The sequence below is a fragment of the Cricetulus griseus genome, chromosome 7 (assembly GCF_003668045.3).
Source record: "Cricetulus griseus strain 17A/GY chromosome 7, alternate assembly CriGri-PICRH-1.0, whole genome shotgun sequence".
Lineage (NCBI taxonomy): Eukaryota > Metazoa > Chordata > Mammalia > Rodentia > Cricetidae > Cricetulus > Cricetulus griseus.
The window spans coordinates 43,031,813-43,169,811 of record NC_048600.1 but is presented as its reverse complement, the minus strand read 5'-3'; the positions used below and the strand labels follow the sequence as shown (position 1 = coordinate 43,169,811).

At 47.4% G+C, this 137,999-nt stretch overlaps 7 protein-coding genes, 1 long non-coding RNA gene and 13 other non-coding genes across 28 annotated transcripts in view; 16 read left to right on the top strand and 5 right to left on the bottom strand.

The window, feature by feature from the left end:
- The window catches only part of Mmp25 (matrix metallopeptidase 25), a 16,150-nt gene extending 3,953 nt beyond the window's left edge, over nucleotides 1-12,197 (top strand). The window contains exons 3-10 of the mRNA XM_027424863.2: nucleotides 232-367; nucleotides 473-762; nucleotides 8,908-9,084; nucleotides 9,183-9,267; nucleotides 10,333-10,415; nucleotides 10,700-10,852; nucleotides 10,958-11,215; nucleotides 11,396-12,197. Coding sequence (XP_027280664.1) covers nucleotides 232-367; nucleotides 473-762; nucleotides 8,908-9,084; nucleotides 9,183-9,267; nucleotides 10,333-10,415; nucleotides 10,700-10,852; nucleotides 10,958-11,215; nucleotides 11,396-11,646 — 1,433 coding nt within the window. The 3' untranslated portion in view covers nucleotides 11,647-12,197. The remainder of the gene's footprint in view (nucleotides 1-231; nucleotides 368-472; nucleotides 763-8,907; nucleotides 9,085-9,182; nucleotides 9,268-10,332; nucleotides 10,416-10,699; nucleotides 10,853-10,957; nucleotides 11,216-11,395) is intronic.
- Nucleotides 12,198-17,246: 5,049 nt separating this feature from the next.
- Nucleotides 17,247-22,237, bottom strand: LOC103162686. 3 transcript variants are annotated; one of them, XM_027424862.2, is made up of 3 exons: nucleotides 22,100-22,237; nucleotides 21,331-21,371; nucleotides 17,247-18,126 (listed from the first exon to the last, which is right to left on the bottom strand). In XM_027424862.2, exons 2-3 carry the CDS (start codon nucleotides 21,343-21,345, stop codon nucleotides 17,536-17,538), a joined length of 606 nt encoding a protein of 201 aa, XP_027280663.1. In that variant the 5' UTR covers nucleotides 21,346-21,371; nucleotides 22,100-22,237; the 3' UTR covers nucleotides 17,247-17,535. The 3 variants fall into 3 exon arrangements, 2 of the variants coding, with proteins under 2 accessions (XP_027280663.1, XP_027280662.1); XM_027424861.2 differs by lacking the exon at nucleotides 22,100-22,237 and adding an exon at nucleotides 21,493-21,752; XR_003487029.2 differs by lacking the exons at nucleotides 17,247-18,126; nucleotides 22,100-22,237 and adding exons at nucleotides 18,646-19,040; nucleotides 21,493-21,867.
- Nucleotides 22,238-29,298: 7,061 nt separating this feature from the next.
- Nucleotides 29,299-34,725, bottom strand: Zscan10 (zinc finger and SCAN domain containing 10). The gene is made up of 5 exons (XM_027424859.2): nucleotides 34,330-34,725; nucleotides 33,158-33,422; nucleotides 32,904-32,968; nucleotides 32,676-32,733; nucleotides 29,299-31,051 (listed from the first exon to the last, which is right to left on the bottom strand). The coding sequence occupies exons 1-5, from the start codon at nucleotides 34,723-34,725 to the stop codon at nucleotides 29,469-29,471; spliced, it is 2,367 nt and encodes a 788-aa protein (XP_027280660.1). The 3' UTR covers nucleotides 29,299-29,468.
- Nucleotides 34,726-49,509: 14,784 nt separating this feature from the next.
- Znf205 (zinc finger protein 205) lies at nucleotides 49,510-67,153 on the top strand. Of its 5 annotated transcripts, none has more exons than XM_035447639.1 (7): nucleotides 49,510-50,150; nucleotides 57,239-57,374; nucleotides 59,445-59,658; nucleotides 59,848-59,939; nucleotides 60,342-60,462; nucleotides 62,797-62,901; nucleotides 63,105-67,153. In XM_035447639.1, the coding sequence occupies exons 2-7, from the start codon at nucleotides 57,318-57,320 to the stop codon at nucleotides 64,145-64,147; spliced, it is 1,632 nt and encodes a 543-aa protein (XP_035303530.1). In that variant the 5' UTR covers nucleotides 49,510-50,150; nucleotides 57,239-57,317; the 3' UTR covers nucleotides 64,148-67,153. The 5 variants fall into 5 exon arrangements, with proteins under 5 accessions (XP_035303530.1, XP_027280651.1, XP_027280649.1 ...); XM_027424850.2 differs by lacking the exon at nucleotides 49,510-50,150 and adding an exon at nucleotides 56,582-56,976 and having other exon boundaries at nucleotides 59,884-59,939; XM_027424848.2 differs by lacking the exon at nucleotides 49,510-50,150 and adding an exon at nucleotides 56,582-56,976.
- Nucleotides 67,154-75,422: 8,269 nt separating this feature from the next.
- Znf213 (zinc finger protein 213) lies at nucleotides 75,423-82,654 on the top strand. Of its 2 annotated transcripts, none has more exons than XM_027424853.2 (6): nucleotides 75,423-75,691; nucleotides 77,796-78,307; nucleotides 79,320-79,437; nucleotides 79,634-79,704; nucleotides 79,787-79,952; nucleotides 81,169-82,654. In XM_027424853.2, exons 2-6 carry the CDS (start codon nucleotides 77,906-77,908, stop codon nucleotides 81,831-81,833), a joined length of 1,422 nt encoding a protein of 473 aa, XP_027280654.1. In that variant the 5' UTR covers nucleotides 75,423-75,691; nucleotides 77,796-77,905; the 3' UTR covers nucleotides 81,834-82,654. The 2 variants fall into 2 exon arrangements, with proteins under 2 accessions (XP_027280654.1, XP_027280653.1); XM_027424852.2 differs by having other exon boundaries at nucleotides 75,423-75,919.
- Nucleotides 82,655-82,751: 97 nt separating this feature from the next.
- LOC100773249 (putative caspase-16) lies at nucleotides 82,752-88,284 on the top strand. The gene is made up of 7 exons (XM_035447830.1): nucleotides 82,752-84,059; nucleotides 84,148-85,478; nucleotides 85,604-85,771; nucleotides 86,039-86,261; nucleotides 86,522-86,638; nucleotides 86,977-87,045; nucleotides 87,497-88,284. Exons 3-7 carry the CDS (start codon nucleotides 85,730-85,732, stop codon nucleotides 87,607-87,609), a joined length of 564 nt encoding a protein of 187 aa, XP_035303721.1. The 5' UTR covers nucleotides 82,752-84,059; nucleotides 84,148-85,478; nucleotides 85,604-85,729; the 3' UTR covers nucleotides 87,610-88,284.
- Nucleotides 88,285-88,993: 709 nt separating this feature from the next.
- On the top strand, nucleotides 88,994-89,066 carry Trnar-ccg. Its single transcript has one exon. It is a non-coding gene; the product is annotated as a tRNA-Arg (tRNA).
- A 1,386-nt stretch (nucleotides 89,067-90,452) lies between these two features.
- Trnar-ccu lies at nucleotides 90,453-90,525 on the top strand. Its single transcript has one exon. It is a non-coding gene; the product is annotated as a tRNA-Arg (tRNA).
- A 1,343-nt stretch (nucleotides 90,526-91,868) lies between these two features.
- Trnak-cuu lies at nucleotides 91,869-91,941 on the bottom strand. Its single transcript has one exon. It is a non-coding gene; the product is annotated as a tRNA-Lys (tRNA).
- Nucleotides 91,942-92,803: 862 nt separating this feature from the next.
- Nucleotides 92,804-92,875, top strand: Trnap-ugg. Its single transcript has one exon. It is a non-coding gene; the product is annotated as a tRNA-Pro (tRNA).
- A 2,245-nt stretch (nucleotides 92,876-95,120) lies between these two features.
- Nucleotides 95,121-101,456, bottom strand: LOC113836638. The gene is made up of 2 exons (XR_003487028.2): nucleotides 101,065-101,456; nucleotides 95,121-95,415 (listed from the first exon to the last, which is right to left on the bottom strand). It is a non-coding gene; the product is annotated as an uncharacterized LOC113836638 (long non-coding RNA).
- Nucleotides 101,450-101,522, top strand: Trnak-cuu. The gene has a single exon. It is a non-coding gene; the product is annotated as a tRNA-Lys (tRNA).
- A 95-nt stretch (nucleotides 101,523-101,617) lies between these two features.
- Nucleotides 101,618-101,689, bottom strand: Trnap-cgg. Its single transcript has one exon. It is a non-coding gene; the product is annotated as a tRNA-Pro (tRNA).
- A 2,086-nt stretch (nucleotides 101,690-103,775) lies between these two features.
- On the top strand, nucleotides 103,776-103,847 carry Trnap-ugg. Its single transcript has one exon. It is a non-coding gene; the product is annotated as a tRNA-Pro (tRNA).
- Nucleotides 103,848-104,546: 699 nt separating this feature from the next.
- Nucleotides 104,547-104,618, top strand: Trnap-agg. The gene has a single exon. It is a non-coding gene; the product is annotated as a tRNA-Pro (tRNA).
- A 4,267-nt stretch (nucleotides 104,619-108,885) lies between these two features.
- Trnak-cuu lies at nucleotides 108,886-108,958 on the top strand. The gene has a single exon. It is a non-coding gene; the product is annotated as a tRNA-Lys (tRNA).
- A 595-nt stretch (nucleotides 108,959-109,553) lies between these two features.
- Nucleotides 109,554-109,626, top strand: Trnak-cuu. The gene has a single exon. It is a non-coding gene; the product is annotated as a tRNA-Lys (tRNA).
- Nucleotides 109,627-111,517: 1,891 nt separating this feature from the next.
- Trnak-cuu lies at nucleotides 111,518-111,590 on the top strand. The gene has a single exon. It is a non-coding gene; the product is annotated as a tRNA-Lys (tRNA).
- A 362-nt stretch (nucleotides 111,591-111,952) lies between these two features.
- Nucleotides 111,953-112,024, top strand: Trnap-agg. Its single transcript has one exon. It is a non-coding gene; the product is annotated as a tRNA-Pro (tRNA).
- Nucleotides 112,025-115,105: 3,081 nt separating this feature from the next.
- On the top strand, nucleotides 115,106-115,178 carry Trnar-ccu. Its single transcript has one exon. It is a non-coding gene; the product is annotated as a tRNA-Arg (tRNA).
- Nucleotides 115,179-134,470: 19,292 nt separating this feature from the next.
- On the top strand, nucleotides 134,471-135,541 carry LOC100765941 (olfactory receptor 1361). Its single transcript, XM_027424826.2, has one exon. It carries the CDS (start codon nucleotides 134,471-134,473, stop codon nucleotides 135,407-135,409), a length of 939 nt encoding a protein of 312 aa, XP_027280627.2. The 3' UTR covers nucleotides 135,410-135,541.
- The last annotated feature ends 2,458 nt before the right edge of the window (nucleotides 135,542-137,999 follow it).

Genomic DNA, 137,999 nt, shown 5'->3' with positions numbered 1-137,999 from the left:
TCTGTGAGTTCGAGGCCAGCCTGGTCTCCAGAGCGAGTGCCAGGATAGGCTCCACAGCTACACAGAGAAACCCTGTCTCGAAAAAGAAAAAAAACCAACAACAACAACAACAACAAAAAAAAACCAGCCCGTGGCTTTAGCTTTTGAGCTAACTTTTCAGCTCCATGGAGCCAATGTCTTGGTACCATGATGACAGACTATCCTATCACTCATCATGTCTATCTTCTACAGACCCGATAACAATAGCCACCATGCACAAGCCCCGCTGCTCCCTGCCTGATATTCTAGGGGCTGCTGGGCTGGTCAGGCGCCGCCGTCGCTATGCTCTGAGTGGCAGTATGTGGAAGAAGCGAACCCTGACATGGAGGTAGGTCTTGGTGCCTGTGCTTCCCCTTGTCCTGCTGACTAGGTCCCAAGCTTGCCTGGCTGGCCATTCCCTCCACAGCCACTGGGTCTCCTCCTCTCTCCTCAGTATCCAGTCCTTCTCTCAGAGCTCCCAGTTGAACCAGTTGACCGTCCGGACCCTCATGAGCTATGCCCTGGCTGTCTGGGCTGTTGAGTCAGGCCTTACCTTCAAGGAGGTGGATTCTCAGAATCAGGAGGCCGACATTCTTATCCACTTTTCCCGGGGCTACCACCAGGACACTTACCCCTTTGATGGACCCGGTGGCACCCTGGCTCATGCCTTCTTCCCTGGTGAGCACCCCATCTCTGGAGACACTCACTTCGATGATGAGGAGACCTGGACTTTTGGGTCAAAAGGTAAAAGTTTCCATCTTCACAGAGGTCCCCTCTTCTACAGATCTGTCTGTACTGAATTTAAATTAATTGATGAAATCAGTCAAGGACTCCCTAGAGGAGCTGGAGATATGTAGTTCAGTGGTATACTGCTTGTCCAGCATGTATGGTTCAGAAGACAGACAGACAGACAGACAGACAGACAGACAGACAGACACACACACACACACACACACACACACACACACACACGGCCCAGCATGGTAACACACAGCTTTAATCCCAGCACTCAGGAGACAGTGGCAAGTGTCTATTTGTGAATTTGAGACTAGCCTGGTCTACATAGTGATCCCAGCCAGGGCTACATAGTAGAAGCTTGCATCCCAAACAAACAAAAAACATTTTAAAAAGTTGTCTGGGTACCAGGTGCATTGCCTGGTACCTTAGGAAGCCCAAAGAGGATATGGAATTTGTATTACATATGGGTGTGATCTACCATGTGGGTGTTGGGAATCAAATGTGTGGAATAGCAGCCAATACTCCTAATCACTAAACTACCTCTTCAGTTCCCAGCCCCTCCCACACCTTTAAAAATATGTAAAAAGAGGTTTTTGTTTTTACTTTTTTGAGAGTTGGTCTCGTTATTGTATCCCAGGCTGGCTTTGAGCTCACTATTTATTCTAGGCTGTCCTAAAACAGTTTTACTTTAAGGAATTGGCTCATGGGGATTGTGGGAGTTAGCATGGCCAAAATTTATAAAGCAGAATGAAAAGTCAAGCTAGATTTCTGTTATAGTCTTGACAGAATTTCTTCCCTCCTAGGGATGGATTGATAAGGTCCTTTTGCATTGGGTACTTTGCTTCAGTGAGAGTAGATTGTAGTCAAACCTCTGGAATACCTTCACAGCCATATCTGGACTGCTGTCTGGACAATCCACTAGATACCTGTCCAAAATTACTACTACACAGGCCTTGCAAGTGCCAAGATCAGACAGTGGTGGCCCACACCTTTGATCCCAGCACTAGGGAGGCAGAGACAGTTGGATCTCTGTGAGTTTGAGGCCATCCTGGTCTACAGAGTCAGTTCCAAGATAACCAGGGCTGTTGCACAGAGAAACTCTGTCTCTAAAAAAAAAAAAAAAAGAATTGTCTTGTGAAGTGCCTAGCTCAGAGATGGACTGGTGTAAAAACTCAAACACCTCACTATCCATCAACTTAGGCAGAAGAGTGACTGTCACCTCTATGTACAGTGATATGATGGCCAGAAATCACAGCGGAGGAAGTTCTCAGCTTAAGTTTCCCGAGGAGGGGTTGGAGAGATGGCTTAGAGGTTAAGAGCACTGGCTGCTCTTCCAGAGGACCTGAGTTCAATTCCCAGCAACCATATGGTAGCTCACAACCACCTGTAATGATACCCGGTGACCTCTTCTGGCCTGCAGACATACATGGAGGCAGAACACTGTATACATAATAATAATAATAATGGCGCATGCCTTTAATCCCAGCACTCAGGAGGCAGAGGCAGGCGGATCTATGTGAGTTCGAGACCAGCCTGGTCTACAAGAGCTAGTTCCACGACAGCCTCCAAAGTCACAGAGAAACCCTGTCTCGGAAAAAAAAAAATAAAAAAGAAAGAAAGAAAAAATGTATTAAAAAAAAAAGGTTTCCCGAGGAGGGGGCAGCCTGGCCCTCTTGGGCAGGGAAGGCTTCCTAGAAGGGATGACTCATTCTGCTTAAATGTAGCAAGTGCAGGATGTGGTGGCCATGAGGTAACAGCACTGTAATCTGTAATCCCAGTGCTGAGAAGCTGAGTCAGAATCACTTTGAGATTGAGACCAGCTGAAGATATACAGCAAGACTTCAGAGTCCCGCACGGTAGTGCCAGCACTCGAGAGGCAGGCAGATCTCTTTGAGTTCAAGGCCAGCCTGGTCAGAGTTGTTACACAGAGAAACCCTGTCTTGAAAAACCAAAACAAAGCAAAAAACAAAAAGACTCCAACTCAAGACAAACTTTTTTTTCTATCCTGGTACTTGCACTATAGACCAGGCTGGCCTCGAACTCACAGAGATCCACCGGCCTCTGCCTCCCAAGTGTTGGGATTAAAGATGTGCGCCACCACCGCCCAGCAAGACAAACATTTTATTTTTATAATAAAACAGAGTTTTAAAATATTTTAAAATAAAACAGAGTTCAGAGAAAGTGTAATCCTCGTGCTTAGAAGGCTAAAGAAGTTGTAGCAAGTTTGAGACTAACCTGGGGCTACAAAGGGAGATGAAGGCCAGCCTAGGCTACAGAGTGACTCTGTCATGAACAAAACAAAACAAAGAATGCTGAACACCAGATGTCACAGGCCAGTGCACAGATATAGGGGACACACAAGAAGAACACACCAGCCAGTGAGCTGGCTAAGTGCCGAGCGTAGCCAGAAGTGGGAGGAGCCCACTTCTGAGGGAAGATACGGTCTGGAGCATCGATGGCTGGAACACAAAATTGTGGGCCGCATCGGTGTGTATGATGTCACAGATGAGAGTGGGCTCTAGATTAAAAACGGTTTGGGAAAGGAAGCAGTACTTGAACAACAGGATTCAGGAAGCAATGGGGACACATCAAATAGTTTAGCGTCCTAGAAATATTCCTTGTTGCCTGGGGAGGTGGAGTGGCGGTAGAATGGAGAGAGGCCACGAGGCAGAAGCGGGCCTGGCAGTGAAGAGGCAGATCTGAGGGAAGTCAGAACGGGCCCAGATTGCAGTCTGACTAGACCCCCTGGTGACAAGGAGGGTAGACGATGGCCAGGTTCAGCTCAGCGTCCTAGAAGTTTGCTACTATTATATTGCAGTGGGCTGGCACGGGGTGGGTGAGTGCAGGTCTGGGTGTGTATTGGCAACACGTGCATGTCCTATGCGGGTGGCATGGAGGATAAGTATCCTCTTTAGATAGAATTGGACTCCCAGTTCTGTCTTAGGTCAGGTTGCCCAGAAGTAGGGCTTCACAGAGAAAGTCTTTTTTTTTTTCCTGCTCTCCCCCATCCTGCACTGAACTCCCATTCTTTTTTTTTTTTAATTGTGTTTTTTCCTCTTGTTTCCAGATAGAAATTCTTTTTAAGATTTTATTTACTTATTTTATGTATATGAATGTTCTATCGGCAAGTATGCCTTTAGGCCAGAAGTGGGCATCAGATCCCACTGTAGACAGTTGTGAGCCACCATGTGGTTGCTGGGAATAAAACCCAGGACCTCTGGAAACGCAGCCAGTGCTCTTAATTGCTGAGCCATCTCTCCAGCCTCCTGTTTTCATTTTTTTCCTGTTTGTTTTTTGTTTTGTTTTCAGAACAGGGTTTCTCTGCGTAGCCCTGACTGTCCTGAAAGTTTCTCTATAGACCAGGCTAGCCTTGAACTAACAGCGATCTGTCTGCCTTTACCTCCTTAATGCTGGGATTGAAGGCATGCACCACCACTGTCAGCCATATAGAAATTCTTTTTTTGTTTGTTCGTTTTGTTTTTTTGTATTTTTGTTTTTCGAGACAGGGTTTCTCTGTGTAGCTTTGGAGACTGTCCTGGAACTTGCTCTGTAGACCCGGCTGGCCTCGAACTCACAGAGATCCACCTGCCTCTGCCTGCCAAGTGCTGGGATTAAAGGCGTGTGCCACCAACACCCGGCCTCATATAGAAATTCTTAAGCAAGCAGTTTCTCAAGGGAAAAGGTACTCAGGAGAAAGGGAAGCAGGAGGGGGAATAGAACTGAACATGGATGGGGCAGCTCTTCTCAGTTCTGTATCAATTAGTCATTTTCTGTGCTAGGGTAGGATGAGTGGGGAGGGGATAATTGGGTGTGGTGCCCAGGCTCGGTGGGCACAGGCAGCCAGTCACAGACTGAGACAACACTGAGGCCAGAAGCCTGTGTAGGCCACTAAGCAGCATCTCCAGTGCAAGTAGGTCAGCTTTGATGCTGAATCAGCTCAGGTTCCTCCACTTGCTCTGTTTCCTCAGCTGAGAAATGAGGGAAGAAGAATGCCTTGCGGCTGAGTGGTTTGTGTTCTTTTCACTCGTGTGCACCTGTGCTGCTGACTGCGTTTGCAGCTGCTTGCAGAGCTGAGCCTGGGGAGGGCTCCGGAGGTGCCAGGAAGATAGTATACAATGTAAAAGTCAAAAACAGCAATGGAAGCTGGGCGGTGGTGGCACATGCCTTTAATCCCAGCGCTCGGGAGGCAGAGGCAGGCGGATCTCTGTGAGTTCGAGACCATCCTGGTCTATAGAGAGCTAGTACCAGGACAGCCTCCAAAGCCACAGAGAAACCCTGTCTTGAACACCCCCCCCCCAAAAAAAAAAAGAAACCAGCAATGGAGATCCTTGAAGTTAAGAAGTAGGTAGCTGGGAAGAGAGATGGGGAACTGGGCGTGGTGGTATATGCTGATAATCCCAGCATTTGGAGGCTAATACAGGTGGGTCGATACAAGTGACCAGCCAGTGAATAATCTACATAGAGAAATCTAGGCCTGCAAGCAAGAGACACTGTCTGGGGGAAAAGCCCTAAACCTAAAACAATGGAGGTGGGGAGAAAAAGGGCTGAAAGATGATGAATAAAAGTTCAGAGGAAGTGGTTAGATACAGCAAGGCAGGAAAATGTCCAACAAGTCATATGGCCAGGATTTACTTATTTGGGGACAAGTGACTTTTTTTTTTTTTTTTTTTTTGGTTTTTTGAGACATGATTTCCTCTGTGTAATAGCTCAACTGTCCTGTAACTCACTATGTAGACCAGGTTGGCCTTGAACTCACAGAAATCCACCTGCCTTTGCCTCCTGAGGGCTGGGATTAAAGGTGTGTGCCACCACCACCTGACTGACAAGTGATCTTTTTGAGCCTGCTTGCTCCATGAGTGTGAGAAGAATTTCAAACTGTAGATAAGCGTGAGAAAAATAGAGGAAGTGAAGACTGTTTAAACCACTGACTGAGGAACTTGGCTAAGAAGCAAGGGCAGAAACTAGTGAGGCTGGAATCCTGGGGACCAGGTCCAAAGAGTGTCTCAGGATGAAGGTTTTTTTTTTTTTTAATTTTTTTAAAGATTTCATTTATTTGTTATGAATACAGTCTATACAGTCTTCTGCCTGCATGCCAGCAGAGGGCACCGGATCTCATTCAAGGTGGTTGTGAGCCACCATGTGGTTGCTGGGAATTGAACTCAGGACCTCTGGAAGAACAGTCAGTGCTCCTAACTGCTGAGCCATCTCTCCAGCTCTAGATGAAGGGTTTTAAGCATTGGCTCTACCAATGCATCAATAGAAAGATGAATGTGGATGCCTGGATAGAAAGGGTGTTTAGGGTACACACCTTTCATCCTAGCACTTGGCAGATCTCTGAGTTTAGTCTACCCTGGTGTACATAGTTTATATACACTGTCTCAAAAATGAGTGGGGGGAGGATGCCCAGACAGGAAGAAAGAAATGGGCAGGAGACAAGAGGTGAGTGTGGGCGATGAAGCTATCTGCCCGTGTGTACCGGAAGTGACATTACATTGCATTGCCTGCCTTTTTATTTTCTTTTGGTTTGGGTCTTAGTTTTAAGATTTGCATTTGTTATTTTTAACCATGTGCCTGTGTGTGGGTATGTGCACATGTGCAGATGCTAGAGGAGGGACCTGAAGTTACAGGCAGGTGTGAGCAATTTGAGGTGGGCGCTCAGAGCCAAACTAGAGTCCTCTGGAAGAGCAGTAAACATTCTTAATAGCTGAGCCATTCCTCCAGCCCCCTGGGTTTGTTTGTTTGTTTTTTGAGAAAGGTCTTGTGTATCTCAGACTGGCCTCAGACTTGCTATATAGCTAAGGATTGCTTTGAATTCCTGCTCATCCTACTATCATCTCCCTCGAAGGCATGCACTATCCTGGCTACTTTACGTTGTGCTGGGAGTCAAACCCAGGACTCTATGCATGCTAGACAAGGTCTCTACCAACCGAGTACACTCCGCCCGGCCTGCTTTGATGAATAGGAAACACACCTGCCAGTTGTGTCACATGAAGGTGGGGACTGAGTCCGGGTCCCGTCTTTGAGGGGCTGTGAGCCTAGAATAGAAGTTGAGAGGACCAAAGCAGCCACCTGCTAGGCCAAAGACAAATGGTGACAGGGACGCTGAACATTGTCCACCAGGGCTCTCTCGAGGTTAGTTTGGGTGATTGTGTTATTTTCTCCATCTGCATAGCGTGACAAAGGTGCAGGAAAGGGTTCGTGGCCCGGAAGCCCTTTGTTGCCCCAAGAGAGGTGAGATAAGGAAGGAGAAAGAAAACATCCTGATTGAGACACCAAACTTCCTCTGATTTCTCAGTGAAGGGATTCAGAGTAATAAGATGACCTGCAGCCAACATGGAAGTTCAGTTGTAGTTCGAACAGGTTCATCTGAAGACAGGACCTGCCAAAAGGCAGGGGCACAGCCAGGGCTTCGGCTTCCGTGCCAGCTTTGCCTCTGACCTTTTTGACTGTTTTCCCTCTGTGAAGTGACGGGAGATGGAGGTCTGAGATGGGATGAAGCCTTGCATTCGCTGCTCTTAGAATTTACCTGGTTTGCCAAGTACAGTGGCACTTAACAGTAGTAATTTCGCTTAGCGGGTAGAGGCAGGAGAATTGCATCATCAAGATCAAGCCCTATTCAGTCTGAATAGTGAATTAAAGTCTAGCCAGGGCTACATAGTGGGACCCAGTCTCAAAAAAGAAAATATAAAAGTTGGTTTTGTTTTCCTGTTAGGGCAAGCTGCTTTTCAGTTCAGCAGTCATTTCCAATATCTCACTTTCAATATCATTAATACTGGTTAGAAACTGAGGTGGAGCGACATTCAGAAATCTGTGCCTTGCTGGGGTTCTGCAGGGCTCTGCTAACTGTCTTAGTGTCTTCCGGGCAGGCCTTCTTAACCGATGACTTCAGAGATCGATAAAGCCCGAGCATCAAGAGGCTCTGAGCTGACCTGGGTGGGATCCCCAGGGAAGAAGCTGTGGGGGAAGAGGCGCCAGAGCAGTGGGCTGTGGTCTGAGCTTGCCTGTTGGGGGAGGGCGGCAAGTGGGAGGGGCGAGGGCCCTAGAAGAGGTAGGCGGAGATGTGAGGTCTGGGAAACGGTGTGGAACCGTGGAACCGGTGTGGAAACGTGGATTTAAGGAGGGGAGGGATGGAAAGAAAGGGAATGAAAGGGACCCTGGGTGAAGATGGAGGGAAGGGGAGGTTGGGGCTTCTTTTTCTTTTATCTTTCTTTTCTTTTTTCTTTTTTTTGGGGGGGGGGCATGGTCTATTTATGTAATCCTAACTAGACTTTAATTTTCTATATAGGCCCAGATGGCCTCAAACACAAAGAGATTCCCCTGCCTCTGCTTCCTGAATGCTGAGATCAAAGACCTATGCCACCACACCCAGCAGAGTGGGAATCTTTCTTGTTTGTCTTCTTTTTAAAGGCTTATTTATTTATTTTATGTATATGAGTGCTCTATCTGCATGTATGCCTTTATGCCAGAAGAGGGCATCAGGTTGTGAGCCACCATGTGGTTTCTGGGAATTGAACTCTGGATGTCCGGAAGAGCATCCAGCCCTCTTTCCAGCAGAGCCATTTCTCCAGTCCCCTGAGTGGAGATTTCTAACCACAGGCTAGAATTGGGGGGGGGGGTTTCCAAGTGCTGGGCACCTTAGGGTTCTGTACCATAAGTTTGTATGTGCAGTTTTTCCTTTCTGGGTGAGGGACTACATCAGAATAAGAACACCTTTCTTCCGTCCTTTTGGCTTTCTTTTTTTTTTAATATTTTATTTATTTATTATGTATAGAACATTCTGCTTCCATGTATATCTGCACACCAGAAGAGGGCATCAGATCTCATAACGAATGGTTGTGAGCCACCATGTGGTTGCTCACATGGGAATTGAACTCAGGACCTCTGGAAGAGCAGTCAGTGCTCTTAACCTCTGAGCCATCTCTCCAGCCCCCTTTAGGTTTGTTTAACCGAATATCCCAGTATCACAGAAAAAAAATATTTGCTGAATAGTTGAAGGAATACAGGAATGGTGATGCCCAGGGGTCAGGGCAGAGAAGGTGGAATTCCCACCCCAGGGTGCCCTGGGTCTTCTTCCTGGCCAGCAGACTAACCCCTGTGCTTCCTTCCCAATGTGAGATGGCCTTGGCTTCACTCCCTGTCCTCTCTTCCCAGATGGTGAAGGAACCGACCTATTTGCAGTAGCAGTTCATGAGTTTGGCCACGCCCTAGGCCTTGGCCACTCTTCTGCTCCCAACTCCATTATGAGGCCCTTCTACCAGGGCCCAGTGGGAGATCCTGACAAATACCGCTTGTCCCAAGATGACCGCGATGGATTGCAGCAGCTCTATGGTATGAGAGGGAGATGCCAGAGCCAGCCCCATCTGTAGCTTCCTTATGACCTATACACCGGTTCTGGGGAACCCATGTCTTTCTGACTCTCCCCACAGGGAAAGTGTCCAACAGCCCAAATGGCAAGCCCACAAGGAAACCCTTGGCTTCACCTCCACTGCCTCCAGCCTTGCCCCCTGACAGGTGAGTCCCCTACCAGCTGTGTGACCAGGTCCCTAACTCAGTGTCCTCTATGAAAAGGGGATGGAAGGGCTGGAGAGATGGTTCAGTGTTTAAGAGTACTTGCTGTTCTCTGAGGACCGAAGTTGAGTTCCCAGAACCCAGTTGCCCACAATTACCTGTAACTCTCACTCTGAAGGACACCTTGTGGCTCTCTTAGACAAACACAATAATAAAAAACAGGATGGGGACACTGCCCCTTTAGCAAAGCGACTGCCATGAAGTATGAATTCAGATCCAAAAGGGACAAGTGAAAGCCAGAGGCCTGGGTCTGTAATCCCAAAACTCAGGAAGGCAGAGACAAGCAGGTTCCTGAAGCTCACTGGCCGGCCAGCCTATCAGAATCAATCAACTCCAGGTTCAGCAAGAGAGCTTGACTCAAAAAATAACTTGGAAGCCAGGTGTGGCAGATGTCTTTAATTAATGACCAACTCTCAGGAGGCAGAGACAGGCAGATCTCTAAATTCAAGACCTGCCTGGTCTACACAGCAAGTTCTAGGATAGTGAGGACTTCATAGAGACCCTGTCTCAAAAAACAAACTCAAACCCAAAAAACACAAAGTGAAAAGCAATCAAGGAAGACGCGACATGCACTGCCAACCTTGGGCCTGCACTCATCCATACCTGCACATGCAACAGTACACACATATACACACATTGAACCAGCACACATACATGTACATGCACACATACCAGTACATACTCAAGCACATGTGCACATGCACCAGTACACACACACATACATGCATACATGTGCACTGGCACACACACATGTATATACATGCACACACACACAATACACACTCGAGCACACGTGCACATGCACCAGTGACACACACATACATGCATACATGTGCACTGGCACACACACATGTATATACATGTGCACACACACACACAATGCACAGGTGCACACGCACAGTACACACACAAGCACAAAAAAGACACAGATGGGAAGCATCCTGCCACACTAGTCAAGAGCCAGGAACAGGAGCCCTACCTCCTGTTTACTCTGCCGTTCCTCCCCAGCCCCTCCACACCTGTGCCTGACCGCTGTGAGGGCAATTTTGATGCCATTGCCAACATCCGAGGGGAGACCTTCTTCTTCAAAGGTAAGTCACGTCAAGTAGGATGGCCCTTAGATCTGCATAATTGGCTTCTTACACACTTCAGGTGACCCACCCAGGCTACCAAGTTTCCTGGGAGGGAGAGTGAAAAGAGTGTGTGTGGGGGGATTGGTATGGGGGAGACATCCTGGGCAAGCCATGAAATGATGGCCACAGATCTGCTTGATATGTAGAGGAATCCTCCCCCTGCCCAGCCACTCTCTGGGTTGGATAGAGGGACCTTAGGGAAGAGACAAGAGCTCTTACCTTTTTCTCTTCTTCCCCTGCAGGCCCCTGGTTCTGGCGCCTCCAACCCTCAGGACAGCTGGTGTCGCCCCGTCCAGCTAGACTGCACCGGTTTTGGGAGGGGTTGCCCACCCATGTGAGGGTCATCCAGGCTGCCTATGCCCGGCCCAGAGATGGCCGAATCATCCTTTTCAGCGGTGGGTAGGGGTCAATGGTACTGGATAGGGCCTGGCTGGTCTAAGGAGCACACCCCACACCCATACCCTCAGCCCCACGTTACCATCACGCCTCCCTCCTTCCAGGTCCCTGGTTCTGGGTGTTCCAGGACAGACAGCTGGAGGGCGAAGCCCGGCCATTGGTAGAGTTTGGGCTTCCCCCGGGAGAAGAAGTGGATGCTGTGTTCTCCTGGCCTCTCAACGGCAAGACGTACCTGATCCGAGGCCAGCAATACTGGCGGTATGACGAGGAGGCCGCCCGCCTAGACCCTGGCTACCCACGGGTCTTGAGTCTCTGGGAGGGGGCGCCCCCGTCCCCAGACGATGTCACCGTCAGCAACACAGGTGTGGAGAACACTGGAAGGCCTCATCTGCAAACTGTGGTCCCTGGGAGAGGGAAAGGAGGGGGCGGGGGATGAAAAAGGAATGGCAACTAAGGGGTGGTCCCGGGAGTTGGTGTGAAAAAAGGAGCAGTGGCTTGGGACAGGCCTGGACCAAGGCTCTGAGGTGTCTCCTCCCCTACAGGTGACACCTACTTTTTCAAAGGCACCCATTTCTGGCGCTTTGCGAAGGGCAGTGTCAAATCTGAGTCGGATTCCCCCCAGCCCATGGGGCCCAAGTGGCTGGACTGCCCTGCCCCCAGCTCCCCGAAAACGACACCTAAAACTGGAACCTGCAATTGTCACTGCGAGCTCAATCAAGCCGCAGAGCAGCCGTCTGCGACCCTCCTGCTGCCCCTCCTGCCCTTACTGGCTGGAGCTGTCTTTTCTTGCTGAAACCTGGTCCTTCCTAGGGGATCAGCTCTCTACACCGAAGGGAGCCGTAGTCTCCCGCAGGTGGACCTAGGGTCGTGAGACGCTGCCTGCGGAGTCTCTCTCTGTTTGCACTGAGGATTCCTAGCAGAAGCCTGCTGACACTTCAGGGGTCCCCGAGCCTGCTTTCTGTTAGGGCACGGGAGCTGTGGCCACAGTCAGGGCTACCGCCAGGGGGCGGTATGCCACCTTCCTCTCCATCTTCAAGAATGGTGCCTTGACCTAGCCAGTGCTCCGCCCTATCCCGTTGCTCCTCAGAGGCGACACCACACCTGCCTGGGGTTGTGTGCTGCCTTCTGCTGTGCTGACTTGTTTTCTGGGAATGCGCACTCCTCCGATTCTCTACAACTGGTCATTCTGGTGACAGTGGAACAGTGACTATACTCTGACTAGATGGTTAAATAGGACCAGGACATTGAACTCTAGTGCCTCCTGTAGCGGCTGAATGTGTTCCAGAGCCTTCTTACCATGTTGTTTCCCATGTCCCTTTACAGTCACGGGGTGGGGAGAAAGACTGAGCGCTGCTACCTCCCCTGAGGGTATGCTTCAAATGCCAGTTAACATCAGTGTTGACATGGGTCACCCTGAATTCAGGATTGCCCAATGGCATGACCATTGTTTCCTTCTGGAACAGCGAGGATCCAAATGCACAGTGATGCTGAAAAGACACGGACAGGACCTTCTCAGAGACGCTGTCGCTGCTACACCCTTCTCCTTGGCCCTTTTCTTCCCACATTTTAATTTTAGTTGTACCTGTGAGTACAGGAGCCTGAGGGGGCCAGAGGTGTTGGATCCTCTTGGATCTGGAGTGGTTGTGAGCCCTGGGTCACCACTGTAGAACTCATGTCCTCTATCAGAATAGCTTGAGCTTTAACCACTGAGTCATGATGCCTCCAGCCCCTGCACTGCCTTTCTAGCACTCCCAGGTGCCCAGTGATACAGGTGAGGAGTCATGAAACCTGAGGCAGCTTCCTTCAATCCAATGTCCCCATGGATTCAGGACCTAGGTCATTGGTTCTAGAGAATATTCCTCATCAGGTTCATTTTGTGGGAATTTATTTTTTTCAAGATGGTTTCTCTATGCATCCCTGGCTGTCCTGGAACTCACTGTGTAGTTCTGCCTGCTTCGGCCTCCGAAGTTCTGGGATTAAAGGCGTGTCCCAGCACCATCTCCTGTGAATTTAAGAAAGCAGATCCATTCCCTTGGCCTGAATCCTCCTTCTGGGGAAGGGGCCATGAATCTGCATTTTAACAAGTCAGAGGGTGGGGATGAGCCCTGAAGGACTGGGCACTGGTCTTCTCATAGTGCTGCCTTCTCTCCCAGGGACTGTCTTTTCGTGTTCTCTACAAGGTCAGGCTGGGGAGCCATCTATGTCTCTCTCAGATTCCTTTCCAAGTAAGAATGTACCAGATATCATGGAAATCTCTCCATTCTTGTTTTCTTGAAGTAGTGAATTCAGTCAAGAAGCATAGACAGTTTGATTAGTTTATTAAGACAAAAGAACCAAGCTGCACACTGGGCATTGGCGGTGCACACCTTTAGTCCCAGCACTCGGGAGGCGGAGGATCTCTGTGAGTTCGAGGCCAGCCTGATCTACAGAGCAAGTTCCAGGACAGTCTCCAAAGCAATACAGAGAAACCTTGTCTAAGAAGGAAAAAAAAAAAAAAACGAACCAAGCTAGCAAGCAAAGCACTCTGAAGAGACTGAGTAGGCTACCCTAAGTGGGAAGCAGCCTTATGGAGTAGACCAGTGAGAGTTTTTGTATTATTATGAATATTTATGAGGCAGATGGAATATTTATTGGATAATGTGATCCTTTCCCCATCCTGTTAGGGTAATTCCATTGTTAGCTCCCCAAAAGGAAGGCATGTCAGAAGGATTCAGAGCTTTCATTAGTGCAGATATATAGGTTGAGTGTCCTCGTGGTTTGGTTTCTGATACTATGGGGACAAAGTGACTGCAGTTTCAAGGATGTGCAGGCAAAAGGGGCAGTCTGACCATCAAGGGACAGTCGCCAAAATGCAGTTGTGTTTTTTTTTTTCATCACTTGCCTAGAATGGTCACTGGTGGAATCTGGAGGATTTTAGAGAAGCCATTCTTCTAGTATGCTTTTTCTTATGGGCCACCAACCAGCTCCCAAATCATGACATGGATACTTATCCATTATGATTGTTGGGCCTTAATTTATGCTTGTCCTCCTAGCTCTTATAATTTAAATTAGCCCATTTTTCTTCATATATGTTTGCTTGGGGCTTTTAACCTTTTTTTCATTCTGTATGTCCTACTCCTTGTCTTTCTGTCTGACAGTGGCCTGGCCCCAGGCATCTCCCTTTCTTTCTCCCTCCTTTTCTTATCTCCTCTCTCACAAACCTAGATCCCTCCTACTTAATCTCCCAGACCTGTAGCATGATAAGTAATAGACCCAGAGACTGATATTGGGGTTCAAGCTGAAAATCAGAAAAGCAAAGCAGCTAGCCACTAGCTCTCATCTCTACCTCAGACTGAAAGGAAATCCTGGCTCCACCAAACCTCAGACTGCAATCCCAGACTGCCATGCTCTCCTGAAGCTGTGGCTGAAGAATCCTGAGACTAACTACTGAAGACCCTGCTCCTATCTTTTATATCTCTCTAGTGCTGGGATTAAAGGCATGAGATCTGTTACTCTTTTAGACTGATTCAATCTTGTATAACCCTGGGTGAACTTGAACTTGGAGAGATCCATCTGCCTTTGTCTCCTGAGTCCTGGGATTGAAGGTGTGTACCACCACTGCCTGATCTCTATAGCCTGAGATTGACTTTGCTTTCAGAATCCTCAAGCAAGCTTTAATAAATCAAAAATATATTACCACACTGACCACCAGTCCCGTCTATCCCTCTACTGCCTAGCTATAGGCCATTCAGGGAGATGTGGCCTGACTTCTCCAGGCTGTAGAGTTTGGTTTCTTTCTCTTTTTTTCCTTTATTTCCTTTTCTCTTCCTTCATTTCCTTCTTTATCTCTTCCTTCCTTTCTTTTTTCTTTGTCTCTGATCTCTCCTTCTTTATCTCTTCCTTCCTTTCTTTTTTCTTTGTCTCTGACTCTCTCTCTCTCTCTCTCTCTCTCTCTCTCTCTCTCTCTCTCTGTGTGTGTGTGTGTGTGTGTGTGTGTGTGTGTTTGTGTGTGTATGTATCTGTCTGTCTGTCTCTCTTTTGGTTTTTCAAGAGAGTATTTCTCTGGGTAGCCCTGGCACTCTGTAGACCAGGCTAGCCTCCAACTCAGAAATTTGTCTCCCAAGTGCTGGGATTAAAGGCGTGTGTCACCACTGCCCAGCAGAACTTGGTTTCTTACAGTTACTGCTGTTCAAAGGCAGGTTGTGATGTCAGGTTGTGTGTGCTTGCAAACATACATGTGTGCCCCACAGGGCCTGTGTGGAAGTCAGAGGGCATCTTGTGGGAGCTATTCTTTCCTTCCTTCACATAGAATCTGGGGACCAAACTCAGGCTGTCATCAGGCTGCAGGGACAGTATCTCACCAGCCCTGCTCCACATTTAACTCCATAATCATGAGGTTCACTTATTTGGCCTGTAGAATCTCAACACAGGTGTAGCTCCTCCTCACTCTACCCCAAACTTGGGGACTTTAATTCACCCAGGGAAAGAGCTGACAGAGAAAAAAAAATCTCGAAGTCCAATTTGGTGAATCCATTGGGGCTACTTGCAGGAGCATGGGCAACTCACAAGCAGATCCACATCTGGAAATCTCAATGGTTGGTTTCTAACATCCTGTTTACTTTAGCATTTCATTATTATTATTATTATTATTATTATTATTATTATTATTATTTTGGTTTTTCGAGACAGGGTTTCTCTGTGGCTTTGGGGCTGTCCTGGCACTAGCTCTTGTAGACCAGGCTGGTCTTGAACCCACAGAGATCTGCCTGCCTCTGCCTCCCAAGTGCTGGAACTAAAGGCATGCGCCACCACCACCTGGCTTCTTTATTATTTTAAGACCTGGTCTTGTGTAGCCTGGAATTCTCTCAAACTCACTACATAGCTGAGGCTGGTCTTAAACTACTGACCTCACATCATCATTTTTATTTTAGAATTCCTTAGATTATATATGGCTAGGAAAGGAGGAGGAGGTAGTCTCTTCCCACCCTCTCAGAAAGAATGTGAACAGCCCTATTGCCATAGGCCTGGCTATTAGCTATATGGTTGTTTATTTTGCTCCCACAGGCAACCACAGTAGCTCTGCTTCCTGGAGGCAGTGGTCACGTCAATCCTAGAGGGAACAGCCACATCACAGTAGCCCATACTACTTATTCATTGTAGATCGACAACAGAGTTTGATGAGGTTCAAGATACCAAGCTGGAAAGGGGGAGACTGAGGAAATTCAAGGAACTGTCGGCAAATGAGACTTACTTTATTTATCGGAACACAAGCCACACACACAGGCAAAGGACAACAGGGTAAAGGCACTCCCCCCGCCCCCCCCTTTTTTTTTCCTCCGACACAGGGTTTCTCTGTAGGTTTGGAGACTATCCTGGAACCCTGGAACTGTCTTTGAAGACCACAATTCCAGGCCTCGAACTCACAGAGATCCACCTGCCTCTGCCTGCCGAGTACTGGGATTAAAGGCATGTGCTACCACTGCCTCACACACCCTTTGATTTAAGGGCATATTTATACAAAATTCACACAAAAGTGGCATTCTGTATATTAATTACATCAATCCTTACTCTGGGGGCTTTCCTGGTATCAGCCATCATTTGATGCCTCAGAGTCCCTGGATGTCCTAGCCCCCTTTTACTCATTCCTGATGTCTATATTGTCTGTCTAAGCCTTTTGGCCCTGTGTCTTCTGTTCCCTGCAGGAATTTTTGATCAAATAAGCAAATGACCTGTGTACACCTGTAGTTATGATTATTATGGCGTCTGAGACAGGAGCATTTGAAGCCAGTTTAAGTTAGACACAGTCTCCAAACAAACAAACACAAACGAAAAGCAAGAGTGTCTCCTACATCCTATTGTAGAAGTTTTCCTGTCCTACAGCCACTCACAAACACCCTGAGGCTTATATTAATTATCAATGCTCAGTCAATACCTCAGGCTTGTTACTAGCTAACTCTTACATTTAAATTAACCCATATTTCTATTTATGCTTTGCCACACGGCTCATGGTGTGTTATCTCATTTTCTATACATCCTGTTTGCTCAGAAGCTGGCTGGTGTAGTCCGAGACTCTCCTGACTCTGCCCTTTCTCTTCACATCATCTCTTTGTGTCAGTCTGTCTCACCCTATCTCTTCTTGCCCTGCTACCAGCCAATAAGTTTTTATTAACAATGAGTTTAATCTACAGCATCCTATGACACAGAAAGTGGACAGGCTAACTGAAATTCTCTGAGGGTCGAAGTGTGCTGACCTAGTCCAGGGGATCACTGAGCACTTACTATGTACCAGAAAGAGTTCACCACAAACCTAGTACTGCATAGTGACCAGTGTCCACTTTACACACAGTAGAGATGATGCAACCTTCCAAGGGTTTCCACATAGAACTGTCAAAGAAGATCCAGACAAATACTTGCTTCCTTTAAAGCAACTTTTATTAGGGAGCCTAGGACAAGAGCAACAGAATAGACATACAGGGGAGCAAGCTACACAGAGTAGCTCCAATAGAGAAAATGGAAGGGACTTGAGAACATTCTCTACAAGACATTAGAAAAGGGCAGGCTCGCACTGTTACCTACACCTACTTGGACATGTTTCAGATGAATAAGTTTTTCAGGAATTCCTATAAAACAAAGTAGTGGCCGGCTTGGCATAAATAACAAAGGCATTAAAATTTTCCTTCACTGTCTTTTCGGCATAACAAACTTAACAAAGGCATTTAAAAATTTCCTTCAACTTCTTAAAGAAATGCTGGATTTTGCACCAAATCCATTTTAGAGCTTTGGGCTGATCTTGGCTCTTCTGTTTGTCCCAATCTCCCTTGGCCTCATCTTGGCTATCTTTGGTCTTGTCTTGGCTCTGATCTTTAGCTTTGCTGTGTTCTCTCACAGCTTGACTCTCTTTGGTTTGGCTCTCTTCCATCTGGTTTTGGTTTTGATCCTTAGCTTGGGTCAACACGGCCTGGGCTATGACTTCTTCAGCCTGGTCTAGGACATCTTCAGCCTGGTCTAGGACCTCCTCAGCCAGGGCTTTGGTCAACTGACCCTGGGCTAGGATCTCCTTAGCCTGGGCTAGGACTTCCTCAGCTTTGACTAGGATCTTCTCAGCATGGGCTTGGGTCAACTCATTCTGGGCTTGTGTCAACTCAGCCTGGGCTCGGATAACCTCAGCCTGGACTAGGATCTTCTCAGCTTGGGCTCGGGCCAACTCAGCCTGGGCTTGGGTCCGCTCAGCCTGGGCTAGGATCTCCTCAGCCTCATTCCTGGTCTCCACTTCCCCAGCTCTGTCAGAGAGACTCTGGTAGGAAAGGATCACAGGTTAAAGGCCAAAATCTTCACTTTTGTCCCCCAAAATCTGTTCCCGGACCTCGTAATCCCCTTAAGTGGCACCAGCTAGGACTTGGAGACCAGTTAGCCTGGGATCTCTGCCCTGTTCTCATTGTGATGTAGGATGTGGACACCGCCTTTAGTCTGCAAGGCCTCTGTGTTCCCACTAGGCTATCACCTAGCACAGCTGTGAACTGAGAAGGTGATGAACTGCAGGAGTCTGTGTGTGAAGGACGGGCAAGCCCGAGAAAGCAGCTTCTTCCCTGCGCTGGTACAAACTTTCTCCAATTTTGTTTAATTTACTTAAGGCTTTTTGAGACCGTTCCTTTTGGGAACAGACTCTGTAGTCCAGCTTGCCTAGTACTTACTGTCATCCTCCTGCCTCAGCCTTCTGAGTTCAGGGATTACAGGAGAAAGCTAGCACACCTGCTCTATACAGTCATTTCTGGCATGTAGATCAAGGAATCCTGTCTGTCTGTCTGTCTGTCTGTCTGACTTTTTCTTTCTTTCCTTTTTTTTTTTTTTTTTTTTTTTTGTCTGTTTGTTCAGCCAGAGGTCTTATAGAGTAGCTCTGGCTGAAAGAGGCCTGAAACTCATTTTGTAGACCAGGCTGGCTTTGAGTTCACAGAGGCCTGCCTCTGCATCTTGAGTGCCTGGTCTAAAGAGGCATGCTGCCACACCTGGGCAGACCAAGTTTGTTCATGAAAGCACAGATGTGAATGTTATAAGATACAGAGTTGGGATCATGGTGCCAGGTCATCCTTCCTCTTGGGTCCCAGAACCTCCTCAGCATCACAGAAAAACAAGGGTCAGCAGAACTCTGGACCCACACACCGAACAGTCTGGCCAATGTGAACCTCTGCTGTCCCAGGGATCACCTTTTATCTGTGGAAATAATGTGCACTCTGCAGCTTCTGTGACCTTTGCCACCTTCCAGCCAGCCACAAATGCTGCACACCCTATCCTACACACCACTGCACAGAGACACGCAAGGATGAACATCATGAAATGTGCTGGCTCAGATTGCTTCCAGCACCCTGACCAGCGATGTTTGGAACAATCTGAGAAGCTTGCCCTCAAAGATCACCTGTATCTTCTGGGCCTTGGGATTCTCAGCATCTGGGAAACTCAGAGTAACCCCGGAGTCTGTGTCACACATGCTCCCCATCAGAGAAGAGGAGAGGAGAGGAGAAGCCTGTGGGTATGGAGGCTGCTCAGGGCTGCGGCTCAAGATGCTCAGCCCAGGGCCTGGCTCTCCAGGCCCTCAGATTGCTGAGGCCACCTCACCTCTGTGAGAGTCATGTGGACAGAAGTCAGTTTCCTAAGAACACTTCCACAGACACACAGCCTTTTCCTACAGCCTCTGCCCTAAATTTCCTCTACAAGAGGCCAAAGCTATTTGGACATGAGTTTGCACACACAGAGCTGCCTTTCCTTCTTTATTTTTACTTATTTATTTTTGATTTTTCGAGACAGGATTTCTCAGTGTAACAGTCCTAGCTGACCTAGCACTCATTCTGTAGACCAGGCTGGCCTCGAACTCACAGAGATCTGCCTGTCTGCCTCCCGAGTGCTGGGATTCGATACCACTGCCTGGCTATCCTCATTTCTTAACTATAAGCCTGGTCACTCAGTGTCTCCGAGTTCCTTTTCCCAACCTTATAAAATCATGCACCCACCCTGCAGTCTGTCCTATATCCAGGACCTGCCTTGTCATTTGCAGGACTCAAAGAAAGAAAAGTTTGACCCTCTATTCAGTGATGACTCAGAATGTTAGGCGGCATGGACCACATGATGACCATTGCTGCTTGAAAAAGATCTATCATTTCGACTTTTCAGATCACAATTCCCCAGCACTTTTTTTTTTTTTACTTTCATTTTTAATGATTCTACTATATGTTGTGGAGTTCCCTTATGTCTTTTCCTTTGGGAAATTTGTTCAGGCCTTGAAGGATGAAGATGTATAAAATGGCAGCCTCTTTAAACAAAAATAATTATCTGGAAAAAATCCCCACCATTTTGGAACATAGCATGATAACTGTCTCCCCTATTCAAGTTAAAACCAAGCTGCTTGAAAATTTAGAAAAATAACATTTGCTTGATAAATAAGTTATACTTGATAAGCAAGATTTGTAAATTCCTAAGGTCTACTCAGGTTCACAGAAAGAAATGTTTGTCTGGACTCATCTTTGCTCACTATTAAGCTTTAGTTAATTGGATAGACTAAGCCATACAAGAAACTATAATATTCTATATTGTCTGATCCCCTAAGAAAGCCTTTTTTTTCCAAGGCCAGGCATTTAGACAAAAGTCCCCATCCTCTCAGGGGCTTGAAGAAAGTCCCTGCTTACTAAAAAGGAGACATTCCTATCTCTGGCAAGAGGAACTTGTGGTCCTCTATTAACAAATGACTGGAGCCAATGCTAGCTTTCTCAATCCCAGTTCTCAAGCGAGACCGAAATTCACACGCCCCTTTTCTCCCATTTAATCCTATGTGCAACTATAGGTATAGAATAAAAGGTGTAGTCTTTTTTTTTTCTTGAAGTGCGCGGGCATCCATCCCAGTTCACCCTTAGATTCTGTCAATCTCCCTCCTCCACCGCCCCCAGGCGACTCCACACATTCTCTTTAGGACCTGAACCCCCACCAAAGCTGGTCTCTAGCAGTTAGGACAGGACAGTGACAGCAGAGCAGTCACCTAGGTGAGAAGGGACAATGGAGACACTGTATTAGAATCCTGACTAAAAAGTGGGTTTTGTCCATGACCTTGGCTCCCAGCAATTCCTCCCTGTAAGGATTCAGGCATTATGCTGGCCTGCCCCGTCACCTGGCAGAATGCACTCAGGCAGTGCCCTGGTCAGCCCAGGGTTCCATGATTGCGTAGTCTGCACGCAGGTGGAAAGGACCCCTCTAAAAGACAGACACTCGCCCACTTATGGTCTCTTTTCTGCTCCCCTCTTGCCCGTTGTTCCCCTGGGGCAGACAGGACTTTTCCTGACTCCCTCTTCTCTTCTGTCCTCTCTCTGTCTCTGTGTCTCTTTGCCTCTTCTCTCTTCCCTCCCCTCGCTGCCATGGAATCCGACAAGGTCTTTATCATAACACTCGCCATCCAAGACTCAAGGAGAACTGAGGGAGACGCTTCCAGCACCCAGCCCCATTGCCTTCTCTCACTCACCTTGGTGCCATCCATAGCTCATCAAGGTTCAGGGCCGAAGACTGTTCAGAAGGAACAAAGGAGAGAGAAAATGCATTAGATGAATTCCTGGGCACCATCCCAGAGAGTCATGGGCCTCAGGAATGGAGTCCCAGCTCCCTCTAGTAGGACATTGCTACTGACCTTGTCCGCGGGGCTCTGACCTCCACTAAGACTGTCACCATCCCCTTCTTCTCGTCCCAGACCAAAGGCTAGCTAAAGTCTGCCTAGGAGGAAGACCTTGACTGTCCTGATCCCAGAGGAGGGAGGAAGGAAAGATTGGGCTTCCCTGGGCGGGAGACTCCTTCAGAGAGAAACAGTGGAAGGGAAGGGAAAGAGAAACACACAGAGGCAGACTGAGGCGGGGAAAGGCACCTGACCCACAATAGGACACAGGAAAAATGAGTCAGAGTCCAGCTGCTCACCCCTCTTCAGGGCAGCGGGGTTAGATAGGAATGTGGCTCAAAACAGACTGCTTTCTTTAGCGTGGGCCACATCCTGGGCTGACCCCACTCTGAAACAAAACAAGAAAAGATCCTGACTTGGAGGAGCCGATTTGGACGAGGACCACAGCCAGGTCTGTGGGTCAGAGGGGAAGCCTCACCAGGCTCTTGCTGCAGCTGCTGGATGAGGAGCAGAACCTGTCAGGCACTGGAGTGGGCCTTTGGGTTTTAGGGTGTCTATTGCTGTGAAGAGACACCATGACCTCAGCAACTCTTATAAAGGAAAACATTTCATTGGGGTGGCTTACATTTTCAGAGGTTCAGTCCACCATCCTCATGGTGGGGATTGTGGCAGAGTGCAGGCAGACATGGTGCTGGCAAAATAGCTGAGAGTCCTACATCTTGCAGGCAACAGGAAATGGTCTCAGTATCACACTGAGGGAAGCATGAACAAAAGAGACCTCAAAGCCCACCCCACAGAGACACGCTTCCTCCAACAAGGTCATACCTACTCCAACAAAGCCACACCTCCTAATAGTGCCACTCCCTGTGAGCTCATGGGGGTCAATTACATTCAAGCTACCATAGTGTTGGAAGCCACAGCCATGTCATTCTCCTAGGGGACAGAATGGCCCTCAAGAGGACTGAAGGCAGCCTGGACTCTACTCAGCTAGGCTAGCTCTCCTGTCCATCTTCTGCCATGGCCTGAATTCTGAGGCCCCTTTCTGACATGTGGACAGTCCTCCACCTATTCCACTGACTGGCCTCACATGACCAGGTCTTCTTCATGCCCCAGATTTAGACCAAAGATTCTCCCATATCTGCTCAGGCATTATGTGGCCTTCTGTATTGTTCCCCCAGGCAGAGGGAATGATCTAACACCAGACTACTCGACAGAATTCAGCCTCTGGACGTCTATAGCAGTCTATAGGCACCGTCCAAATCAAGGTGTGGATAGCTAATACAGGTGCCCCCGAGTGTCCAGGTGGAAGGGGCTGTTCCTGGCTTCTCTCATAGCTTGTAGAGGACACTGTCAGGATCACAGGGTATACACTGTGCTGAGAGAAAATGCCCAAATCTCCCCAGTTTCCCCGTTACAGGATCTTTTCCCCTGGTTGTGAGTGTGGGTGGCACAGGGAGCCCTGAATGAGAACATCCTGAGTGAATGTGTGTTGTATTCACAGCCATGACCAAGACCAAGAGCTCCACGCAGTCCCCATGTACCAGGCTTGAAGTTGACAAAGCTTCCTTTCCTCTGGCCCAATTAAGTTTAAAAAATGGTTGGATTACACAACATCTAGCAACTGCTGCTCCCCCTCACCCTGGATGTTTCCTGCCTAAAACTGCTGCCCTACAGAGACCTTGGACTGAGCTTAGCCAACCCCTCCCACTGTGCTGTACATGATAAACTGGCTGAGATTTCGGAGTGTGCTGATAGTAGGTGCAAAAGATGATTTTTCAATTTTATGTTTAAGCAGGTAAAATAGCACATTACATGTTTTGTAGGTTTTTTTTTTTTAGGTTTATTTCTTTATGTTTTTAGGCAAGATTTTCAAGGTTTCTTCCTTGATCAAACTTGATCATCCTACCCTGGAATGCATCCACAGCCTCTCATTTCCTGTGGGAATAAAAGCATAACCTTTTCTGCAAATTAACACACATTTTGACTTAAATTTTGAAGTCAAGATATTCTTAAAATATCTTGCCAGTCTGGTTTACAGAGGGAGTTCCAGGACAGGCTCCAACGCTACACAGAGAAACCCTGTTTGGAAAAACATGTATGTGTGTGTGTTGGTTTAATACAACAACTTTAAAGTTTTTTTTTAATTTTTCCAGACAGGGTTTCTCTGTGTAACAGTCTTGGCTGTCTTGAAACTCCTGCTGGCCTCAAACTCACAGAGATATGCCTGCCTCTTCTTCCTGAGTGCTGGTACTAAACACGTGTGCTATCACTGCGGCACAGACAAAAAACTTAAAGGCAACATAATAACATACTGGATCTAGACTCTTTATTTTACATCTTTTCATAACTTTTTAAAAAATTCTTTACTCCCTTTTTAAGGACTTTATTATTTTAAAACTATATTTTTTTCGGGTGTTGGTGGCGCACGCCTTTAGTCCCAGCACTTGGGAGCAGAGGCAGGAGGATCATTGTGAGTTCGAGGCCAGCCTGATCTACAGAGTGAGTTCCAGGACAACCTTCAAAGTAATACAGAGAAACCCTGTCTCAAAAAACAAACAAACAACTCATATTTTTTATGATTTTCTATAACCCCTTTTTTCTTCTCCCAAGTCTTTGTACATTTTAAACCCAGAGTAACCTATCTAAAAGTTTTTTCCAATTGGATCTTTCTTTACTGCATATCTGTAATCTTTTTCTGACCACATGAGCCTTTAAACTACTAAGCAGTGTGGCTAGGACCTCTACCTCTGCTTTGGTGGCTGGCTCCAACGCATAGCTTCTGATGAAGGTACTAGCTAGAGCAATGCACCAGCTCTGGGGAGTTTTGGGGTCCATGTTGCTACTGAGTAGCACGCTTCCAGCTGCGCATAAACCCCATACAAGTGTTTGGTAGCAGGACCTCCGCAAAGGGCCTGTTTACTACAGCGCGTGCCCAGTGGCTCCAACAGTAGGGGCGGAGACAGCCAGAAGAAGGGGTCTTCCTTGGCCCTCCTCTTAGCCATATACTACCTGTGATACTACCAGCCTGGGGGCTTTTGTGCATGTCACATCCTGGAAACCAAACCTCTGTTTAGATTAGAAGGTAATCTTGGGCTGTCAACTTGATTGAATCTGGAATCAATAAAACACAATCTGGCGGGGGCTGGAGAGATGGCTCAGAGGTTAAGAGCACTGACTGCTCTTCCAGAGGTCCTGAGTTCAATTCCCAGCAACCACATGGTGGCTCACAACCATCCATATTGAGATCTGGCGCCCTCTACTGGTGGTGTGCATATATACATGGAAGCAGACTGTTGTATACATAATAAATAAATAAATAAATAAATAAATAAAATCTTAAACACACACACACACAATCTGGCGTGAACAAAGTAAGACTTGATCAGGTCATTTGAACTTTGAAGACTCACCCTAAATATGGGCATTAATTTCTGGTGGCTGCCAAAATAAAAGGGTTTGGGAAAAAAGATTTGCCTTTGGTTTGCTTGCTCTCACTCTTGTTGGCAAGTTCATTTCTTGTTGCTGCCACTGCTGTATTCCTTGTTGATAGTAGACTATGTACCGGCAGCTCTCTGGGGATTCTGCCCGAATTTAGAGCCAGATAGGAACTGCTGAGCTATCTGGTCTCATGGACTGAGAAACTTGTGAGTTCTCGGCCTCCCCAGTGTGAGACAGCCATAAAACTCCCTGTAGTATACATTCATTCTATCCATTCTGTTCCACTATGGAATCCTGAGTGATAAGGCCTGTGAATAGTCTGAGTCCCACACATTTCCTTAGCTGCAAGGGACAGCCCATCACCCATCATAAGCCAACCTTTCTTTGTCCTTGGTCAAGGCCTGCTCCAGGAAAACGTTTCCTCAATAGAAGTGTAACAGCTCTGCTCCAGCAGCAGAGGGCGTCCCCAGCGAAGGTGTTACAGCTCTGCTCAGGTCCCTGGAGTGTGACAACTCTGCTCCACTAAGGGAAAGCTTCCCCAGTCAAAGCGTTACAGTAGTTCTGCTTCATTCCCGAAAGCTGTTACAGCTGGGCTTCCCTCCATGAAAATGTCACACCCCACAACAAAGAATTTATTGGTGAGGAGAATCCCGGAGGGTGGCTGCCTCAGGTGAGAAACAGCCCCAAACTGAACAGGGTACAGACCTCATGTGGGATTTCTTTGGGGCCTGATGGGGGTCGAGCTTTCCAGGGTGGCTTGAGATTGCTGGACTTTAGCATCCTGATTCTAGGACAAACTCAGGGATTGGTGGGATTTCAAGCCCTGGTCCTGGGGTCAAGTCAAGGCCAGGGTGTTCTTTCCTTGGCCCTTCTTACTCTACACTGCTACAATGAGATCACCATAATGAGAATCCCTGAGAAGTGAGATGACCTTATCACTGTTCTCTCTGGCTTTTTCTCTTTAAGGTATTGCTGAGACTGGAGGTGGCTGTGATGTCACTCCATGGCTCTGTACTGGATCACTGAAGGGAGAAAAATCTGCCCAGTACCTTTATTGGTAGAGTTGTATCATCCCTTCCTGAAAAGGCTCACCCTAGTTTCCTAAAGTGAAGATGCTCTTATGCTGCCGCAGGCCTCTCCTCACAATGACCATGAAAGAACAGGGACCCTTGGCAAGAATCACAGCAGGACAAGCACTTAGAAACCAGCTTCCAGTGTTTATTGGAGTATTGGGTTTGAAAGCAGTGTATCTGAAGCTGCAGCAGCTTGCTTCCAGATGTTCTCAAGGCAAAGTGTGGTGAACACCAGCGGTAGCTGTGGGATTAGACTCCAGGGGAAGTATGGAGAGATGCACCAGTTAGGGTGAAACCTGCAGGCAAAACAGCTGGGGGTGGAGACACAGGCCTTTACTCTGGCACTCGGGAAGCTGAGATAGGAGGAAGTCTGTGAGTTCAAGGCCAGCCTGGTCTACATAGTGAGTTCCAGAGCAGCTAGGGCTATGTAGAGAGTCACAGTCTCAAAGAACATAAATAGATAGATAAATGAATGAATGAATGTACAAAAATGGTTATAGCCAGCAAGGATCATTCCTTATTTGGAGGTGACATTCCTGGGAGTATGTACATAGAGACCTCTGTCGAAATGAAGTCACATGGGGCTGCCCATTCTGAACTGTTTCATTGTATAACAAGCTGACAAAATCTAAACTCAAGGGAAAAACACAACAAAAAACCAACCTCTTACATTGGCTGGTGGGCCAAGCACCTCTCTTCCCTGGTCTTTGGCTAATAGGCCTAGCTCCTAATCTTTTATTTTGTTGTTGTTCTTAAAGACAGGAACCAGATTGGTATCAAACTTCCTGTGTAGCAGAGACTGGCCCTGAACTCATGATTCTCCTACCTCCACTCCCCTTCCTTGGCTCTATTGTTTCTTCTTCTTTTTTAAAGATTTTATTTATTTATTATGTATACAACATTCTGCTTCCATGTATATCTGCACACCAGAAGAGGGCACCAGATCTCATTGTAGATGGTTGTGAGCCACCATGTGGTTGCTGGGAATTGAACTCAGGACCTCTGGAAGAGCAGCCAGTGCTCTTAACCTCTGAGCCATCTCTCCAGCCCGGCTCTATTGTTTCTTAATATTTATTCTTACCTCCGAGTGTGTCTGTGCACTTCATACATACAGTGCCCTTGGAGGCCAGAAGAGGGCTTCAGATTCCCTGGTATTAGAGACAGTTGTTAGCACCATGTGGGTGTTGGGAATTGAACTTGGTTCCTCTGAAAGAATGCCCAGTGTTGGGCTAGGGAGACGGCTCAGAGGTTAAGAGCACCAACTGCTCTTCCAAAGGTCCTGAGTTCAATTCCCAGCAACCACATGGTGGCTTACAACCATCCGTTATGAGATCTGGTACCCTCTTCTGGTGTGCAGATATACATGGAAGCAGAATGTCTTATACATAATAAAATCTTTTAAAAAAAGGCCAGTGTTGTTCACCCTCCCTCCCCTGCCCCCGCCAGGGTTATATCTTCAGGGCCCCTTGGGGTTTTTTGTTGCTTAATTTTTTTTTTTTTTTTTGCAGTCTTTTTCATAAAGTTTGTTTCTTTTTTTTTTTTTTTGAGGCAGAGTTTTTCTAGGTAGCCCTGGTGGCTGTCCTGAAGGCTCTGAACCCTTTCTCTGCCTCCGGAGTGCTGGGATTAAAGGCTTATGCCACTACACCTGACTTTACACTGGGTCTTGTTATGCAGTGCAGGCTGGTCCCAAACTCAAGATCCTCCTGCATCCATGGTGTTGGGATTACAAGCATAAGCCGTGTATTTGTTCCTGCTCTTCTTGTTTTTTGTTTTGTTTTGTTTTGTTTTTTAACAGGTCTGAGAACTGAGTCCAGGGCCTTACTCATGTTAGGCAGACGCTTTTCCCGTCCTCATTTCACCTTTTAGACGAGGTCTTCAATGTTGCTCAGGTGGACTCTGTACTCAGGCCAACATTGAACTTGTCATCCTCCTTCATCAGGTGTGGAATCACCAAGCCAGGCCCTATGTCCCTTAGAAGGATGCATCTCAGGCTCTGTCCCCTTCAACAAATCAACATAATGCCTGGTACACATTTATCTTGATAGATACAGTTTAACCCTGAGGGTGCTCACTCCCCAGCCTCCTCGCTGACTAATCCTTTCTGTCTGATGTTTCCTTCTCCAGGGCTTTTAATGAAATAAAGTATTCTGTGACAACCAGGTAAACTCTACTTATACCCTAGCCTCCCCAACCTCCTGAGGCTCGTACCTTGTGTCAGATTGCTGCTGACTGGGCCTAAGATTCATCTCAGGGTTGAGGAGCATCTCATTAGTTTAGCACAGACCCAGCACGTGGGGTCTCTAGGTTTGATAGCCAGCAACATGTGTGCATGGGTGTCCATGTGTACACACACACACACACACACACACACACACACACACACACACAGTGTGTACTTCCCCCATTATTTATGGTCAGCTCTTGGTGCAGAGCCCTGGGTGGAGCTCAGTTCCTGCTATGAAATAGCATTGTTTCATGGAGAAGTCCCCATTAAGAAACAAGAACCAAAATTATACCAAAATATGTCTTTTCCTTGAAAGGCAGCCAATTTCAAAAACAGGAAAAGCACATGACAGAAGCCCTAGAGTCATACTTCTAACTCCTTCCTTTTTCTTATCCCGTTTTTACAAATTTTTACAAGTCACCTGATTTACAGGCAAGGACACAGCTTAGACTTCCCGATGTGTGATACGGATATCGGGCCAATATCCAAACCAGCATTGGATTATGGATGGTTAGCTGGTCTCAACACATAGCCAATTTGCCTTGCTAGCAGGTTTTGCTCAAAGGCTGGCATTGTTACAAATGCTCCAGGTCAAGTTTCCCAGCGCACCGCAACTTAACCCTAGATTCTATCTTAATGAGTTCCAAGAGCTGCAGGGCCTGAGATGTTATTTTGGACCTGTTACTCTCAGCCTCCTGTCACTGATGCCACCCTTACCTTTTCAGTCTACTAGAGAAACTTCTGCAGTCATGAAGGACAAAGATGGAACCATGTCACAGCGGGGCATGTGGTCACTGATGGCAGTTTGCTAGTCTTAAATAAAAGCCAGAAGAGGATAGCTTAGTGCTACAGACCTTGTCTAACATGGTTGAATCCTCAGCAGAGGGGAAGCAGTTCATCTGGTTGAGTGTTTGCCTTGAAGATCCTAGGTTTGATACCTAGCAGTGCATAAACCATACACTGGGCATATCTATAATCCAAACGTTCAGGTAGAGGCAGGAAGACCAGCAGTTCAAGGTCACTCTAAGCTATACAAGACCCTGCCCTGAAAAAAAAAAAAAAAATCAGGACCAATTTTGAGAGGGTAACTTTACTTAAAGCATCCGAAAACACATTCCTGGGGTCAGGGAAAAGAGGTCAAAGGTGGGGACGAAAAATGTGGAGGAACCAAGAGGAAGTATGTGTGAAGAGGACGTCATAGGGAATCTTATTCATGCAGGCGGTGCATACAGAACAAGGCTGCTGGAACACAGGTGAGGCTAGTACAGCGTCTCCCGGGCGTGGGTTCGCAGGTGGCGCAGCAGGTGCGAATTGCGGCTAAAGCCACGGCCACACAGCACACAGGAGTAGGGTCTTGCGCCTGTGTGGACCAGTAGATGGCGTAGCAAGTTGCAGCTGCGACTGAAGATCTTGCCACACTCTGGGCACTCCTGGGGGTCTTCCATCTCTTGCTTTGACGCTGTGTGTGTGACCAGGTGGCGCTGTAGGTGCGCATTGCGCCGGAAACTGCGACCGCAGGTTGGGCAACTGTAGGGCCGTTCACCCGTGTGGCTGCGGCGGTGGCGGGCCAAGTTGGAGCTGTTTCGGAAGCGGTGACCACAGGTGTCACAGGCGTGGGGCTTCTCTCCCGTGTGGATGCGTTGGTGGCGTGCCAAGTGGGCACTCTGGCTGAACCCCTCTCCACACTCGCTGCATCGGCAGGGCTTCTCTCCTGTGTGGCAGCGCAGGTGGCGGGTCAGGTCTCGCATTTGGGTGAAACTTTTGTCACACTGGCCACAGTGGTAAGGCCGGAGGCCACCATGGGTCAACAGATGGCGGGCAAGGCCCGCACGTCTCACAAAGCGCTTGCTGCACTGGGGACAGACGTGAGGCTTCTCACCTGTGTGCACCTTCTGGTGGCTGATCAGCTGAGAGCTTTGGGTGAAGCAGCGGGCACAGGCATGGCAGGAAAAAGGTCGTTCGCCAGTGTGGACTCGCTTGTGGGTCATCAGGTGCTCGCTTCGTCGGAAAGCCTTACCACAGTCACTGCACACATAGGGTTTGCTCTCCTGGCAAGAGCTAAGGCTGCCAGGGTCTTCCGAGGACTGATGGTCCTTGCCCTTTGCATGGATGCGCAGGTGACGCTTCAAGCTAGAGCGCCTTTGGAAGGTCTGCCCGCAGTGGGAACAGAGAACAACTGCCTTCTCTGGCACTTTTCTCTTGCCTTCTGGGTCTGCCTTGGGATTTTGTTCGTGGGAATGTGCCAGCAGGTGCCGTATGAGGCTGGAGCGACGCTGGAAGCCCTGATCACACTCAGCACACCGGAAGGCAGGCTCGGAGGAATGTGTTAGCATGTGCTTCGCCAGATGAGACCTCTGGCGGAAACGGTGGCTGCAGAGGTGACAGGCGTGTGGCCGCTCATCGGTGTGTATTCGCACATGCAACTTGAGGATGGAGCTGCGCCCAAAAGTCTTCCCGCACCACAGACACATGAAGGACCGAGAGCTTGACTGAGATCGAGAGCTTGGCTGAGATCGAGAGCCCGAGTGAGACTGTAGCTGATGGGCCTGTAGGCTGGACGACTGCGGGAAGTTCACTCCGCACTCTGAGCATATAAACTGCGACTGTGTCTCGGACTCTGTGGCATCTGCAGCTGCGCTCACCTCCACTGCAGCGTCACTGCTGCCAGCAGGGGTCCCTTCCCCGACAGCACTTGCCTCCTGCCCCAGTGTCTGGGAAAGAGGCTCTTCTGTGACTCCAGGGCCCTCAGCCTGGGACTCTGATGAAATGATGACAGGCCAAATAGTCGCTTTAGGCTCTTCAACTTTAACTTCCTCCTTGTCAGGCACTCTGCTCCTAAATTCTGGGAAAGAAGCAAACACAGATGGCTAGAAATAGTGGTGTGCTCCTTTAATGCCAGCAACTTGGTAGACAGAGGCAAGCAGATGTTTGAGTTTGCTGCTAGCCTGGTCTACATAGACAGTTCCAGAACAGCCAGGGCTACATAGAAAGACCCTGCCTCACAAAACAAGAACAAGGGGGGGGGGCGGAGTATGTGAAGGAAGAAGAGGAAAGGGGGGAGGAGGTGGAGGTGGAGGAGGAGAAGGTGGCTGTGGCCGCACAGTTATCAATAGGGTCTTTCTGAAAGCTCTACTAGGAATCATCAAACTCTGATGGGTCCAGAAGTGGAAAGAAACCCAGGGTCCTATAAAACTGGTGATGGGCAGAGCCTGAGGACAAATAAGAATGTCTTTGTTCGACAGGTGGTGGCAGCACTCTAATTTAATCCTGGCACTCAGGAGGCAGGGCAGGTGGATCTCTTTGAGTTCAAGGCAAGCCTGGTTTACAGAGTGAGTTCCAGGACAGCCAGAACTGTTACACAAACCCTGCCTCAAAAAACCAAAAACCAAACAAACAAAAAACCAAATCAACAAAAAGTCTTTGTTCTCTACTCCCTGATTCCCTGCTGTTTTTTCAGTTCCCATATTGCCTACTTGGAATCCCACCTCCTCAGCCTCCCAAATGCTGGAATCACATCGTATACCACACACCTGGTTACATCACATCCTTTTAAAGTGTATAGTTTAGGTCCATAAAATATATCCACAATGTCATACAACAATCAGGGTTATCTCATCTCTTTTAGTTCTATTTCTTGACCACTTTCCCCCATTTTTCTGTATATAGATGTTTTCTATACATGTATGTACATGCAACACAAGCATGCAGTGCCCATAGTGACCAGGAGAGGGCCTCAGATCCTCCTGGAATTAGAGTCAGTTATGAGCCGTCAATGGACGCTGGGAATTGAGCTACAATCCTCTGGATGATCAGCCAGTGCTCCTAACTGCTGAGCCATCTCTCTGGCATCCCACCCCTACCCTTTTTGTTATTGGTAATTAAACCTAAAGTCTTGTGCTTGCTAGGAAAGTACTCTAACACTGAGCTACACTTGCAACCTTTAAATACCTATTTAAAGCTCAAAATTAAGAAACATAGCTGGGTGTTGTAGTGCAGGCCTCTCTAGCCCTACCACTCAGGTGGCAGAGTCAGGAGGATATTGAGTTGAAGACCATATCTAGGAATAACAACCGCTGATCCCAGTAGTGGTGGTGGTGAACGCCTCTAATCCTAGTGCTTGGGAGGCAGAGCCAGGTGGATCTCTGTGAGTTTGAGGCCAGTCTGGGCTACAGAGTGAGTTCCAGGACAGCCAGAGCCTCACAGAGAAAACCCGTCTCAAAAAACAATACAAAAATGAAAAACAACAAAAAACAAACAAAACAACAACAAAAACCAGACACAAGGAACAGGAGCTGTCGGGAAGAAGGGGAAGGTCCTGGATTTGCTTATGGGCACCACTAAACAAATAAATGAACAAAACTGAAGACCTTGTCAGCATCAACCCATCAAAAGGTTAGAAAATGTCAGATGGTATCTGGAACCATGAGCAAAGAGCATTTAGCAGCCATGACTGAGGAGGAGCTTACCAAGAGGGTTTTCAGGCCAAGCTTTCTTCTCTGAGGTATCATCAAAGGTAAGAGACTCCTGTAATGAGAGCCAAGACCCCTCTGAGTGAAGAATGGGCTCTGTGGCCTGCATGAAGTGGAAGTACTTTCTGGGATTAAACAGAAGCACGGACAGCTAAAAGGCAGAAGGTAGAGAACATTCTGGGGCCTGAGAAGGACCTGTATGTGATAGGGATGGGCTCGGCTTACCAACACAGCTGCCAGCTCTTGGTCTCTGGAATTCACCTCAAGCCATGAGGGGCCCTGGGAGGGGTCTGACAGCATTGGGAGAGGAGGACATTGCTGTTAGAAGGCAGTGTTGCCAGACATGTGGCTTTAAAGATATGACCACCCACCCTTTGAAACCACAAAGCTATTCCAGCACTCTCCCACCACATACTTCTCCCTGACTTCCAGCCCCCACCCACACATGTAGTCCACCTCCCAGGACACCAGCTCCTCACGGCTTTCTTGCGGCTCCTGGAGCATCCCCTGGGGCTCTGGGCTCACTGGCCAATTTGAACTTGGGGCAAGTCTCCACTCCTCAGGTTCAGCAGGTCTGGTGGGCACTGGCTCAGATAGGGGTACTTCATTCAACAGATTCACGGCTGGAGTCTCTTCCGAGGGCAGCTCCCTTTTGGGGCTGTGGATAGGGACCTGGGAAGGGCTATGCTGTTCCTCCGAGATGATGGCCGCAGAGGCACTCTTGCCAGCACTGAAGCTAAAATCCTGTTGAAAACATCTGTTTTAGGAGGCAGACAGGTTGCATGAGTGCACCAGGATAGGACAGAGACACGCAGGGAGAGTCACACAGCCAAGAGGGCAAGAATGAGTTGGTGGGGTGACGGGACAGAGAGCAGAAGGGGTGCATTTATATTCTCCTTTATAAGAACACACTTGCACTTCATACCATAGAAAGGAATCTATGTACATGCTATTAGTAGCTTAGCATGCTACTAATGGTTTTAATGGTTTGTTCCAAGTTAACCCTCTGTGATGGCCCAGATGATAACTGTGGAAACTAACTAGAGGCTGGGTTTTAGGAAGTGCCCGCCCCAGACATCAACGGAACAAGAAAGGAGTGCGGGGGCAATAATGGGGGCCCAGACATGTAAGTGACCAGAGGCTGGGTGTGGTGGAGGATGACTTCAATCCCAGAACTTGGGAGGCAGAAGCAAGCTGGTCTTTGTGTGTTCAAAGCCAGAATGACCTACACAGACAAAGCTCCAGTACAGCCAGGGCTACACAGAGAGACACTGTCTCAAAAAGAAAAAAGAAATGAGATGTGACCACAGGGACGACTCTGGATCTGAATGACTAACTACCTTTACTGGCTCCCCTACCCACCTCTTGCTGCCTGGAGGTGAAATGGAAGGCAGTTTTTCTGTTTTGTTTAAGATGTTAATCTGCTTCCTTCTAAACACCAGCTCTCTATCTGTACAGAGCACCACGGAAGGAAGCCAATTCCTATCTCTGCTCACTGCATTTTTTGTGATAAGCCCTATGATCTTCAGGACTCTACTCGCAAGTGAAATTTGCAGAGCCTTTTTTCTTGAGGGAACCAGCTTCTGTCCACCCACCCCACCCCATCCCACCCCACCCACCCCTACAGCTCCTGGTTCTGCCCCCATCTCACCAGTGGCCCCACGTGGCTGCAGTCTTTGGGCACGCCCTCCAGCAACTGTACCACCTCCTCTCCATCTCTGAGTGGCTGGCCCTGCAGGCGGCTCAGGACATGTGGGGGCAGGACGCTGAGGAACTGCTCCAGGACTAGCAGCTCCAGAATCTGCTTCTTGGTATGCAGTGCCGGCCGCAGCCAGTGGTTGCAGAGTTCCCGGAGCCGGCCCAGGGATGCCCGCGGCCCCATATCTTCCTGGTACTGGAAGCATCTGAAGAGCTGGTGAGCCACCTCGGGCCGAGGCCTGGCCTCTGCCAGCCTAGGGTCCTCCTCGAGAGGCGCATCATCCTCCTCCAGCTTCACTTCTCTAACCTGCTCTTGTTCCAGAGCATCTGGGATTGCTTCTGCCAGCATCTTTCACACCTGAAACAGGACTGGCTCTTAAGCCCCTTTCTTCAGCTCCTCCCCCACACACCTGTGGAGCTGAAGACCCTGAGTAAAGATCTGATGCAAGAAAGAGATGCCTGTTTTCCCAGAACTCAGGATATGGAGACAAGGATTCCAGGCCACCCTTACTTGGATAAGAAAGAAAAGGGGGGAGGGCACAGAAACAAGATATACTTCTAACCCCTACCTGAGTTACAGGCGTTAAAAAATAGGAATATGGCCGAGTGGTGGTGGCACACACCTTTAGTCCCAGCACTTGGGAGGCAGAGGCAGGAGGATCCCTGTGAGTTCGAGGCCAGCCTGGTCTACAGAGTGAATTCCAGGACAGCCAAGGCTACACAGAGAAACCCTATCTTGAAAGAAAAAAGAAGATAATTCTGTGAGCAAGAGCACTTTCCACGAAAGCACAAAGCGCAAAGTTTGAATCTCAGTGTCCACATAACAAAGGACATATTCCCATACATGACTGAAACCCTACCAATGTGGGAGGCAGGAGGAGCAGTAGGGATTGCTGGCGGCCAGTGTAGCTGAAAAACAGGATCCAGGTTCAGAAAGAGACCCAACTAAACAACTAAAGCAGATGGTGATAGTGGAGCATACTCAATGCAATCTTTCTTCACACTCCCATAAGTATGCACACACAGGTGCATACACCTCTCTCTCTCTCTCTCTCTCTCTCTCTCTCTCTCTCTCTCTCTCACACACACACACACACACACACACACACAGAGAGAGAGAGAGAGAGAGAGAGAGAGAGAGAGAGAGAGAGAGAGAGAGAGAGAGAGAGAGAGAGAAACGGGACTGTTCTGCATGATTGTCCTACTCTACATCCACAGATACTTGGTGTTAACTTTTCACCTATACTTTGCTCCTCCTGATGCAGCCACCAGGGGGATGGAGCATTGTGGAAGAGAGATTAAGGACAGGAAAAAAAAAAAACAACAAAAAACCGCCTTATCTCTTGGGGCTGGAAAGACAGACTTTTCAGAGGTTAAGAACATTGGCTGCTCTTGTAAAGGACCAAGGTTGTTTTCTCAGCATCCAAATGGTGGTTTACAATTACCTGTAACTCCAGTCCCAGGGGAACCAGTGCTCCCTCCTGGCTTCTGGGGGTACCAGGCAAGCATGTTGTGCACACACACACACATATGCATGCATGCAAAAACATTTATCCATACAGAGTAAAAATAAATCTTTTTAAAAAACTGTTTTTCATTTCAAACCCTTCAGGTCTATAGCTTGGAGAACCAGTTCAACAAGATCCTCCCCATAGGACTTCAGAGAGGGACCTGAGCTCTTCACAATCAGCAAACAAACAAACAATGCCTGAGAGTGGGAACTGTTCTACAGGAGTTATACCCACCTCCTTTTTTGTTTTTATTTTTTTTTAAATAGTTTATTGAATACACTGCAACAGAGCTGTGGGCTGGACAGTAACTAGAGTACTGCCACCCAGCTTTGAGTTCAGTCATACCTCACCTCGCAAGTGGGATTACAGCTCTTGCTCTCCCTTTCTCTGCCACCTCACTAGGGATAGCCACTCAATTCACACTAGCGGTGGAAAGTGTTTATAATCGAGCACCAGGGGGCACTAGTTCCACAGGCACAAGCCCCTCCTCCCAACTTTCCCTTTAGCCCAGAGGGCTGGCTACTCCTTCTGTCCTGTTCTGTCCTGTCCTGTCCTAAGGACTCAATCAGTTCAGTCCAGTTCAGTTAAATCATTCAGCACTTCTTAGAAGACTTTAGCTTCTCTTTCCTGGTCAGGCATGGAACCCAGAACTCAGAAGTCTTAGGAATGTTAGGCAAATAACTCTACTAGTGAACTACAGGTCAACCAGTTAAGTTCCTTAGAACAAAACTAACAGTGAGAATGCCGAGTAGGGGGATGGGCCCAGACCCTCAGGCCTAACTTTCCACTCTATAACAGTGGCATACTCGGAGCAGGGCTTGAGGATATTGTTTTCTTTCTTTCTTTTTTAATATTTGATTTACTTATTATGTATACAACATTCTGCTTCCATGTATATCTGCACACCAGAGGAGGGCACCAGATCTCATAATGGATGGTTGTGAGCCACCATGTGGTTGCTGGGAATTGAACTCCGGGCCCCTGGAAAAGCAGTCGGTGCTCTTAACCTCTGAGCCATCTCTCCAACCCGAGGATATTGTTTTCATCGTTATTGATTATATCACGTTTTCAAGGCTAACAGGCTAGGGAAAGTGCCTCTGCCCTGAATTTGTATAGATTGTGTTCAGGTTGGAGAGTTCTCTAAATCCCCTCGTAGGAGGGCTGTACTGTGTGGGTCTGTTACAGAACAAAGGAACCCCTGATTTTAAGCTGGCTGTGGGAAAGAAGAGGGATGTGGTGCTGAAGTGATGGCCCAGACCTAGCCCCTGACCCGCCAACGTTCGCCCTTTGGCTCCTTTAACTCCCATACAGCCTGTCCAATCCGGGCTTTTTCCTGCACTTCAGACATTCGTACCCTAAGTGCTTTTCCTATTGCAATTACTTCTTCCAGTGTTGGTGCCTCTGTTCCGGAACCCTAAAACACACCACCCACCCCAATCACTGTTCACTGCAATCCCTTCGCCTGGCATTTGAAGTGACTTAACTCAATGACGAACATGTGCAATGAAACAGTGATAATAATGGCTACCCAGAAGCTCTAAGAATTGAAGAGCAAATATAGTAAGGTTCAGGGCAGAAAGGGTATATGATATATGACAAACGCTCAAAAACTAGGGGAGTAGGGTTTAGGATGTAGCTCTTTTGGTATAGCAAACACACACTTAAGTCCTGAGTTCAATCTGCAGCACTCATTTACTAGAGGTGGTGAGACGGACCCCAAAACCTAGAACTCGGGAGGCAGAGGCAGAAAGATGGCAAGTTCACGGTCATCTTCAGCTACATGGAATTCGAGAATAGCTTGATATATGACTAGGTCTCAGAAAACAACAAACAAAGAAAGAAAACATACAGGGGCTGGAGAGATGGCTCAGAGGTTAAGAGCACTGATTGTTCTTCCAGAGGTCCTGAGTTCAATTCCCAGCAACCACATGGTGGCTCACAACCATCTATAATGAGATCTGGTGCTCTCTTTTGGCCTGCAGGCATGCATGCAGGCAGAATACTGTATACATAATAAATAAATCTTTAAAAAGAAAGAAAGAAAGAAAACAAACAAATAAATGAAACAAAGAGAAAAGGGAGAGGGTTATCAAGCCAGGCGTGGGTTGAGGCAGGAGGATTAAAACTTCCGGGCTTGTGTCGGGCAGTGGTGGTGCACACCTTTAGTCTCAGCTCTCGGGAGGCAGAGACAGGTGGATCTCTGTGAGGTCGAGACCAGCCTGGTCTACAAGAGCTAGTTCCAGGACAGCCTCCAAAACCACAGAGAAACCCTATCTGAAAAAAAAAACAAAAACAAAAACAAATAACAACAATAAAAAAAAAGAAGTTCCAGGCTTGCCTGGACTCCATCTAGAGTGAGGTACAAAGCTGGTCCGGGCAATTTAGTGAGAGCCTTCCCCCCCCCCAATGAAAAACAAAAGAAGGTGTTGGAGATGTATCTTAGAAGTAGAGCATTGCCTAGCCTGCACACCAAGCCCTAGTCTCTCTCACACACAGGAAATAGGATTTCATTTTGCTGTTTGGAGAAGTAATGAAAACAACTAGAGGGGCTGGAGGGATGGCTCCGGGGTTAAGAGCACTGGCTGCTCTCCAGAGGTCATGAGTTCAATTCCCAGCACCCACATGGCAGCTTGCTGCTGTTTATGGGAACTGATGGCCTCTTCTGGTGTGCAGATGTACATACAAGCAAAACATTAATATACATAAATAAGTCTTTAAAAAAAAAAAGGACAAGAAAATGAACTCTCTCTGGTCAGCTGCCCTGCACTAGACACTCGTGCACACCAAGCATTAATCAGCCCGGGCAGCGTTCTGATGCTCACTTCATCCAGCTCCAATCCACTTGCTAAATCAAGCTTTCACTCTTACAAGTTCAGAGGACCAAGAACAGTTTACTCACAGCTACACCTGGCGCAGCTATGAGGCTCACTACCACGGAAATGGGGCCCTGGACCCATTAGTTCCATCCTGCATTATGAGATTTTGCCACTATTAGCTTGGAGTAACACAACATGGTTAACAGAATTCCAAATTCAAGTCACAGCTAAGCAAGCTAGCTACAAAAAGCTGCTGGAATTTCTAGGTGAGGCCTTGCCAATGGGTTTCCAAGAGATGGAATTCAGGCAAGTTGGCCTTAGAAAGTCTGTCCCTCCCCCCCAGGTCTCCAGGACAAAAGCCCTATTAATATGCACCCCTGTAGGGGGTTAGCTGGGTGCGGGGCGATAAAGTTCTCAGTCACTACCCGAAATCTGGCCGGTCTAATTTGTATGTCGGCGCTGCCATAAAACCCTCTCACACTGGAGAAGTCTGAGGCCAGAGTGGTATTCTGCAAGAAATAACTCTTCTCCCTGCTTATAGTTGCTCAATTTTGCTGACCCGGTTTCTTTAGACGTGGACCCCTCCTGGTGCTGACCAGTCCACCTGGGAACACATGGCAGCCGCTACCGCTATGACTCTTCCTCAAGTCCCCAAGGCCACAAATGCATCATGCTGTCTGGCATTGGCGTCTCCAGCACAGAATGACTCCCTCATTTTCCTAAGACTTTGTTCTAGCCACCAACCCACCAGTAGGGTCTGAAAACCCCTTTCACTCTTCACACAGATGTAAACCTACATTCCAACCCTCCAACTCACCAGTCCAGGTACCTACTCTTGAGGCCGAGATGTTTGGCGGTCCTTGGTGGGATCCAGGACCAGAGCCAGCGTAGGCCAGCCTGGGGAAAGACTCGGAGAAAATGGGACAGGAAGTTCCCTGCCCCATCCCTTTCAGGTAAGGGGATAAAGGGGCTTCCAAGAATTAACCCTTCACCTCCCAGTTTGGGTTGGGTGGGGAAGAGGGCGGAGCCAGAAAAATCAAGACAAAAGTAATGAATCCAGATTGCAACTTTGCTAAGCCCATATAAGAGTCAAATTACTCTAAACCAGAGCTTCACCATCTAAATTGGGACAGACTTGTGCCCTTTGGGGGACAAGAGCTGCTTGCTGTGTGTAGGCTTCTTTGCTTGTTTTTTCATTCGTGTGACAAATATTTATCTTCATTGTGTTGTGTATCAAAGAGCAGGCCCCAAGGACAGAGCTAAACTGAGGAATGAGGCCCTGCCCTGGGTGTGTGTGGCAGGGTGGGGGTTGCAGTTCAAGGAACAGGAAAGACAACAATAGTAAGAAAATGGAACAGGCCAAGCAGCACTCAGGGGTCAGAGGTAGGTGGATCTCTATCAATCAGTTCAAGACCAGCCTGGTCTACATATTGGGTTCCAGGTTAGACAGGGTTACATAGTGAGACCCTGTCTCAAAAAAGAAAAACAGAAAAACAAGGACCAGAAGCCAAGTGTGATGGCATGAGCCTGTAATTCTATCACTTGGGTGGCTGAGGTTGAAGGAGTGTTATGAATTCCAGACCATCTTGGTCTACAGAGTGAACCTGTCTCAAAAATCCAAAACCAAAGGGATGAGACTGCATCTCAGTTGGCAGAATATACTAAGAAGGCCCCGCAAAATAAAGGGGGCTTGACTTTGAAATGGGCAACAAAGCGGTTGGGGGAGGTCACTTCTCCTGAGGGGCGGGGCGAGGCGGAGGGCGGTGTTAGTGGGACAAAAGCCACTAGCGGGATTCTGGGGAAGACTTACGGACTGAGTTGTTTTTGCTTCCTTATCGCATCTTACTTTTTTTTCCTGTGTGTGTTGGGATTTTTACCTTTTTTTCATTACACTTATTTATTTTTATTTGGGGAATCAGTGGTGCTCTGGTGTGTCCACCGTCTCAGAGCGCGCTCCACCACCGGAGGGTCAAGGAAACTCGGCGCTGGCGCCCCCCAGTCCTGCTGTCTCTGTCGTGTCTAGGCCCAGCCTTGCTCTGGCTCGTTTTAAGTTTCCCTGTCGCGTCAGCACCCAGCTTATTTTTTACTGTGTGGGGTGGATCGCCCTGGACCACTCTGTAGGCACCAGTCTTCTTGCTGTGCTGCGCTCTACGTCCTCAGCCCCAGGCCCAGCTCCTGGCACGCAGGACACGGGAAAAGGTTGAGCGACAGCATGGCGTAGCTACCGCCCTCAAGATGTTTCCAGTTTTCCAATGGCCTAGCGCCGCACCCTCCTGCTACAGACTCCTCCCACAGCCGCTGCCCTAGAAGCCCCGCCCCGAGAGAGGCGAGGCCTCAGGAGGCTCAGCGAGAAGGGTCCCTGGACTGGAGCGATTTCTCTCTCTGCTCTTCCTGCACAGCTGGCAGCAGTGGGTAGAGTCCCTCCTGCCTCTGGTTGCTAAGGCTTGGAGGGAGGGGGACTCAGCACAAGGTCTGAGAGCAGGGAGGAAGCCTAAGGTGTTTAAAGCTTGTGTAAACAGGCTTCCCAACTCCCTGCGTGGCCTGAGCTCTCACATGAGCACACTTACACACTAGCCCTAGCCTTGGGCCTACCCTGCTTCTTGAACTCTAATGGACCACTAGCCCACCCTCCTTTCATTTTGCAGCAGAAAATTTCTGGGGAAGCAGAAGCTATCATTCACTCAGTCGAGGGTTCTTGACTGATGGTCCTCTAGAACCCAGGTCCACGCAGATGCGAGGGAGCTTAGGACTGCTGGGTCAGAAAAACCTAGCAAGCTGATGGACCTGCAGGAGGACGCGGTGTGGGTGGGGCACGGTGGGAACACCCCAGTGTGCTCAGAAATGCAGGACGACGTTTTCTAAAGACCCTCTTCCTGTGACAGTTTCATAGAAATATTTTTGTTTTGTGTTTCTGAACACATTTGTCTACGTTTGAGCACATTGCCTATACAAGTTCACAGGTGTTCACATTTCTGTGCAGCCTGGAAATCTGTCAGTTGACTTCCTTGATTACTCTTGCTCGCCTTTCCTCTTTCTTTCTTTCTTTCTTTCTTTCTTTCTTTTTCTAAGACAGGCCTCACTATGTAGTAGTTCTGCTGTCCTGAAACTATGTAGCCCAAACTCAAGAGGAATATCCCCCTGCCTCTGCCTCCCAAGTACTGGTTTAAAGGCTTAGCTATCTCCACTCTTTTTTTTTTTTTTTTTTTTTTTTTTTTTGAGATATGGTCTCACTATGTAGACTTTGCTGGCTGTGAGCTTGTTATGTAGACCAGGATAGCTCAAACTCAGAGATTTGCCTATGTCTGTCTCCTGAGTGCTTTAATTATAGGTGTGTGACACTATGCCCAGCCATCCACTTTGTAATTTGAAGGGGGGTCTCTCACTGGACCTGGCCAGTGAGCCCCAGGGGCTCACCTAGGTCTGCTTCCCCAGTGCAGGAAGTATGAGTGTACACTGCTGCATGGGGCTTTTTATGTCAGTGCTAGAAGTGTGAACTCAGGTCTTCATATGTGTGTGTATGGCAGGCACTGTATTGTCTAAGCCATCTCCAAAGTGCCCACTCATTTTTGATGGCCTGAACAATTTTTAGAAAAAAAATAGGTAAATTGTAGGGTGCCTGTTCTGGATATTTTCTTGTCACCTTGACTCAAGCTAGGGTCATCTGGGAAGAGGAACCTTAGTTGAGGAACCTCAGTTGAGAAAAGGACTCAATTAGATTGTCTGTAGTCATTTGTGGGGCATTTTCATAATTAATGATTGATGTGGCAGAGCCAATTCACTGAGATTGGTGTCACCCCTGGGCAGGTGGTCCTGAGTGATATAAGAAAGCAAGCTGATGGGTTGGAGAGATGGCTCAATGGTTAAGAGCACTGGCTGCTCTTCCAGAGGACCCTGGTTCAGTTCCCAGCATCCACATGGCAGCTCACAACTGTCTGTGATTTCAGTTCCAGGAATCCAGAATCCTCACACAGACATACATGCAGGCAAACACCAATGCACATAAACTTAAAAAAGAAAAAGAAAGACCTGGGCATTAGTGGCACACACTTTTAATCTCACCACTCGGGAACTCGGGAGGCAGAGGCAGGCAGATCTCTGTGAGTTCAAAGCCAGCCTGGTCTACCGAGTGAGTTCCAGGACAGGCTCCAAAGCCACAGAGAAACCCTGTCTCGAAAAACAAAACAAAAAAAAGCAAGTTGAACAGCCTATGAGGAGCAAGCCAGTAAGCAGTGTTTCTACATGATTTCTGCTTCAGTTCTGGCCTCTAGGTTCCTATTCCTCCCCAAATTGGTTGTGGTCATGACGTTTATCATAGCGATAGGAAGCAAACTAACAGTGCTTCTCAGGGGCTTTGTCTGACATTTTGTAACAGTTAAACAGGTACAGATTTGAGGATATTGCAAAGATGAAGCATCATTTGTATCCCATATCAAGGACACACATCATTTGTATCACATATCAAGGGCACACATCAACCTGAGCTTGAACCATTGGTGTAGACCTTGGTCATCTGGCAGAAGTCTCATGAGGTTTTACAGCTGTGAATTTACACCAGTTCATTCCTTACCATGGAAGGAAGCTATTTACACATTGGCATCTCAGGAGTGGGGAATTATGGCAAGAAACATATAACTTATTTTAGCTTTATTTATTTACCCTTGGGTGCTGCTGGAGATGGAACCCAGGGCCAGGAGCTTGCTAGGTAATATTCTATCAGCTAGGTAATATTCTACCACTGAGTTCAAAGAGTTCTTTCCTTCCTTTTTTTTTGTTTTTGTTTTTGTTTTTGTTTTTGTTTTTGTTTTTTTTGAGTGCCCTCTGTGTTGCTTCAGTGTTCCTGCCTCAGACAGTGGGTGGGACTAAAGGCATAAGCCACAACATCCAGCTCCCTATATCTCTTTAAAATCATGCCTCATCATTTTTAAAAATTTATTTGTTTTTATTTTATTTGCATTGGTGTTTTGTCTGCATGTATATCTGTGTGTAGGTGTCATATCCTGGAGTTACAGACAATGTGGGTGTTGGGAATTGAATCCTGGTCCTCTGGAAGAGCAGTCAGTGATTTTAACTAATGAGCTGTCTCTGCAGCCCCCAGGCCTCATCATTTTGTTGACTTAGCATTTCTTTACTTTCTGGTATAATTAGATCTCCATGTAGTGTATTTCTGGCCCATTCTAGAATCAAGCCATTTTTCTAAGGAAGTCTGATGTGTATTGTCACAGTCCCCCAAACCCTAGCATGACTGAGCACAGGTTAGAGGAACCATTCTGACCTTAAAACCCAGCAGGTAGTATAGCCCCAACACCTGCCAAAATGGTAATAAAGACCTAACCCATCAAAGATCTAGACCATAGTTCCCAGAAATGTACTAACCCATCATTTTTGGCTTCTGTAGTTATGCTCCTTGCTAACTGAGGTGAGACCACCAGAATGAGGCTTTTGTGCAGAAAAGACAAAGGGGTGTTGCAGAGGATCCTTTTATTGTTTTATTTATAAATACAGCTCAGGGATCAGATTCTAGGGTATTAATCGGATAGATCCACAGAACAATAGAGAAAAAGATCAGCTGCTCTCCTCTCCACCTCCCCAGACTGAAAACCAGAAAAATCTTTCCAAGCCCCTCTTTATTCCTCTCTGATTCTCTCTATCTTCCTCTGAATCCTCCAGAAAACTCTCGGTTTATTCTGGCCAGCTGAACATGGACTCCACCCAGTGAATCAAGGTTTAATTCCACTGGAGTTTTCAGAGTGATGATAGAAACAAATCTCCCCCTTCTTGTCTAAAAAAGGAAAGGTTTTAACTCTAACATATTAAAACTATATACAATAAGAACAATTATCAAGTAAGAATTACATTCACAGCTGTAGGCGGTACATTTACAGCTGCTAGCCAACAATAAAAACTTCCTTTTTGGCTTTAAGGGTTTGTAGTTGCCTGGCAGTGGTGGTGCATGCCTTTAATCCCAGCACTCAGGAGACAGAGCCAGGTGGATCTCTGTGAATTTGAGGTCAGCCTGGTCTACAGAGTGAGTTCCAGGACAGCCAGGCCCATGATGAAACCATGTCTTGAACAACAAAAACAAACAAAACCAAGAATGTATCTGTGTGGTAATCTCTGGTAGATTTATTTTGTAACACTACTATTGAAATTGTAAAAAATCGGCTCGAGAGAGAAAGATGCCATGCAAGTGGTGGGGTTTCTATTAAGAGAAAATGATCACAAAAATAAGCAGCAGGGAGACTGGCCTCTGGGACTGGAGCAGTGGGAAAGAGGAAAGAGAGGGCTGGTGGGGTGGATGGGAGGTGGGCAGGGCCCTTTTAAAAAGGGAACATAATGAATAAGCAAAGGTGGTGCTCTTAGTGGCAGCAGCTGAGGGCATATCTTGTCAGAACTCCAAAGGCAGGCCAGTACAGCTGCCTAAATACTAACAACTACCATTGACTAATTTTTATTTGTTTACTTATTGAGTTAGTTTTCTATTGCTCAGTCTCCTGTGAAACTCACTGTTACTATGTAGTTCAAACCAGCCTGGAAATCACAGTCTTCCCAGTGCTGAGATTACAGGTGTGAAATGAACTTCCAACCATTTCCACCTAGGCCAGAGGGGAAGCCCCTCCTTTTGTCACCTAGAAAAATGTGGCTGTGGCTGGTGCTAAGAGGTTAGGCTGTAATTAAGTCTATAAGTGGCTCAATCACATACCTAAATGACTACAATTTGTGCTAGGATCCAAAGTTGTGTTTGTTTCAAAGCACAAAACTGAGTGGCTGTGATTGGTATAAAACAATTAGCTATGATTGCCCCAAACAACCAGGGTTGCGATGGGAGAACTTGTGCAAACTTTGAAACAGCCTTGGCTCAGCCTGTGCCTTCAGGGCCCAGGAAATCAGCTTCAATTGTTGGGTAGTTTTCTCATGTCTTGTCTATGGAATGTTGTAGTCCTGTGGTGCCATCATCAGGATAGTCTGGGTGGCTATTTGACCCAGAGCAGCAAGCTCCAGGGGACTTCAACAGCTGTCATTTATGGAGTAAAATCAGCTCACCCCAATGTCTTTGCCTAATTGATGGAAGATGAACATTGCAGGAGAGCTCAGCAGGAGCTGAATAAATTATAAGAACTTATCATTATAACTCATAGTGATTACTAATTTTTTTGAGACAGGGTCTCATTATGTAATTCTGGCTGCCCTGGAATTCATTATGTAGATCCTGCTGGCCTTGACTCACGGAGATCTGCCTGTTTTTGCCTCCTGAGTGCTGGTATTAAAGTCATGGACCACCACACCCAACACTAACTATTAGTGATTTTAATAGTGCTTAACACCAGCTTAATGCTCTAGAGAGAAATAAGACCCTGTAATTTTCTACCCAGCCCTTAGAAAGCTAAGGCTGCCAGGCATTGGTGGCACATACCTTTAATCCCAGCATTACTCAGGAAGCAGAGACAGGCAGATCTCTATCTCTGTGAGTTCAAGGCCAACCTGGTCTACAGAGTGAGTTCCAGGACAACCTCCAAAGCAATACAGAGAAACCCTGTCTTGAAAAACCAAAAAAAAAAAAAAAAAAAAAAAAAAAAAAAAAAAAAAAAAGCTAAGGCCAAGGCCAACCTTGACTATATAGTGAATTTAAGGTCACCGTGGGGGTACATAGCAAGGCCTAGTATCCAACAAACAAAACACCGGTTAAATATAAAAGTCCACGTTTTCACATTCCAAAGAAAGAAAGCACAGACACATACACACACACATCCTGCATTTGGAAACTAGATATCCTGGCATGTAGAGAAAGGAGTCATAGGCTGGAATACAGACCTCAGCAAGTGAAAGGTGAAAGGGACCTCACAGTGTGTGCCTGGGCACTCTGCCTTCTGGTGCTGAGCCGGTTAGAATGACGGTGTGACTCCATCCCCATCTGCTTCAGTGTCTTGCTTAACCATGAGGGATCCTGAAAGTCAACCCAACACTGGAGGACACTCTAGGTATCACATAGCAGGAGATGACAGCAGCAAAAAGTATTTCAGGATGGTGACAGTGTCCTGGTTTCTTAAAAATGCACTGACTTCTCAACTCTAAAAGGCAACCCTTAAGCCCGAGTGACTCTGAGCTTAGTTCCAATGATGTCCAGTTGTGCCTGCACTGTAGGCTATCTTGAGCCATCGGGTAGGCAGTGTTCTGGGTACCAGGGGTAGGGTTAGGAGGTTTCTGGTCCTGAATGTCATAGCTTACCCTGATGTCAACAATCAGAAACAGAGTGTTTGATGCTGCTCTCTAAAAGGTTCCACCTGTCTGTTGGGGCTGGACCAGGACAAGGAAAGGTCACTTTGGTCAAGTGATAGCAAAAAGTCTAGCACAAACTGTTCCAAACAGCTCTGTCTGAGGCTATGGCTACCAGTGCTGAAGCTTGATGATCTAGGAACTAAGCTTGGGCAGGAGCCTGGGACTGGGACACTAATTCAGGTTCAGATGAGTCTTGCTTATTCACCACAGGGAATCAAAGGCTCTGAGATAATAGCTGCATTGTAGTTGGTGTAAGCCAAAGGAATCAAAGCTGAGTGGTGAGGAGTGGCCTAGCTAAGGAAACCGGAGCATAGTCTGAACCTTTCAATAGCCACCCCTGTGTATGGGCATTAGAGGTCAGCTTTCTTCAGGAGATGGTTGTTTCTCTCCTTCTACCATGTGGGTCTCAGGGATTCAACTCAATTTATCAGGCTTCGTGGTAAGTGCCTTTATCCACTGAGCAATCTCACTTGCTCTGATCTTTCTATCTTCCTTTCTTTTCTTCCCCCCTCCTTTCTTTTTTTTCAAGGGTTTCTCTGTTACCTTGGCTGTCCCAAAATTCGCTCTGTAGACCAGGCTGGCCTCAAACTCACAGAGATCCATCTGCCTCTGCCTCCCAAGTGCTGGGATTAAAGGCATGGGCAACCACCACCGGGCCCATTTTTCTTTTTCTTTTCTCCTTTTTAAAATGATGAATGATCTCTAAGATGTGTGACATACACACACACAGAGAGCAGGCCAGCTGTTATGTATAAGGTTTTGTAACAGACCTCAGCACAACTGACACCACGATCAAAGTATCATCTAAACCACAAAACTCAATGTATAGACAGCACCACCTGTGAAAACTAAAACAAAGACCTAATCCATTAAAGTCCATAGTTATGGCAAAGTCTCTAAAAGTACTAACCTTGCCTTTTGGCCTCTGTGGTTTTGCTCTGGCTAACTATTCTTGTTAACTGAGGTATGTTAACTCAGGATATGGCTTTGTCTTTGAAAGCTCACCCTGAGAAAAGCTAGGGAGTACAGTGAGATCCAGAACACCCAGTGTCATCACCGGCTGGCTACAATTGTCTCCTACAATAAAGACTTTCTATTGGCTTAAACCTGTGTTGGAGCAGTCTCCTTTTGTGGATACCCCACAATGGTTTACGCGTTTGTGAAAGGGTCTTGCTATGTAAATGAAGCTGTCCTCAAACTTGAGATCCTCCTACCTCAGTCCCAGAGATTCTGAGATTACAGGTAACCACAGGTCACCACACTAGACCTTTTTAAAAATAATAATAATAATAATAAACAACTTCTGTGCCTGTGTGTAAACATTTTCCTCAATCACTCTCCATCTTACTTTTTCAAACTGGGTTTCTCACGGATAGAGGAGCCACAATGAGAGACCAGCAAGGCCCAGGGATTTGCCTATACATGTCTCCTTAATGCTTGGATTACAGGCACACAAAACTGAGCAAACTTTTACCATGGATCCTGGGGATCGAACTTAAACACTTCATTTGAGGTGCTGGGCTTGAGTCCAGTGTTTCCCTACACACCAGGTCAAGTCTCCATCGTCGAAGTACACTGCCTGACTTCCCTTTCTAAAAACAGTTCTTAATGTAAGTGAGCAAATGCGCGTGGGACAGAGGTAGTTTCTGGAGACTCGATGGCGCGCAGACCCTATGGGATTCTTCGATCTGGATTCTGTTCCGGAAGGCTCTTCCGGAACAGACTCTAAGGTCCCAGGCATCGAAACGGCCCCAGCGCCCTCTACCGGTGGGCTCGCCGACCGCAGTCTCAGTTTCTCACGGACGAAAGCCGACTGGAGGACAGCAGCAAGTTCACAATGCCATGGACGGACAGGTAGGTCAACGCGAGATGAGCAAACCGGAAGTTGCAGTGGGCAGCCGGACTGGAAATGTGGGAACACAGGAGTGGGCCTGTGGCCTAGCCAGGACCGCCCAGGAAGAGCGGGTGGGCGGGGCCTGGCGGAAGGAGAGGCGGGGCCTCGGGTTACAGCCAGCCCGGGCGCATTCTGTGGGTCGTGGGCGGGGCGGAGTGGCCTCCTAGCTGGCGTCTGGATGTCCGGTGGAGTTCCTGCGCAGAATGTGAAGTTCTTTGCTGCAAGTGTGCCGTTTCCCTGGGCTCTGCTGCTTTGACCCCTCTAAACATGTGTTTCTGTGCTGCAGTCGATGCATCTCGCGGGGTCTCTTCCGCATTTCTGGAGGTGTTTGGGGGTCTTTGAAGATTTCAGTAATTTTTCTTATCTTTTTTTCTTTTTTTTTTTTTTTCTCGAGACAGGGTTTCTGAAACTCTAGTTCTGGCCGTCCTGAAACTCTTGCTGTGCTCCCCAGGCTGGTCGCTAACTCACAAGAAATCCCGTTTTTGCTTCCCTGGTTCTGAAATTAAAGGCCTGCGCCACCATCGCCTGTCTTGTTTTGTTTTTCGAGTCAAGAGTTTCACTGCGTCGTGGAACTCACTCTGTAGACCAAGCTGGCCTCCAACTCACAGAGATCAGCCTCTGCCTCCCAGGTGCTGGGATTAAAGGCATGCGTCCCTACTGCCGAGCTTGTCGTTTTGTTTTAAAATTGTATTCCTCCGGTTCTCACCTGAGCCACCATGCGGGTTCTGGCAACCGAACTCTGATTCTCTGAAAGAGCACTGCATGTTTTTAATTGATAAGCTATTGCTGGAGCCTCCAATTTATTGACTTAGCATATTTTTTATTAATTCTTTGAGGGTTGCGTACAATGAATGTATTTGGATCATATTCCCAGCCCTTCCTGCCCCTAACTACTCCTAGATCCGTATGTCCCTAGGTTCATGTCCTTTAAAGAAACAATAGACCAACAACTCGAACTATTGTTATAGTTATTGTTGTGGTTCATGTTGGTCTTGAACATGTTATGTAGACTTTGCATTTCTGATCCTCCTGCCTCTACTTTTCGGGTGCTGGGATAACAAGCATACACCAAAATACCCACTTTATTTGTTGCTGGACATCCAACAAAGAACTTTGTGCGTGCATTCTAGTTACTGAGTTACAACTGAAACTCTCTTATTATTGAGACAGGGGCTCTCTACATGGAGCCCTGGGTGCCCTAGGATCACTATGTAGACCAGACTGGCCTCAAATTTACAGAGATCCTCTTGCCTCTGACTCCAGAGGACTGGGATTAAAGGTAAGCACTACCATGTCTGGCCTATTATTTTTCTTTACATCTCTCAGATTCTGTTATTTTCTCCTATGCTCATCACTTTCCTTCCCAAGGTCATGTTTCTGAATTGTCCTAGTCTTCAATTCCAATTAGAAAGTTTTTTCTTCTTGCTTTATGATTCTTCTTTCTAGATTTCATTATTCCTTAAGACCTTTGAGAGTAGCTTGGAGTTTATTTACTAAACATAGTGTCTTGTTCTCACTCAAGCTCAGAGCAACCTCCAGGTATTGGAGTTGGCATTTGTCTAATGGTTCCTGAAACTGAAACTTTGCTAAGTGCCTTCATTCATCCATGCTAGCACCGGTGACAAGCTCTGAGGTCAGTCGTGCCCTAAACAAGTGGCCCATGAGCTGGTGCAGGTGGCAGAACGTCTATGGAATCTTTTTTTTTTTTTTTTTTTTTCCCAAGATAGGATTTCTCTGTGGCTTTGGAGCCTATCCTGGCATTTGATCTGTAGATCAGGCTGGCCTCGAACTCACAGAGATCTGCCTTGCCTCTCTCTCCCCTGAGTGCTGGGATTAAAGGCGTGTGCCACCACTGCCCAGCTTTTTTTGGCTGTCCTGGAAGTGGCTCTGTAAACCACTGGCCTCAAACTCACAGAGATCCACCTGCTTCTTGAGGGCTGGGATTAAGTAGTGCACAACTACTGGCAGGCTATAACATATGGATCTATCTATCTATCTATCTATCTATCTATCTATCTATCTATCTATCTATCTATCTAAAGCAGGGCCTTGTTAAGTAGCTCAGGCTGGCCTTGAACTCATGATAGTCCCTGTCTCAGTTTCTTGAAGGATAATAGAGTATCACCATGTCCAGCTACAGCTTGGTCATCTTAGGTTTTTATTTGTTTTTGGTTTTTCAAGACAGGGTTTCTCTGTGTAGCCCTGGCTGACCTGGAACTCACTCTGTAGACCAGGCTGGTCTCAAACTCACAGAGATCCGACTGCCCTGCTTTCTGAGTTTTGGGATTAAAGGCATGCGCCACCACTTCCCGGCTTACATCTTGGTTTTTTATTTTCTTATGTTTAAGACAGGGTCACATATAGCCCAGGCTAGCCTTGAACTTTCTATGTAGCTGACGATAGCCTTGAACTCTTGATTCTCCTGCCTCTACTTCCTATGTGCTGAAGTTACAGGTGTTTATCACCATACGTGTTTTGTGTCTGTCTATTTTATTCCTTCATTTTCTCCTGGGGCCTTTCTGAGCTCTTTCATGAATGGCCATCCTACACAGCGATTGTGGTAACCTCTCCCAGACCTGCCATGTTCCTAAAATTAGCCAGGTTAATAATTTTGTAAAGTACTCAATACTTGATACATATTTTTCAACCAAGTATGCTCGGACTCCATTTGGTCTACTCAAGGTGACCTTGAGTGGATGGGATCCATGTCTCTGGACACCTTTTCCATCAATATGCTTCATTGGCCTTTCGTTGGTGGAGAACTTTTATCCAGGGTAAAGTGTGTTGTCTGTTCTAGGATCCCCTTGGCTCATGTGTGAGTTTATAGTTATGTCTGGTTTGAAACTAGTGTTAAATACATTTATCTTCACCTTGAGGCTTCAAATACCTGGGCATACTATCCAGAGACAAACCCAGAATAAATTTCATTCTTCATATTGACAGTAGAATCAAGCCAGAGTCTGGAATTCTTAAAGCCTGTTTTTTACACAATCATCCTACTCTCACTCCCGAGCTCTTTTTATATTTATTTATTTATTTATTTATTTATTTATTTATTTATTTATTTAAAGAGCCCCAGATTTTATTCCGGCCCCTGCCCACCTAACCCTGGCCACTTTTCACAACTCTGCCTTTTGGATTTCGGAGAGAAAAAAAAAATAACTTCCATTTTTCTGGGCCACAAGAATACAAGATGGGTGTAGATTGTACAAGGAGCTTACACACTGGGGCAAGAAAAGTGTGCAAATGGGGCAGGGGTTCTTCATCCCTGTGGGCGAATCAGTGCTCCAAACTTACAAGGACCTCTGTGACTGTAGACCCCAGAGTCCACCTGCGAGTGTTTTCTGGCTTTACTAATAGCGTCTAACTCCAGCTTCCATCATCTCTAAAGAGAAGTTTGTGGGAGGCATTGCTCAGATCATTGCAGCCCAGGAAGAAATGCTAAAGAAAGAAGGAGAGTTGGAGGAAGCCAGGAAGAAGCTGGCCCAGTATAAATTCCTACCCACCAAGCTGAGGGAAGATGAGGGCTATACCGGCCCATGATGGCGAGTCCCAGAAAGTGGTCTTTCTCACTTGCTGATCCTGTTACCATCAGCTGCATGATCATGATCTCACACGGTACAGTGTCCTACCCACAACTCCTCCAGCTCCCTCTTGCCTCGCTTCATCTCAGGAGAGAGGGGCACACATTTTATGGACTGTTACCAAAAAGAGAGAAGTCAGTATTATGTCATTCTCAGACACCTTAGTCTTGGTCCTCCAAGACTGCTCCAAGGCCTCTGTGACATTACTCTAGGAAAAGAATAACAAGAACAACAAAAATAATAATGGCTCACAGGAATCATCAGTATCATGGACACAGATATTCTCTTTTATTTTTATTTTTTAAAAAGATTTTATTTGTTAATTGCTTCCATGTATATCTGCACACCAGAAGATGGCACCAGATCTCATTGCAGATGGTTGTGAACCACCATGTGGTTACTGGGAATTGAACTCAGGACCTCTGGAAAAGCAGTCAGTGCTCTTAACCTCTGAGCCATCTCTCCAGCCCCCCCCCTTTTTAAAAAAATACTTTTTTTAAAAAAGATTTTACTTATTTATTATGTATACAGTCTTCTGCCTGCATGCAGATCTCATTCAAGGCGGTTGTGAGCCACCGTGTGGTTGCTGGGTATTGAACTCAGGACCTCTGGAATAACAGTCAGTGCTCTTAACTGCTGAGCCATCTCTCCAGCCCCCTCTTTTATTTTTTATGTGTGTGTGTTTTACCTGCATGTATGTATTTGTAGCATGTGTGTGCCTGCTGCCCAAGGAGGTCAGAAGCGGGCATCAGATCCTCTGGGACTGGAGATACAGAGTGTTCTGAGGCACCATGTGGATGCTTGGAATTCAACCTCTGTCCTCTGTAAGAACAAGTACTCCTAACTAATGAGCTACATCTCCGTCCCCACAAGCAGCTTAAGTTCTATAGTAGAACACTAATTCAACGCCATAGGGGGCAATCAGATGTGGCCACTTGCAAATCTTGCCATGAGTGGAGGGAATATTGGTCCAGTGTTGCCAAATGTTATGATTAAAAAAAAAATATGTTAGGGGCTGGAGAGATGGTTCAGAGGTGAAGAGCACTCGCTGCTCTTCCAGAGGTCCTGAGTTCAATCCCAGCAGCCACATGGTGGCTCACAACCATCTGCAATGAGATCTGGTGTCCTCTTCTGGTCTGCAGGAATACATGCAGACAGAACACTTTATGCTTATAAATAAGTCTTTAAAAAAATGTGTGTGATATGTGTGTAAGTGCAGGTGGACAATGCAGTGTTGGGGAGTATGTTCTATCTCTCCACTTTTACTTATTTTCTAGGAATAAAACTCAAATCACAGACTTTCACTGCAAAGCCATTTCACAGACCCAAATGTTCTGATTTTTAAAAATTCAAATATAGCTGGGCTGTGATGGTGCATGCCTTTAATCCCACCACTTGGGAGGCAGAGACCTGTTAGTTAGAGGCCAACCTGGTCTACAATGGGAGTTTCAGAGTATCCAGGGCTACACAGAGAAACCTTGTCTCAAAAAACCAAAACAAATAAATAAATAAATTCAAATTCAAAGCTAAGTATATGGCTCATTTATACAGTATTTGCCTCCGTAGGTAAGACCCTGAGTTCCGTCTTCAGTAACACACACACCCTAAGAGAACTCTGGTCATTTTTAATGCTGCAGTTAACTTTTTTTTTTTGTTTTTTTGTTTTTTTTTTTTTGAGACAGGGTTTCTCTGTGGCTTTGGAGGCTGTCCTGGAACTAGCTCTTGTAGACAAGGCTGGTCTTGAACTCACAGAGAGCCACCTGCCTCTGCCTCTCCTCCTGAGTGCTGGGATTAAAGGCCTGCACTACCAACGCTCGACATGCAATTAACTTTTTATTTTATTCATTTTGTAAATATCTGTAGTGTAAAACTTGCATATGCTTGGCAATGCTTTCCCATTAATCTATTCTACAGTCTTTTCGTTTTTAAATGTTTACTTTGAGATAGGTTTCACTAAGTTGCCCATGCCGACCTTGAACTTGTGACCCTCTTGACTCATGCTCTTGAGTAATCAGAATTAAACCCAGTGGCACCCTGTCTAGCAAATTTAAAAATAAATTAAGCCAAGTGAGCCCAGATAGCACATTGGTGAACTTGTGCAGGGGACCAGGGTTGGCTTTTTTGTTGTTCTTCATTTTTTTTTAAAGACTTACTTTTATTATGTATACAGTGATCTGAGTACATGTACACCTGCACACCAGAAGAGGGCACCATATCTCATTACAGATGGTTGTGAGCCACCATGTGGTTGCTAGGAATTGAACTCAGGACCTCTGGAAGAGCAGTCAGTGTTCTCCATTTCTCCAGCCTCTTCTTCTTCCTCTTCCTCTTCCTCCTCCTCCTCCTCCTCCTCCTCCTCCTCCTCCTCCTCCTCTTCTTCTTCTTCTTCTTCTTCTCCCCCCCCTCCCCCCAGGGCAGGGTTTCTCTGTGTAGCTTTGGAGCCTGCCTGTCCTGGCACTCACTCTGGAGACCAGGCTGGCCTCAAACTCATTCATAGAGATCAGCCTGTCTCTGCCTCCCGAGTGCTGGGATTAAAGACGTGCGCCACCAATGCCCGGATATGTTCTTCATTTTTAAGCCAATGTCTTGCTATGTAGCCCTAGTTTATATGGAACTATGTAGCCCACCCAGGCTAGTCTCAAATTCTTGGTAATCCTGCCTCTGCCTCCTGATTATGGGGTTATAGCAACAAGCCATTATGTTCAGCTACTGGTGTTTGCCTTTTGGGCTGAAGGGGTCTGTCTTAGAAGACTTGGATGAGCCGAAGCCAGCAGGCACAGGATGAGTTCCCGAGGACTCCAGTCTAGGGCACCACTCCTTTCCTAACACTCCCATGCTATGTCCAAAAAAAAAAAAAAAAAACATTTCTCAATGGAATGAGAAGCACAGTCACTTTCTTCCCCCTTTGGAGCCTTGGTTCCCAAGGTCTGGAATAGAGTCTTCCAGGCGGTATTGGGATCTGGAACATGGACAACTGGGTAGCCTCTTTTTAAAATGCTATTATTATGCTATTGTTTTATGGATAGGTGTTTTGCCTGCATATCCGTCTACATGCCATGTATGCAGGACAGATGGAGTCCAGAAAAGTGTGTCAGATCTCTTAGGAACACCACTATGTAGGTGCTGGGTATGAACATGGGTCCTTTGGAAGAGCAGCCAATGCTCTTAACCTTTGAGCTATTGCTTCCCCAGCTCTGTCTTTAAAACATGTATGTATGTATGTATGTATGTATGTATGTATGTATGTATGTATATTCAGATCTCTGAGTTCGAGACCAGCATGGTTAACATAGTGAGTTTCAAGACAGCCAGAGTTACATAGCGAGAGCCTGTCTCAACAAACCAAAGAAATTATAGTATTTTATTTGTTATCTGTGGAATTTGTACAATGTAGTTTGATCATACTCTTTCCCCACCCCACCCCCACGTCTTGCAAATCCACTCTGGGACAGTCTATACCCCTCTATTACCCAGCCTGAGTGGCCTTGAAAGATCCAATTTCTCTCCCATCTTGCAGCCACATAGGACATCAAGGTGGGTTACAGAGGGTTGAATCTTATTTAAGAGCAGTTGGGGATCCAGAACTCTGTGCCAGTCTGGGAGGACACAGAAGACCTCCTAACCTAGGAGCCTTAAATGAATCCAGAGGCCCCATTGACAGTATATGCCCTCCTGGTGTGTGGTGTGGAGGAGAGAACGACCCTGTCCCTTCCCTCAGTACAATGCCTCTCCTTTAAGGGCGACTGCAAACTTTAAATCATCAAATACTTAAGACTGTCTAAAAAATGCACCTTCTGTTTTTTGTTTGTTTTTTCGAGACAGGGTTTCTGTGTGTAGCCCCTAGGTGTCCTGGAACTCACTCTGTAGACCATGCTGGCCTCGAACTCAGTTCTCTGTCCCCGAGTTCTGGGATTAAAGCGTGAGTCATAACGCCCGGCGCATCTGCAGTTTTTCCTGTTTCAGTGTTCATAAACACTGCTGGGTAGAGCACTATGGATCTCACCCTCTCTCCCAAGCCAAGGCAGGTGCAGTCCAGGCTGGGGACCCCCTGAGCCGGAACCCTCGAAGCTAGGAACCCTATAAAGCTGCAGTTGAGTGGGGAATGGGATCTGGAAGGGACTTCCTGTTGTCCCTAATCCCAGCCTCCGCCGGACTTCCCGGCCCGTTCAGTTCGGCTGCAGAGACTCGCTTCATCCCCGGCAGGGGTGCTCCACGGCACCCCAGGTTCCTCCTTTGCCTCTACCTTGGTGAAAAAAGGGATGATTGGGAGAGCATGGGGAAATCAGCTTGTGCAGAAGGGGACAGGATCAAAGGTGGAAGGCTTCAGGCTGGCAGGAGAGAATGAGGGGGCTGAACCCAGGATGAGGAAGATGAGGACATCTCCCACCGGACCATGACCAGGATGGACATACCCAGGGGGAAACCTGCAGCTGTGAGAGAACTGTCGCGAGTGGGCAGCTGATCGAGGATTCCAGGCCAAGCTGTGTCCAGCTGGGGCACACGGCAGTCATCACTGCACTGGTACCTCTTTTGTAGGCTCTCCGCAGAACTTTCTGCGCCTCATGACATGAAACCCTGATTCCGATGTAGTCTTCACTTTCTCTGAGCTGGCTTCACTGATATTTGATGCTCTTGCTTCAGTGACATTCCTTTCAAAGAAACCAGAAAACGTCATTTAGCATGGGACTCCATAGGGTCTGAAGACTTCATTTGCACTCTGGTGGTCTGTATTCTAGAACACGTGGAAGGTGTCCTCATTAGTGATTTCTTTCCTCTTTTCCAGGTTCCCGGCTAAAACCTGGAGGAGGCTTGATGAGCAGGGCGAGAGAGAATCATTTGCTGTTCTCTCTCTGATTTAGAAGATGTCTGCAGACAGTAAAAACATCCTGGCTACCAAAAGCAAGGAGAAAACCCATGAGGTATGGTGGCATCCTAAGGAGGGAGGGATGCCTTGGAATGGAGCAGAGGGGATTTTCAAACTGGTATCTGGACAAAAGGAAGCATGAGAGTCACTGTAGGAGTGGGGCTTCCAGATGAGGCACTGGGCAGGGGTTGGGGAGGAGGAGCGGCACCATGGGAAATAGCTTCCAATCCATCTTTCCAGTGTAAGTGTTTTTGCTCTGTCTAGTAGGGGGCATAGCACTCCGAGAGCATAGGGAAGTCTTCTACTCTTCACTCCCTTAATCCTGGACCATGCCTCCTCATGTGGTGTGTGTGTGTGTGTGTGTGTGTGTGTGTGTGTAATTGCCACCTTTGGGGACTCAGGTTCTCTGGGCTTGGAAATAAAGGCCTGATATGTGATCTTGGGCCAGTGCTCTGGCCTGTGGGAACTACTTGTGCTCTTTGTAAAGTTTAGTCATACACTTGCCATTCCTACCTGTCTTGCTAGGTCACTGGTAGGCTCAAAGGAGATAATGAATGTGAGAGTTGCCTGTAAGCTTTTTGCCAGCCTGTAACTGATGAATACTGTGATACATGAACACCCAAAACTGCTGGACCAAATCAGGAATTTGGCTCCTCCCACTGAGTTTTGCTGGTGGTTACAAATACAGATAAATATAGACTGATGCGTTTGCTGCCATTTTTATGATGTAGAAGCCCAAAGAACTGTTGGCAGTGTTTAATGTCCTTGCCACAGCAGCTTTTTAGGTGGGGACCTCTGACACATGATGAGGTCTGCATTCGGTGCTGAGCTCAGATCCTGTCAACCGCACACTGGTGAAGGAACAGTAACAATCACGTGCACTGCTCTTTATTTATGCAGAACTTTCTGGAGCAGGCAACTGTCTCTCATTCAACTACCAGCTCCTCCTAACAGTCTCAGTCAAATGGCAGAGCTCCTGAGTCTAGGCCATGGTCAGTCATGGGTATGGCTGGATCTGGCCCCAGGTACTTTGAAGGTCCCATATAGGGGGAGGGAAGGAGAATAGGCGCAAGCTTCCAGCAGAAGGCCAGCTGGTTACACCATGTCATAGATGGGAACTCACCAGGTATCCCCCAGCACAAGGAAAGTGGTAGAGCCCTGTGATTTGGGCCTTCTTTTATCTCTCAGCCTGGATGTGTTGGCTGCCTGTGGCTGCCTGGTAGGCTCCCACTAACCAGGAAGCTAAGCCCATGTAGGTTTATTCTCAAACAGTCCTAGAACGCTCTGCGCCCTTGGAAGGCTTCCAGGATGAAGCCTTTTCATGGCTCTGGCTAGTCTAGCTATGTATGTGTATGGCTCCATCTCTGTTCTCTGTGCCTCCTCCTCCTCTTACTTTTTTTTATATGTATATTTGCGTGTGTGGTGTGGGGTGTTTGGATGTGGTTACAGGTGGTTCTGAGCCATCCAACATGAATGCTAGAAACCTAACTCCAGTGTTCCGCAAGAGTAGTCAGTGTTCTTAACTGCTGATCCATTTTCCCAGCCTCTGTGCCTTTATTATTATTTTTGTTTGTTTGTATTTAGACAGTGCTGGAGATCAGCCCTAGGACCCTGAGCAAGATTCTGTTACTGTGCTATGTTCCCCAGCCCTGTGTGTGTTCCTGTGGGTGTGGAGGGTGTGGTGAGTGGTATGGTGCCGGTGGGGCAGGTGTGTGTGTGTGTGTGTGTGCACACGCGCGCGCGTTACTAAGGACTGAACCCTGCTTCTCATGCATACTATAAGCAGTCTCCTATTGAGCTACTTTTGACTTTTATTTTTCAAACAGATTTGCTAAGTTTTTCGTGTGGCCTTGAACTCTCCTAGTAGCCATGGGAGGTCCTGAGATTGTTATCTTCCTGCTTCAACTTCCTGAGTTGGCACCACCAGACCTAGCTGTACCTTCTGTTCTTACCAAGATCTAAATCACTGGGTGTAGGGCTCACCCTAAATTTCCAGTGATTTAATTTCAAGATTGCTAACTTGATTGCTGCTCTAAAGTGTGCCTTATGTTTGAGTGTGCATCCCACTTGCTGGCTGTCTCAACCTTATCTCCAGCCCAGTGCTGATAGGGAGTGTGATTCCTAGTTTCTAGATCATGGACAATGCTATGGAGACAAGCTTTCTGGGCAGGAGGAGACAGGGCCCTTGGGAGCCTCTCAGGAGTCAACACACGTTAAGGCAGAGCCAGAAGAACCACACCCTGAGGGGACATCACCAGAGGACAGGGCACCAGGAACACAGGGCTGGATGTCTCCAAGTCCTGGCTGTAAGGGGAAAGCCCTGTTCCTGCCTGGTGGAGGTAGGAGAAGGGCATACTTTCTGGGGGAGACATTCCTGTGGGGAGTTTAGGGTTTTACTGAGGGAGGGGTCCCAGATTTCCATCTAGTGGGTGGCTGTCTTCCTGGGTTGAATCGGGTAAGGGTTGAGGTAGCTGGGGGATCAGCATTGCCCAGGATGCTGGCTGCCCTGAGGACCTTGTCTCCTGCAGCTCTTCCCTCACCCTGGATTCCTGTGCTTTCCCGAGGGGGGAGGACTAGAGAACGACAGGTGGCTGCTGCTCTCCTCACTGCCTGGTCCCACGTAAGTGTCTCCTGAGGGTCCCTCTAGCCTGCCCCAGGACAGAGGCAGGACTCTTCCTGGTCTTCACACGGTACTCAGACCTGTCTGTATTGTGTGGAGTCAGAACCCCCTGCTAAAGTACTTGGGGGGGGGGCACCTGAGAGCCCTTGCTCAGACGTGGGCTCACAGCAGTCCTGTCCTCTGAGGTGGATCCCTTGTGGGGCCTGAGCTGTGACCATGCACCCTAAAGTGCTGCCTTGCTCACATCCCTGAGAAGGTCATTCTTGGGTGGCTCTCCTGTCCCACCATCTAATCCAAGTGATGGGGTCACTGGAGGCAGAAGTTTGAAGGCCTGGTGTTGTCATTTTTTTCTTCCCGTGTCCACAGCAAACCCTGAATAGTGTTATTTTCATGTTGTCTCAGATGCCTGTGACCTTTGAGGATGTGGCTCTGTACCTCTCCCATGAGGAGTGGGGAAGGCTGGACCACACACAGCAAAATTTCTACAAGGATGTACTACAGGAAAAAAATGGGCTGGCTTTGGGTAAGGGCTCATCTGCAGTGGCACCCTCCTGTGCTTTCAGGAATGTGCCTCCCTACCCACCCCTCTCCTCCTGTCCCCTTTTCTCTCTCCTTTGTCCAGTAGTACCTTCCACACAGATGGAAATGTCTGCATCTGTCTAGGACAGTGACCACAGCTGAGTGCCTGTTAAATTCTAGGAATAGGAGAGGAGGGATAAAATTTAAATTTCATTTGATCAACTCAGACTTTTGAACACCCAGTGTTGGATGAGGTGGCTCATACCTGTAATCCCTGCAGTTGGGAGGCAGAGGCAAAGGCTAGAGATTGGTGCTTACATACAGAGTTCAAAGCCTGCCAGGGCTAAGTAGTGACACTTATCTCAAAGGATGTTTAAAAAGAAGCAGCAGCCACGCCAGTGAGTGGCTGCCACACTGCAGTGTTGGTTTAGATTTCTGTTTTTCCATTCACTGCATTAACTTATCACACATGTTGTGTTCCTTCTCAGAGTCCCGGCTTCAGATGTGTGCACTCATCTGGAGGCTTCCTGGTTGAATGTGCCATCAGCCACCCTCTCAGGTCCTTAAGCTAGAAGCAATTGCTGCTGCTTCAAGGAACCTACAGGGCAAGATGCTCCTGCAGGGAAGGGCTTTTGACTCCTCAGTTCCAAACTGATCTTGACAGAATTGGGTGATGTCTTCAGCTCTTCTTTGTTATCCATCCATCCATTATGTAGCTATTTTGAATTTACTAGTTAAGGTGGAATCCCGGGCCTAAGCTCTGTGTGTGTGTGTGTGTGTGTGTGTGTGTGTGTGTGTGTGTGTGTGTGTGTGTGTGTGTGTGTGTTTAATGGAGAGAGAGAGAGAGACAGAGAGAGACAGAGAGAGACAGAGACAGAGAGAGATCACCTTGAATGTTGTTATTTCAGTGATCTCCACTTTGGTTTTTTATTTTTTTCTGGATGTCCTGGAACTCACTGTGTAGTTCAGGCTGGCCTTGAACTTAAAGATCCTCCTGCCTCTGCCTCCCGAGTGCTGGGATTAAAGGTGTGCATCACCACTGCCCGGATCACTTCTATTTTTTTGAGACAGGGTCATTCATTGGTCTGGAACTCACCAAATTGTCTAGGCTTTATAGCCATTGAGCCCTAGGTATCCACGTGCCCATCATTAGGACTACAAACATTTGCCACTGTGTCTGGCTTTTAACCTGGTTGCTAACAGGCATAGCTGGCAGGCCCCATGGCCTTGGCAGTTCTGCTGAGGACTTGGATGGTGGCCCTGAGACTCATTCTGGGCGCCCCACTCTCTGCTGTAATTATCTCAGGTTTGCTCACTGCCCATCGTTAGCATTTCCCAGGGCCAACAAGTCCAAGCAAACTGTGGTCATCAGAGGGAACTTAGGACTCAAGTGGGCCTTAACCGATGACCTAACAAATTCCTGTCCTCTACTGAGTCATGGGAGTTACAGGCCAACTCCTCAAGGGCACAGCACATTGGTCCTGTGGTTGGTCAGTGTCCCAGCCTCTGGAGTTTGGTCTCTCTGCACCATCCCTGATTCCCCTGAATGCAAGTGCAGGAGTAGGTGGTCCTCTGAGGTTCTTACTGCTGACCCACTGCTTGACAGCTGTGATGGGGAAAGGGACCTGCTGAACTGAGCAGGCTCTAGTCCTCCCTGGAGAGTTCTGTTGTTTGCTCAGGAAAACACGAATTAGGGGCAGCCAAGCTCTGGGAGAGGATAACTGGTGGCTACCGGTAAGAGGATGGACTATCAACAAAGGGAGATGATTTATTTTACTTTATGTGGTGTTAGGGATGTGCCTCACACATACCAGGCAAGTACCCTACCACCCAGCCACACAAGCAAGCATCCTACCACCCAGCCACACTCCAGCCCTTCTAAAAGCATAAAGATATTTATTTATCCATTTGTTTAAATTTTGTTTTGGGACAGGGTCTCATGTAGCACAGTCCAGCCTTGAACTCATTATATAGCTGACCTTAAACCTCCTAATCTTCCTTCATCTAACCCCTAAGTGTTGGAATCTCACAAATGTGCCACCAAACCTGGACTTTTAAAAATTAGCTTACCAATTTTTATTGAGACAGAGTCTCAGTGTGTAGTCTAGGCTGGCCTTGAGCTCAGTATCCTCCCTCTGCCTCCCAGGTGCTGGCACCCATGCCTAGCTCTAAAGAGAATGAGTACCTTTTGTCTTGCCTTAGGTTTCTAGGGTCCCTGTTCCCCCTTTTCCCCCATTGAGTCTGGTGGGGCTGGCGATGGGGGATGATGGGAGGAGTGTGGTTTGGGGGGGGGTGTGATTCTACCACTGGGCAGAGCACAGCTTCTCTTTCTGGACAGAGTTCCCCTTCAGCAGACCTTTCTGGGTCCCCCAAGTTCAGGGAAAGGGTGAGATGGCAAGTTCCAGCAGACCAGCCGGAGCTGAGAGGAGAAGCCTTGGTTCAGGTGAGGGCCTTAGCAGATGCCTTGGTTTGGGGCTCCCTCTTGTGGGTGTGTATGAGGGGTTTCCAGACCTCTCTACTGCTAGAGGGTGGCTCTTGTCCTTTTCCTGTTTCCCAGAATCTAGATTCTGGGTTTTTAGCACTGCCTTCTCATCCTGCCGTCTCTCCAGAAGTTTGTCTCCAGCTGACAGCCCTGTCGTTTTACAGGTATTGTGGAAATGGGGAAGATGGTACCAACCCTAGCCGTGGCAACCCTAGAGGATACGAAACCCTTGAGGAAACCCAGGGCCAGGTGGGCCCTGAGGGAAGAGCCACAGTGTGGTCAGCACGAGGCTAGTGACCTGGGTGCAAAGATGGCCAGAGACACAGGGGAAGCCTGGCCGCCAAAGCCGTCCCCACCTGACACACACCCTCTCAAGACCCCAGAGGACAGCGGCCTAGAGAAACCCAGCGAGAAGGTTGCCCTGGAAAGTGGCGAGGAGGGGCTGGTCCCCGATGGTGAAACGGGCAAGAAGACGTACAAATGCGAACAGTGTGGCAAGGGCTTCAGCTGGCGCTCGCACCTGGTGACACACCGGCGCACACACACGGGTGAGAAGCCCTACACCTGCACCGACTGCGGGAAGCGCTTCGGCCGCAGCTCACACCTCATCCAGCACCAGATCATCCACACAGGCGAAAAGCCCTACACTTGCCCTTCGTGTTGGAAGAGCTTCAGCCATCACTCCACGCTGATCCAGCACCAGCGTATCCACACTGGTGAGAAGCCCTACGTGTGCGACCGCTGCGCCAAGCGTTTCACCCGCCGCTCGGACCTAGTCACACACCAGGGCACTCACACCGGCGCCAAGCCGCACAAGTGCCCTATCTGCGGCAAGTGCTTCACGCAGAGCTCCGCCCTGGTCACGCACCAGCGCACCCACACCGGCGTCAAGCCCTACCCATGCCCCGAGTGCGGCAAGTGTTTCAGCCAGCGCTCCAACCTCATCGCGCACAATCGCACTCATACTGGCGAGAAGCCCTACCACTGCCTGGACTGCGGCAAGAGCTTCAGCCACAGCTCGCACCTCACTGCCCACCAGCGCACACACCGCGGTGTGCGGCCCTATTCCTGCCCGCTGTGCGGCAAGAGCTTCAGCCGCCGCTCCAACCTGCACCGGCATGAGAAGATTCACACCACCGGGCCCAAGGCCCTGGCCATGCTCATGCTGGGGGCGGCGCTCACCACACCCCCTCCTGCTCCTACTTAGAAACCAGAGAGAGACCACCCAGGGTAGCTGGGACAGTCCCCACTGATGCTAGGGCCCTGGGAAGCTGCTGGGTCCTAGCTAGTGTGATGGACTGGGGTGAGGGCTGGGAACTGTAAAGTGCAATGCTGGCACCAAGTGGGACATGGTGACGTGGGAGGAGGAAGCAAACACTCTTAACTGCAGATTAAAGGCCTTGGATTTCAAGCTGTGGCCCCGCGGCTCTGTCTGCCTGGTGTGTCAACCGATCTCTGAGCATCCCACAGCTCTTGGTTCTACCAGGCGTCCACGTTTAGGCATCCCAGAGTCACCAGTTTGGGCCTGGGAGGACCCTTTTCCTAAGCCTTTTCCTGGGTTAGGGTCTCTATTGTCAGAGCCCTATTCCAAAACATTAGGGCATTTTTTTTTTAAATTAGTTTTTGTGGTTGTTGTGATTTCTATATACATGTATGTGTGGGGGTGCACATGCCCCAGTGCACCTGTGGAAGTCAGATCAGAGGACAACTTCTAGAGTTGGTTCTCTACCATGTGGTCCCAGGTATGGAGCTTAAGTTATCAGTAGGCGTCTTTACCTGTTGAACAATCTCACCCTGGTTTTGTTTCTTGAGACCCGGTTTCATGTAGCCTAGGGTAGTCTGGAACAAGCTTTGTAACCGGTGCTCCTTGCTCTGCCTTCTAGGTGTAAACCACCCAGTCCAACTTGTGACCTTAGGTCTATAAACAAAGACTGGGAGTTCAGATTTCCCAGCTAGAAGACAGCCAGTCCTTCTGAAAATGAAGATGGGGAATGGGTCCCTTTTGCTGGCATCATGTCCCAAGGGCGCTTGGCACTTGCTGAGTCCTAGCTTCTCCTTTGGGTTTTATTGAGAACTAGGAGCAGGGCAACTCGTTTCCTGTCTACAGAATCAGATTGGCTGTCTTAGGCTCCTGGCTGTTTTGTGGGTATCTCCTCTCCATTTGCTTATACTGGGGACTGCCAGGGAAACCGAGAATTCCTCACTAGGGACCACTCTCCCCTCATGCGTTCTGCAGCTGTTGCTAGGTCTGTTGCTCACCTCCTTGGGATATGCCATTTATAATGTGCTGTACCTTCCCATTTGGCTTTGAACAAAGTTCTGATTTTTAACCTCTGTAGCATCCATTCCTGTTTGCTCCTTTTTAAACCCAGGGTCCAGCCTATGATCCTCCACTATGGCTCAACTGCCAAGAGAACATTCAGCTCTGATACCAGAGCGGTCTCAGGGAACTACATACTGTCTGCAGCTCTGGGTGGTGCCAGCTTCTAAGGGTTACAGTTCTGTAGCTTGAATGAGATAGAGAGAATAGTAACAAATAGCTCTGGAGGCAGGGAGCAGAGCCAGGGGATGGATGGGTCCATCATATGTATTGTCTTCATCACCTCTGCTCTGCAGCCCCTGGCTGGGTTTATTGCCTCAGTTTTGTTGTTATTGTTATTGCTATTTATTGATTTATTTATTTAGTGTGCATTGGTGTTTTCCTACATGTATGTCTCTTCACCACTGAGTCATCTCTCTGGCCCCTGAATCACAGGTCACACTGCAAATTGATGTCAGATCAGGTCTGGCAGGATTGTGATGTTTTGGGGTTTTTGTTTGTTTAGACTGTGTAGCCCTGGCTATCCTGGAACTTGGTCAGGAGGCAGAGGGCAGGCAGATCTCTGAGTTTAAGTCCAGCCTGGTCTACAGAGCAGGTTCCAGAACATCCAGAGCTACACAGATAAACCCTGTCTCAAAAAAAATTTTTTTTTTAATTTTATTTAGACAGTGTCTAAGATACCTGAAGGATGACACTAACCACCGGTGGTACTGGCTCTGCCTCACAAATGCTGGAATTACAGATGTGCTCTACCACATGTGGCTAACTGGTTATTTATCAAAGAGGCCAGAAAGACAGACTGCTACCTCTGTCTTGTCTGCGTGACAAATGTCACTCAGCCAGCAATGGAATTTCTCTGTGTGGCTCTGTGAGGGGCAGAGGGGACTCTCACCTGTGAAGTGGCCTTTCTCCAAAAACACTTTAATGAAGACAAGGACTGCTTGCAAAGACTTGTTAAATTTCACAGGACCTTAGTGTACTGATTCACTTGCACGATGGGTATTGTTGGCTGTAATTTCGGTTCCTCAGGCTGTATGCCTGATGCATTGGGGTGTGTCGTGATCCACTGGGACAGACAACACGAGTATGTTCAGAAGAGAGAGGCGCCTTGAAAAGTACTCAACAAAGAACAAATAAAATGTAGTATTGTGGGCCTCAAAGGGAACTGATGATTTGGTGGGTGGTGGGGTGTCATGAATGGTGGGATGTTGGAGGGCTCACAGCCACAGCAGAACACTGAAAGCAGAACGCCCGCGAGGACAGCGAACGCATTTCCTTATGAGTTTCTGGCATCATGGCTCAGGCTCCTGGTGGAAGAGTCGTCTTAGCCGGGCGGAGGTGGAGGCGAGGGGACACGTTGCTCCCCGGGGCCCGCAATAGGTAAGGAGTCTGACCACACGTTTTCCACACCAGAGGTCCCGCCCTCCCCTGTCCTCAGCCAATCAGTTGCCAGAAAAATCAGCTAATCGCTGCCGACGCTAGTCCCAGCTGCCACGCTCCAAGCCGTGCGGTTGCCCAGGCAACGGTTTCAGGTTCCTGTTCGGAAATGGTCCTGGTTTCCATTCTCCTCCCTCAGAGGAACCAACGACCAGAGGAACCAAAGACTGTGTTCACTGATTCCCTCTTTCAGCGTCTTCACTTCGCCCATCTCTTAGGGCTGTGACCCTGGCTTGCCTGAAACTCGCTATGGAGAGACCAGCCTGTACTAGAACTTGTAGCGATCGCTCACCTCTGCCTTTAACGTGGTCAGATTACACGTGTAAACCACTAGGCCCGGCTTTTATTTACTTTTTTATTCAGATATATTTTAAATTCTGTCTTCAAATGGTTGTACTTAATGCAGCATGTGTATATTCATATTAAAGATTGGCAAATAAAAACATAGTAAACTTTTTGGCATAGTAAAAACATCTGATTATAGAAATATACATTTATTTGTCGGTGTTGGTGGCACACACCTTTAAATCCCAGCACTCGGGAGGCAGAGGCAGGCAGATCACTTTTGAGTTTGAACCCAGACTGGTCTACAGAGTGAGTTCCAGGGCAGCCAGAGGTACACAGAGAAAACCTGTCTCAAAACACACACACACACACACACACACACACACACACACACACACACACACACACACACGTTTTGTTGTTGTTACTGCTTCTTTAAACAGGGTTTCTCTGTGTAGCTTTGGAGCCTACCTGTAACTAGCTCTGTAGACCAGGCTGACCTTGAACTCACAGAGATCTATCTGCCTCTCTCTGCCTCCTGAGTGCTGGGATTAAAGGCTTGTACCACCACCACCTGGCTCAATTTTTTTTTTAAAGTTTATTAAGTGTGGAACTTTCCACTCCTTCCTTTCTTCCTTCCTTCCTTCCTTCCTTCCTTCCTTCCTTCCTTTCCTCCCCCCCTCCTCCCTCTCTTTCTTTCTCTGGAAAAGCAGCTAGTGCCCTTAATCGCTGAGCTATCTCTCTTGCTGTACAGACATACCCAGCAACACAAAATAGAATAGAATGAAACCTGTCTACTCTTGGCATAGTCACTTAAAGGAAGGGAAAGAGCAGTAATCAGCTAGCTGGCATACTAACCAATGCATAGCTTTAAAGCAGCTTATAGGTGATGCCAAGCAAAATAATCATGTATTCATTAAAATATAGCATATTGAAAAAAGTAAATTGCTGGTTATGTGGCACATGCCTTTAATCCCAACAGTCGGGAGGCTGAGGCAGGAACTACATAGTAAGTTCCAGGCCACCCAAGACTACAAAGAAGATGCTGTCCCCCTCCCCCCCAAAAAAGGACTTTTGAAGCCTTAAAACAATCAATCATAAAACAACAAACCCAAAACACCACCACCAAAACCAAACACATGCTGACTTGACCTTGGCCCTCTAGCTGTAGTTTGTGAATCAATGTTATATTTGCTAAGTCAGTGTGATTAAACACAGGAGGAAAAGAAAACCCTAATGGATGTTCCTAATTCCTTCTGATTTCATATGCATAGCACAGATAAAGGGTTCTTTCAGTGGTTGCAATTGCATTTTTTGCTTATTTGTGTGTGTTCATGCCAGAAGTCAGCCTTAGGTGTCATTTTTTTGAGATAGGTCTCTCACTGGAACTGGAGCTTGTTGTGTATCCAGTTTTACAGACTGAGCTATCTCTCCAACCTAAATTGTTTTGTTTTTGTGGGGATTTTTGTTTGACTGTGTTTTGAGACAGGGTTTCTTTATAGACCTGGCTGTCTTGAAACTCATTCTGTAGACCAGGCTGGCCTCTAACTCAGAGATTTTCATGCATCTGCCTCCTGAGTGCAGGGATTAAAGGTGTGTGCCATCACTGCCTGGCCTCTGAATTTTGTTTTTTTAAAAACCTAAGGCATTGTACATCTCTCTGTTAATGTAGCTCATATCCTTATGAGCCACCAAAGCCTCCTTAAGACAGTGACCCACTGTTGTGGTGATATATTGTTTATGATTTAATTAAGCCACTAGAGATCAGAATGCAAAGCTAGCCACAGCCATAGAGCCAGGCAATGGTGACAAACACCTTTGATTCCACTAGCCACACTAGTTAGATATAGAAGCTGGGCAGTGGTTGCACACACCTTTAATCCCAGGACTCATGAGACAGAGGCAGATGGATCTCTGTGATTTCAAGGCCAGCCTGGTCTACGTGACAGTGAATCAGTCTAAAAGAGAAACAGTTTACACAAAGATCTCAGCACGTGGGATCTCAGGCCTTTAATCCCAGATCTAGAGAGGTATATAAGATAGGAGCAGGGCATTCAGTATTTAGCCTCAGAGATTTTTTTCCAACCATTGAGGACAGGACAGCCCTTTCAGCCTGAGGCAGAGTAAGAGCTAGTGGTCTGCTGCTTTGCTTCTTTGATCTGCAGCTTGAACCCCAATGTGTGTTTCTGGGTTTATAGTATTTGTGCTATACACTGTGATATTACCGTACTTCATTTTATCCCCAGTCATCTGGATTGTATTTCTTTGAGGTGAATGTTTCCAGTGACTAGGTAATTAAAATCTTGACCTCAACTTTTAAGGCCCTGTATCCTTCCTTATCCATTCAAATGATATTCACTTTGTGCATGCTCAATGAAAGGCAAAGTTATGAACCTACAGATGATCTGGAAACAGAGGAATTTGGGACCTTGGAAGTGAAGGAGCCCAGGAGAGGCCAGCACCAGGGCCACCTATGTTAAGGAATTTCCTACAGAACTGCTAAGCCCCTGACCTACCCACAAATTTGTTTTTATAATTTTTATTTTTCTCTGTGTCTCTCTGTGTAGTTCAGAGGATAACTTAGGGGAGTCACTTTGCTCCTTGCACCATGTGGGTCCTGAGGATAGAGCATAGGCTGTCAGTTGTCTTCACTTGGCAAGCTATCTCAGGACCTTGCACTAGAAGTTTTACAGACCCAGTCCCTTCTTTGTGGCAGACAATGAAGGACAACGTGTAGTGACTTACACTTTTCTCCACAAATCCACATTTTTGGCAAGCAGACTTGTCTCATCACCATCTCTTAGTTTACTGGCCCTGGATGCTCTAACGCTGGAGAGTCCATCATCAGTGGTGTGGGGCTGGGCATGTACTCTGGGCTGTGTGAGGCATAAAAAGACATTGTGCCTGTGCCTGCTCACGAGTAAACAATCAATAAAGACTATCAGCTTGTGGTTTGCACAGACTTTGGGTCCTCTGCCTCTGGGATATGTATGTCTAGATTCTGATTCTGTTCTGGATTCTTGTTCTAGATTCTGTCAAGCTGAATTTTGGAGTATTTTGGAAGCTGGAACATTTTGAATTCCAAAAGGGCTAGCCAGTCACTGGCAGTGTACAACCAGACCACAACGTTGTGTGACTGCCCGTTTTCTCCTCAGAATTCTGATTTTTCAAAAGGCTTCCAAAAACTGGTAAGTCAGATGACACAAGACCTCTAGAAGAGTTGCTTCGCCAATCTGCCTAACCCTGAAACTAGGCTGCTGGCCCCGGAGCTTCGGGACAGTGTGGACGATGCCATCTTGTGGCCGAAGCTTGAGGAGCAGGTCCGGCCGGCTCCCACCAATGGGATTTCTTGGAGTTGGAGGGACGGCCCACCCCACCTCTCAGTGGTTGCTTTATTTCAGCACCTCCTGCTGCCCTTCGGCGTACTCTCCCACACCCGCCTTTTCTTCAGTTGCTGTGAACAGTGTGGTCTCACTCAGGGGCAGAGCGTGTGTGCTCACTGCCATTAGGGAGAGTTCTATTCTTTGCATTTTTTTTTTTTGCTTTAGATTGATAGAAAACAGAATCAACAATACTTTTTGAATAGCCTATATTTTGTGTGGCCGCTACAAAAAGTCCTGAGGTGGGATTGGCTCTTAAAGACTGAGATGAAAGGTGTGGACCCAGCAGAGCTGGCATCTGGCAGGAGGGTGGGAGATAGGGCTTTGTTCTGAGTTTGGACTTTTATGAGTGACCACTTTGAAGGATGGAGTGGAAGTGAGCAGTAGAAGGGTTTGCATGTAACTCAACTCCCTGATGTGGGTGCACTGTGACACTGCATCGCAGAGCAATAATCTTGCTTGGGAGCCGATTCATAACTCCCCTCAGCTGGGGACAGGGAAGAACTAGGTCTGATCATTAGGCTTCTGGCTGCAGTACAGCCCAGAGGATTGAGCTAGAACCCAGGAATATTTGGACAAGATAGGAGGTAGGTACCAAAGGTCTGCTGGACAGACTAGTTAGAGATGTTGAGTAGCTGAACCTATCTGGAGGAGTTTTGAATTCTTCTGATGGGTCTGAGAATGTGAGTCTCTGACCTCCTAGATTCTGACTACCAGAGTTGTGCAAGGACCCTGGACCCAGAGGCCACACTAAGGTTTCTTAGCATCTTGGGCTTGTCCCAGGCGGCTGGGGTTTAAAAGATTGCCTTTTTCTGCTGGGCATCTGTTGTTGGAGAGACAGGCTCAATGACATAGGATCACCCCTTCCTTCCCTAAGCTTTCCTTCCCCCTCGAATTCTAAGATTTAGAAGATTTAGAACGTGCAATACTTTCTGGGCTCTTGATGCTCTTCCAAAGATCCCCAAGTGGGCCTGGACATTAGACTCATGTTTCTGAGAATCAGCAAATTAGTACATTAGCCTGTCTTTGGGGAAGGGACCCTAGGCATTCATCAAAGTTGCAACAGAAGGCCAGAACAGCCAGAGTGAGAGTCTGGCAAGTTTCATGGCAGAGGCTGAGATGGCAGCTGGCTCCAGTCTTGTAGGTGTGTGTGTGTGTGTGTGTGTGTGTGTGTGTGTGTGTGTGTGTCTCAGGCAGCTCGAGAGGCTCCAGTTATGAGACTGCATTGCTTATTTGGGTATCTGCTTTGTGTAATAAACAAATATTCTCTTTTCTTAACCCAGTTTCTATTGTTTGAAACTGAGCTTAAACTGTGGGCCATTTGCTGGTGACAGTGGGGTGGAGAGTGGGTGTAGGAGGTGAGGGGAACCTCAGTCAGAGGATGTGGAGACCTGGATACCTGTGTCTTATTTCAAGCTGATATTGGGACAGTTCCAATTACAGGAAGCAATTGTAAACTCACTATGTATGGAGAATCAGAGGTTTTAGGCTCTGCACAAATGACAGGGAATGACAAAGACCCAGGACCCTGAAACCCTCTGAGGAAGGTGGCTAGACTTCAAGTCAAACAAGTTACATGATTCTCAAGCGTCATTGTGATCAGGCTTGGGGCACATGGATGAATCAAGGACTTCACAGCAGCTTCCCCAAACCACCACTTGGGGCTGTTCCCATCCAGAGTTGTCTGTCCTTCTGAGGACAAGGGGAATCTTCAGTTTTTACCCTATTTGACTTTTTTGGGGGTAGGGACACAGGTACTTATGCAATCACATATTTATATCACACACACACACACACACACACACACACACTAATGGTAATTTTAAAAAAAAAAAGCCAAAATCTACAAAGTATCGGACAGAGTAAAAAGGATCCACTTACATAGTTTTTGTTGAGTGTAAAATATCTCTTCGTTGGATGGTACTGTTTGTTTCTAGAAAGGAGATGCAGGTGAGGGGAGACTAAAAGAGAAGTTTTCACTGTAAGCATTCTACATTTGGAAGTTTGAACACCAATTATCAATTCAAAGAAAGCATTTCAGAAGGTGGGCTGGTGAGGTAGTTTAGCAGGTAAAGGCATTTGCTTTCAAGCCTAAGGACCTGAATTCTACCCCCAGGACCCACATAGCAGAGGAAAAGAACTGACTCCTGAAACTGTTGTTCTCTGACCTCTATGCACACTCCCCAAATAAATGCAAAATGAACAAAGCAAAACAAACAACAACAATCCCCCCCCCAAAAAAAAAACTAGTTTTGAGGCTCCAGCTAGGGCTGGAGAAATGGCTCACTGGTTAAGAATACTTCAGAGGATCTTTGAAGTTTCAAAGGCTCACAGCATTCCCAGTTAGCTCTCTCTCTCTCTCTCTCTCTCTCTCTCTCTCTCTCTCTCTCTCTCTCTCTCTCTGCCTCCTACTGGTGAACCAGGATATAAGCTCTCAGCCACTGCCCCCCTCCCAGCACCAAACCTGCCTGCCTGCTGCTATGCTCCCTGTCATGATGGTCATAGACTCTAAGCCTCTGGAATTGTGAGCCTGCAAATGAAACACTCTCTTCTATAAGTTGCCTTAGTCATGGTGTTTTGTCACAGAAAAGTCACTAAGACATTTTGTTACATAGTAAAGTTAGGCCATACTGGGCTGCACCAGACCCTGTTTCAAACATCCCAAAACCAAGCAACTGGGGCTGGAGAATTAGCTAATCAGTTAGGAGTGTTTCCAGTGGTTCCCAGCACCCATGCTGGGCAGCTTACAACGATGTACAACTCCAGCATCAGGGGACCCATTGCACTTTTTTGCTCCTTTGTGGTGATTATGATTTAATAAAGTTTGCATGGGATCAGAATGCAAAAAAGCCAGTCACATTAGTTAGCTATAGAAGCTGGGTAGTGGCGTCACACACCTTTAATCCCAGTGCTCAGAAGACAGAGGCAGATGGATCTCTGTGAGTTCAAGGCCACCCAGGTTTACATGAGAGTGAATCATGTAAGGCCATGGCCTTCCCTGAGGACAGGGCCTCAGTCCCTCTGGTGGCTGCTTCAGTGACCACCAGGGAGAGGCCAGCACTGTGGAGCACCAAGAAGAGCCAACAACAGGGCTCTGGAACTCAAGACAACCCCTGCCGTGGGCTGAATAGGACTGAGATGCACCTCTAAGGCTTTGGGGGTTCAGCAGAGGAATCACCCACTGGGATTCCTGTAGTGTTAGGTTCAGGGTCCACCAGGCTCCCAGGGGCACCTTGCTCTGGCCCCACTTGGCTGACTGGTTAAGATTCCTGGAACCCAGGAGGTCAGTATTTAACTGTAGCTAGTTTTTATGTCTACTTGACACAGCTTGAGTTATTTTGGAAGAGTGGACCTCAATTGAGAAAATGCAACCCCCCCACCAGATTGGCCTGTGGGCAAGCCTATGATGCATTGTTTGGATTGATGCTTGATATGGAAGGGTACAGCTCACTGTGGGTAGTATCTGGGCTAGTAGTCCTGGGTGCTCTAAGAAAGCAGACAGAGCAAGAAGCATGATGAGCAAGTCAGTAAACAACATTTCTCCATGGCCTCTGCATCAGTTCCTGCCTCCAGGTTCCTGCCCTGTTTTAGTTCCTGCCCTGGCTTCCTTCAGCAATGTAACGGGACCTGAGAATTCTAAAGTGAAATAAATTCTTTCCTCCCAATGTTGTTTTTGGTCACAGTGTTTCATCACAGCAATAGAAATCCTAAGACAGTGTTTAATGGGGATAGTTTAGATTTTCCAAGTTGAAAAAGTATTTCGGAGATAGTAATAGCAACACACCAATGCAAAAACACTTAATTTTTGTTTTGTTTCATTTTTTCGAGACGGGGTTTCTTTGTGTATCCCTGGCTGTCCTGGAATTCACTCTGTAGACCAGGCTGGCCTCAAACTCAGAGATCCACCTGCCTCTGCCTCCTGAGTGCTGGGATTAAAGGTGTGCCATTACCACCTGGCTCTATCTCCTGAGTGTTGGGATTAAAGGTTGTGTGCCATCATCACCTGGCTCTTAATGCTTTTTTGTACACTGTTATATTTCTTGTCACTGTGTCACCAGCTCAGCCTTCAATACTCCAAGTAAGCAAGACCACTCAAGAGTTTCACTGGGACTAATACAGCAACACCAGGAGAGGCAACACAGTATCTCCCAGCCTGCTGTGTGTATCCAACAGGCCTGCTTATATGCCGGGTGTTTGGACAATCACAGCCTTACCTTTATGCAATCAATAACAGAAGAGAGAAGTGCTCATTTTGTAGCCTCGGTAGACATGGCTTCAGGGTTATCTAGAATTCAGAGGCTTGTGACAGCAAGAACTGACTGTCTCAGACAGCCCTGGCTGAAGCTCCGCCCTCAGGAGCAGGGACAATCAGCTTTAACCTCTGCATAGTTTTTTTTTTTTTTTTTTTTTTTTCTTTCTCAAGGTGTCTACTGAGTGAGTGTTCCAAATAGCTGGTGCTGACCTGAGGTCACTCCAGCTGGATGTCTGACTATCAGTCCTTTTGCTCAAGGCACCAGGGGCAACAAGGGAGAGTCGAACGATTGTCATACATAGTCAAACTGCCCCATTCCGGTCTTTGTCTATTTATAGAAAAATAAACATCAAGGACGTTTACAAGATGAAGCTAACTCACCATTAACGTCAATAGTGGCTTTAATAGTTTAATTGCAACAATGCCTAATACCAGTCCAGGCAGAGGTGGGCCTCCTGCTCAGTGTCCCTAGGCATCAGGACTTCTGCTCCTCAGCTCAGTAGATATATATGCTGGTAGGTGGGAAGGGGACGCTGCCAGGGATGGAGGCTCTACTCTAATTAGATTGCATTTTCCAGGAAGCCCCGAGATCTCCCCGGACCTGATTTAGGCTAAGTGCGACCTAGAAGGCAAAAATGAGACTTCTCCCAAACGTCTAGCTCCTGGGTTTCTCAGACTGACCAGCTGTGGGGATTCTCCCTGTTCACTGGCTAGACATCTGTGACAGACAGCGTTCTGGAGAGCAAATTTCTAAACTCCTGTCGCCGCGCATGCGCCAGCTGGCTTCCCAGCGATCCCCGCGCGAACTTCCGGCACCAGGAGGTGGTGGTGAAGCTCTTAGCAAGCGCCGGTGCGGCTCTGGGCGTTGTGTCCTGGGGGCGGGACCGGCGTTCCGCGCATTCGGGCTCCTGCGGATTTGGCGTCCCAGGCGCAGGCCGGAGGGGACACGCTCCTCTGGGCAGCGCGGCCGCCGGCGGCTCCTTGCTCTCCGGGTCCCCGGGCAGCACAGCTGAGCCCGCCGCTCTCGCCAGGCTGCTGGGGACCATCCCCTTTCCCACGTCCTGTCCAGCGACCCTGGTGAGTCCGGGCCCTCTCTGAGGACACCTCGTCGGTCACTGGAGGATGAGGCAGAAGGCTCGAGAAGAGAAGAGTAAATAAAGTGTGTGTGGTAGTGGAAAAGAATTGGAAATCTCCCGAATGCATCGTTCGGGTCGGTTGGGGAACTGGAGCACCCCCATGCCGCGGAAGCTTATAGGTCCACTCGAGAAGAAACGTTGCTAGGTGAAAAACGCAAAATCCAAAGTGGTATGCTCATATGATCTCATTTATGTAAAGCACACATAAAGCACTTGTCGATTCTGAAGATAACAATTTTCAGTAAAAGCACAGGAAAAAATACGGCACCGTCATATATCAGATTGTTAGTGACCAAAAGAAACATGTGTTGCTAACATTCCCCTTCCGTTTTTAAAATTATGATGTTCATACCAGTTAGACTGTTGAAACAAAAAAGGGCAGAAATTCAAATCACACTTAGGAGAATATTGTGAAGCAGTAGCAACATAAAATACAAATACATGCCATATATTCACATATAGGTTGTGAATAAATGGCAGAGTGGCTTCCATGAGGCCTCTGATACCACCCTTTATCTGGAGTAAGATGTTTCTGGAATTTGTAAACTTTTTTTAGAAAAAGACTTTATTTTATGTGTATTGAGTGTTTGCCTTCATGTATCCAAGTGTACCATATGCATGCAGTGTTTGAGAAGGCCAGTGGGGCAGCAGATACTCTGGGATTGGAATTACAAATGGCTGTGAGCCCCTAAGTGGATGCTGGAAATTGAATCCTTTGCAAGAGAAACACATCCTCTTAACCACTAAGCCATCTCACCATCCCCATAAATTTATAAATTTTCAAATTTGAGAAAAATAACAGTATGGCCTATCTATCAGTAGGGGGACTTGAGACCACATTCATAATTAAACACGATAATTATAAAATTTTTGAGACAGTTTTGCTCTGTAGCCCATACTGGTCTCTAACTTTGGGCACTCCTGCTTTGGTCCTTACAGTTCTGGGATTTCAGATGTATGTCATCTTGCATGTACCACTATACCCAGTGAAATTTTATAATTGAAGTATATATGCTGAAAAACATACCTTAAGAATAGCTCAGTGATGCTGGGTGATGGTAACATATGCCTTTAATTCCAGGACTCAGGAAACAGAAGCAGGTGGATCTCTGTGAGTTCAAGGCCATCCTGGTCTACAGAGTGAGTTCCAGGACAGTCAGTGCTACACAGAGAACCAGTCTTGAAAACCCTGACCACCACCACCAAAAAAGGAAAAAAGCTCAGTGACTGAAATTTTTTTTGTTAGATTTAATTATTTTATGTGTATGAGTGTTTTACCTGCATAGATGTGTGTGCACCATCTGCGGAACAGTTAGCTGAGGAAGTCAGAAAAAGGGGTTGGGTTGTCTAGAATTAGAGTTACAGATAGTTGTGAGCCACCATGTAGGTGCTGGGATCTGAACCTGGGCCTTCTGTAAGAGCAACAAATGCTCTTAACCTTGGAGGTCTCTCTTCAGCCTCAATGATCTCTCTCTCTCTCTCTCTCTCTCTCTCTCTCTCTCTCTCTCTCTCTCTCTCTCTCTCTCTCACACACACACACACACACACACACACTGGTCTCATGTACCCTAGGCTCACTGTGGTCTTTGCATGTAGCTGAAGATGACCCGAGTGCTGGGATTACAGATATGTACCATCCCATCCTGTTCAGTGCTGGGGATTGTTTATGCTAGGCAATCACTGTAATAACTGAGCTATATCCACAGCTGGTTCATGGGGGCTTTACAGACTGCATAAACATGTTTAAATTCTGCTATGAATCGTGGGCAGTTACTATAAATGAAGATAAAAATATGTTCATATCAACAGGTGCAGCAGTGCTTCCAAATGAGTGAGATTAGGTTTTGCTGTCAAATGGGCCTTGAAAAACCCAGATTTGGGGTTTCAGATATAGTGATAAAGAATTGTGGGTCTGTATAGAGCACACCATTAAAGTCTAAAGAGGCTTTAGAGGTACAAAAGGATGCAGGTGCCAAAGTTCCTAGACTTAGCTCCAGTCTGGTGTATTCCACTCTTCTCAAATACTATCCTTTTGCTCTTTTCAGAGGCGTATGTGTCCTGATGCCAGCCCAGCTGTCACAGAGAACCTCTCCCGGAGACTCAGCTCTGGAGCTCTAAGCTAAAGCTGATTAGCCCTGAGCCTTAGGCCAGGGGAATGGCATCCTTCCCGGAGCTCCAAGACCATGCTCCTGGGGAGGAAGATGGACTTCTGATTGTGAAGGTAGAAGACTGCTCTTGGGAGCAGGAACCTGCCCAGCCAGTGGACAGCAAGGATTCAGAAGAAACCTGCCGCCAGCGCTTCCGTCAGTTCTGCTACAGGGATGTGGGTGGGCCACACGAAGCCTTCAGCCAGCTCTGGGAGCTGTGCTGCCGCTGGCTGCGGCCTGAGCTGCATAGCAAGGAGCAGATCCTGGAGCTGCTGGTGCTGGAGCAGTTCCTGGCTGTGCTACCCAGGGAGATCCAAGCCCAGGTGCAGAGACAGCACCTTGGGAGTGGCGAGGAAGCTGTTGCTTTGGTGGAGGACATACAGAATCAGTCATTGAAAGCCTGGCCACAGGTGAGGGGACCTTTCCATGTCTAGGAGCCTGAAGAATAGAGGCCATCTTCGTTGAGACAAGTCTCTGCAGATGGCGGGGAAACAACCTTGTCCAGGGAAGCACACACAATCCCAGTGTAACACTCGATGCTTTTCTGAAGGAGGAGTCTTAAGCAAATGTAGTTTATTTTTCATGACGTCATTGGATTTAAAGTAGTTGTGGTCCAGAAAGGTTTAGTTTTTATTTTGTTGTGTTTTTGTTTTTGAGACAGTATTGCTCTGCATAGCTGGCTGTCCTGAAACTCACCCTGTAGACTAGGCTGGCCTTGAACTCAGAGATCCCACTGTCTCTGCCTCGCCAGTGAGTCCAGAAAGGTTTTAAGCTACACAACTATTTGTGCTTTGCTCTAGTCAGTCTACTGACTGCTGTAGTCAGTCTAATACAATGGTATTCATTAGAGGGGTATGAGGAGATGGAGCCATCTAAGGGTACTCTGCTGTATTGAGTCCTTGACACTGGGAGCTTCTGGGGATGTGCTAATGAGCAGCTAGGAAGTGGGGTTCTGCCCTTGGCTGGAGGACCTGCCCCCCACTTTCTCTCCTTTGCTAAGTAGCTATAATTCTAGCCTTTTAGGGACTGGTTCTTGCTGGTTTTTTGTTTTGTTTGTTTTTTCTTTTTTTGAGGCAGAGTTTCTCTGTGTAGCCCTGTCTGTCCTGGAACTTGCTTTGTAGAACAGGCTGGCCTCTAATAATTCAATGAGATCCTCCTGCTTTTGCCTCCTAAGTGCTGGGTTTAAAGGCATGCACCACCATCACCTAGCTGGCTCTTGCTTCTTGATCATGAAGTATCCTTGAGTATAAAACACTGCCTGGTGTCGAATTCTTCTCTCCTCTGGTCTTTTCTGGGCCTCCTTTTACTCTCTTACCCCACCCAACCCTCAGTTTCCTAATGGGTGTGACTCGTACCTCCTTCGCCTGCCCCTATCTCTAGTCTGCTCTCTGTGCTGATGGGCATGTTATGGTTACTGCACAGGATGAACCCTCTGAAGTGGAGCCTAAAGCAGCAGTCCAGGGACTCCCAGCCACAGGGCCTCCCCAGAAGGCAAGGGTACAGAAGCAGCTACCTGCATCCCAAGAGCAACACCACCAGGGTGAGTAAGACTTTCCAGTCAGCAGGGCCTAGGTTTCTTCTCTAGAATTGCCCTGAGGGTAACAGGCACAGGGAAGCCCAGCCATATGAGCACGTGTGTTCATGCATTTGGTGTATGTACGTGTGCAAGTTTAGATGAAGCCATCAGTCTCAGTCCTTGACCTTGGCCTGTATGAAGCTCTGTTCTTTTTCTGCAGCACAGCTTCCTGTTCTTAAAGAGGGACGGACAGGAGAAATGATGGATGTCTACTTTTCCTCTGCAGTTCATGTGAGTTAGCAGTCCCTTTGTTCTCGCAGAGGGCTCGGTGCTCTTGAATATACAATTTGATCTCTCCTGTCCTCACTCACAGCTGTCTGGGAGACCTGAGCTGGGTCATATCTCCTCAGTCCAAAAACCTGTGGCATTAGGAGACATCCCTTTCTATTTTTCCCGAGAAGAATGGGGCTCCCTGGACCCTGCTCAGAGGGATCTCTTCTGGGACATAAAGAGAGAGAACTCCCGGAATGCTGCTCTCGGTAAGCAGGTCTATGGAGCCCTCTTTCTGCTGTAATCCTAGTTTTTCTTCCCACCCTTCCCTAACTGGGTTCTAAAGCTAGCTTTTTCTGAGTCTCAACAGCCTCCTATGATGTTCAGGTGTCTGTGTTTCTGTAGGTCATGTGACCAATTGACCAGTGTTCTCTGTGTGCCAGCTCTGTGGAGGGCTTGTAAGGGCATTTTCTCAGTCAGACATCAGTCTGCTACATAGGAGTGTTTGTCCCCAGATAACATTCTGAGATTCAGTGAGGTTGATGGATCTTGTCAGCCACAGACAAACTAAAAACAAAACACAAAGCAAGCAAGAGCCCTAGCTGCACCCCAGTATTTGAGGCCACACCAAGTCAAGGTCTTTCTCAGCATTCCCTGGTCTCATCTTGCTTAATTGGCAGCACTGTGAGTTGGCTTGGGACTCCTCCCTGTCTAAGGCTGGCGTGTGCTGTGTCTGCAGAGCTGGAGTTTAAGGAATGAGGAGCCACAGTAGGTACACATGCTGGTGCCTTCAGTTTTTTGTTTGTTTTGTTTTTTTGAGACAGGGTTTCTCTGTGTAGCTTTGGCTGTCCTAGAAGTCGCTCTGTAGTCCAGGGTGACCTCAAACTCACAGAGATCCACCTGCCTCTGCCTCAGCAGTGCTGAGATTAAAGGCTGCGCTACCACCGCCCAGCTGGTGCCTTCAGTTTACAGACAGGGAATGAGCCACTGGCTTTAGCTGTGGAGAGTGGCACTGGCCACGGGTGGGGAACAGGCAGAGGGTCTTTATAATATCAGGTGACTCTACAGAAGCGTCACCTCAGCTGGGCTCCCTGAGGTTGCCTCAGATCTGCTTGTTTGTTGGCCTTTTATCATTTTCTCATAAAAAAGGACTTGTAAAATAAAAATTCATTGTAATGTTTTTATTTTGTGTGCAGTACAGAGAGGGGCATGTGTGGAGGTCAGAGGATGGCTGTCTGGAATTGTTTTTTTTCCTTCCACCTTGTAGGTTCTGGAGGGACAAGCTCAGGCATGGTGGTTAGGCTTGGCAGCAGGTGACTTTATCTACTTAGCCATCTTGCTAGCCTATCTGGTCATTTTGTAGGTGAGAAGACTGAAGCTTGATCTGTCTGAGCTACAGCAGCCTGAAGATTTCGCTGAGTTTCTTCAAATCCCTTCCTGTCCCAGAATCAAGGGGGACTAAAGAGGCTTCTCCCCTCCTTGCAGGTTTGGGATCCAAAAGCCAGAGCGAGAGAGCTCCCCCAGACGAGGCCATGACAGCATTGTCGGGACAGACTGACTGTGAAGTGACTGTGTCCTGGAATCCCGAGGAGGCTGAGACCGAGGTCTGGGAGAGTGAGACCCCACCGAGGACAGCTCTGGGCGCGCTGGTGGTGACGCGTCGGGGCCGACCGCCCACTCGCAGGCGCCAGTTTCGGGATTTAGTGACTGAGAAACCGCACAGCTGCGGGCAATGTGGGAAGCGCTTCCGCTGGGGCTCAGACCTAGCCCGGCACCAGCGAACGCACACTGGTGAGAAGCCACACAAGTGTCCTGAATGTGACAAGAGCTTCCGCAGCTCTTCTGACCTGGTGCGTCACCAGGGTGTGCACACAGGCGAGAAGCCCTTCTCCTGTGCTGAGTGTGGCAAGAGCTTCAGCCGCAGCGCCTACCTGGCTGACCACCAGCGCATCCACACGGGCGAGAAGCCCTTTGGCTGTAGCGACTGTGGCAAGAGTTTCTCATTGCGCTCCTACCTGCTGGACCACCGTCGTGTGCACACGGGCGAGCGGCCTTTTGGCTGTGGCGAGTGTGACAAGAGCTTCAAGCAGCGTGCACACCTCATCGCACACCAGAGCCTGCATGCCAAGATGGCCCAACCCGTGGGGTGAGTCACCAGTGGGGCCTGAGCAGCCCAGGGAGTTGGCTACTCCCTGTGAGTCTCACAGACTCCCTTCTTTGTTCCTCTTGGAGAATTCTCCTCTTGCCTGTGACCACTGCCAGCCTATCGAAGGCACCCAAGTACTCTGAACTGGCCTGCCTGCTGCCAGGATCCTGCCACCGGTCTCTTCCCTTCCTGACCTGGGTTTCTCTTACACTTGTTTCCTGGAGCTTCGCAGTTTCCAGCTGAGTATCAGGTGGTGTGAGGCCTCAGACAGGACCTAGGGTTTCTCCCCAGGACCCTCCAGCCTTGCTTGGCCAGAGGCTCTCTGTTTCTGTCTACTTGTGCCTTCCAGTAGGGACTGGCCTCCATCCTCAGGGGACCTCTGGGCTTTTAGGAAGGATCATGGGCCCACACCAATGACAATTTAGGCCCTGGGTTTGGTCACAGCAGCTTCCTGGTCTTCACCTCCCCTTACCCCCCCCATCCCTGTCCCCCACTTCCAACCTGTGACCACTCGAACTCCCTGACCCCAGGAAGCTGCCTAGCTGTCCTGCTGTGAGCCCCAGACATACTTGCCAGCAGGTCTGGAGGTTTGTGGAGGTGGTAGCTGTAGCAGCAGGCTGACCCTGGAGAACACCCACCCCTCCAGAGGTGTACTTAGCACTTAGCACTCCATCAGCACTTTGTAGCTGACTCCTCGAGCATTGTATTCCATGTTTTTAATCTGCGTTGTGTGCAGATTGACATTAACAAGGACAGACCATGGGCCCTCCTAAAGGGCTCAGCCTGGTGGGCTTCAGAAGAGTTTGAATAAACATGGAAATTTTCCTTGAGGCTGTCATTTCTTAGCTGGCTTTTCCGAGTTAGGAGCATGAAGTTTTGGTTTGGTAACACTGATGGTTACCAACTGATGGTGTATGCAGTCACCAGGGGGAGCCATATCCTGTCCTTGCAGCCCTGTGACTCCCCTGTTTCAGCCGGGGAAGACCTGGTTTGGAAGAGCAGGAGCTAAACACGACTTGGAGTCTGTGTCAGGTCCTCCTCCACTGTGGTAGTGAAATGATCAGGAACTAAAGTGGGACTGACCGGCTGCTGCTCTGTGGGATCAAGAGCTCAGACTGGTCCTGTATGAGCTTGCAGCTGCCAGTGGTTAACCAGCCATAAGGAGTTCAGCTGTTATTCCCAGCCAGCCCTCAACATCCTAGAACAAGCTGGGGCCTACACGGAACTGGCCTGATCAGGGCCAGTCACTCCTTCTCTGACTGTTGCTGATCCTCTTAGTTCATTGTATCAGCCTTAAGGTGCTGCACCTGGGGATAGATAGAGACAGAAGTTCTTGTCCCTTATTAACTGATTCATGTGTGCCAGTTGTTGTCTCCAGGTTCCTTCCTCTGCCAGCCCCCAGTTTAGCACATCTGCTTTGTGGTCTCAGCCATCCCCATTCCCCACATGAAGCAACCAAGGTCAAACTGTTGACCAAGCAGGTTCCAGTCAGCTAGTTATTCCTGCCTCTGTAAACTCTACACTGTTGTATGCTTGGGCTTTGTGCACAGCCACATGGAGGACAGGGTGAAAAAGGATGCTGGGAATTGTGTCAGGGCTTTAGAACTGGCAGCTCCCTCCTAACGGAGACGTTTAGGTGTAACACAATCAGATAGGAGCATGGGCCAAGGGCTAAGAATAGAATTGAACTCAAGCTTATGGTGGGAACACAAGAATGCCAGCCATGAAGTTATCAGCCAGAACTAGAGAAGAGAGCTGGGCTGAGGGAGTGGAGCCCAGGGTTACCAAAGAAGGGCAGAGTCCAGATGGGATCATAGCAGTTAATAGGAGGCAACGTGTGTAGAAGAGGGCAAGGATCAGGCCCCAGTGTACTGGGAACCAGAGCCAGGGAGTAAGTTCTGGGCTTGGAGGAAGCCCCACCTGGTCCTCATGGCCTTCCTGGTGTCTGGGACCCTACAGGCGGCTGCCCAGTTGGCGGATGCTTGGGACAGCTTGGGGAGAAAGGTAGTGAGATGCTCTGCTTGGCCCAGCCCATTCCCAGCAGCCAGCTGGACTCCAACCCAGCACAGCTCTGGTTTTCCTTCCCCAGGGAAAATACAGTGTGCAGGGTTCAAGGGTAGCCTTGATACTCAGCAGCTCCGGGGTGTCTGCAGCTGCAGTTGCTGCCCTGGATGGTGTGTCCCAGGCTCTGGGCTTTGAAAACTCTGAGAAGAGGAAGGTCCCAGTCCAGGTGAGCTTTCACGCTGAGACTTTCAACCCTTAGCCACAGCACTCCCTTTTAGCTGGGGCCTCACCAGCACTTTGCCTCTTTCTCCTAGAGCTTCCTTGAGGAGCTGCGTTTGTTCCTGGAGCAGCTGGATGTCCACAGGGGTGTTGTGGGGTGTGCCCTTGTGGTCTTGATGGCCCCCAGTGGGCAGTTAAGGCGTCCACAGCTGCTGGTTCAGGAGCTGAGTCGCTGTGGGGCCCTGCAGGGTTGCCCCAAAATCTTCCTGTTGCTCTCTAGTGACCTCAAGGGTGAGTGGCTAGGCAGTGACCCTGGTTCTGGGAGGGAAAAGTGAAGGTGGAGGGTGAACAAGAGAGCTGGGACCTTCTGTCCTGCCTACAGCCTGTGGTGCTTCTCCACCAGCTGCCTGGGAGCCTGAAGCTTTCCTCACGGGTCTGGGGAAAATCTGCAGCCAACATCCTCACTGGTCACTGCTGCAGCTGCTGACAGAGGTGGGGGGACCCAGAGGAAGGGAAGGCGGGCCTATGTCTCTGGCTCCCCAGAGTCAGTTACAGTTAAATTTATTAACACTCCGTTGTATCTGTTCTGAAAACCTTTGTCAGCTCCACATGAATGTGGGCTGCAGGACATGCCTTCATACCTACACGAGACCACTCAGACTCCAAACTTCCTTTACATCTCATGCCTTTGCCCAAAGTATCCCCTGAATGTTATGTGCCCTCCCTGTGGCCTGGCTAGTCTCACTGTCATCCGTAGTTCCTTTCCTTGTGCTCCTGGTGTCTACAATGAAACTTGAGCCACACCCTTTGATAGTCACGCAGGCAGTGACTGCTGCCTTGTTCTTTTGAGAGGCCCTTGTGGCTGAGATAGGCTCAGGTTTGGTCCTGAGGTCTGAACATCTTATCAGGTAGTTCAGTGGTGTCTGGGTGGGTGACCAAGAAGCGTAGAAGTGAGAACTGAGAGCCCCAGCTCTGCTCCATGGCTCTCTCAGCCTAGTACCTCTCCAGGTATGCCACCTTAGGAGTCCTCCTCCACAGACCTGTGCTCCTCCAGGAAGGGTCGGTCCTGCCTCTGTGTGTATTATCCCTAGGATGAGATAATGAACTTGAGTATGGGTTAGAGCCTAGGTCCTGCTTAAGTCCATCCTGACCTCTGTGTTCCCCCATTTCTCCCTGCCATGTGACCTCCAAAGCCCGAGTAGCCCTGAGCTGGCTAAGTTTCCCCTGGAGCCAAGATCCTGACCCTCTGCTTGGGTTGTGCCCCCACCGCCAACAGTGCAGCTCTCTGAGGTGTCTTTGGGCAATGCCCTCCTAGTTCTTTTGCAGAGTAGCTGAAGAGTCTGCTGGGGATACCTACTGCCCATTCTTTAGGACCTCCTTGCGGGGGACCCTGTGTTTGAGAGATGTGGAGCCCTGGAGGTCAGAGGTGAGGGGCAGGAAGGGAGACCAGTCATGTATGGGCAGTTGCAGGTTGGGTGGAGAGATACAGATGAGGAGAGGAGGAACTGGGAGTCCCCTCAGCCCACTGTGTGTCCCTAACCCTCTGTACAGTTAGCCCCTGGACCAAATACACAGTATGACCTGTCTGGGACCAGGGCTGCCCTCCTACTGGCTGTGATTCAAGACCGGCTTGGGACACAGCAAGATGTGGCAGCATTGGGGGAGCTGTGCCAGGCCATGGGCTTCAAGGTCACCCTGAGGACAGACCCTACAGCTCAGGTCAGAGCAAACCCAAAACTGGAGGTGCTTGGAAGTAAGGGCACACCTCCCCTAGGGCCCTGGAGTTTTCCTTCCTGGGTTTCTCCCACGTCACAGGCAGGAAGTACGTCTATGTCTTGCCTTTGACTTCTTCCTACATGCATGTGGCAGTCACTTCCCTGATGTGGGAAGCCTGCTCTCCAAGGTAGAGACTGAGGAAGTGCCCCCAGCCCCATGGAAGTCAGCCAGGGGCTGGTTCAGATCTTGACCTTGTCCTCGCCACTCCAGGCATTCTGGGAGGAGCTGGTTCAGTTCCGGGAAAGGCTGGACACTCACAAGGGTCCTGTGAGCTGTGCCCTGGTGGCCCTGATGGCTCACGGAGGGCCACAGGGGCAGCTACTGGGGGCTGATGGGCGAGAAGTACAGTCCGAGATGCTGGTGCAGGAGCTGAGCTGCTGCCAGGCACTGCGTGGCCGCCCCAAGGTCTTCCTGCTCCAGGCCTGCCGCGGGGGTAAGGGACCCTGCCTCCAGCCCAACCGCCCATCCTGGCTTTCCTCTGCCAGCCATTGGCCTCCCACATTTCCCACCCACCTCCCCCAGGAAGCCCACACACTGGCCTTTCCCTGCCCCTCTCCATCCTCCCCACAAACTTGAGCCTGTATGAATATTGCCAGCTCTGTAAGCCTGCCCACTATTTATACGGAGTCTGGATTACCCAGAGATATCCTGAGGTACCACTGAGTACAAGTATCTGCCCCGCTGCTTCTCCAGGGAACAGAGACCCTGGTGTGGGGTCAAGAGCTCTCCCGTGGTACAAGCGCTGGCTGCGAGCACCCCCAGCCATCCCCACCCAGGCAGATGTTCTCCAGGTCCATGTGGATGCCCCAGGTGGGTCTGCCTGCCTTCTAGGGCCTGGGCTTGCACACTGGTGGTGGGGATCACTCATGGCGTACTTCCAGGACTGTCCTCTTGGGTTCTGCTGCCACCTCTGCCCCTTCTTTGCCAAGACTCAGGGAGGGAGTGTCTCCTTAAGCTGCCAGGGACCTAACGGAGCCGAGCAGTTTGAAGTCAGCTTCTTTGAGTTCATACAGTCTGAATGCTTGTGGTTTTCCATCTGTCTTCCTGCCCTGAATTTTCCACTGCCCTATGCTGCCCTTGAACCAGAGACAAGACCTGAGGCAGGTGGAGTCGTAGGGTGCTGGTAAAGAGAGTTGACTCTTTTGCAGGCATCCCTCCCTCCACTCCAGGGAGCTCTGGCCAAGCAGACATCCTTACTGTCTATGCAGCTGCTGAGGGTAAGTTACTGTGGGCCTAGCTTCCTGCCCTGAGTCCTGGTGTGACTTTAGTATCAGCAAGAATAGGTGTACCAGCCCAGCTGCAGTTTATTCTTTATAGTCATAATAACAATGGCAAGCTTTTGTCAAGTGCTCACTATGCCAAACCCTTGTGTCCCTTCAAAGACAGGGCAAGTCGGCTTGCCTCAGGACCCTGACCAATGTTTGATACCTAGCAGGTCCACAGCAAATGTTTTTTCTACATTGATTCTACCCAAATATTCTATAAATATCAGCAACTTCTCGATGATGTAAGAAGTGCCTGATGCTGCTCTGGTCCCAAGCCGGATACCCAGAATACCCTCTGCTTTCCCTTCTCACTCCTCCCACCCACAATAGGTCTCTGGGGTTTGGGATGCAGAGGGCAGCAGCCCAAGGCTGATTGACTCTATGGCCCCATCCTCTGATCTAGGCTGTGTGGCCTATCGGGACGAAGAAAAGGGCTCAGACTTTGTTCAGACACTGGTGGAGGTCATCAGAGCCAACCCTGGAGGAGATCTCATTGAGCTGCTGACTGAGGTGTGAGGGGTTGGGACAGGGACAGAGAAAGAAAGGCTGCATTGGTGATAGTGTTCCCATTACCTCTCACCCCAGGGAAAAGAGAAGTCTCAGTCTCTCTCTCTCTCTCTCTCTCTCTCTCTCTCTCTCTCTCTCTCTCTGTCTCTCTCTCTACCCTTATTATTAGGGGGGATTTTTGGCCCTCACAATATGAAATGATCATAGTACCCTGATCAAAACGTCTCAGCAGCAATATATGTGGGGTGGGGAGTCTTTACCACAGAGTGAGGAGTCTTTCCCACTGGGTTGGGGACTTTTTTAGGTAAGAGCAAGGAATCCATGTTAAACCTCTGTGCAGTGTGAGGCTCAAAGATGATTAAGTAGCACTTGAAATTTTAGGTTTTCAGAACAACAGACAAGAGCCTGGTGTTGTGGGGCATGCCTATAGCTATAAGGTTGCGGCAGGATCTCCGAGTTTGAGACCAGCCTGGGATACACAGTAATATGGATTCAGAAAGCATCCTCTTTCCACAAAGTAATCGCCAGGAAACAAGGAAGGACCGTAGTGGGTGTGCCAGACTGAGCCCCTCAGGTCCTAGCTGAGTGTCAGCCCCTCAGGTCAACAGGAGGGTATGTGAGCTGGATGTGCTGGGACCAGACAGTGATGAGCTGCGCAAGGCCTGCTTGGAGATCCGCAGCTCGCTCCGGCGCCGGCTCTGTTTACAGGATTGACAGCCCTGCTGCTTACTCTCTATCCCCCTTCAGCGCTCTGTCAGCGATGCAGCATCTCGGGCATGGGAGTTCAGATAGCGTACAATAAATATCTGTTCACAGTCGTTGTGCTCCGGGAAATGCATGCTCTCTCTGAAATAAGTGAGGTAACGGTTAAAGTACCTGACACTAGATAGGGGAACATCTGTGCTCCTGGGGACCAGAGGTTGGACTGGGGTCTGAGTCTCGTGTTTGGAACTACGCAACCTAAGAGGATATGCTGGGAGAGGCCTAGAGAAGTCCTGAGAAGGACTGGCTCAGGGACCACAGTTCTCCCCTGCCAGGTCCCTGGTGCCTGCGTTCTTCAATCTCCACCTGGCTCTGGGCACCAAGATGCAGGGGAGGGGAGCCATTACAGATACACCAGTGATGTGATGGCGCAAGCGCATGGACTGTTCCTGATCCTGAGTTGAGAGCCAGCAAGTGGAGGAGGTGATCCGAAAGGCGAGCCTCTCGGATTCAGAGGATTCCGTTAGCGTACTGCCCCGGAGGGCTCATACTGATTCAAATTGGTTGAAACTCCCAAGCAGCTCTCACTAAACAGATTAACTGAAGGGGTGGGACCTTTTCTCAGTTTAAGCATGCGCAGTAGTCTCTTAAGAAAGCCTTATGGAAAGAATGAAAAGCCGTGACAGCGTAGGGCCGCGTGGCCTAATGGATAAGGCGTCTGATTCCGGATCAGAAGATTGGGGGTTCGAGTCCCTTCGTGGTCGCTGCAAGTGTTTAGCTTTTTATAAAACCCCTGCTTAAAAATTTTCCTTTCTCAGGTTTTCTTTTCGCACTACCGCTCCCAGGACTGGTATCTCGGACGACAGGAGAGCAAAGCTAGCTTGAAATCGTTAAGTGAAGCTATCTCAAACCAGACTACGACCAGCGCGATTTAGAGCCTAAGAAAGATGGCAGACTGAATTCTTTGCGGGAGGGTCTGGGAGTTGACCCAAGGGGAAGCCAAAGACACTTTGATTAAAAAACTCAGTAGGCTAACCGGTTGATGGCACAATGAGGTGAATGCAATTGATGTCATTGAACAGGATATCTGAAAATAATTAAAGCAGTAGATTTGGTTTATATATATGTCCACAGCTCTAAAATCAGTAAAACAATCTAATAGATTAGAAATCTTAACAAAGCGAGGGTGTCCAGGCACACAGGTAGTCCCACCCAGCATTTGGGAGGTGCAGGCAGGAGAGTTAATTAAAGGCCATTCTTGTCTCAACAACAAAAAGCTGCTCTTTACAGGTCCAGTGTAAACATAAATTTTTAAATAGCAAGAATATATCCAGAATTGAGTTGACATTTCTCGTGGGGCGGGCGGCGGGGGGGTGTCTCTGTTTAAGGGATTCGATGTAAGCGGAAACCTCTTTCAGCCCGCAATTCCTCGGAGAGGGCGAGGGCGGGGAGCCAGTTCACGAGGCACAGCGTTGTGCAGAGTTTATTCGATCTTTGATATTACAGTGGTTTAATAAGGCTTGTAAATGTGTTAGATCACACACACACACACACACACACACACACACTTTTTTTTTTTTTGAGGGGAGAGTATCAAACTAACAAACCAAAAAAAAAAAAAAAAAAAAAAGTCAGCTGTATACTTTATAAAGGAAAAAAGAAAGAAGTGAAGACGACCCTACCAAGTAGTATTTGGTCGAAGAGACAGAGGGAGAGGACTGGACAGAAACAGAATACAGTGCACATTCTCTTTTTTTCTGGACAGGGAACCTGCACTGAGAAACACATATTTTATCGCGCCGACTTCTGTATCCTGCATCACAAACACTTTTTCCCTACCCGCCGTCCCGGTTTAAGAGAATCATTCAATATTTGAATCTTGGGCACCTTGCACCACAGAAAGAGGTTATACCCACTCTAGACCAATGAGCTAAGATAAATCCAGGGATGAACATTTTTCAGTTTCTTCTTCACGAGTGCGGCGGCTGCTTCTAGATCTCAAGGGTGCACCAGGGCGTTGACTTGATCAGAGCTGAAGCGAAAGGCTGGAAAAGGGCAGCGATTTGAGGAGTGGTGCACACAGTAGATAGACACAGGAAGAACCGAAAGAAATAAACTGGTGGAAGACACATACCATCTTCTTCTCGTCAGCCCCGGTGGCCTAATGGATAAGGCATTGGCCTCCTAAGCCAGGGATTGTGGGTTCGAGTCCCACCCGGGGTAGGAAGGCTGTGTTTTAGGTCCTTTAGAAACGTTTGGAAAATGAAACATGTATATGAGAAACAAAATGTTCTTAAAAGTGAGGGGTTTTGACTTACCTCTCGTGTTAGAAGCAGTATTTTGTTTTCAAACAAATACATGTTTTCAGTTTACAAAATATCTTGTAATTTCGTTTGAACTATTTTTATGAACCACCAATTAGTTGATACTAAAACAGCAGTTGCTCAGATTTTAGATGTGCAATTTTATTGTGGTTCCCTCTCCCCTGTCCTGTCCTGTCCTGTCCTGTCCTGTCCTGTCCTGTCCTGTCCTGTCCTGTCCTGTCCTGTCCTGTCCTGTCCTGTCTTTCACAGGAAGGCCTCTCTGAGGCTGTTGGTTCACCTTACATATGATTCTGCAACATGCACGGTGAAATTATATTTTCTTTGTCTGTTTTAACAAGAGCAGCCCTGTGGCTACAAGATGATTGATTGTATGGAGGTCTTTGGGTTTTGGCCTTGGCTTTCTAGAGATTCAACAAGAGACACTTCTGTTTGTTTTTTTGTTGTTGTTTTTGTTTTTGTTTTGTTTTGTTTTAGAACAATTCATGGCTTTTGTTACTTAGAGAAAGGTTCAAAGGTGGGTGGTGGTGCTCACCCTATAATCGCAGCATTAGGGAGGCAGAGGCAGGTGAGTCTTTTCGAGGCTAGCCTGGGCTACATCTCGAGTTCCAGGACAAACTGGACCGGAACTTGCTTTTAGAAACCTGCTTTAAACAAGGGAGGGTGCTGGAGGACTTCCTATTTATTTTGTTTTCTGACCCTGTGCCTTCAACATTTTCACAATGATTTCTGCTCCCCAAGACGGAAAGCAGACACTTTTAGCACCAGTGGAGCCACCATAGGCTCCGCTAGAAACTTGTTTTAGACAATCTTGAAAGGACTCGGTTCCCATAGCCCAAGGATTTAGGTGCTTTCCCGACTTTACCGGCATACAGGTAAAACAATCCACACTGGACCATTCTTAGTTCCTCTAAGCATCATCGAGGATGGAAAGAAGTCTGTTGAGTTTTGGGAGTTTCAAGGCATTCCTGAGAAGTGGCGCCCCTCACCAATTAGTGTCCTTAGACAAGAGTCATGAAGTTCTTTGTACAGTACCTGGAACTTGTATGTAAATATATTTGTAAAGTGTCAGGTTAAACATAAGAATATTAATATAAAGGTAAAGTTCCTGACTCTGTAACCTGCCGAGTATATACAGAATATACAGCACGGTTTATGAGATCCTCTGGCATACAGTCTACATTACACTACACTTCTCTTTCAGTGTACAGACTTCTGCCCACTTCATACATAGGCAAAACTGCTCGCCCAACGTGGGGCTCGAACCCACGACCCTGAGATTAAGAGTCTCATGCTCTACCGACTGAGCTAGCCGGGCGGCGATGACAGTCGTCTTCCCACAAGCCTCTTGGAGTTCTTGAGAACTTCCGGGTTCTAGAACACTTGGAACTTGCTCTGGCCTTTTGGACGAGCATCTAGCCTTAGATGGTGGTGGGTTTACTCCTCCAACCTCCTAAAATTGCACGGCCAGGGTCATGTGGCCCCTCCCGTCCCCGGGAGCCACAGAAGGGCTCTAGGTGGTGGTCTGTGCGGATGTTAGTGAGAGCCCCGATTAGGGCCTGACTGGTTTCACGATCTAATGACCATGTGTGAGCTTGTGCTTTCCAACTCGCCGCAGGGACAATGGGTCCCGGACCAAACGCTATGCGGAGGTGAAGTTTGGGGCGTTCGCTCTGCCGCTGGATTCGGAAGAACCGAACCTGGGGTCCAGCTCTGGCTTCTGTATCTGTGTCTCTGAGCCGCGCGGGTCTTCAGGGCCGAGGCCAGGCCGGAGTGGGCTTGGCCAAGGGACGGGATCTGCGGGTCTTTGGAGGATCCTGGCTTTGTCCGCGGGGACTGGCGGATCAGGAGGCGGCAATCTCCAGTCTCATTCTCGGGATTCTGCACTTGGATTCTATTTGGGGTGAAATTTCTAAGCTGGGGTCCACCTCGCGAGCTCTCTGACTTCCTTTTCCCGGAGGACGGTGGTCCCTGGTCATTCACGCCGAACGCTTGGCCTCAGGGCTGGGGTCTGACCTACCCTGAGCCTGTAGGAACTTTCTCTTCCGTCCCCGCCGTGCCGCATCTCCCTCGGTTTACGAACTCTGAACTCTTCCGGGCATCACTAAAAGAATCGGTTTTATGGACGTAGTGTGTCGATGAAGGTATCCAAAGACATGAACGCCGCTCGTTCCCGCGGTGGCTCGTTGGTCTAGGGGTATGATTCTCGCTTTGGGTGCGAGAGGTCCCGGGTTCAAATCCCGGACGAGCCCTGATGCACTTTTAGTTTTTACTCACAGCGTGAAGGCTTTGGACTTCAGCGAAAAGCTAGATCTAGATCCAAGGACAGAGTCGAAGGCATAGCTCTTGTCCCCACATCTGTTCTGCCGGATATGTCTGGTCCGACGCAGCCATGGGGTCTAGGTGCAGCTGAAGGACAAATGGCATGCGCCCTGGACTGGAGCAGAGAACAAGGACAAATCCCTCCCAGCCATCTCTGTCTCCGCAGATGTCTGGGTGTCGTGTACCAGGCCTCCCTGCTCTAGGCGCGTTGTTTTTCTTCGGTTAGGTAAGGTCGCGAAGTTAAATTCCAACGACGCGCGTGTTCTGAAACACCCGGAAATGCTGCCCTCTGCGCCTTCCACAGCTACTGGGAGCAGATGGCGGCACTAGAGGCTGTGTGTCCTCAGCCTTGGGGCCACCGTGATAATGCTGGCCTGGCACGCGAGCTCCAATTTTTTTTTTTTTGCACACTACAGTTTTGCTAGATTTTATTATTTGATTATCGAGGGAAGGCAAGACCATTAGTGGAGACTACTGCCACTGAAAAAATGTTTCTTTTTTTGTTGTTGTTGTTGTTTTTTTTTTTTTTTTTTTTTTTTTGGCTCATAGAGGAAGGAGAGTGGCATCGCGAGTGACCATAACTGCATTTGCCTTATAAACAAGAACCTGCATTGTGATTTTCATGGAAGGAAGAGACCAGGAGAGTTAAAGGGTGTGTGTTTAGCTAATTTTAAGGGTTTTCGTAGGCTTTAGGGCATGTAAACGACCTAGTCATCTGACATCTAACTCTGGGTGCCTGGGGGAAGTGAACACTAACTTAGACTCTGAGATCTGAGGAAAGGAAATCGGCTAAACTGGCGGGACAGGCTTAGCCAGACCCAGATAGCAAAGCATCAGAATGAAGAGAACAGTCCTATTTGAATCCTAGAATCCTACAGGCCCCAAGAGATTGCTTCATCTTCAGGAGAGCTGATCACAGGCTGGCAGCTCTGAGCACCAGCTCGGAGCACCAGTGGGCCTTGCCTCTAACCTTTCCAAGTTTCTCTTCTTAATCCAGGGTCCTGGGCTCTGGAACTCGTTCCTGTTTCCCGACAGTCCATTCCCTAAGAACCGTCAGGATTCTTTCGAAGACCTTAAGGTTGCCTGGGGAGGCCTCACCTTCCTCGAGGCCTGACAGGGTCAAGGAGTAACTAGGTTTTTTTGTCAGGCACCTTTTGCTGAGGCCAGAGCATTTTGAAGGTTCTTATTCTTTAAGGGGAAGCCACTGTTTCCCCACAGACTGGCAAGTTCCACTCTTGGGTAGGTGTGTTCCCTTCTCCAGGCCTGACCTTCGTCCTCCCCCACTACTGCTGTCTCTGAGTTCTGTTCTTATCCTCACCCAGTTTGACTCCAGAATGTGGCTGGGTCCCAGGAGTGGGTCTGGGAGTCTGCAATGCCTGAGGGTGGGTTTGGGAGTTCAAACTCTGCTCCATCTCTTAACTGAGTGACAAGAAGTCTTCCTGGGTACTTTCCCAAGACAGAACTTGATAACTAGCAACCCTAGAGCCCCCCACCCCACCCCCGTTTCCTGTTTTCCTCTTGGAGGATGGAATCAAATCTTTCCCTGATAAATGATGGGAAGGGGGAAATTCATAAAGTAGAAAATGAGACAGTTGCTGATGGAGTAGCACAGGGTATAGTAAACTCACCTCAGACCATGAGAACTCTGAGCTACACAGGTCCAGGGGAATGAGTGTTGTTTAGGGTGTGTAGAGGTCTTGGGTTCATACTCCAGCTAAGCTCTCTTTTTAAGAGAGACCAGGGGCTGCATCATTTTGGAATGATGATTGGCTTGGGAACTGGCAGATGTGGTTGGTATTATAGATGCTGTTTGGAATGATAACCAAGGCTTGGGAATCACAGGCCTCTGCTTCTAACCAAAGCTGGTCCTCACAATTACAGGTAGATTGTTCTGCTAGAAGCCCCTCACTATGTCACCAAAACCAAAGGAACAGGGATATGGTGGGTCAACAGATTCCATCTAAGGAGAGCTCCGTCGAGCCGGCTGTGCACAGCTACAGGCTGCAACAAACATTAGTAGGAGCCGGCCACCTCTCTGTTCTCAGGATCTGATTCCCATCTCAGTAGATAGTATACACCAAATACCAGCAATTGCTCTGAGGTCAGACACCCAACATGGGTTTCCTCTGTGACCCCAAGATCATGAGTCTCAGTACACTAGCTGGGCAGCCAGTATGAATTTTAAATCTTATTAAATTCAGTTACACTGTTCTTTTGCTCATGTGCCAGTGAGTATCACTTCAGGTGTTGGTCTTTGACAGCTTTTGCATCCCTCTTCATTTGCAGACAAGCGTCAGACCCCAGGCAGGCGGCAGCAACGGAAGTGGTGTGCTCTAATGTTGTGGCTCTCATACTAGGCTGTATAGCTCTTGTGTAGATCTAGAACATTCCTTGGACAGTGGGAGCAACTAAGGTTGCAGCTTTTGGATGGCCTGGGTATCTGGATTCCTCAGCTCTCATCTGAAATGATCTGCAGGAGATTGTTATTGACAACCATACTGATTAAGCCAATTAAAAGTTTTAAGTGCTTTTTATTCAGTGGTTCTCAACCTTCTCAATCCTAATGCTGAGATCCTTTAATACAGCTCCTTATGCTGTGGTGATCCCCAACCATAAAATCATTTCGTTGCTACTTCATAACTGCAATTTTGCTACTGTTTTGAATCATATTGGAATGTAAATTATAAAGTAATTTATAAAGTAAAGTAAAGGCAAAACCCACACTGGGCAGTGGTGGTGCTCACCTTTAATCCCAACACTCAGGAGGCAGAGACTGGTGGATTTCCATGAGTTTGAGGCCAGTCTGGTCTATAGAGAGAGTTCCAGGACAGCCAGGGCTGTCTCGAAAAAAACCAGAAACCATGTCTCAAAACAAACAAACAAACAAACAAACAAACAAAAAAACCAAAAAAAAAACACCAAGCCAATAATTTACATCAAAGTTAGATGAGTGTCAGAGTGACATTGAAACCTTCATTCCTGGCTGAGCATGTTATTATTTTAGACATAACTTGACAATTATTTTTGACTTACATATAGTCTGGTTGTTTTAGTTTACTTTAATTTTGTTATTGTTGTTAATATATCCGGACCATGGTCAAGGCCATGGAAATCTCAGATATCTTATGAAGGCATGTGACTACTGAGGGGAAGAGGGTAGAGGGCAGAGAACTCTTTTAAACAAACACAAAATGGAGTCAGAACAAGATGGCTTGTCCTTAGTCATTTCATCAACAGCGACCAGGGTTAGGAATCCTGTGTCTTTTTGTTTGTTTGTTTTGTTTTTTGAGACAGGGTTTCTCTGTGTAGCTTTGGAGCCTGTCCTGGTACTCACTTTGTAGACCAATTTGACCTCTGCCTCCCAAGTGCTGGGACTAAAGGTGTGCACCACCACCACCCAGCAAGAATCTGCTTAGAGGTGACATAGTAGAGACTGCAGGGCCTTGCCAAGGAGAGAGAGGGACATCACACTGATCTAGGGACATATAGATAAGACTCAACCTGAGCTGGAGTCTTTCCCTGTGGGCGAATCCTATGGTGGATCTTGATAAGCTGAGCCAACCTGGTAATGGGGGAGGGGAGTTCCTGATATGATCAAATACAGCCTTGGATTTATGCTAAATTCACCAGATTGACATCTCAATTTGGGGTACCTCCTGCAGCACTTGCTGTCCTGGGAAGAGCCATTTCTCTGCCCACACTCTGCTTGGCTGTCACATCTCACAAAAGCAGCCTAGGATCCCAGAGAAGTGTGGGGAGAGTGGTGTATCTAGAGTTGAGGTCATACCCACAAACTACTCACTCTGTGTCTCCAACTTAGACACAGGAGTAGGGATGTCCCTGAGAAGACGCTGGGCCTGTTCTGGGTTATCATAGGTTGTATGGAATATCAATGTTCACACTATGTTTAGCCTTGGATGACTCCATTTTGTAAAGCAACAGCTTTGATCTGCATTTCTCCACTTTGAACATAAATGATAAGAAGGAATGACTTGAGGCTGGAGAGATGGCTCAGAGGTTAAGAGCACCGACTGCTCTTCCAGAGGTCCTAATTGAACATTCCCAGCAACCACATGGTGGCTCACAATCATCCGTAATGAGTGCCCTCCTCTGGTGTGCATAAATAAATAAAATCTTAAAAAAAAAAAAAAAGAAGAAGAAGAAGGAATGACTCTGTGGGTCGTTGATGGTGCATGCACCTTTAATCCCAGCACTCGGGAGGCAGAGGCAGGTGGATTTCTGTGAGTTAGAGGCCAGTCTGGTCTCCAGAGCGAGTGCCAGAATAGGCTCCAAAGCTACACAGAGAACCCCTTTCCCCCCAACCCCCCAAAAAGAAGGACTCTATATCTTGCTTATACAAGTAAACAAGGCAGAGGACAATGTATTTCTACAAGTAGATAAGAACACTGCAGATGTATTAAGTTGTCACTCATGCCAAATGGAACCCTTCCTTTTGGACTACAAAAGAGCATCCCGAGACTAGTTGCCCCACATGCCACTTATTAGGAATTTTATGCAGGGAAATTGCCATAGCAAAGGACCTCTTCCTCCAGACCAAGACTCCAGTGCAGTTTTCACTGCACTCAGTAGGTTTCTAGGTACTTTCCCAGATGGCTGGTCACCTGACATCTGTGCCTGAACACTGGACTGCACTTCATTAGGATGTAGATAACTGGTCTACTACAGACTCTTGTCACTGCGTCAGTTCTCCATCTCTGATTTCAGAACAGCCTTTCTGAACTCTGAAGCCTCTACACACACACACCACACATCACATACACACACATACCACACACACTCAGACACACCACACACACCCACACACACACACACACACACACACACACACACACATCATATATACACACAACACACTGTGAGAAATATAATATGTGAGCTTAGAGTTAATATTAATTAATAAAATTGAAATAGAAAGAACCTGTGAGCTGGGAAGTAGTGGTGCATGCCTTTAGTTCCAACAATTGGGAGGCAAAGGCAGGCAGATCTCTGTGAGTTCAGGCCAGCCTGTTCTACAGAGTGAGTGCCAGGAGAGGCTCCAAAACTACACAATTACAGCTTTTGCATCAAAACTCCAAAACATCTTACAGTGTACTAATTATCTTCTTATAGCTGCTGTTAGAAATTACTAGAAGCTGGGTGGTTTAAAAACAGTAGAAAGGTATTCTTGCCATTCTGAAGCCAACAGCTTTTTCTTTTTCTTTTCTTTCTTTTCCTTTTGTGTGTGTGTGGGGGGGGTTTCAAGACAAGTTTCTCTGTACTGCTTTGGAGCCTGTCCTGGCACTCACTCTGTAGACCAGGCTGGCCTCGAACTCACAGAAATCCACCTTCCTCTGGCGTGGGCCACCAATACCCAGCTCAACAGCTTTTTCTTAAGGAGTTGCAAGGCCTGCTTCCTCTTAAGGCTCCAAGGAGGACCCTTTCTTGTCTCTCCCAGACTCTTGTAGCTGCCTGCAGTTGTGGAATGTTACTTTTGCTACTAAAGATGTGTTACATTTGTTTATATTGTGGAATATTACTTTAACTATGTACAGGTGTGTTGCATGTGTTTGTGTTGCATTTGTTTAACTGGGCAAAGATGTATTACGTTTGTTTCTGCTGCATTTGTTTAATTATGTATAGATGTGTTGCTGTTTCACTTTGCCTGCCTAAGTCACCTGATTCATCTAATAAAAAGCTGAATAGCTACTCAGGGATAGGTGGGGTTGGTGGGCAGAGAGAATAAATAAGAGGAAGATCTAGGCTCTAGACTGGTGAGAAGAAAGGAGGGAGAGAATGAGGAGAGAGGGAGACACCTGGGGCCAGCCAGCCAGCCAGCAGCCAACCAGACAGAGTAGGACATACAGAACGAAAGAAAGGTAAAAAGTCCCAAGGCAAAATGTAGATGAAGAGAAACTGGCTAATTTAAGTTATAAGAGCTAATGGGACAAGCATAAGATAAGGCTGAGCATTCATAATTGATGGTAAGTCTTCATTTGTCATGATTTAGGAGCTGGTTGGTGGCCCAAAAGAAAGCCTGCTGCATACAGTCTTTATTGTTCTTCAGTTACAGACACATACCTCTGTCAGCCTAGCAGTCTCTCCACACTGTTTTTTGTCTCTCCATTTCAGTCATTGGATTAGGGCTTATTCCACTTCACTATGAACTCACTCAACTTTGCTAATTAAATCTGCAAAGACCCCTGTACTATGTGGTCCTAGGTAACCTGGATTTTTGCTGTTGTTTTGAAACCAAGTCCCACTGTGTAGCCCAGGCTGGCCTCTAACTCATAGACAGCCACCTTCCTCTGCCTCTTGAGTGCTGGGATTAACAGCACAAGCTACCATACTTGGTCTATACATGCATTTTTTGGGGAAAACTGTGTCACCTAGTCCAGATGTTGTTTTGTTGTTGATTTTTGTTTTGTTTTGAGACAGCCTCCTGTATTCTGTCTAGGCAGCTGAAGATGAGTTTGTACTTTTTTTTTTTCCCTCACTGTAGTTTAGGCTGGCCTGGAACTCATTATGTAGCCCACACTTTCCTTAAATTGTATTTATCTTTCTGACTCCCCAGTGCTGGGGTTACTAATGTGAAACACCATGTCCAGCACAACTGGGAATTTTAAGTCATGAAGAGTCACCCATACACAGCTATCGAACCACAGGGCCAGTTCAAAAGCATCTTCTAACATGGGAGCAAGACCCTTCCTGCCCAAACAAAATCAAAGGGGACTCATACTATCAAACTTGGAGTTAGAGAACAATACACTCCAAACAGCTGTATCCTAAGTCTGGTCCTAAGCAGAGGGACCTATCTGTCTCTGCTTGTGAGTGACACCCTGGCTTAGAGAACCCTAGAATCTAGTGCTGCCAGATCATTTGGTCATTTTGATTGTTTGATGGTAAAATTGAGAGAGATAAATGAGCTGTAACTCTTCCTGGGGTACTGAGCCTCGGTTAAGTATTGTTAAAGCTCTGTTAAAAAATCACAATTAGTGAACGATGACTTTTACTTTTTTATTTTATTATTTTTGAGACAGGGTCTCACCGTGGCCTGGGACTTGTATGTAGACCAGGCTGGCTTTGGAATTTGCAGAGATCTGCTTACGTCTGCCACCAGAATGCTGGGGATTAAAGGCACGTGCTCCACTACGCTTTTTTTTTTTTTTTTTTTTTTTTTTTTTTTTTTTTTTTTTAAATTTAAGCACCTCTTTGATGTTCTTTTATCTAAAAGTAAGCAAAGACATTGGTGATTGGGGCAATTTGAGTTCCTAATTGACAGCTCTTAGCAGTCTCTCTCTCGTTAGCCTGCGGCCTTGAGCAAAAGCACTGAGACAGTCAGACTGCCAGCCAAACTGCCCCCATTCCCGACACCAGTGTCTGTAACAAGGGCTGAAAGCCTTAAGCAAACGGCACAATGCTATTTCGGCTAGTAACAGTGTTTTTTGCAATCACACACCTGCGTGAATTCTTGGTGACTCTGCAACCATTTTTACCCAGGGCCAGAAAGAGAGCAAGCACATTTTATAACCTAGCAGAGGAACTACTGAGATTAGTTCTAAAGAGAAAGTCCTGTAATGGGTGACCCTTGATTTTCTCCTTGCATTCCCAAGGATAGAGCCGCTCATGAGACCCTCACACCTCCTGTAGGAGGTGTAGGCACTTAGTGGTTGCTGGGATCAGGGGTCTTGCTCCAGTAAACAACCTCCCCCGATGCTCGCCGAGCAGCCTACTAAAGCTTAGTGGGTAACAAACTAAAACCAAAATAAAAAAGCATGCAAGAAAAAAGAGAGAGAGAAGGCATGCAAATAGGAGGAAGAGAGAGAGAGAAGGCATGCAAATAGGAGGAAGACTTTTTGGGAATAAGGGGGGAACGGCTGGAGTGGGAGGAAAATGAGGAGGACGACGAAATAACCAACATTACATAAAAACATGAAATTGTCAAAGAATACATTTTAAAACGAGCCCCTGCCACATCCCCACCCCCCACCAGCTAGCAGATGGGTAATGAAAAGTGTGGACTCCGCTGGGTTTGATCCAGAGAACTCGCAGAGGCCTAGAGGAGGCCCATCCTTAAGAGCCATTGCAGGGATACACGCCTTGTCCCCATATTGTCACTGACCTACACTCCTTGACATGGACTTCACTGGCTCAAAGCAGCTCTCGAGTAAGACGGTATGAGCGATCGTTTGAGCGAAGCTTCTGCCTTTTGGCGCAGATGCCCCTGTGTGCCTATGAGGAGTAAACCTCGAGATTTCAGGCCTCCGTGCGTCGCACACTGGTCTCTCAGCGGCAGCACCCCAGCGTCTCTGTCCCTCCATGCCAGCATGTACTTCCCGGGCCCACGAGTCTGAGTTCCTTGCCAAGAGACCTGTTGCTTTCACTGCTTTCCACTCTGAAAATTTTCTACCGCGATTTCACCAAAGAACAAAAAGGGACAATAGTGGTTCTCGGCAGGCAGTTCCTCAGACAGCTCAGCTAGTTCAGGTAACACAACTCATCAGATAGCCCGGCTAGCTCAGTCGGTAGAGCATGAGACTCTTAATCTCAGGGTCGTGGGTTCGAGCCCCACGTTGGGCGTGCAGGCTTTTTTTAATCCCCTCTGATGAGTACCATTAACTTACAAGCTTTCTAAAGCGTGGCAGCAAAAACATTGGGAAACTGGACCCCCTCCAGGGCTCGTCCGGGATTTGAACCCGGGACCTCTCGCACCCGAAGCGAGAATCATACCCCTAGACCAACGAGCCACATGGCTGGAGTTTCCTAATACTTCCTTATAGGCCCATATTCATTCCCAGCTGAGTTGAGTTCTGCCGCTTGTCTAGGTTGTGGGGTGGACATAAAAGTTTAACAATCAACCACGGAGCCAGCCTACCACGGAGTAAGGACCTCGGAGAAAAACTGCTCTTTGGGGGAAGTCTTTGCCCGGTGATTGAGACTGCTGTGGGGGCTGTATTTTGTGGTCAGAGAGCAGGGAGGAGGCAAGGAACGTCCATTAAATAAGCCTCGCCCTAAATTCTCCCCAAACACATGGCCAAACAGCCCTGCTGGACGCCCAAGACTGGGGGACGCTGCCGCAGCTCAGACAATGTATTAGCTAGCGCCTCACAATCCTGGAGTCTGGTTCCACTGATCACAGCCATATGCTTTTGTCTGCATCTGGAAGGTTCAGTCCCAGAGTACGGTGTCTGTATGGGCAGGACTCTGGGAATCCTAGAAGACCCCTTAGGAGCAGCTGAATTATCTGACACCTCTGATCAAAGAAAGCAGATACCCAATGGCATATGGTGGCCCAGCCAACTCAGTGGGTGGTGCCTGGGACCTGGCCCACTTGGGTGGCATTGTGAATTCTCGTCTCACTTTGAATTCCAACACCACTGGTTTGGTTTACTCCTCCAGCCTAAGAAGTTGCCTGTCAGGACTCAGTGAGAGAGACCTATTAGGTTTCCCTTTAAGAGGAAAGAAACTTTGGGGATCCGTATTTCTCAGCATTTGACCCTCTTGCACTCTAAGCAGGAATCAGATTGGGCCTATGAGCCCGCACACAGCCTTGTTTGTCTGCTCACAAGGTCGTCCTTGTGCCTGGCACCACCCCAGTGCAGCAATAGCCTGAACCGAATACCCCATGGGGCCTTATTCTGAGAGATGCTGATTCAGGTCTGTCTGTCCAAATAGAACAGGGTGGAGGAATCCCACAATTCAGTAGTGTGGGAGTCCCAATCTGTTCTAAGCTGTAGCCAGATTGGAAGGCGGTAGGTAGAAGGCTCCTTCCAGAGGAAGGAGCAGCCAAGGAAGCAGGACCCCTGCCCAGCCTTCCCGCCAGCCTGAACTGCCTTGTGCGAATTTCACAAGACCTCTGCCTGTGTGGTCAGCATGCTATTCCCAGAACCTTTGTTCAGAGTTCAGAGACAGCAATGGTGGCTCAGCCATAGGAGCAGAGTGATGGCAGTTAAGGCTATGGCACTTCGTTCCGGAAGCCCTTGGAAATTAGTACATTGTTGCTCTGAGACTGCCTCAGTGTAACCCAGACTGACTTTACAGCCTCTGCCCCCACAGTGCTGGGATTACAAGTGTGCAGTTTGGGGTTTTGAAACTCTTCCCAGGCCTCAAAGAACCTCTTGTCTGACCTCCACTTCAGAGCTTAGTTACTTCCCTCCTAATCCACTGAGGAGCGGTCTAGGGCTGTGCACCCGTAGCAGGGTGACTTTGGGGCTAGCCTAGGCAATATGACAAGAACCTGTCTCAAAGACGAAGGAAATAGAGCTGAGACCTATAGCTATCGATTTCTAGAATTCCCTTTCTTTTTCTTGCCATATGACAAGGTCTCGTGTAGCTCAGGCGGGCCTCAAACTCACTGGGTAGCCAAAGATAACCTGGAACTCCTAATCCTCCTTTGTTCACATCTCAAGCACTGGGATTTTAGGCTTTGGTCACCACACATTTATTTTAAGGACTTTAAATCTATGTTGCTAAGTTATAAGTCTTTGGTTTGTCAGTTTTGTATTTTGTTTTGATTGACATTTGTCATTTTGAAAAATGGATGAGTATGCACTTTGTGTTTTCTAACGTCAGTATTCTGCCAAGAAAGTCTTCTACTTTACCGACCTGTAAACCCATCTCTAGTCCACGCTAGTTAGGCATTTAGAGAATGGAAAATCTGTCAGCTTATCATTTCCTTGGTTTATATCGCCCAAGTGGCGCTCCCCTGGAAATCCCGCAGTGACTGTGGGCCTGTAAATCCTATGCTCGCTGGTGCTGAACAACCAAGGAACTGGGAAGAGATTGGAGAGGCCGAATTTGGAGAGAGGGGAGGGGGGCAAATCAAGGTGTACTGGCTCGTTGGTCTAGGGGTATGATTCTCGCTTTGGGTGCGAGAGGTCCCGGGTTCAAATCCCGGACGAGCCCGGTGCAGAGATACCTCTGCATTTTTACACAAGTTCCCACTGCTTACCTTTGCTTTCTGTAGGAGCGGAAGGCGGAGGAGCTGACTTCAGGGTAGTTCTTCAGAGACCAGCTATCCAGTAAAAGGCGCTGGTGCGAGGTAGGTACACTTTCAAACAGATTTGCGCCGTTCTCGGAGGTCAAATGAGGAACTGTACATTCCTCTCCCCACTCTGGTTTCTCAAAGACAGCTTTCTTCACTGGGGGAGGGAGGGACACTGGCGGCCACTCTTTTCTTGGACCTGAGATCGTGCGTGCACCTCAGCTGACATTTACTGCGTTCTAAAGCTGCTGCGTGGCTAAGGAGACGCGGTCAAGGACGCTCCACGCAGCCGCCCCCTGACTCTTGGGGGTTCCATCTAACCGTGGGAGAGACCTTGGCGTTTAGACAGCTGCTGCGTGGGCAAACGCTGATCCCAGCCCTACTCCCGGTAGACAAGGCCGAGACACCGGACTGTGGGACCTAGGGCTGTTCCCTACTTTGTAGGTCGTGGAGGGGGTCTGGAAAAGTGGAGTATTTTGGCGTACATGGTTCCGGAATTTGCCCGTCCAGGAATTGCTGAAAAATAGGCTTTCCGAAGCCTTACATTCCTGTCGATTTCTGCCAGTCCCGCCCTTATTTCAACAACCTCCATAAAATGGAATTATCAAGCTAGTTAACGTGGCTCGTTGGTCTAGGGGTATGATTCTCGCTTAGGGTGCGAGAGGTCCCGGGTTCAAATCCCGGACGAGCCCGTTGCGTTTTTTGCAAACACTCATTTCGCTTTTCAATCATTCCAAACGTTCATTCCCTACTGTTCCTCCTTCCCGAAACACTAGGCTTATCCCTGACATAATGGCTCTGGGTTTTGAATCTGACTTTTGTAGGAAGCCTCAGACTCTTCGCAGCAGGCCACCCTGGCTTGTTGGAACGGCGCTTCCTGAAAATGTCTTTAGTCTCCAATCTCTGTCCTTGGCTTAGGTCAGAGTATTTGGAGAGGCAGCTCTTCCGGTAGGCAGATGCCTGGATGAGAAATTTAAACTTCATATGCAAAACGAGTTTATACCTGTGCCCTCAGGCACACTTTTTGTATACTCAGAAGGGTTTTATGGGGTTTCCCGAGCATAAGACCTGTGTGAGTGTGTGTGTGTGTGTGTGTGTGTGTGTGTGTGTGTGTGTGTGTGTGTGTGTGAGATCAGTTAATCCTGGCTGTCCTGGAGCTCACTATGTAGACCAGGCTGCCTGCTAAGTAGCTGGCTTGAGACTGTTAGTCTTGTGATCGTGGGTTTTAGCCCCACCTTGGGCGATGTGATGTTTTAGCTCGGACCACAGAGTCGGGAGGTACTTGCCTAGTCGCTACTCACCAGTCTTACTGTCTTATAGAAACTCCAGCTCTGACTATAGCAACTTGCTGAGCCATTCCCCAGACCCCCTCCCTCCATGAAATCCTATCATGGATCCATTTAGAGGGGACAGTAGTGGAGTTGACCCTTGGACTAGAGATATGATTCTTATTTAGAGAGAGTGCCAGAATGCAAATCCTGAATGAACTGACCTTATTTAAAAACAAAAACAAAACAAAAAAGCCTATCCTGAGGCCCAAGAGATGGTTCCATGACTAAAAGCACCTGCTGCCTCGCCTGATTACCTGAGTGAATCTCCAGGATCCAAAGATGGAAGGCGAGGAACCTACTCTCACACAAGTTGTCCTGTGGCCTCCACCCACAATTAATAAATATAACAATTAATCAGCCAAGCACAGTGGTGCACCTTTAATACTAACACAGGGGAAGTAGAGGCTGGCACATCTCTACAAATTCGAAACCAGCATGGTTTACATAGTGAGTTCTAGGTCAGCCAGAGCTGTATGTCATGTTTTTTTTTTTTTTTTCTTTTTCTCTCTAGAAGATATTCAGAGATCTCATTCACAGCGGAGACCTCTCAGCTCTGGACACCAAGGCCATTTTCCCCTCTAGTACTGGGGGTTGAGTCTAAAGTGCTCTACTGCTGAGTTATGCCCCCAGCCATAGGAAGATAACGTTTTAAAGGCTGCAGTACTCTGCAGTTCTCAACTGTTGCTCAACAGTTGAGTTGCAGCCCTGCACTTTTCAAACTACTTCTGTGGGGTTAGTTACAGGCACTGAGAGGTGCTTCTTAAGAGCCCAAATCTTTTTATAGGGCCATTAGAAGGTTAACTCTGGATTCCCCCAACAGCCCCTGGCTTGGGAAGCTGGAATTCCTAGAGCAGAAGCCAGAAACTTGGCAGGAGGGGCAGGCTCTTGGTGTTTGTGGATGGTAGCAGAAGGTCCCCTCTTGCTGGTACCCTACCCCAAACCTCTTTCTTCACACTATCATTTCCTTTCTATTGCTTTTCTTTCTGTGTTTGGGCTTTTGAGACAGGGCTTCTCTGCGTAACTCTTTCCTCTATGTAGCCCTGGCCATCCTGGACCAGGCTGGCCTTTGCCTTCTGAGTGCTGGGATTAAAGGCATGTCCCACCACTGCCCAGGGGAAAACTCCCTGGGCTCCCCTTCTCTAATTTCTGATCTTGAGGTCAGTATCTGGGGGCAGACTGGAGTCTTTTCCACTTTGTTCTGTGAACATGGCAGGCCTGATCTTTGTTTTGGTTTGGGACAGAAGGCTTGAGAATGTGACATGAGGCAGGAATCATAAGTGATGTAAATTTGTATATTGGAACACCAACTTGGGGTGGGAGGGTAACAAAACAAAGCTGAAGCAGATTTAGTTAGAATGACACATGCCCCATTATGCCTTTTCATCCTTGGCAGATATAAATAACCAAATTTTGATGGGGAAATACACTTTTATGGTGTATTCTACAGAATCCCCTCTAGAAAGAAGTGTATAAAGAAAATAGAGGTGGGGTTTTCCCTGGAGAGATGGCTTAGTAGTTAGGAGCTTTTACTGCCCTTGCAAAGAACCTAGCTTCAGTTCTCAGTGCCCTTGTGGTGGTTCACAACTGCCAGTAATTCCAGTTCTGAAGGATCGGATGCCCTCTTCTGGTCTGCATATGCTGCACATAAACTCAGCCTCATACATACACATAAATAAAAAAAATCAAATAAGGGGATAGAGAGATGGCTCAGCAATTAAAAGAGTACTGTCTGCTTTTCCAGAGGTCCTGGGTTCAATTCCCAGCACTCACACAGCAGCTAACAACCCTCTTAACTACAGTTCCAGGGCATCTGATACCTTATTCTGGCCTCTGTGGACACTACACACACATGAAAAAACACCCTTACACTAAAAACAAATTATTCAGAGAGAGAGGAAGAGAGAGAGAGAGAGAGAGAGAGAGAGAGAGAGAGAGAGAGAGAGAGAGAGAGAGAGAGACCCCCCACTGCCAAGCTTCAAGACCTGAGCTTGACCCCAGAACCCACATGGTGGAAAGAGAGAACTGACTCCTTCCTGCAAGTTGTCCTATGACCCCCAAAGGTGTGTGTGTCCGTGTCCGTGTGTGTCTGCGCGCGCACGCGTGTCTACACACACACACACACACACACACACACACACACACACACACACTAAAGTATCTTAAAGCAAGAAACTCGGCAATGTACCTTTTAAAATCCCAAGAAAACAAATCCTATGAGCAATGGCTAGGTTTACTGTATCTAAAGGACAATGATGAAAATATTCTTGAAAAAGAAAGGTCTTTGAGCCTTAGAGAGGAAAAAAAAGATCGAGTGCTTCTACATAGAAAAGCACACAGTAATTGAAACGTTAAAACTCGACGAGGCTGAGGTGTGGTACAGTGGGGACTTGTCCAATCTGTGTAAAGTCAGACTTGAACCCCCGTGTGTGGGGGTGATGACAGCCAGCCCTTCCTATGCCGACTGTCTTGGGCCTCTTTCTTCCACGATTAAGGATGCTTGCATTTACATGGACCAGGAGGATCAACACAGCTGTTATGGTGGAAACAGGACTCAGAGATAGGGATACAACTCAAGACAAACCCGCCCGCTCCCCGCCCCACCAGTGCAGTCTTCTGGAGACTGCGACCTTAGCTTCTGGTACCCTGGGGGCAGCAGGGCTGTGTGATAGGTCTCCTTCCTGTGGTTTGGATGATACTCCGGGGCCTCTGACTGAAAAAGGATGGAGGAGGAGAAGCCCAGAGTGTGGGTGTGAACAGGACTCTGGAGGTGCCATTTTGTTGGCTCAGATCAGCACCCCGGGCCTTGTTGGAACCTTGGCTAGGATACCAAGCGAAACCCCGCTGACCCACATTCTGAGCACTAGCTGGAGTCAGTTGGCTGACCTGGTCTCCTCCCATGGCCACCCTATGCCAGCTCCCGGATTCTGTGTCACCTGGCCTAAGACCTGAGAGGCTAAGGCTCTTGACGACAAAGTCAGGGCTCCAGACTCACACCAGAAACCTCTTACGTTTAGATTAGGTTTAATTTTGGGGAAACGAAGGAAAGCAGAGACGGCTGTCTGGCCAGTCATACAGTTTAATAAGCAGCTCCTGGATGCCTGTCTTCTCACCAGGTGCGCAAAGACCTAATGCAGGTGCGGACCTAGGCTGGGCCTCGCTCCTCCGCGCCAGCAGTGGCCGCGTGCGTCTGCGTTACGTTTCTCCGGTGTGTGAATAGAGCAAGTGTCATCCACGGTCTGGCTCCGGCTCTGGGGACGCTTACCTTGAGTGGTTAGAGGATGGGGAGGGACTAGAAAGAGGGTCCCAACGCCCACAGACGAGGGTGGGAGGTGCGGCTGGGATTAGGGGAAGAAGAACGAAGCGGGCGGTTCAGTCACCTCCCTCCCTCTAACATGCAGACGATGGTTTCGTTCCCTGGGAGGACCGCAGGAAGTAGCCCTGGCCTCAGGGTTCTCGCTTCGATCTCCTGCTGCTCCTTTCGGCGCTCGGGGCTCTGCTGTGTGGGGAAATTCTCAGCTTTTTGGAAGCTGCCCCTAATCTCCGAAATCTCTGAAATGGGTTTGTTTACTTTACCTGCAGATCACACTAAAATCCTACATTCTAGAGCAGTCAGCCACCCAGATGTGTCGCCCGGCTAGCTCAGTCGGTAGAGCATGAGACTCTTAATCTCAGGGTCGTGGGTTCGAGCCCCACGTTGGGCGGTGATACATTTTGCCTTGGACCAAGATACAGAACTACCATTTACTGTTCCCACACTGGGTGTCGCTTGGAGGAAGGCACCCTAGTGGCTTCGGCTCACCTCAGGAGATCCCTACTTCCTCTGGCTCAAACCTTGTGGGTAGCCCACAGGCTCTGGTTTAACCAAAGATGGGCTGCACACAGGATGAGCTCAATCTGCCTGTGTAGGTTTTTGTTTGGGGTCCGATCCCGGCTCTGGGACCTTATTTCTCTAACCAGAAGGCGGGGACTGTAGGGAGGCCGGCCGAGCCCAGTAGCAAGGATGGAAGTGAAGTCCCGTCTAGAGTGGGTGAAAAGATGGAGGCCGAGCTCATCTCTCTAATGAGCCCTCCATAGTTTCGTACCAAGAAGGGCTTCCCTGGCCCTTCGTCCTCCCGGTGCAGCAATCCTGGCGCCCCGGCCTGAGAGAAACCTGGGCATCGGAGATGAGGTCGTGTGGGAGACTCCATGTAGGCCTGGGATGTCATTAATTTTCACGGGTGGCCTTATTACCTCCTTTCCAGTGCCCTCAAGTCAACGTTGGTAGCCACAATGCTCAAAAAATAGGCACTGTACGGCGCCCGGCTAGCTCAGTCGGTAGAGCATGAGACTCTTAATCTCAGGGTCGTGGGTTCGAGCCCCACGTTGGGCGGCTTGTTGTTTTTGTTTGTTTGAATTCTGAGATACTGAGCTTTGGGTTTATTCTACTTTATCCGATCTTTATTTCTCTGTCTCTCCATACCGGGTTACCAACTTTGGGCTCAATTCTGTTGACCCCTAGCAAGTTCCGCGGTACGGGATGGGCTGCACGTCACTAGCGGATCACCATTTGGGACAGTGAGCGGAAGACAGTGGGATACATAGGGTTGGGCTACTCAGGTTGGGGATCTTTACATTGGGCGTTTGACAGGAGCAGGAAAATTCTAGTCTCTCTGCAGGCTGATTTGGCGGGTCAAGCCCCAGGACTCTAGGACTGCGATGAAGTGGCGACTTTATGTAGGTAGGTGTCTGGCTTGTGATTCCCACCAATAGAGAATTCTAGATGCAAATCCCGGATGAGCCTACCTCCCCCTCACCATCAACCAGATGTGGTTCCCAGAATGAAACTTAGCTCTGAAACTCCAGAGAGGCACATCTGAGCCTGTATTCTAACAGGCCTGTTTTCTTTTCTTTTTAAGTAGGGATTGAACCCAGTTCACCCTACACTACTGAGCTATATTCCCAGCCATAGGAAGGCAATTTTCAAAAAAGCCTCATGCTTTCTATAGCTGCCCGTGGCTGCTTCAGAGTTGAATCACAGCGTTGTACCTTTAATCAGTGTAAGTTGGAGGCACCGAGAGCAGGGTGTCCTTCACTCTTAACAACAGAATGCCCAGAGACCATTCAAACACCATCCTGGGACTCTGCCCACAGCTAGAGTTTCTGGGAGGAGGCTGGAGCCAGGCTGAAGGGTACTGATGATTGTAGCTGGTGACAGACGCCTTCCTCTTGACGGCACTTCCTGGGCTCAGCAGTCCTACTCCAAACTCGGGTCTTGAGCTCCAGCCAGCACCAACAAGTCTGGGTTCCTTTCATTCTATAGCCCTGGTTCTCAACCTTCTTAATGCTGCAACCCTTTGATACAGTTCCTCATGTTGTGGTGAGCCCCCCCCCCCCGCACACACACCATAAAATTATTTTCGTTGCTACTTTGTAACTGTAATTTTCCTACTGTCATGGGTTATAATGTAAATACCTGATATTTTCGATGGTTTTGGATGACTGCTGAGAAAGGGCTGTTAGACCTCCAAACGGGCCGCGAGACCCACTGGTTGAGAACTACTACTTTCTGTGGCCGTGGTATTTGGTGGTCAGTCTCCTAACTCCAGGGTTCCAGCTCTTCCTACAAGCGACACCTCTCCCATTTAGGTTTAGTTCTGGGGAAACCGGGCTGGGAAAAGCGGAGGAGCCCACGTCGAGGCAGGCATTTAACAAGCTCCTGCCGAGTCTCCTAGCCGGTATAGCAGCGACTCAGACCCCACACAGGTGCGGTCCTAGGTTTAGGAGGCGAGCCTCCACTGCCAGACTTGTCGGGGTTTGTTCCCCACGTCTGGCTGTGTAGATGTTTTCGTGAGGTATGAGCCGAACGCGGTTCGGAGCGTGACTGGCTGGGGGAAGCTTGTTCTGTGCAGTTAGAAGGCGGGGACTGCAAGAGGCGCCACCGGGAGACAGAGGTGTGAAACCCCCAGGTGTGGGGGAAGAAGCGAGCTGGCGGGGCAGCCCATAAGCTTCCTCCGCAATCATTTTGTCCTGGGGAGGGCGGTGTGTTGGCCTCACCAGGATCTTACTGCACTTCTCACTCAGCCCTGGGGTTCACTCCTACGCACAAATGACGTCCCTGGCCCGAGGAAGGAAGCAGCCTGGGTGTCAGAGCTGAGCATCTGCTCTTTGGGGGAACTTCAAAGTGATCCTGGTCTCTGATATAGACTTATTAACTTCCTTAATTTCCAGTACTCTCACAATACCTTTACTAATCTGCATATTCACTTCTTCTTGCTCATGGTGCCCGGCTAGCTCAGTCGGTAGAGCATGAGACTCTTAATCTCAGGGTCGTGGGTTCGAGCCCCACGTTGGGCGGCCTGCCGTTTTTGGTTTGGACTCCAAAAACTGCGTTGGCATTTATCTACACAGGGACCCAATTGCTGGTGTTCTGCAACCTTTCCAAGTACTTGAGTTCCTCTTAGCTACAGGCCAGACAACATCTCAGACTTGTGTTTCAGACCTGGAAGCAATGAGCTGTTGCCTCGAGCAACAGGCGTCTGGGAGTCACAGAATCTACCCTAATTTTGACGTTCTGGATGGAACCGGACAGGGCAGTTTTCCCCGCCCTTAAATTTATTCCTTCCAGATAGACCTGAAATTCAATTCTCTAGATCTGTCCAGCTAACCACAGAAGTCTACCACCGTCCTTAAAACAAGCAGATGTTCTCTACCTCTAAGGCTCGTTGGTCTAGGGGTATGATTCTCGCTTAGGGTGCGAGAGGTCCCGGGTTCAAATCCCGGACGAGCCCTTCAGTTTTGTCCTACTTCTCTTGGCCCTGGGAGGTGGAGGTGCTCAGAATTCAAAGTCAACCTTGGCTACACAGAAGGGTTGGGTTTTCTCTTGTTTGTTTTTTTATTTGAGGCTGGGTCTCCTGTAGCTCAGGCTGGTCCTGAACTTTGCATTTCTGATCTTCCTGCCTCCACTTCTCATGTGCTGGGAATATAGGTATGTGAATTAATCTGGTGTTCAGAGCTAGGCAAGCAATTTCCCGAGACACAGCATCGGCTTATAACTCAAAATTTCCATCAACAAGAATGGCTGGTCGGGTGGTGGTGATATTCGCCTTTAATCCCAGCACTCGGGAGGCAGAGGCAAACGGATCTCTTGTGAGTTCGAGGCCAGGTCTACAAAGCGAGTTCCAGCACAGCCAGAACTACTCAGTGAAACTCTTCCTGGAAAAACCAAAAAGAAAAAAGAAAAAAAAAGGCTTGGATTATTCAAACTAACCTGATGTATAAAAATAATGGAACATGCTGGATATATATATTTTAAATCAATCCAGGAGTGGTGTCGAAAAAAACAAACCAAACAAAAAGCGAAACAGCCTTGGAAGTGGGTAGGATGGGTAGTGATTCCAGCACTAGAGCGGACGGGGCAGGAGAACTGAGTATAAGGACAGCCTGAGCTAAGTAGTGAAACGCTCTTGTCCCCTCCCCCCTCAAGTTCCAACCAACCACAGCAAAGAACTTTCACGACAGCAACGGAATTCTTAGCCAAATGTAAATAACGATGGGAACCCTGGGGAAATTCATGGAGCCTCAGCGTAATATTTACTCAGAGGCATTTGCCAATCCCTCCGGGACCCTGGGGATGCAGGGAGAACTGGAGCAGGTGGCTGGGGTGGGGTGTGCCCTTGAAATTGTGCTCTACAGATGAGAGTGCATAGGAAAACCCCCTCCGGCCCCACTTCCACTGGTTGCTGTTTCTGGACCACCCCACCTCCCAGAAGAGATGATGTCCTAAGATGTTGAGAAACCTTAGATATCGCTCCAGGGTTTGTGGAGAACAAAGTTGCATTTATTATCACTGCACTCATCAAAAACTTTCAAGGAAGCCGGGTGTTGGTGGTGCACGCCTTTAATCCCAGCACTCGGGAGGCAGAGGCAGGTGGATCTCTGTGGAGTTCGAGGCCAGCCTGGTCTCCAGAGCGAGTGCCAGGATAGGCTCCAAAGCTACACAGAGAAACCCTGTCTCGAAAAACAAACAAAAAAAACCAAAAACAAACAAACAAAAAAAACCCCAAAACTTTCAAGGAGTGGGCTCTAGCATGCCTTAGTCTCTGGTTAAACCCCTGCATGCAACCTACAGAAAGAGGAAGGAACCTTTTACTTCAGGGTCAGGGATGATCAAGTTACTATGAACAAGCCTAACAAACAAGCAATAATGTGCATCGAGGCCTTTGGAAATACAGCTCAACCAAACGGTTCTTCATCAAGGTCCGGGTTGATTTACCAAGCAGGCATATATACCTGCTGGCTCGTCCCAGAGTCTGTGTAACATTTTTGACAAAAAATTTAGTATGACTCTTATAAGACAACAATTAGAAGCTCAGTATGGCGGCACATACCATGCCTGTAAGCGGAGGCCGGAGGATCGGAAGTTTAAGGTCATCCTCAGCTATGAGAATTTAAGGCAGTCTGGTTGCATAAGACAAAACACAATCAGGGTTGTGGTACAATCTACAAGACATCTGGCCTGCTAACAAATGCCCACTCTGAAGTTGGCCAGTAGTTCTTAAGGGCAAATCTGGTACCAGATCACCGGTCTCTGGACATCAGTAGTCTATTCTTGGTTCCCACAACGACCTGAAGAGAGGTCCGAGGCCCGTGCCCTCCTCGGGCTCGCTAATTTCCCAGCATCCATCTTTCAGTTCTCCGGGGCGCAAACCCGCGCCCGGAACTAGGTAGGACCTCAGCTTTGCCAGTCTTAGTCGGAGCTTCCTTTTTCTCTTGCTTTCCGTAGAAATACAAAGGATTTTAAGCGATGGAACACCCTGCAGAGTCCTGGGTGAGGCTCAGCCGCCAAGCTCGACGGTTCGAAACTGCAAGGCGGATTCCAGAGCAGGGACGCTAACAGATGAGGGGAGCAGGAGGACGGTGTCCCTCTAACGCCCGGGAGAGGGAGGGCGGCGCGGAGACGGTTCGGAACAGCTCCAGGTTCTGTTGAAGTTTCACCACTGGACAAATTCAGCTTCCGTGAACGAAGAGAGCGTTTCCTGAACACTCTACCAAGGAAGTCGCTTCGGGCAGCTCTGGCGGGGTTTGTCTGGCACCGCGATGTCCTTGGTGCGCCGGTGTCTGCACAGAGAGGATCAGGGCAGAATCTTCAGGGTCCTGAACGGTGGCCAAGCGGAGAAGGTGGGGTCGTTCCTCAGTTTCGGTCGGGGTCTGTCCCCTGCGTCTCTCTCCGCAGCTCGATTCAGTGCTGGGCCAGCCTGGGACCCCCATTTTTCTAGTGCCACCTAAGTCTTCATCCTAAGGTGAAGGCGGTGTGTCCAGAGCCAGAGAGCCCTGGGGAGGAAGCGCAGGCGTGGGTCCTGAACGAGCCCAGCCAGAGGAGCTCGTGGCATGCGAGGGCGCTGGGGCTAGATGCCTATACTGACTCGTACGAGATAACTTGGGTAAATAAAAGCCCCACACCAGTTATCTCTGAACGACGGCTTAAACACCCGCGAGGAAGCATCCCCCCTCTCTCTGTCTGTCTCTGTCTGTCTCTGTCTGTCTCTGTCTGTCTGTCTGTCTGTTTCTGTCTCTGTCTCTGTCTCTGTCTCTGTCTCTGTCTCTGTCTCTGTCTCTCTCCCTCTCTGTGTGTGTGTGTGTCTGTCTCTGTCTCTGTCTCTGTCTGTCTCTCTCTCTCCTCCCTTTTTCGAGACAGGGTTTCTCTGTGGCTTTGGAGGCTGTCCTGTAACTAGCTCTTGTAGACCAGGCTGGTCTGTTCTTGAACTCACAGAAATCCGCCTGCCTCTGCCTCCTGAGTACTAGGATTAAAGGCGTGTGCCACCAACTGTTGGATCCTTTTAATAGTCTTTCAAGCACCTCAGCGACCGTCTGCCCCAGTGGCCTAATGGATAAGGCACTGGCCTCCTAAGCCAGGGATTGTGGGTTCGAGTCCCACCTGGGGTAGTGAGTGGCTGCCAACTGTTTATCAGGTGACATTTTGAGCAGCAACAACACAACGTTCTGAGGGCGGAATAAAAGCAAAATGCAGGAAGGAGGTGAGTTTGTTGTAGAGGTGTTAAACTTACCAAACCGTTTTCGTAACAGTTTGGAAAGTCTCTACAGAAATATGGCTAATGACCTGCTGCCCGCTAGTTTTGGGAGTGTCCAGCCTGGTAGCTTAAGATTGGGTATTTTCAGTTGTACAGGAATCTGTTTTATCACAGCTGTTGGATAAAAGAAGAGGGAAAGGTTCATTAATAGTGCAAGAATTAACTACATTGTTTCTGTTCCTTTCTGTTTCTGCGGGGGCTTGTGCTCCTCTATATAGCCCAGGCTGGCTTTGAACTCTTCTGCAGTTTCAGTCTCTTGGGTACTACCCTACTACCCTCACAGGCGTGAACTTATCACGTGCAACTTCAGTTTGTTTTATTAACATGGTTCACCTTAATAAAGAAAATTTAATTTATTCTGGTCTACTTGGGCAATAAAACATGGTAGAAATATTTATAAAACAAACCCTTTATGCCTCAGCCCCTATCAATGCTGCATGCTTTTACTTCCCTGGACTAGAGAAGGGAGGCAGGAAGTGAGAGACTAGCTGGGCAAGCAGGCAGGTCAAAGGAAGAAAGGAAGTGAGGCTGCTTCTCTGACAAGCGGCTGGGCGAGGACTGAAGGGCCCTTGAAGAATTGGCAAGTTGAGGGAGAATGATTAATGACTCTATCGGAGTCCAGTATGATCCACTGTTTGAATCTCTGTTTCAGAATGGCTATTTCTGTGACATTTTATAGTTCCTACATGGTTGGAAATGGACAGGGGAAATCTTGGTGCTGGCCTATGATTTGGGTCCAGCAAATTCTACCCCTATTAGTTTATGATTTAGTGAGCGTTCCAGTAGCGTAAAGCCCAAGACCTCTGAATGCAAGGACAGCTATTGTTGAGGGTGCCTTCCTGAGAAAGCACTTCAACATCACTGAGAGTGGAAGAGAGGAGATGTCACCAGTGGGTGGAAGACAGGACAGCTCCTGCAAGGCTTTGATGACAGGTTGTTTTGAAAGATTTTAGTTTGCTGAGAGAAAAAGTTTTAAAAGATTTTAGTTCACAGAGAGAAAAAGTTTCCCATAGGCCTTGGCCCATTACAAGGAAGTTGGCCCCAACCCCGGGCACATCCTATGGTTTAGACGGGGGTGGGGGGGGGGGGGGGGTGGGTGGGGGGGGTGGGGGGTGGGGTGGGGGGGGGGTGGGTGGGGGTGGGGGGTGGTGGGGGGGGGTGTGGGTGGTGTGGTGGTGGGTCACACCTGGCTGGCCAACAGACAATCAAGGACTTTCCAGGGTACATTCTGTGGTTTTTCCTTTGTAAAAAAGCAGGTCACACCTGGGTGACCACTCTAACATGAGATCATACTTTGTAATCAATCACTTTGTGCCCCTTGCCTGTATGCTGATCTGCGGTTTTTTCCTATATAAGGAGCCTGTAACCCTTGCTGGGGTGTGCAGCTTTCCCGATATTGCTGACACCCGAATGTGCATTCGTTCAATAAACCCTCTTGCTTTTGCAGCTCTTGGTCTGGTTTCTGAGTCTTGGGGGCTCCTCAGGATCCTGAGGCCCTTAGGGGTCTGGGGGTCTTTCAGTTTGTATTTTTATTTTATACTCTAAAACCACAAGGTGGAATGGGCAAGCAAGCAAGATTTTACAGAAGCACAGTGGCGGTCAGCAGGTTGTTAAGGTAATGACCCATTGTTTCAGCTATTTTTTCCAGGTCATTCTGTTTAAGGTAGCAAGTGAAGCCATGCTCGGCAGATGGGAAGTACAAGCAATGCTTTAGTAAATTACTAAAGAAATCAATGAGCCAGTATCTAATAATTGTCTTTTTTTTTTCTTAACCTAATTTTACTTCACTATGTTCTGGGGAATGGGCTGGTTGCTCAGAGTGTGCTGGAGTCCGACTGCATCGTAGTGTAGGTAGGCATGTGTGGTTTTCTCTCCTCCTCTTTGCCCTCCCATCCTTTTCTATTTCGTGTCACCTTCCCCTCCTCACCCTGCTCCTCTTTTCATCCCCTGGACTGAAGAATGCAGAGTGGCTATCAATACAGGGTGGGAGAATTGCCCAAAGGAGAACAGTTGCGGTGCCTGTTGTTCAGGTTAAATGATCTGCTGGGTTTAAACCACAGGACTCAACTTGAAGGAGGAAGGGAATGGAAGCAAAAGGCAGTGATAGCTCTAAGCTGGAGTCCCCCTCTATTTGCCTGTTCTATTCTGTTCTAGACAGCATCTTACCATGTAGCTCAAGAGGGGCTTGGTATCTCTCCTCCTTTCTCCTTTGCTCTTTCTCTCCCTCTCTCCCTTCTTTCCCCCTCATCTGCCCAGGCAGGTTTCAGACCTAATACATAGCCAAAGATGGCCTCAGACTCTTAATCCTACTTCATCAGCCTCTCAAGTGCTGGCATAACAAGCCTTCCACTCTGGTCAGAGATTCACTCCCAGTTCACCTAAATATCTCTGGTTTTTGAGACAGGGTATATAGCCCCAACTGTCCTGGAACTCATTCTGTAGGCCAGGCTGGCTTTAAACTCACAGGGATCCCTCTGCTTCCCAAGTTCTGGGATTAACTCTCTTGTCTTAGTCTCTGCCTCTGAGCTAGGATCATAGGTGTAAGCTGTCACACCCAGGTTTTCTCCAATGTTTTATATATCTGTTTTGTTAGCTGGGTGTGATATAATCCCAGCATTTAGGAGACAGAGGCAGGCTGACCTTTATCAGGTCAATGCACTGTGGTCTACATAGTGCATTCTAAACTAGCCAGGCTTATGTAGTGAGACTGTCTCTCAAACAAACAAACAAACAAACAAATGCTATTTTGTTAGCTTCTATATCCCTAGTGCAAATCTCAAGTCCATCAATTTTTAACTCTTGGCTTCTTCGTATAGGTAATGTCCCCTCAGTTTTGGTTTGAAGATCTTTAGCTATTTCTTCTTGTGCCAGTGATTTACAGATTTGTCACGATGAACTCAACAGCCAGTTTTTCTACATTACACTTTGACAGATTGTGTTAGAGTATAATTTGGCTCAGTCAATGCGTTGGCTAGTTTTGTCAACTTAACACAAGCTGGAGTCATTTTGGAACCATAGAAAGTCTTTTGCCCCTCCCCCTTTGCTTTGGGTATGAAAGCTATGAGAAATAAATCCGAGGCTGCTGCAGTATTCAGCACTGGTGTGAGCTTGACTTCACAATCTGATGCAACTGGCTAGTGGGCGCAGGGGAACACAAGAGGGTGCATGTAGGGGGGGTTGGAGTATAGATACCTTTGATAGAAAAACCTGTTTCCCACGATTCTCTTTCTCCCCTTTTTCAGTCTTAGTTACCATGTTGACCATTTGAAGTCTCTAGTAACAGCGAATGACTGTTATGATAAGTGATGGCATAAGTATGGGTTAACATGAGCTCTTCCCAGAGTAGTCCCTCCACTACGGAATTGACTGGTCCAACAGTAACAGAGTAAGGGTTTCACTCTGGTCAGAGATTCTACTCTCTTGACTAGAAGGGCTTTTCTCTTAACAGCCCCTTGGTGTTATTTTATTATCCACCCCACCCCCAAACAGTTGTCTAGGAACCATATCAGAGCAACCCCTTCCCCCAAAACTTTGGCCTCTCTGGCCTCTGGCAATGATGAGGCTTCTGAAAGCCCAAGGACATTTTCAGCTTTTAGCCAAACAGACACTGGTCTCTTTTCTTTAGAATCTTTTTACCATGACTACATACCCAAGTTTTTGAACTTCCAGTTTTTCCACACCCCCTCCCCACAACAGGTAACCCTAACTGCCATTGTGGAACTGGGGCAGTGACTGATGTGGCATCTTCTAGCTAGATGAGGCCATTGGGCCTGGCAGTCAGGGTGTCCCTCCAGCAGACCCTACCCAGAAGCACATAGTGCTTTTATTTGTATAACAGCCAAGTGTCTGGGGAAGGGACGGCCTTGGCTGATGCCTGAATAGAAATGGGAGGGGAAAGTAGAGGGAGAGCTATTGGCATTACAAGGCCCAGGTAGGACAACTGGAGAATACAACCCAGGACATCGTCTGGGCCAGTCAGAAGAGTAGGTTGTTCCCTGTCTGGGGGAATTTATTTCTTTAGAACTTTTTTTAAAAACCTAATTGTTTCCCATCCTGGCTTTATGAGAGTCAACCCATCAGACTCAAATCCCTATCTAATAGAGATTTCGTGCACTTTGATAACCAATCAGAATCTAAGTATCCAGCAATGGAGGGTTTTTTTTGTTTTACATTTTAATTTTTTTTTAGAAGTACTCTTATTTACGTATCCATCCCCCATTCCCTCACCCTCCCACCCTCCCATGCACCCCACGGACCCCCCAAACCACCCCCACCCACTCCCTAGGGATAGTGAGGCCCTCCACCGGGGATCTTCAAAGTCCATCACATCATTTGGGGGAGGGCTCAGGCCCTCCTTCCCATATCTGGGCTGCAATAGTATCCCCCCAATAGGGAATGGGCTCCCAAAGTCCATTTGTGCTCTAGGGATAAAGACTGGCTACACTGTTAGAGGTCCCATAGACTGCCCAGGCCTCCTGGCTGGCACCCACATTCAGAGGGCTTGGTTAGGTCCAATGCTGGTTCCCAAGCTTTTTGACTAGGGTCTCTGTGCTCTCACTAAGTCAGGTCAACTGTTTCTGTGGGTTTCTCCAGCACAGTCTTCGCTCCTTTGCTCATCCCTTCTCCCTCTCCACAACCAGATTCCAAGGATTTAGCTGTGGGTGCCTGTTTCTGCTTAGATCAGCTACTGAGTGAAGGCTCTAGGAATGGTAACCAAGATAGTCATCAATCTGATTATAGGGGAAGGGCATCAAAGGCAGCCTTTCCACCATTGCCTAGATTCTTAGTTGGGGTCATCCCTGTGGATCCTCTAACATTTCCCCTGTGCCAGACCTCTCTCCAAACCTGTACTGGCTCCCTCTGTTAAGGCTCCTTTCTTGCCCTCTTCTATTCCTCCCCTGTCTCAGCCCGCCTGTTCTCCTCTCCCTTCCCCTTCTCTCCCTCTCCCCTTCTTACCTCCCTCCTCTCTCTGCCCCGTGTTCCCAATTTGCTCAGGGGTTCTTGTCCCCCTCCCCTTCTTCGGGGCCCCTGTATTCTTCTCTTGGGGTCCTCCTTGTTTCCTAGCTCCTCTGGCGGTGTGAATTGTAGGCTGGTAATCCTTTGCTCTATATAACATGCTCAAGGTATAGCGTGTGCGAAGGATGATCTGTAGTCCGTAAGGCTAAGATTTCTTTATTCAGATAAACACCAGCTAAATGCAAGCCAGAGCATGCCCAGAGGCAGCAAGCTACGAAGGCCAGAGAGAGAAGGAGTCTCCAAGTGTCCTCGGCCCCTTAAGAATTGCCCCAGAGTCATCTTCGACCTCCCCTGACCACGCCCTCATGGGTGTTGCCAGGCACACCTGTAGGGGCTTCTAGGAGGCGGGGCTACAGTGTCTCCCTACAGCTCTATGTCTAAAATCAATGGAGGTTTTTTCGTACTCTAATTTTGAATACTTCATATGTCTCCAGCCAATTCCCTCATGGGACAGTGCCCTGTGTTAGGCACTTAGTACCGGAAGTCACCAAGGATACCCATGGAGTTATGGATCAGGACTCCATGCTCACACTTCATGTCACTGACATGTCTCATTCATTTTTATTCAACCTCTAGGATGACCCAGCAAACAAGGAGTCTTTGCCATTCTTTGCATTTTCTACCATTTTCTTTTGTACAAGAGCTTTCTGGTCTCTAAGGCATTTTTTTTGGGGGGGCTTCCCACATTCCTGAGTAACTTTCTGTCCTGGAATTATAACAGTTATGGATCCAAAAAAGTGTCATTCACCTGAGATCCTGGAGGCTACCACAATGGGGGTGTAGCACTCTTCCCCTAAAGAAGGGGGTCTATTACTCTCTCTGATGGATTTGAAATCCTGGATGAGCCTAACAATAGTTAGCAAAATAAATCTTGACGTTGCACAAGGAACATACTAACAAAGAGAAAGTAACTTGGCAAAGTAATTTATTTTTGTAAAAAGGGTGCACTAGAAACCAAGTAGGGATATTGAGCTTACTTAGCCCAGGCAGCCTTGGTCTATTTCTGATGTAGCTGGTGACTGTGTCTCATCCCATTGGTTGGATCTCAACTTTAAAATCTAATGCAACTGGCTAATTGAGACAAAATGGAAGGGGGAGGTTCAAGAGCTATGGGGTCTTGTTGGTCTAAAAACTTTGATAGAACAAAAATCATTTCTCTCAGGCATGCCCAAGAAGTTTATCTCCCAAGTGATTCTAGATGTATCTCATGAAGTTCACAACTGAGATTGAACTGTCTTAAGATCAAAACTGTAGTAGGATACATTTGGGTCATGATCCAGGAAGGCCACAACATCCTACACTCCCACTGAGAATGATTGGCACAGATTTACACACCTTGCCTCAGAAGAGAAGCTGTATTTGTGTTGTCACTGTTGGTCTGGGGGGGGGCACTGTTGCACAAAAAAAATAAGTGACCCAGAGACAGATATTGTAGTTCAAGCTTCAAGCTAAAGATCAGAAAAGCAAAGCACTAGCTGGGCACTAGCTCTCACTGTACCTCAGACTGAAAGGCTCCACCAAACCTCAGATCCTGAGACTTCAATGTCTTCCTATCCTCAATGTGGCTGGAGAATGAATCCTCCTATCTTCAATGTGGCTGGAGAATGAATGCTTGATCTGAGACCTTGCTCCTATCTTATATACATCTCATGAGTCCTGGGATTAAAAGCGTGTGATCCCAAGTGCTGAGATCATCTTTGTGTGAACTGTTTCTCTCTAGGATTGGGTCAATTTCATGTAGCTCAGTGTAGCCTTGAACTAATAGAGATCCATCTACCTCTTAATCCTGAGTCCTAGGATTAAATGTGTGTACCACCACTTCCTAGCTCTGTGGCTGCTGGGATTAAAGGTGTGTATCACCATTGCCTGATCTCTATAGCTTGTGGCTGACTTTGCTTTCTGAATACAGCAATGATAATGGGACTGTAAACACTCCCTCATGAAGAGATGATATCATCTGACTCTCATCTGGACTTTATCCACCGTGTCCTGTCCTAACCCCCCTCCTCCAGCTACATATGTATTATGTATGCTACAGGCAGGAGGAAGTTGGCCAGGAGTTGGATCTCCAATGGTGCAGCTTTTTGAATTGTCATGCTGGGATGGGACTTGTCAGGGATCAAGCTGCTTTAGAGTCACCCAATCTCCTATAATCCCTCACTAATGTCCTCTAAGTGACTTCTCACCCAAGCTTCTGTAAGCCATGCCCATGCTGTGTAAATAACCCTTCACCTGTGCTCCTGTGAACCCTACTCATGTTTCCCTCAGAAGCAACCCCTCAGTAGCAATCCTATAAAATAACCCCAGTGACATCATCGGCTCTCCACGAAGGCTTTGGATGGAACGCTCGCTTTCTTTGTTGATGGTCTATCTGTAGTGTGAAAAGGGCCAAGGAAAAAACACCCTGTCCTGACAAGACCAGAGACCTGGGCCAAGGAAAAACACCCTGGCCCTGGCTTGACCCCAGGACCTAGGCTTGAAATCTCACTAATCCCTGAGTACAAAATCCCACCAATCCCTGAGCTTGCCCTATAATCAGACCACAAAAAATCCACCCACCCATAGGAAATCCTGTATAAGTTCTGTACCCTGTTCAGTTTGCTGCTCCTTCTCACCCTCGAGGCAGCCACCCTGCCCAATAAATCTCTTGAGTGAGGTTTGTTATAAGTTGTAGCATTTTTGATAGATCGGATCCCAACTATAACAACTTTGGCCAGAGCAGAGCTCAGTGGAGCAGAAATGTGACACTTTCTCTGGGGAAACTTCTGCTAGCAGAGCAGAGTTGTTACACTTCGGGGACCTAAGCAGAGCTGTAACACTTCTTCAGAGCAAAGCAGATTGGAGCTGTAACAACCTCGATGGGGAAACCCTCCACGGCAGGAGCAGAGTTGTTAGACTTACATTGGGGAAACCTTTCCCTGGAGCAGAGCTGTGAGCCGATATGCTTACCTTGACTTTGTGGTATTCCTTAGCTCCCAACTGCCAGGATCCCTATCTATCCAAGCTGCAATGCTCACACTATCTGTGTTGAAGAGACATTTATTTCTTTATTTCTCCACAGAAAAAGTCACACAACAGAAACAAAGTGAAGAGGAAATTCAGGCTTGCGATGTGTTCATCAGGGTCCTGAATTTAGCAGTATTGGAAAACACAGACTTCTTAAAAAGACAGTTGGAACTTTGCAGTTACTTACATCAGTAGATCCTGTTTCTCTATAGGCTGATTAAAGTTGCTTTCTATCACTTTCAAATAACACCTTTACAAATCCATGACTAGTCCTTCTGAATTTTTTTTTATAGTTAGTTTCGTGTGTTGTTTTATTTTGATTTGGGGGACTGTTTTTGGAGATAGGATGGGAGGAACTTATCTAATGAGTTTTATCCAAGATAAAAGAGCTCATTATAAACTTGAGGTTTTAGTTTTGAGTTATCCGTAGTAGCTGAATGTTAAGACACATGAAGGAAGAATTTGAGTTATAATAAATAACTCATAGCAGATTAGAGTAACACATACTTTTCATATTGGTTACTTTTGTGTCCCTAGAGCAGGACTATCTAACAGAAAAACTTAAGTTAGGGAGGGTTGTGGTAGGATATTATTTTAAAGTGTGTGACTTTTGTTTATGTTGCATTTGGCTAACTCAGTGAAGCTGTGATTCTTTACCTGTCTAAAACAACTGATGGTCCTAATGAAGAGCTGAACAGCCAATAGCGAGGTGGGGGTAAGGATAGGTGGGGCTGGCAGCCAGAGAATATAAATAGAAGGAGAAATGAGGAAGAAGGAGCAGCAAGAGAAAAAGGAGAGGAAGACTTTAGGGGCCAGCTTCCCAGTCATCCAGCCATCCAGACAGCCACAGAGTAAGAAGAAAAGTAAGATATGCAGAAATAAGAAAGACAAAAGTCCAGAGGGAAAAGGTAGACTGGATAATTTAAGAAAAGCTGGTTATAAACAAGCCAAGCTAAGGCTGGGCATTTATAACTAAGAATAAGCCTTCCCTGTGTAGTTTATTTGGGAGCTAGGTGTTAGGTCCCTCAAAAAGGCCAAAAAGCAAAAGAGTAAAGCATCACACAACAGAGGCTTTATTTTTGACTCAGAGTTTTGGAGAGAGGTCAGCCGGTGGTTGCCTGACCCCGTGTGCTTGGGAAGAGCATGTTGGTGGGAGCACGAGTCAAGTACTCTTCCACCTCATGACAGACGGCATAGAGTGAGGGGCAGACAGGAGCTTGAAGCAAGGTATAGCCCCTAAGAATACAGCAGTCATCCAGACATAGAGCTTCCAGTTTCCCAAAATAGGGACACTAACAAGAGACAAAGCTTCAAAACATAAACTTGTTGGGGACAGTTGCATTCTAACCTTAAGTTTCCAAAAGACATAATTTCAAGGGTTCAGGGACACTACTGACTCAGAGTGTGTGGTTATTTTTATGGATAGTTACTGCTATTAATCCAGGAAAGAGAACTTCACAATGTATTACCTGTGTTATGTTATCCACAGGACTCAAGGATTCTCTTTTACTTATTAGAATCCAAATCTTATCAGCTTGCAAAGGCTGTACCTTACAATAAAATCTTTCCCTTAAAGCACCTATTGATAAAAAAGTGTGTGTGTGTGTGTGTGTGTGTGTGTGTGTGTGTGTGTGTGTGTGTGTGTGTGGACAGGTTCTCATTGACTGCCACTATGTAGCTGAGGCCGTCTTTGAACTCCCAATTCTCCTGCCTCTACATCCCAAGTGCTGAGCTTACAGGATGTTCCACCATCTCTGGTTTATAGAGAAGAAATATCCTTTTTAAATTTTTTTATGTATATGAGTCTACTGCCTCACTGCATGTCTGTATACCACATGTATGCTTGGCACCTGCAGAGGTCACAAAGGAGCACTAGATCCCCTGGGACTAGAGTTATGGATGGTTATGAGCCACCATGTAGGTACTAGGAATTGAATCTGGGGCCTCTGCAAGAGCAGGGAATGTTCTTAGCTGCTGAGCCATCTCTCTAGCCCTAAGAAAAATTCTTGAAGAGGGTTACCCATAGGACTCAAGGATTCTCTTTTACTTATTAGAATCCAAATCTTATCAGCTTGCAAATAGACTCAGCAATGGTGTCTCTCTCTTATTCCCTCTAAAATTAAAAACCAAACAAACAGTATTTGTGTCCCATGGTCCCTTATAAAAATGACCGTTGACATGTGAAGGTGCACGCATGTGTGGCGTGATCTCCAGATGATCTGCCCAGGGGACAGATGACTAAGCAGAGTGGAGATGCAAATATGACTTAATGTGTGACCTCTGCCTGGTGGATAAGGGCTTTGACAAGGTCAGGAGTCCTGAGATATTTCATATCAATTGTTTCAGTTTTATGTGTCACAACTCCTTGAGGTGACTTACTTCCTTATGCAATGGAGGGTGAGGTTTTGTGACTCTAAGGAAGGAGGTCAGTTGCTGTTCCAAAGTCAAACAACAGGCAGCGGTGGATCAGGAAGTGTGCATAGCTCTGTAACATTCAGAGCTTAGTAACTTTCTATTCTACTTTCTTTTTATTCTTCTTGAGACAGGGTCTCACTGTGTATCCTTGGCTGGCCTAAACCCATATGTAGACCAGTCTGGTCTGGAGCTCTCACAGAGATCCACCTGCCTCTGCTCTCAGGTGCTGGGATTAAAGGAGTGTGCCATCATGCCTGGCTCTCTTTTTTAAAACTTTAAAAATTACATTGTGTGTGTCTTAGTTTCTTTTCTATTGCCCCGAGGAGACACCATGACCCAGACAATTTATATAAAAAAGTATTTAGTTGGGAGCTTGCTTATAGTGTCAGACAGTGAGTCTGACACAGTTTTAACTCAGAGACACTGGTGTTCATGGGCCTTTGCCGAGTGGCACGGCAGGGCTGTTACTAGGAAGAAGTAGCATCACTATGCAGGGAATCTTTTGATCCTGGAGTAACTGATGCTGATTTTGAGAGAGAAATCAAAGTTATGACTCACTCACCAGATGGAATTTCAGTGGTAAAGTCAGGCCAGAGACTTGCACAATTGATTTTACTTCCCCAAGTGCAAACAAAGAGCCAGGTTAAGTGGGATAAGAGAGGAAAATCTGGGGTTGGTTCATCTGATGCCTATTGTTTACAAGCCATAGGTCCACAGCACCCAGAAATCACTTTATGTATAAATGGCAAGAGCTTTTCTGGCCTCCAGGACACTGGTACAGATGTGTCTGTTATCACAGCCTGTCAATGGCCTTCAACATGGCCAAAGACAGAAACCATTGCACAGCTGCAAGGAATTGGTCAGACTCAGAGTCCTGAGCAAAGTAGCAATGAACTTGCTTAGAAGGATGAAGAAGGTCATGAAGGGACTTTTCAAACATACATTATTTCTCATTTACCTGTAAATTTATAGAGTCCAGACACTATGATAAGAATGGGGGTATATTTATATAGCCCCATGCAGTTGTTAGGGCCATCAAATGTTCCAACAAGGGTTCTTGTCCAATCAAGGGCTAGGAAGGAGAATGAGGGAAGAATTGATCCTATCATGCCTAGCATGAGACTTCGTTGAGCAAGATTACGATGTTTTTAGGAGAGGTCACTGAGAAACCTGCACTCCAGGCAGAACTTATTATTTGGAAAAGTGATGAGCCTGTATGGATAGATCAGTGGTCTCTAACAGAAGAAAAGATACAAGCTGCTCAGCATTAGTGCAGGGACAGCTGGAAAGAGGTCATATTGTGCCTTCTAATTCCCCTTGGAATTCTCCTATTTTCATGATTAAAAAGAAATCTGGAAAGTAGAGATTAATACAAGATTTTAGAAAAGTTAATGAGACCATGCAGTTAATGGGAGCTTTACAGCCAAGGTTGCCTATTCCCGAAGCCATACCAAAAGATACCTATAAGATTATTTTAGACTTAAAGGATTGGTTTTACTCCATCCCTTTGGCTCCCCAAGACTGTCATAGATTTGCATTTAGAGTCCCATCATTTAATTTCCAGGAGCCCATGAGGAGGTATCAATGGAAGGTCCTGCCCCAGGGCATGGCTAGTAGTGCAACATTATGCCAGAAGTTTGTGGCTATACAAATTATTAGAAATTGAAATATAAATCCACAGGTTTATATTGTTCATTATATGGATGGTATTTTGCTTGCCCATAAAAGTGAAGAAGTCTTGCTTGCAACATATGGACAGCTGCAGCAGAACCTTGCCAAAGCAGGATTAGTAATTGCCCCTAAAAAGGTGCAAAGACAACTGCCTTTTTGGTATTTGGGACATATGCTATATCCTAAGGAAATTAAGCCTCTAGAGACGTCTTCTTCCCACTGCACAGGCTGTGTGGTAATTTGGCATCTGTATTGGTAGTTCAAAATACACATCTAAATAAAACTTCCATGATGTTAGTTTTGATGTCTTCCCCATTTGAAAGGGAGTTGACTGATACATATAAAGTTTGTTGACATGTTTTTCTTGTAAGGAAATACAGTAATCTTAAATTAAAAAAAAAGAAATTAAGCCTCAACATTGGAAATTAGGAAGAAAAGCTTGCGATCTTTGAATGACTTTCAGAAGTTATTGGGAAATATTCAATGATTCCAACCTTATTTAAAAGTATCTACTGGAGCTGGGCGTTGGTGGCGCATGCCTTTAGTCCCAGCACTCGGGAGGCAGAGGTAGGCAGATCTCTGCGAGTTCAAGACCAGCCTGGTCTACAAGAGCTAGTTCCAGGACAGCCTCCAAAGCCACAGAGAAACCCTGTCTCAACAAACAAACAGCCCCCCCCAAAAAACACCCCCCCAAAACCCCAAAAGTATATACTGGAGATTTTGAACCTGTAAGTGACATTCTGAAAGGGGACAGTGATCCTAATTCACCTAGACAGTTAACTGAAGAAGTTAGGCAGGTTCTCTTGCAGGTTGAGAATGCTACCCAACATCAGCAAGTATGCTATATTGACTATGCAAAAACCATGGGACCCTTATTTGCCTCCTACACGGCATCATCTAACTGCTGTCTTATGGCAAGGGGGACCATTATTATGGTTGCACCTACCTGTTTCCCCAGCCAAAGTGTTAAACCCTTATTATTGAAGCAGTAGCTTGTATGGTACAGAAATGCCATATGGAATCTAAGAGATATTTTGGCAGAGAACCAAGTGTAATCTGTGTTCCTTTTTACCAAACAACAAGTTGATTGATTATTTAAAAAATAATGATTCTTGGGCAATTGCTTTTGCTCAATTTTTGGGCCAAACTGATAATCAGTTTGCAATTCACACACATGCATCCTTTCGTATTTCCTAAATTTGTAAGAAGAGATCTTGTAAAAAATGCTATGTTTTTACCACTGGTTTTTCTAATGGAAGAGCAGCTTATGTTGTTGGTGGTAAAGGATATGTAGTACAAACAACTCCATCTTCAGCTCAAATAGTTGAGTTACGAGCTGTTGCAATAGTATTTCAGCTCCTTGTGAATAATTCATTTAATTTGTATATTAATAGTCATTATGTTTTTAAGGCTCCTCAATTAATAGAGCCAGTTCCATGCATTGGAACTAGTAATGGTCAGGTTGAAATACTGTTTCAGCAAATTCAAAATGCCATTCATCAAAGAAAATCACCATGCTTTGTGGGTCATGTAAGGGCTCATTCAAACCTTCCTGGCCCACTGACTGAAGGTAATGAGTCAGCTGATAGATTTACAAAGATGGTTACTTTATCCCAGATAGAACTGGCTCATCAGTCACATACCTTTCATCATCAAAATAGCAGAAGCCTAAGAAAGCAATTTGGTTTAACTAGAGAGACTGCTCATCAAATTGTCAAACAATGTTCTGTATGCCCACAATATTTACCTGTGACTAATTTAGGAGTAAACCCTGGAGGCCTGCTTCCTAATCATTTATGGCAAATGGATGTTACCCAAATTATAGAACTTGGCAAATTAAAATACTTGCATGTGACAGTCAATGCATATTCAGGCTTCTTAATGACCACTGCAAACTGGAGACACCACAAAGCATGCGATACTCACTGCTTAAAATGTTTTTCTTACATGGGAATTCCTAAAATTTCAAAAACGGACAATGGATCTGGATATACTAGTAAAGCATTTCAACAGTTTTGTTCCCAATGAAAAATTGAACACAAAACAGGCATCCTTATAATCCTCAAGGACAAAGAATTGTGGAGTGTGCCCATAGCTCCTTGAAAACACGACTTCAAAAAATAAGTAAAGGGGATTTGCATCCCCAGTCTCCACATCATGCACTGAATTATGCACTTTTCATTTTAAACTTCTTGAATGTGGATGCCTTCGAGCAATCTGTTGCAGATAGAGTCTATCTTGAGTGACTTGTGCTCAAATCAGATGGAAAGATTCTTGCACTGGATTGTTGAAAGGACCCGATCCTATTTTAATACATGGTCGAGATCATGTTTGTATTTTATTCACTCATGCTTGGTGAGATGTGTAGATCAGAGGAATGTTGGACGACCTGATGGTATCATAGCTACTGAGGCCTCAGACGAATTTGAATGAGATCTGCTGAACCTGTGTTCCTGACCCTCTGATGTCATCATTCTACAGTCTGAGAAGGAAAGGAAATTACAATTGGTGATTTCCAGTTTCTCAACAAACCTGCTACACCAACTTCCCAGACCTCTGTGAGTTTTTATTCTGGATCTGGCCAAGGACTGAATGTCTAGCAGTTTATCTAATAGTACACCTTGGGACATAGAACTCATTTCTGCCAGTCAAAACTCACTTCTGCTATTGCCTCAGAGACTTTCCCTGTGAGGGAAAAGGACTCATTAGAACAATTGAACACTCTTATGGAGGTGATGTGTGGCTAAAGTCCCTCTTTAGTATGTGAGGAGGAACTGGACAAAAGCTTTGCTGCTAGTACTCAGTACTCAAAGACTGTAATATCTCAAACTTACCTTTGGAAGGTAGGAGCAGCAATGCATTGAACTTTGAGAGAGGGGAAAAAGAAAAGGTTCAGAATTGTGGAGTTACTCATACTTCACCCACCATGATAACATTTTATTGCCCTTTGATTGAATCAAAATTATGAGAATTGTAATATAGCAGATTGTGTGTCTATTATTAATAATCATACTGGATTATTAATGTTTGCAACCTTTGCTATGCTATGTGTTTATGGATGAAAAAAAGTCAGAGCTCATTCTGATAGGAATTTGACATGATGCTAATGAGTCTTTAGATACAATGCAATGAAAAAAGCAGATTTAGATTTTGATACAACTAGAACAACTGGAGACATCCTAGACCAATTTTAAAAGGTCATTTTATCTTGGTCATCTTTTATCCCTTTAATAGGAGATATTGTAGCCATAAAAGCCTATGTATTATTTAGTATTGTCAAGCTTGCTTGTAAACGCTCGATGAAAAGTTGGCTCAGAGGTGCATGGCATCAAGCTATGCACTCCCCCCTAACATTTATTACTACAGAGGCTGGTAGTCAAATACGGGTAAGATCTTATTGCCTCTAGGTGACCTAAGACAGGTCACACATGATGGAATGTATGTTCCAATGACAGGTAAGCCTGGAAGGTGAAAGAAGACAACCTAACACAGACACAGTTGTCTGTCCTGTGGAAGAAGCACAGGTATTAATTAATTCAATTTAGAAGGGGGAATTGTCGGGGCCCAGAGAGATGGCTCTGCTTCATCTTGACTTAAGGTCAGAGAGTTCAAAACTATCCTTACTCTTTCAAGGTTAAAGTCGTAAGACCTAGAGGTCTACGGCGTGGCTACCATAGGATGTTTGTTCTAAGGTGTGGTTACTCTTAACCCTCAAGGTTAGATTTAGTCTACTGAATGTTTGGAAAATTAAGGAAGTAAGTCTATTTGTTCCTTGTATCTTGGTAAAGAAGTCTCTTGTCCTTCCCCCTTTTTTGGTGTGGGTATATTATGATGTTGAAGAATAAACTTGGGGCATTCAGTATTCTCTGGATTGCCCTCCTGACTCTATTCTGTGACTCTATCTTTTCCTTAGTATCTTTACTTGTCAGTTTTCAATACACACTCCCCCTCTCAGGTACGAACTGGGCAAGTCAGCTGGATCCAAATGAAGCCTCCAAAGACGGGTTCCTACACTTTCCCAAAACAGTTCACAAACTAGGAACCAAACATTCAAATATAAGTCTGTAGAGGCTATTCTCACTCAGACCAACACTGTGTGTGTGTGTGTGTGTGTGTGTGTGTGTGTGTGTGTGTGTGTGTGTGTGTGTGTGTGTGTGTACACAAGCAAGCCATAGTACACACGTAGATATCAGAGAACAACCTGATAGAGCCAGTTGGACCACGTGGGTCTTGGGGGATCGTCTGAGGCCATCATGCTCGGTGGTTAGTGCCTTTAACTGAGCCATCTCACCAGCTTTTGAAGGTGAGTCTCTTGATTCACCTTCTCATTGGCTTCACATTTCTCAATGACGTTAACTCAAACTGGTTGGGTAGAGAAAATACTGGATTCTTGGTTCTTCTGTAGCAGAAGGGTGTTGCCTGTAGTTACCCTCAGCATCCACCATTTTCAGTGTTAAGTCGTCGTGAGGCAGAAACTCAGGTGACAGGTCTTTATTTTCAGTGTTGGACCCCAAAGAGCCCCAAAAGGAGAAAGGACAAATTGTTCTCTGCTTGCCTCTAACGAGGCTCTCAGGGACCACGGCCCTAGTGGCCATGGACGCTCCTCTGAAGAGCTTGCCCTTCAACTCCCCGAGATGTCCTTCTAGTTCTAAGGGCTGAGCCAAGGCTCCAGAGCCTCCTCCATACAACCCGACAACACCAATGACACCTCCTTTCCCTCAGAACAATAACTTCTGCCAAATAAAAGAAGCGAAGCAAGCCCAACACTTCTGGTGGCAGTGAGGACTGCCACCTGCTCTCCAAGTCAGGTCGGTAGGACTTTATATGGCATATTGGAGGGGAAAATTTCCAGGGACACCCCTTATTTTTAAGTGGAGCCATGGATACAGTCCTGTGGCCACTGAGCATTCTTTATAATCACCCCATTATAACCAGTGTCTGTCTGGTCAGGTTCTGGGATCCTTACTGTGGGAAGTTCAGGTTGGCCAAGTTTCTGCTCATACATCTGATTCATTCCTTTTGCTTTAATTCTACAAGTTCAGCTCAGTACACCTAGCCAAGAAGTCCTGTTTTAGAACTCAGAGGTGAGCTCTGTAGACATGAGTCTAGAGAGCAGCACAATGTGATCTTCAGTCTGGGGGTGGTTTTGGGTGGGGCCAAATTGGTCCATAGAACAAACAGGAATGTGTGATATGTTCAGATTAGAGAAGATGGAGAGCCCATGTTTCCTCTAAGGCAACATTGCTAATGATGCTGATGATGCTGAAAATACTGGGGCGTTAAATGCTTGCTGCCTGTTAGCATCGATGGCAACCACTGTGTGTAAGTACATGTGTTTTTTATGGTTTTGTATTTTATTGTTAATATGGATTAATTATACAAAATAATGGTTTTATCATGGCAATTTTGCACATGTATAAAACATACTTTGATCACATGCAAATCATCTTATCCTTTACTGTCTTTTGCATCCCCTCTGGTTTCCCTGTCCCTCGAAGTGGGTCCCCTTCTACTGTAATGTTCTTATTATGAATTAATTATCAACATAATATTAATATTAATTAAAATAATATTAATTTAAAAACAGATACAGTCTCTCTATATAGCTCTGGCAGCTCTGAGACTCTCTATGTAGACCAGGCTGGCTCACAGTGACCTTCCATGCCTCTGCCTCTGGATCAGTGGAATTAAAGGTGTGTGCCACCAGGCCTGTCATGTCTTTTTTTTTAAAACCTGCATTTCCCATTTGAAAAGAAATGTAGCCAGGCAGTGGGAGGCACTCAGGAAGCAAAGGCAGGCAGATCTTTGTGATGTTGAGGCCAGCTGGGGGTCTACAGAGCAGGTACCAGGACAGCCAATGCTACCCAAAGAAGTGATGTCTGGGCAAAAAAAAGTCCGAAACATTAAACAAATAAAAAGAAATGGAGCTTGTTTTGTTTTGTTTTGATTTTTCTGAGTCTGGAATATTTAACACAACATGTTAGTATTATTTCCATCCATTCTCCATCAAATGATCTAACTTTGTTCTTACTTTTAAATAAAGCACCACATATTGTATATATGCACTGTAATATTTTTGTTCATTAATCCACTAAACCAAACTGCATGCAGTGTAGGCTGTCCTCCCACTGGCTATGTAGCTGATGGTCTTGAGTTCTCCATCCTCCTGCCTCCACCACCTTCTGCATCCTGGGGCTCCAGGCGTGTACCAAACACACCCTCACTCCTAACTCTGTTAGATTTCCTATATATATATATTTTTTTTTGAGACAGGGCTTCTCTGTGTAGCCCTGTAGGCTGTCCCGGAACTTGCTCTGTTGATCAAGTTGGCTTTGAACTCAAAGATCTGCCTCCCTCTGCCTCCCAAGTGCTGGGATTAAAGGTGAGCACCACAACCACCACCACCACCACCACCAGGCTATGTCTGTAATTTTTAAAAAATCACACTTTTATTTTATTTTAAGGGTCTGAAAAGATGGCTCAGCAGTTAAGAGCACTGGCTGCTCCTCCAGAGGGCCCAGCACTCACTTGGCAGTGCATAACTGTCTCTATCTCCAGCTCCAGAGGATCTGATACCGTCACACAGACATTCACGCAGGCAAAACACCAATACACATAAAATAAAAATAATATAAAAATTTGAACTTTTAAAAGACATTAGATGGTCAGGCATTGTCTTGTCACCCATGAACTTGGGAGGCGAGGTCAGGAGGATTCTAAGTTCAAGGCCACGTTTGACAATACAGGGAGACCCTGTCTCAAAGATCAAAAAGGGAGCCATGGTAGAGAGTTCAAGCAGCTCACATGGCTCACCAGGACCCCACCGTCACATTCGGTCCAGCATCCTTCCTGAGTTGTGGCACAGAGCCCATACACAGGGGAGCTCACTGCTAATGAGGAGGTGAAGTCACTGCAGGGAGCAAAATGCTGATGCTTTCACCCACTCCTCTGACCTATTTCTCTGTAATTGTAGTGGTCCAGCCTTCACCAGTATTCCCAAGTTCCAGGGTTCAATCATCTTTGCCTGCTCATAGTCCAATGAGAGGCACCAACCAGTCCAGCGTCTCCGAGTTCCTCCTCCTGGGACTCTCCAGGCAGCCCCAGCAGCAGCAGCTCCTCTTCCTGCTTTTCCTCATCATGTACCTGGTCACTGTCCTGGGAAACCTGCTCATCATCCTGGCCATCGGCACAGACTCCCACCTGCACACCCCCATGTACTTCTTCCTCAGCAACCTGTCCTTCGTGGATGTCTGCTTCTCCTCCACCACTGTCCCCAAGGTGCTGGCCAACCACATACTCGGGAGTCAGACCATTTCCTTCTCTGGGTGTCTCACACAGATGTATTTCCTTTTCATGTTTGTTGACATGGACAATTTCCTGCTGGCTGTGATGGCCTATGACCGTTTTGTGGCCATATGCCACCCTTTACACTACACAACCAAGATGACCCATAAGCTCTGTGTTCTGATGGTGGCTGGATCGTGGATCACCGCCAATTTGAATGTCCTATTGCACACCCTGCTCATGGCTCGACTCTCATTCTGCGCGGACAACATCATCCCCCACTTCTTCTGTGACATCACTCCCCTCCTGAAACTCTCCTGCTCTGACACACACCTCAATGAGCTGATGATTCTTACAGAGGGAGCTGTGATCATGGTCACCCCATTTGTCTGCATCCTGATCTCCTACATCCACATCACCTCTGCTGTCCTGAGAGTCTCGTCCACAAGGGGAAGGTGGAAGGCCTTCTCCACCTGCAGCTCCCACCTGGCTGTGGTCGGCCTCTTCTACGGCACCATCATTGCTGTGTATTTCAACCCCTCATCTGCACATTCTTCTGAGAAGGACACGGCAGCCACCGTGCTGTACACCGTGGTGACCCCCATGCTGAACCCTTTCATCTACAGCCTGAGGAACAGGGACCTGAAAGGGGCTCTATGCAAAGTGGTCCACAGAAGGACTTTTTCTGTTTAACAAGTAGATTTGAACTGATCCCTGTTCCCTATCATGTTTCAGAGTGGGGCACAATTCAACAACCGGACTGTGTTAGGCTCAGTCAAAAACAATTGTTTCCTACTTGTTAGGGGGTCCTGTTTACCAGGTGCATGAATGGATTTACCAAATAATGGGACCTGGTCTTGCTTTGTTTTGTTTGTTTCTGGGGTCCTAGAGGTGGAACCCAAGGCTTTGTACATGCTAGGTAAGAGCTCTACCACTGAACTACATTCTGCAGCCATTCAAACTAACTTTAAAATTATTTTATGTGCCAGTCAACTTGTTACGTTTGTCTGTCCATCTGTCTCTCTACGTTTCATGTTCATATGCTTCGTATATGTTAGTGAATGTGTGAACAGACAAGAGAGGCCAGTCTTGGGTGTCATTTCTAGGGAGCCATACCCCTTATTTTTGAGACAGTGTTGCTCATGGGACTTGGGCTCATTAATTAGGCTAGATTAGCTGGCTCTTGCACCCCTGGAAGTCACTTGTTTTCATGCCGTCAGCACTGGGAATACATATGCACTCAACTGTGCCCTCTTTTGCATCAGTTCTGAGGATTGAACTCAGTCCCTCATGCTTGGAAGGCAAGAGCCCTATGCACTGGATCATCTCCTGTTTAAAATAAGATTGGCTCTTGTGCTGCGTGCATGTGGTGCCATATGCAGAGGCAGGTGGTTCTCTGTGAGTTCAAGACCAGCCTGGTCTACGTAAAGAGTACCAGGCCAACTAAGGCTACATAGTGAGAACTTGTCTCAAATACAAAGAAGCAAAAAAAAAAAAATGCTTATTTTTGTTTTTATTTAAGCGTGTGTGTGTGTGTGTGTGTGTGTGTGTGTGTGTGTGTGTGTGTGTGACATATGCATGGCATGGCATGTAAGGTGGAGGTCAGAGGACAACTTGCAGGAATGAGTTACCTGTTTTCAACTGTGTGGGTCCCAGGAATCTAAGTTACAAAGTCAAGGCTTGTGGCAAGTGCCTTTACCCACTGAGCCATTTCACCTGCCCCTAAGAGAGGTTCCTGTTTAAGAGTCTGTAGGAAGATATGTGTGATATATGCATTTGAACATTGTGGTCACCCAGGAATCTATTGTAGTATAAAATATCCATACTGAACAAGTAAGTCAGAGCTCTGGAGGGTGGGGTAACAGGTTAAGAAAACATCTGAGGTGTTCTCATGAGTAATCTCCTTCATGTGTCCTCCACTGTGGCCTTCCTTTTGTGAAATATGACTACTACCTTCTGTAAAAGCATCTCAGAAGCTCCAGAGGAGACAAGGCTTCAGCCCCCAGAGATGAGGAGAAACGAAAACCTGCTACTCAATTGGCTGTATGACCTTAGGAGTGTGCATGGCTGAGGTCATGTGTGTGACATGCAGTAAAGAAACCAACATTCAATGCTCCCTCAGCCCAGACCCACTGCCAGGTCTCTTCCTGTTCCCCTGTGGACCAAGCTCCTCCCCCTCCCCCAGAAGCCTCTGCTTTTGTGTTCTCTGCTGGACTATTCTTGGAGTTATCCTGTCCTCTCCATGAGACCTCAGCTGATACACTGCCTCCATACACTACTTACTCCTTGTCGTTAAGCAAAGGCAGCAATCAATTCGGCAAACAGATGAAAGAATATGGCCTGAGCTTTGGTTTGCTTTCTCACGTGGGACAGCACAGAGGACCGTACCCTCGGCAATCACGCTGAGCTTCATCTCCTGCCGCCTTCAGAGCTCCTGCGAATGTTCATTGAAAGAGCTTTTTAGAAAATGAAGACCTTTATAAAGAGCAGAGAAGACACATTGCACCAAGTCTCCCAACCCTGTGTGTCTTCTCACAGCATTCTTCTTCCTTTGCCCAAACACTGTCACTCATGTCTATTTCAAGCCCATAAAATTAAAATTTCTGCAAGAAGTGTCTGTCTTTGAGGAGGAGGATGATGTCTGTGTGACACACGTCAATGTATATAATATATACCATCTTAAACGCTTGGAGGAGAAACAAAACAAAAGGTATCACTTAAACTTTGCAATCCCAGCACTCGTATTTGAACTCTCTTCTACTGTCCTAAAATAATTCTGTACACAGAATAACTTCTGTTATCTATTTACATTGTCATCAAACATTTTTATTATTAATTTACTTTTAATAAAATGTTTTGGGGACTAATTTTTTATTTGTGCAAGTGTTTTGCCTGGATGCTAAATCCTGGTGACCCACAGTTGACATGAAGGCCAATGAATAGCAAAGGCTAGAAGTAATTGCTTTTTAAAGCCACCGTGCCTGGGCTCCTTTATAAGTGTTACTACAGAAAAATGAGTTCATTCTATTTTGTTTTGAGACACGGTCTTTCTATGGAGCTCAAACTGTCACAGAATTCATCAGTGTGTGTGTGTGTGTGTGTGTGTGTGTGTGTGTGTGAGAGAGAGAGAGAGAGAGAGAGAGAGAGAGAGAGAGAGAGAGAGAATACATATGTTCAACAGTTGGTTCTGTTTCCCTGGAGGACTGTTGAACTCAGCCACAGAAGAGCATCAATTTGGTAACACAGATATAGATAATGGAACCAATAGCTGGGTGCTGCCATT

Coding starts and splice junctions, on each gene's coding strand:
- Zscan10 (XM_027424859.2), bottom strand. CDS start 34,725: ATGCTGGCAGAAGCAATCCCAGATGCTCTGGAACAAGAGCAGGTTAGA. Junction 32,969..33,157: donor CCAGGAGCCGCAAGAAAGCC/GTGAGGAGCTGG, acceptor CAATGCTGTCAG/ACCCCTCCCAGGGCCCCTCA. Junction 32,734..32,903: donor AAGAGCTGGCAGCTGTGTTG/GTAAGCCGAGCC, acceptor CTCTCATTACAG/GAGTCTCTTACCTTTGATGA.
- Znf213 (XM_027424853.2), top strand. CDS start 77,906: ATGGCATCCTTCCCGGAGCTCCAAGACCATGCTCCTGGGGAGGAAGAT. Junction 78,308..79,319: donor CATTGAAAGCCTGGCCACAG/GTGAGGGGACCT, acceptor GTTACTGCACAG/GATGAACCCTCTGAAGTGGA. Junction 79,438..79,633: donor CCAAGAGCAACACCACCAGG/GTGAGTAAGACT, acceptor CTTTTTCTGCAG/CACAGCTTCCTGTTCTTAAA.
- Znf205 (XM_035447639.1), top strand. CDS start 57,318: ATGTCTGCAGACAGTAAAAACATCCTGGCTACCAAAAGCAAGGAGAAA. Junction 59,940..60,341: donor TCCTCACTGCCTGGTCCCAC/GTAAGTGTCTCC, acceptor ATGTTGTCTCAG/ATGCCTGTGACCTTTGAGGA. Junction 62,902..63,104: donor GAGGAGAAGCCTTGGTTCAG/GTGAGGGCCTTA, acceptor GTCGTTTTACAG/GTATTGTGGAAATGGGGAAG.
- LOC100773249 (XM_035447830.1), top strand. CDS start 85,730: ATGGGCTTCAAGGTCACCCTGAGGACAGACCCTACAGCTCAG. Junction 86,262..86,521: donor GCTCCAGGCCTGCCGCGGGG/GTAAGGGACCCT, acceptor CTGCTTCTCCAG/GGAACAGAGACCCTGGTGTG. Junction 86,639..86,976: donor GGTCCATGTGGATGCCCCAG/GTGGGTCTGCCT, acceptor ACTCTTTTGCAG/GCATCCCTCCCTCCACTCCA.
- LOC100765941 (XM_027424826.2), top strand. CDS start 134,471: ATGAGAGGCACCAACCAGTCCAGCGTCTCCGAGTTCCTCCTCCTGGGA.